This window comes from Oncorhynchus keta, chromosome 9, assembly GCF_023373465.1.
Source record: "Oncorhynchus keta strain PuntledgeMale-10-30-2019 chromosome 9, Oket_V2, whole genome shotgun sequence".
Classification (NCBI taxonomy): Eukaryota; Metazoa; Chordata; class Actinopteri; order Salmoniformes; family Salmonidae; genus Oncorhynchus; species Oncorhynchus keta.
The window spans coordinates 29,225,830-29,370,008 of record NC_068429.1 but is presented as its reverse complement, the minus strand read 5'-3'; the positions used below and the strand labels follow the sequence as shown (position 1 = coordinate 29,370,008).

Below are 144,179 nucleotides of genomic sequence, written 5' to 3'. Positions count from 1 at the left end.
ATGCAGAAACACACACGGAAGCACACAGTGCACACACACACACACTTTCCATCTGTATTCTGTAATATGAGAAGGCATTGTTGAATGTAGAGGAGACAGGGCTGGTTGGCTGGTCTCATCTCCCTGGCTATGCCTGCTCTCCTTTCCATCGTGCCAAAGCTGCTAGAGAAAACAACCAGCTAAACCAGGTCAGCCAACCACCATTCATCCACTTCCCCTGATAGCATGGCCTAGACATGGCATCAATCTCACTGTAATGAGGCTGCTGTGAATGTAATTACAGTGCCCAGGCATACTGTAGATAATCAACTGCTATGAGCACATCCAGAAGCGCTGATGTGGTTTTATGCAGCATAATCTGCCAGGATCACAATGTCTCTCAGTGCTCTGTCTTTCTCTGGGCTGGACCAGATGTCAACCTTCTGATATTTACGCTACCAACTGAGTCAGACAAGCTGCCAATAACTCCAACGAACCGTTTGATTTGCATAAGCAAATAATTGGCAATTATGTTAATGTCATCCAAACAAGCTTTTGATTTAATTGAATGTGTCAGTCAGTAGTTTATTTATTCGATTTGGAATGGGATGGAGATGCCTTCTCTCAGGTGGAAATCATTTAACTGTGATGTACTTTATGATGAATACTAATGCTGGGGTGACCTACTCATCAACGATAGATAGGCCTGCCATAGCCTCAGCTGACCTGAATATGTTGAACTGCGGATCAGGCTTTGGCTCTTAGAGAGGTTAGCAGAGTAGAATCCTACTGGACTACTGAGCCACAATTAGGACAAGATAGTTGAACCCAAAACATGGAAAAAGAGCAGAATAAAAGAAAGAAATCAAAGAGAGGATAACTGGAAGGGAAAGAGGGAGAGAGCGACCAATCGTTGAGATAGATAGAGGACTCTACTGCCCAAAAGCCCGTTTTAGCATGGGCAGTGCCATGCCACTGTAACTATTTTGAAGTAGTCAATTGGGTGGGACTTCCTATGGCTTAATTCCATCCAGGTTATCAGGAGGGATCAGCCTATGAATTATACTTGTGAACAAACATTCCATAACTGCAGGTGGTAGTAAATTGCCAACCTTTAACTATCTCAATGGGACAGACTGAAATCGAGACAGGTGGAGAAAGAGGGAGAGATGAATAGGTGGAAGGAAAGATAGGGAATAGAGAAATGCTTAAAGGGGTGAAAGGTATTTTATAGATAAAGGAGTGTGTGGTGTGCCCACTGTTCACATGCCCCATTCAGCCATGATGTGGTGCCAGAATGAGATTCCCACATTGGGACAGACATGTTCATTTATTTATGACTCATGGACAGCCACCTCATTAGAAGGCTAAGCACTGCCACTGACCAGGCCAATCCCACACCAGCCCCATGTCCTTCTTCTGGGTGAGTCATCCCCCTACGCCCCCTCTTACACCCTCCTCCCTCTCACCTTTAATCCCTCATGCTTTTACGCAGAATGCCAAGGTGGTGGGCAGATCATTGTAAATCTGGGTGGTTAACAGGAATCCCCCTCTCGCCCCTGTCGTGACATGCCTTTAACATTCATCTGAAGACTGTTATTTATCTAATTAACGAACTATGTTTAATTGTCTCCTGATTAAATGAATTATGTAACAATTCATTCATTAGGATCTGGGGCACCACAATAGCGTTTTTTTTATAGAGTTACCTTCTCCCGAATTACACTTGGAAAGGTCTTTACTTATCACATCCATAAACAGTCAATTTATTAATCATAACCTTGTATCATATCATCATTCTGAACAGTCGTAACTTCCTTGCATCTGCAAAAACCCAAGCCTTACTTATGATTAAGTACGACACAAATTGGTTTAATTATTTATTTACTAGCTAATTAAATGGGACCACAGGATAAACATACATTCTGCAACGGTTATTTACTGTAGACTTAATACGCTGAAAACAGGTCCCTAGCGGAATGCCAACAACATGGCTGCTTATTACAAAAGAGATGGAGAGGGAGAAAGAGAGGGACAGAAACACTAAGCATTGGTACATTCAGAAACTACTCTCACCTACAGTAACCATATACTTTGCACACGAACCGCCGCCTGCTTTGAGTAAGAAATCATGAATGTATTTACGTGAAATGCCTGGGTTTGCTGGGGATCTCTCGGTGAACAGGGCAGCCTTGGAAAGGGTGTTGGGCCATTTTGCGGCACGCTTGTAAGGCTTTGATTGTCCGAAATGGTTCCAACAACTCTTCTACTGTTGTTCTTCTTTGTGGTTGTCCGGTATCCGGTGACTTGATGTGTAGTCCTGAACAGAACTACAGAGTTGACTTTCCTTCCATTCTCTCTTTTTGAAGATAGGCTAGCCAGCCGTATGGATAGTTTGAGCAGAGTAACAGGATAGTGCTTCTTAAATTCGCTTTCGAAGATACTTTACTTAGGACAGCTAATCAGCCATACCAGTGATCTTCCTGGAGATGAGTTTAACTTCTCCACCTCGTGTTGAGATTAAAAGTTCAAAGTTCAAACCACTGTAAACCTGCAGCTGCAGCTTCACGGCTTTCTGGTCAGATGTGTTTTTTTCTTAACCCATCATTTATACATTTTACTCAAAAGGGATGGTTCCAGCAGGCTGACACGCTCCTTCACCTCACTCCAGGCGGTAACTACTCACTGTGCAAAGTTAGGTAAAACAATTATCTCTTATAGCTCCTTAAATCACATCTCTCTCTTAACAAAAACACTTTCATATTTTTTTATTTTATATGCACAACACGGAGTATGTAAACTTCATATATGTAGTGTGTATACTTTCCAAGTTACAGTATTCACTTTATAACATTTTTAACGTCATCACAAAATAACAAACAAAATTACATTAGTGCTCTATAGATTGCTTCTGACCATTCCCCATGTTCTATGTTAGAAGTATTGTTCCAGTATTCGCTTTTGAACATGTTAGACTTGCAGCAGGAAAAAGTCTGTTGAAACAAGCACTTTGGTGAATCATGAGAGCGCACACTTGAATCTTCTCCCTTGATTTACAACAGGGTGGGATTTGTTGACCCCCACTAGTTCTTTACTTCCCTCTCTAGGGTGAGAGGGGATCTGATTGAAGTTATTCATTGCAAACCTGAACTGACCCATTTGGATTCTCGTGGACAGTCATGACAACCCCTGTCCTTCCGCCTCCCTGTGATATTCTCCAGTGTGACAGTGGTGGATGGGCTGGAGGTCCTGGAGATGATGAGGGTGGTTAAAGGTCTAAATTGCTTCTCATGATGAGAGAGAAAAGGCCACAGTCCCACTGAGCACTGACAAAGCCCAGGTTTCCCCTCCTGAACCTGAGTTCTACTCACCATGCCAGCTGGAACTCTGTCTTTGTCTGTATCCCTATATAATGGCCTACTTTTGAGCACAGCCCATAGGGCTCTGGTCAGAAGTAGGGTACAATAGGGTGCCATTTTGGATACAACCTGTATTTTTATCACATACTGTAGGATCAAGATCCCTTTAAATAGGGATTTGCTTTAAACCGGATAAAACTCAGAGTAGAGGCTAAGCTCCTTGAGGTAAGGTCAAACATTCATATTCCCACTCAGACTTCTCGCCCCAACACTCGTATTCCCACTGTCTTCTTCGTGCCTCCAAATCAAGTGACATAGACACTGGTGCAGTGCACCACGTTGGCAGGCAGAAACACACACATTCACACACAAACCCCTAGATTATTAACAGCACAACACCTATCAATACCTGTGTGTGTGTGTGTGTGTGTGTGTGTGTGTGTGTGTGTGTGTGTGTGTGTGTGTGTGTGTGTGTGTGTGTGTGTGTGTGTGTGTGTGTGTGTGTGTGTGTGTGTGTGTGTGTGTGTGTGTGTGTGTGTGTGTGTGTGTGTGTGTGTGTGTGTGTGTGTGTGTGTGTGTGTGTGTGTGTGTGTGTGTGTGTGTGTGTGTGTGTGTGTGTGTGTGTCGGTGTGTGTGTGTGTGTGTGTGTGTGTGTGTGTGTGTGTGTGTGTGTGTGTGTGTGTGTGTGTGTGTGTGTGTGTGTGTGTGTGTGTGTGTGTGTGTGTGTGTTTATTTGTGGCTGTGCTTGGAGGGGTTCAATTACATGGATGTGTCAGGTCCAGTAATGGAGAGGCCCTGCAGGACAATATCAGCTGTTACTCACTGGGGCTACGTTCCAAATGGCACCCTATGCCTTATGTTTGAGGGTATGTCAAAGACTATACGGCCCTGGTCAAAAGCAGAGCATTATATAGGTAATAGGTTGCCATTTGGGACGTACACTGGATGTATGGCTAGGCCAGGTAGAAGGGCTGATTGAATCTTTAGCTACCATAGTTACTCATGACCACCTCCCATTGACACACATTGTACCAAATAAGCCTTTCTCCCATCTACTGTCTATAACATCACACACACACAATTAGATTCTGTCTCATATCAAATACTATCTCTCAACAGAACAGATGGCGTTCTACAACTGTGTTTATGTTTGTGTGTATGTGTTTTCTAGACGATTATGACACATGAGCATACATGAGCATACATGAGCATACATGAGAATAGGTGACATCATTAACACAAAAACTGTATAGAGGAACTTTGGTTCACATCACCAAGACATACACACCTGTCTACATAGCAAAGGTTTTAACTCAGCCTTTCCATACGAAACAAATGATACATTTAAATATATTTAATGTAATGTAAAATGTATTTCAGATACATGTAAATACATTTGCATCTTCACTAAAGTTGCATGTAATGCCTGACAATGTTCCAGAAATGCATGGCTATGAAATCTAATCTACAGCGTGGCCAAAGTGGTTCATAATTCAGCTACTTAAATTATTATTTACATATTGGTCAGGTACTTTTTTGGGCCACAAAGCCAAAACTTTGGCAGTGATTTTAAATTGTGTGTAACGGTTCTCTTGGTGTGAAGGAGAGTCGGACCAAAATGCAGTGTGTAGATTGCGATCCATGTTTAAATAAACAAACGTAACACGAATCTAAATACAAACACTACAAAAAACGTAACGAAAACCAAAACAGCCTATACTTGTGTACACTAACACATAGACAGGAACAAGGACACTAAGGACAATCACCCACGACAAACTCAAAGAATATGGCTGCCTAAATATGGTTCCCAATCAGAGACAACGATAAACACCTGCCTCTGATTGAGAACCACTCCAGACAGCCATAGACTTTGCTAGATCACCCCATTAGCTACAATCCCAATATATACACACCACATACAAAAACCCATGCCACACCCTGGCCTGACCCAATACATGAAGATAAACACAAAATATTTCGACATTGTGATGGTGAGTTTAACATTGAGATAAAGAGCACATGTTCAACTTCATCAAAAAAACTTGTTTTCTCTTCAGCCTAATTAAATAATGAACAAATCTATGAGTGGTATTATATGGCTACAGTGGATGGTTAGCGTTCGTAACTAAGTGGGAAGGGAGAATTGACCACATCTGGGGATTTTTCCCAGATTTTGAAAGGCACTCTAACTGGTAATTACTAGTTAAATCATCCATGATCCCCTGAGACAGGGTGAATGGAAGCTTGTTGTGTGCAGTGGGGATGCGCAATTGAATGCCATATTCACAAAAATGGTTGAATTGTTAAAACATTTCTAGCCTGTCTATCTATGGGTAACAGGGTGTTATGCTCAACTCGCTCAGTTTTCGCTCAGTTTTCACCACAAAATTGCCAAAAAGAGTAGAACCAGCTCATCTACTTTTACACTGATTTGACTATTAGACTCATGTTTATATTGAAAGAAATATTTTAAAAGGAATAGTTTCACCATATTAAAACGAGAGTTCAGTTCATGTAACAGTGTTGACCTTAAATAGTGAGTTTAGTGAGTTAGAATATTCCTAGAGGTCACAGAGGGTGCACGTCAAAATGTTGAATTTTGACACTTTAGCATGTTTTTTTTTTCATATTGAAAATCAGATTGATTAAATTCTTCATGTGGTCTATATTAAAGTGCACTTCATGTCATATAGCAGGCTTTTCTATTTAGTATATCAAAGGGACATAAAATACACTCATTATGTGGAACGACCCAGTATACATTACACAGAACCTGTCACGAGTCCGACCGAGGGTGTTTCCCCTTCCCGGGCGGGTGGCGCTCGGCGGTCGTCATCACCGGCCTATTAGCTGCCACTGATTGTTTTTCCTCTCCCTCCTTGTATGTTTAGTGGTAGCACCTGTTCATGTGTAATTAGTTAATTAGTTTGTCTTTATTAGACAGCCGGCCCGCCTGGTTGTTGTGCGGGATTATTTCAGTGTAACCTTCGGCTCTGTTGTAGAGGTACGTGTTAGTGCCTGGTCGTTACTTTTCCGTTGTACATTCTCATTCCCTGTGTTTGGGGCCGTTACTATTGTGAGCACCCTGTGGTGCGTTGGTGCTATTAAAGACGCACAGCTTTGCACTCACTGTCTCCTGCGTTTGACTCCACACACCTACGACACCTGAAGCATTACAGAACCCAAACCGGCTGCGTGCGTCCGCCATCGTGCATAAATGTATTTTGTCCCCCCACACCAAGCGCGTTCACGACACACAGGTTAAAATATCAAAACAAACTCTGAACCAATTATATTGATTTGGGGACAGGTCGAAAAGCATTAAACATTTATGGCACACGCACGCAGCCGGTTTGGGTTCCAATAATGTATCATATTTGCAGTCATTTTTGTAGTAATTTAAAAGCAATTTGTCATATGTAGCTAGCTTGCTGTTGCTAGCTAATTTGTCCTGGGATATAAACATTGAGTTTTTATATTACCTGAAATGCACAAGGTCCTCTACTCCGACAATTAATCCACACATAATACAGTCAAGCGAATCGTTTCTAGTCATCTCTCCTCCTTCCAGGCTTTTTCTTCTCTTGACTTTATATTGCGATTGGCAACTTTCATAAATTCGGTTCATTACTGCCACTGACCTCGTTCGTCTTTCAGTCACCCACGTGGGTATAACCAATTAGGAAATTGCACGTGGGTACCTGCTTCTATAAACCGATGGGAGAGGCAGGACTTGCAGCGCGATCTGCATCACAAATAGAACTGACTTCTATTTTAGCCCTTGGCAACGCAGACGCTCGTTGGAGCACGCGAGCAGTGTGGGTGTAATAATTGAATAACATAGATTTCTAAATATATTTTGCAACCCTCGCACACACGAGCGGTGTGGTCAGCCTGTTAGGTTCCACGCATTGGATGTTGGTTGCAATGCTCTTGTAAAGTTTGTTTGTGAGTGACATATCCCTACTGTACATGACCAATAATGTATCATGTTTGCAGTCATTTTTGTAGTAATTTAAAAGCATTTAAATGCATGTTAGTGCTTTTGGTATGTGTCAAGCACAATAAAAATGCATTTCGACAAAATATATTGTAGCCACGGCAGCCTATTACAAGACTTGGAGGTCTGTCTTGTTGGGGGCGTGGCTTTGTCTTACTTTTTGGCTTGATTGTGACACCAGTTAATGTGTTATGTTGTGTTCTGTGATTAAAGGTTCATGTGTTCTGCAGTCTTAATGAGACTGACATAAGAGCATGTGATACCAAAGAGCCTACTAAAGTGTAATTGTTAAGACATTCACCATTTCTTTACAATATGATTTGGCCAATATTTTATATTTACCATACATTTTAATAAATAAATGTTTTTCTTACAGATACATTTAAATGCAGACAATATTCACACCCCTTGACTTATTCTAAATGTTGTGAGAAACCTAATTGACAGAGTGAAAAAAAGGAAGCAGTAATGTAAAGTAACACTGAAAAACATTTTTTTTTACATATGTTTATAAATACACATACATATAAATTATGCAATGTATTTAACATGTATATACAGTATACTATATAAATGTATGTAAAATGTATATCACAATATATGTTAAATGCAGTAGATTTTTTTTAATACATTCTGAAATACGTCATTTTGTTTATTTTAGAGAATATTTTCACATGTATTTAAATACATTTTGAAATCAATAAAAAAATATACATTATTTGGCCAATTTCTAATATTTTATGTATTTTTCCCAAAAAATGTATATAAAAATATATTTTGAATATATTTTTTCCCCGTATGAGTTAAGTATGCCAAAAAATATTTGCATGGCTCTAATGCATGCATTTCCTTTATGGCCCTCAGTCATTATATTCTGCGATGTAGAATAAGTTATAAGGTCTGTGAACATAGATAAAAACATCCTCATCTGAATAAGCTACATTTACAGCATTGTTAGCAGCATAACTCTGAGGCAGTCCACCAATCTCATTACTGCCATCACTTGGGATTAATGACATTCCCGCCGAGGATTTAGGTTCAGCGTGTGTGAGAGGGAGGCCTTCACAATACGTGACGTCCATGCCTATCCCCACCTTGTCTCACCTTGCCACTGCAGGGCCCTTCCTTCCTTCCTCCTCCCCCAATTCCCACTAAATCTCTCCCAACATTGGCTCTCCAGTGAGGATTCCCACTCCCTCTCTTATTAGATTCTACTGCTCACCGGTTGGCTGGGAAGAAATGGCCTGATTCTCCAAGAGGTGAACTAGAGGGAAAAGGAACAGTCAGGGGAGGGAAGGAGAGAGAGGACTATGGATGAAGAGGCATAGTAAAGAGATAGAGAGGAGGGGTAGATGGTGATGGTGATAAGTGAATTTAGCTGTCTTTGAACAGTTTGAGTTCCAGTCTTTCTCTCCTTTATAAGGACAACCCCTCTCTAAGCATATTCACTGCCAGTGCTGTGTCCTGTCTGTTAATTGGTAAAGGACGACAGTGATTAGTTTGCTATTGGATGGTCCTGCCCATTGAGCCCTGCCCAGTGTAAATGGGCCCTGCCACATAGTAGAGTCTTGCTGGGGCTGTGTGACTGTGGCTAGCTGTTCTCCCATGTTGACAGATTTATTGTGGTCTGTTTGCCTCTGTTTACCCAGACAAACATTCACTCTGACTGGAACAGAAGTAAACACATTTCCTTGTGTGTGAGTAGCTGGCAGCTAAGGCTGAAATGGAGCTTGATGACATCATCAGATATCGGCTACCCATTGACTCTGAAAAACTCTGATTTTCCACACACACACACACACACACACACACACACACACACACACACACACACACACACACACACACTTTTTGCCCTGGGCACATAGAACTAGGGACTCAGGTCCAGCAGTAGAGGGTCCATTAAGAACAGCATGTTCTTTTGGGGATAATGTTGTTGGGAGCAGCAGGTCTACTACGAGACAGGTCCAGAACCAAAGGAGCACAAAGGAAGTCTGTGCTGACCCAGATATGTCCTCCAGGCAGAGGGGCGGACAGTGAGGACAGGGAAATGACAAAGGGCACGGTGATCCGATTAAACCTGGCCTCAACGCTCCGCTCACCGGTAAAGGCCAGTTCTGTCTACAGTGTCTCGCTCTGTACATTGACTCCCTGTGACCGAATGTGTCTCTCTCCTGCTAAGCAGCAGACAGAAAGAGTGGCACGAGAGAGAGGTAGAATGGGAGAGGTAGAATGGGAGAGGTAGAGTGGGAGAGAAAGAGGGACATGGTCCAGTCAGCTGAAGAGTGGGGTATACAGCAGATAAATGAATAATGGAGGGAATGGGATGGCTGATGACAGGCATATTAAATGAGGAATGAAAGAGAGAGATAGATTAATGAGTGGTCGTTGGGCTGTCAGGGGCATGAGATATGGGAGATTCTGGGGGTGACTGGTTGTACGGTCCCATAGATCCTGAGGCTTGGCCTGGCTGCACACAGATGGCACCCTATTACCTATATAGTGCACTGCTTTAGACCAAGGCCCAAAGGGAATAGGAATATGGGTGATAATTGGGACACAGACATACAGTACCTGTCTACAGGCATAGAGAGAGAACTCCCTACAGGAAGTCATGTCTGACAGTGACACATACGGTACAACAGAGCTGGGTTGAAATACTATTAGGGTTTGCTCTAACATTCCTGGAGAGCCAAATGGGCAGGGTTGGCTGGTTTTGGCACTATTCTATTGATACATTATCCAGGCAAGCATAATCAAGCACAGATAAAGTATTTAAAATGATTTAAAATAGTACTTGAATCCAGGTCTGCAGTACAAATGTTATCATATTGACCTGACATGTCGAACTACATACATGGCATATTCATTAGTGTAGTTTATTTGCATTATACAGGCCATGACATGTCCCAGACATGCATATTAATACATCTAACTCGTTCTTCAATCATATCAACCTTTTAATATTGTTCTTGGAAAAGTGCTTTAGCTATTTACAATAAACTCCATGAGCTGTGCAAGCAAAAGTCAAATAAGAAAGTCAAAATGATGAGTGTAGGCCTTAGTGCACATGGCTCAGTCAGTGTGTGTGTGTCTGGGCCTATGCTGTGTTCCTGACAGAGTTCAATGCTATGTTTGTCTGTGCTTGTGTATATCAGTGAATGTGTCCTACATGGCACCCTATTTACCATACGGCTCTGGTCAAAAGTAATGTACTATATAGGGAATAAGGTGCCTTTTGTGTAATAGAAAGAGATTCCGTAGTTAGAAGCTCCTGAACCCCAGTGATGCACTTGGACAAGGACGAGCTCCCACCCACCTCCCGTCTTCACTCAGCAACACCAGTGGGTATGAATAACCAACCAGGAGCTTTGTTTAGTCGCCCAGCACCACACACTCTTCCACCAGCTCTAATTCCGGATCAATCACTAACTCTGACTCTCATCTAGCTTTAACACTCCCACTCTCTTTCTCTCCCTTCCTCCCTCCTCATTTCTATCACCTTCACTTTCATCACTATTAAATGGGTGGTGAAAGTTGTTCGACCAGACCAAAAGTTTATAGACTCACTGTGGAGTCAGAACCGCTCCATGGGTGTTAGCAGAACCTCTGTGCAAAGTGTTCTACTGGTCTCTATGGAGACATCAGACATCTTGTCTTCATCACATCTCCACAGGGGACCAGGCATTATTTGAAGAAACCACTTTGGAAAGGATGCCAAAAGAAATAGGTCTCTCTCTTACTGCTGTGCTGTGTATACAACCAGCCAGAGCCGACTGTACCAAATTATTTTACATATCAAAGTGTCACTAGAGGTCACACAGAGATGGGGTTAAAATGGTACTGAAACCTTCAAAGACCCATGACATAAATCCCAGTGTCATCAAGTTTACACTGTTAACGGAAAAGGTTGCTCAAGATATGTCAGTTGAAATACTTGTTGTCCATATCTAACAAAGAAAATACTGACATGAGGGGATGCAGTGGTATCATATAAACGATAATGTGGGCTACTACATGAAGGAGACATAAGCAACAAACAACAAACTGGACGCCAAGGCAGCCATTTTGAGCTCAATGCTGAGTCACTTTGTTGTGAGGTCAACTCTGTCATTTTCTACTCTCCATGTCTCCCTCCTTCTCCCCTCTAACTCATCCCTCTCCCTCGGTCTTTCTTGCTCTCTACTCAACGAGAGTTGCTTTTGATTTTTTTAAACTTCTAATCTACTCCCATAAGGGAGAACATTGCATCGTTAGCTCTCTGAATACTGTTGGTCATTACCTAGGGTGAAATAAGATGACTGAATAAAGAGGAAATGAAATGCGAGAACACATAGTTTCACCTCATCTGGCCGTATACCACCTACTGAAAGAATTCATGTTAAGCAAAAACACTATATAAATACAGACCTTGCAGAGCAACAGTTTCTTAACTGACCCGTCATTCGTTGTATATTACTTTGACCTGCAAAATATTTTACAATTCATCAAATGGGTGATCAATAAATCAATAGCAATACCATTACCACTTGGATTTGACGTACAGACAGACATAAAACACAGAACTTGAATAAGACAGGCTGTTTATGAGGGTGAAATGATTGCTTGACCTGGGAGTCAAGGTTCCTGACACTGGCTGCTTTACTGCACAGTTGCTTCAGGTCAGGGTCAAACTATATAATCTCTGGGTCTACTTTATTATGATGACTTAGTGCCCTGTCACATCATCTAGAGAGAGGAGGGATATACCCAGAGTATACCAAACATTAGGGACTCCTTCCTAATATTGAACACACAATTCGTAGGGGCATGCTGGCCCATGTTGACTACAATGCTTGTTGTGTCAAGTTTGATGGATGTCCTTTGGGTGGTGGACCATTCTTGATACACACGGGAAGCTGCTGAGCCTCAAAACCCCAGCAGCATTGCAGTTCTTGACACAAATCAGTGTGCCATACCCCATGCAAAGGCACTTAAATCTATTGTCTTACCCATTCACCCTCTGAATGGCACACATACAGTACACAATCCATGTCTCAATTGTATCAAGGCTTAAAAATCCTTCTTTAACTTGTCCTCCTCTTCATATACACTGATTGAAGTGGATGTAACAAGTGACATCAATAAGGGATCATAGCTTTCACCTGGATTCACCTGGTCAGTCTATGTTATGGAAAGAGCAGGTGTTCTTAATGTATTAGGTGACTGGTCCAGTAATGACCTAAGCACACCTCTGAGCTCAGACTGAGCCAGGTTTGCTCTGCGGTTGATTAATCTGTGTGCGAACAATGCAATGCTCTCTCTAGCTCGCCAGCCCATAGAGAGCATTGCATTGTGGATTTTGTAGTCGACTTGAGTTGCAACAGATTTCCACAACTATTTCCACAAGGATGTTCCATGTTGCCTTATGACCATCTAACCTTTTGAAACATTCATTCACAAAAAATATTGTTATCACATAGTGTTATTTAAGACTGCAAATTAAAGGAATGAGTGGTTTTGGGTGAATTACTCCAATTAAGATTTTGGCGTTAATGCCTAAACTTAACCCTAACCTTAAAAATGCGGACTTAATGCCTAAACGTAACCTTAAACACTTTGGAATTTGACATTTGAGAAACGTCTAATTCTGACTTGAGATTGTAAGAGCTTTTTGGGACTATGTACATTGACCCTTTTTTAAACTAACTCTCTTGCACTGACTCTATGCACACACACACTGGACTCCACTCACACACACTGTACTTACAGTGACATCCCAACACACATATACTACATATGCCAACATATACATAGTACATGCATACTGACGCCACACACACACACACACACACACACACACACACACACACACACACACACACACACACACACACACACACACACACACACACACACACACACACACACACACACACACACACACACACACGCACGCGCTGCTGCTACTGTCTATTATCTATCCTGCTTATTTAAACTTTAGGTTAAAAAAAACGTCCCATCGTTGAACTGCTTATTTAAGCCTCATTAAAATAAACAAACAGATCTGAATCCAGTCAAAAATGTAAGTCAATTTGAATTACCTGCAGCACAACAAATCCATGGAGCAGACAGAGCAGGCTGCTAGTCCTCATAATGGACAACAGCAAAAGTCTGGTGTAACAAATCTTATAGTGCTTTGGCCTGGGCCATAATGCTAGAAAATGATAATAATAAATAAAATAAGCTATAAAAATAGCTATAACACAAATTATATATATTATTATATTATATATTATATATATATATATATATATATACACACAGATATGGCCGCTGCCAACTAATCTAATCTCAGTGCTTGACTTGGACTGAAATAGGTTATGGAAATCATTTTGGGTGCCAGTACTGTTTATATTTAGTAGCTCCACAATACTTTTGAACTAATATTCTAAGATGAACAGGAGCTCAAGCAGTAGAACATTTGAGGTGCCGGTACTCAGCTCCGGTGAGCTCCTGCCACAAGTCAAGCACTGTCTAATCCACAACATGTTCATCTAATGGAAGTGAAGTATTGAACACTGTAGACAAATGGGAACCTCAAGAGCAGCAGAACAAGCTACAGCCGTCTACAGAACCATCCACTATTATAGATGAATGGACTCTGTCTTGAGGCAAACAGGCAAATCAATACACCCATCCTCTCAGATGAAAACATTGCAATCAGCTTTTGTCACAACACTGATTCCTTCTGGTATCTGTCAAGTGATGGGATATTGGTGTCATGTTATCACTAATACAGACAATAAGACTGTGTCCCAAATGGCATCCTATTCCCTGCATAGTGCACTACTTTTGGAATAGGGTGTTATTTGGGACACAACGAGACACTGGGAGAGAGAGTCTTACTGCACAGAAGTCTGCAGGCAGATTGCCAGATGAACTGTCAGAGGACAATGTTTAGATCTTACAGATGAGATGAAGTGACTTTCCCAGCCGACCTTAACTCTGCCGCTTCTTAACACCCGCCCGCTTAACCCGGAAGCCAGCTGCACAAATGTGTCGGAGTAAACACTGTTCAACTGATGACCGAGGTCAGCCTGCAGGCACCCGGCCCGCCACTAGGAGTTGCTAGAGCGTGTAAAGCCAAGTAAAGCCCCACCGGCCAAACCCTCCCCTAACCGGGATGACACTGGGCCAATTGTGTGCCGCCCTATGGGACTCTGGGATCAAACCCCAGGCTGTGATGCAGTGCCTTAGGCCGCTGCACCACTCGGGAGGCGTATGTTTTCATTCTACTATTTAGTTTCTTTCTTTTTCTTTGAAATTCAGTTTAGTTTCTATCAGGTTTCAGGTATGACCCAGATGTGTCAAAGAAACAAAAGTGTATTTCTAGTACAGGAGCAGGCAAACGACAGGTCAAAGACAGGCAGATGTCAGTAATCCAGAGAGGCTGCAAAAGATCCAGAGTGGAAGGCAGTCTCAGGGTCAGGGCAGGAAGAGGTCAATCATCCAGTGAGGTGGGGCAAGGTATAGAACGGCAGGCAGGTTCAGGGTCAGGGCAGGCAGAAAGGTCAAAACTGGGAAGGACTAGAAAACAGGAGCAAGAACAAACAGGAGCAGGGGAGCAAACACTGGTAGGTTTCACTAAACAAAACAAACTGGCAACAGAAAAACAGAGAACACAGGTATAAATACACAGGGGATAATAGGGAAGACGGGCAACACCTGGAGGGGGTGGAGACGAGCACAAAGACAGTTGAAACAGACCAGGGTGTGACAGTTTCAGTTTGTTTTTAGACCTGATTTGCTAATTTGTATATTGTTTTAGTTGTATAAAAATATTTCTGTTTCATTTTTATATTATTGAGTTACATGTTTAGTTTAGTGTTATGGACAGAAAGCGTAGGAGGCTAGGAGACATTTGTGTTGTATGTTGTTTTTGTGTGTGTTTGTTGGGGGTGTCACTTCTTGCAACTGGGGGGCCAGTAATACATATGATGATGGGTCAGGTCATACTGTAGGTTAGGTTTAAATTCTAATGTCAATCTCAATGTGATTTGGATTTAAAAGGAATAGTGCCGAGACTGGTACAAAAAAATATGGTTGAAGGAAACTCTCTCTCGCCCATGTTTATGCCGATCCAATAATTTAACCTTAGTAGTACATGTAAGAAGAATCAAGTTAGTTACCTAGATTATTTTTCCCCTTTTAGCGATAGCTAGTTTAAAAAAAAAAAAAAAAAAACTCAGACTCTTGGCAAAATCAGTGACTAGGGTCTGGGATTAATGACAGACTTTCTTGGTAACTTCGAAAAGGGGAAGAAAAGCATTTCCGGAGAGGATCCACTTCAGACAGACAAATCATGAGGCAGACATGCCAGAACATCACGATTCAAAAACAGTTTGCAGGCAAAACCTGAGGTGGTTTAAGTGAAGATAGCTGATACAACTAGGCACTTGAAAAATGCACAGTTATAAAATAACCTCCATCATCACCATCTTGCTAGCTACTATTTTGTGTCTGGGGGATGTGGGAAACAATCTGTCTCCTCACCACGCGCTCTCACCACTGGTGTCCCCCAGGGCTCTGTTCTAGGCCCTCTCCTATTCTCGCTATACACCAAGTCACTTGGCCCTGTCATAACCTCACATGGTCTCTCCTATCATTGCTATGCAGACGACACACAATTAATCTTCTCCTTTCCCCCTTCTGATGACCAGGTGGCGAATCGCATCTCTGCATGTCTGGCAGACATATCAGTGTGGATGACGGATCACCACCTCAAGCTGAACCTCGGCAAGACGGAGCTGCTCTTCCTCCCGGGGAAGGACTGCCCGTTCCATGATCTCGCCATCACGGTTGACAACTCCATTGTGTCCTCCTCCCAGAGCGCTAAGAACCTTGGCGTGATCCTGGACAACACCCTGTCGTTCTCAACTAACATCAAGGCGGTGGCCCGTTCCTGTAGGTTCATGCTCTACAACATCCGCAGAGTACGACCCTGCCTCACACAGGAAGCGGCGCAGGTCCTAATCCAGGCACTTGTCATCTCCCGTCTGGATTACTGCAACTCGCTGTTGGCTGGGCTCCCTGCCTGTGCCATTAAACCCCTACAACTCATCCAGAACGCCACAGCCCGTCTGGTGTTCAACCTTCCCAAATTCTCTCACGTCACCCCGCTCCTCCGCTCTCTCCACTGGCTTCCAGTTGAAGCTCGCATCCGCTACAAGACCATGGTGCTTGCCTACGGAGCTGTGAGGGGAACGGCACCTCAGTACCTCCAGGCTCTGATCAGGCCCTACACCCAAACAAGGGCACTGCGTTCATCCACCTCTGGCCTGCTCGCCTCCGTACCACTGAGGAAGTACAGTTCCCGCTCAGCCCAGTCAAAACTGTTCGCTGCTCTGGCTCCCCAATGGTGGAACACACTCCCTCACGACGCCAGGACAGCGGAGTCAATCACCACCTTCCGGAGACACCTGAAACCCCACCTCTTTAAGGAATACCTAGGATAGGATAAAGTAATCCTTCTCACCCCCCCCCCCTTAAAAGATTTAGATGCACTATTGTAAAGTGGCTGTTCCACTGGATGTCATAAGGTGAATGCACCAATTTGTAAGTCGCTCTGGATAAGAGCGTCTGCTAAATGACTTAAATGTAAATGTAAATGTAAACAAGGTAGTGACGTAGGCAGTGACATAGTTCCTCTATGCCAAACTGTATCTGTACAGACGTGTACGCCGGAACATTGGCACATTGTTTCATCAAAACTCATTTTGTTAGGAAAAATACTTTCCCCATTCAATCTCCTGAGAAGGGGAACTGCAGTAGGACATAGAACAGATACAAACTAATTACACACAAACAATGGCTGTGATTAAACGAGAAAGATTGAAGCACATAATAGTAAAATAATCAACACCCCAATTAAACCAAGAAAAATGTACCAACATTTAGACTGAAATTAAAAACCTATTAATTACCTTCAAAACAAAAATGTTTTGGTTTAAACTGAACAGAATATGGTGCATAGGCGATCATGTGAGTGAGACTAATATAGAGAAGGAGGTGTGTGGGAGTTTACCTGCATGTGAACATATGGACATACTGTAAGTGACAATGTCTGTGTAGGAGGTGAGTGATTGAGGGTGAATGGGTCTGTGTTTTGATATTTATCTTCATGCGTCAGAATGAGGTATTAAAATACCTGAAGCATTGAAAGTGACCCACCTACCTGTTTAAGTCATCTGTGTCCCAGTTCAAAAAACCTGTGCCTGAGAGAGAAATGTCTGACCATGAAGCATGACCTTCCAAACATCATGGACCCCAAACCCCCCATTTTCCCATAACTGACTGTTCATTTGGCTGTTTTAATACCTTCACGTTTCACCCTCGGATTTCTTTCCTCTGACATATTGATCCTGTCTAGGTCATCCGCTCTGCTTGCTCTCCATCTCTTCTCCTCCCCTTTCCCCTCCCTCTCTCTTCTTTCTGACCCAATTTCCCCATCAGATCCTCATCAAATTCCCCTCGTCCCTGGGGAGGCGAGTGTGAAAAACCTCATTACCACACATCAATAACACTGTGACATCATGTGATACATGTGTGAAACCTCTCCCTCGGCAGTGCCCGATTTATCCTCACATTACACCAACCGGCTTGTGTCCACTATAATAGGAAAAAAACAAGCTCTTTACACATCCTCATCTCGTTCTCTTTCTCTCTCCCCGTCCCTCCCCCAACTCAGGACTATCACTATGTGGCACAATGTCTCCCCCTAAAGGGCAACAGAGAAGAAGTCTGTAACTGGAGGAATGGAATCGCAGCCTACATTGCATTACAGATGTAAGAGATAGGAGACACTGATTTCAAAACTGAATCGAGACTAAGAAAGGCTCGAACTGTCTGATCCAAATTGAGCCTCCTGTCAATCATGTCTGTATACCCAACCAACAGTAGATACTATCAGTAGAACTGAAATGGACAAGAATAATACAAACCGCTTAGTTGAATCTTGAAGGCCCAGTGCAGTCAGAAATGTGATTTTCCTGTGTTTTCAAAACATTTCCACACTCTAAAAGGTTGGAATAATACTGTGAAATTGTGAATAATGTCCTTTTAATGTAAGATTTGTTTGAAAAGGCCGCATGAAATTTCAGCCTGTTTTGGTGGGCCGGAGTTTAAGCCTGCCTGAATAGATCAATAAGAAAGAGTTCCAAACCTCATTTCTGAGACCACTCCCAGACAGTTCTAGAAAAATTATTGCTTGAGAAATTGTTTGTTTCTTTTTGACCATTTTAATTAAAAAACAATCACAGTAAGGTACTTAATTGTTACCCAGAAAGTATTTCATAACAGCTGCATTGGACCTATTTCATAACAGCTCCATTGGACCTATTTCATAACAGCTGCATTGGACCTATTTCATAACAGCTGCATTGGACCTATTTCATAACAGCTGCATTGGACCTATTTCATAACAGCTGCATTGGACCTATTTCATAACAGCTGCATTGGACCTATTTCACAACAGCTGCATTGGACCTATTTCATAACAGCTGCATTGGACCTATTTCACAACAGCTGCATTGGACCTATTTCACAACAGCTGCATTGGACCTATTTCATAACAGCTGCATTGGACCTATTTCATAACAGCTGCATTGGACCTATTTCATAACAGCTGCATTGGACCTATTTCATAACAGCTGCATTGGACCTAAACATAAAACATATGGCTGGGAGGGAGGCAGAAGGACGACTCATTCAGAAACATAAAACATATGGCTGGGAGGGAGGCAGAAGGATGACTCATTCAGAAACATATAACATATGGCTGGGAGGGAGGCAGAAGGACAACTCATTCAGAAACATATAACATATGGCTGGGAGGGAGGGAGGCAGAAGGACGACTCATTCAGAAACATAAAACATATGGCTGGGAGGGAGGGAGGCAGAAGGACGACTCATTCAGAAACATAAAACATATGGCTGGGAGGGAGGGAGGCAGAAGGACGACTCATTCAGAAACATAAAACATATGGCTGGGAGGGAGGGAGGCAGAAGTACGACTCATTCAGAAACATAAAACATATGGCTGGGAGGGAGGGAGGCAGAAGTACGACTCATTCAGAAACATAAAACATATGGCTGGGAGGGAGGCAGAAGGACGACTCATTCAGAAACATATAACATATGGCTGGGAGGGAGGGAGGCAGAAGGACGACTCATTCAGAAACATAAAACATATGGCTGGGAGGGAGGGAGGCAGAAGTACGACTCATTCAGAAACATAAAACATATGGCTGGGAGGGAGGCAGAAGGACGACTCATTCAGAAACATAAAACATATGGCTGGGAGGGAGGGAGGCAGAAGGACGACTCATTCAGAAACATAAAACATATGGCTGGGAGGGAGGCAGAAGGACGACTCATTCAGAAACATAAAACATATGGCTGGGAGGGAGGGAGGCAGAAGGACGACTCATTCAGAAACATATAACATATGGCTGGGAGGGAGGGAGGGAGGGAGGCAGAAGGACGACTCATTCAGAAACATATAACATATGGCTGGGAGGGAGGGAGGCAGAAATACGACTCATTCAGAAACATAAAACATATGGCTGGGAGGGAGGCAGAAGGACGACTCATTCAGAAACATAAAACATATGGCTGGGAGGGATGGAGGCAGAAGGACGACTCATTCAGAAACATATAACATATGGCTGGGAGGGATGGAGGCAGAAGGACGACTCATTCAGAAACATAAAACATATGGCTGGGAGGGATGGAGGCAGAAGGACGACTCATTCAGAAACATATAACATATGGCTGGGAGGGATGGAGGCAGAAGGACGACTCATTCAGAAACATATAACATATGGCTGGGAGGGAGGGAGGCAGAAGGACGACTCATTCAGAAACATAAAACATATGGCTGGGAGGGAGGGAGGCAGAAGTACGACTCATTCAGAAACATAAAACATATGGCTGGGAGGGAGGCAGAAGGACGACTCATTCAGAAACATAAAACATATGGCTGGTAGGGATGGAGGCAGAAGGACGACTCATTCAGAAACATAAAACATATGGCTGGGAGGGAGGGAGGGAGGCAGAAGGACGATTCATTCAGAAACATAAAATATATGGCTGGTAGGGATGTAGGCAGAAGGACGACTCATGCAGAAACATAAAACATATGGCTGGGAGGGAGGGAGGCAGAAGGACGAGTCATTCAGAAACATATAACATATGGCTGGGAGGGAGGGAGGCAGAAGGACGACTCATTCAGAAACATAAAACATATGGCTGGGAGGGAGGGAGGCAGAAGTACGACTCATTCAGAAACATAAAACATATGGCTGGGAGGGAGGCAGAAGGACAACTCATTCAGAAACATATAACATATGGCTGGGAGGGATGGAGGCAGAAGGACGACTCATTCAGAAACATAAAACATATGGCTGGGAGGGAGGCAGAAGTACGACTCATTCAGAAACATATAACATATGGCTGGGTAGGGATGGAGGCAGAAGGACAACTCATTCAGAAACATAAAACATATGGCTGGGTAGGGATGGAGGCAGAAGGACGACTCATTCAGAAACATAAAACATATGGCTGGGAGGGAGGCAGAAGTACGACTCATTCAGAAACATAAAACATATGGCTGGGAGGGAGGGAGGCAGAAGGACGACTCATTCAGAAACATAAAACAAATGGCTGGGAGGGAGGGAGGCAGAAGGACGACTCATTCAGAAACATAAAACAAATGGCTGGGAGGGAGGGAGGCAGAAGGACGACTCATTCAGAAACATAAAACAAATGGCTGGGAGGGAGGCAGAAGTACGACTCATTCAGAAACATAAAACATATGGCTGGGAGGGAGGGAGGCAGAAGGACGACTCATTCAGAAACATAAAACAAATGGCTGGGAGGGAGGGAGGCAGAAGGACGACTCATTCAGAAACATATAACAAACATATGGCTGGGAGGGAGGGAGGCAGAAGGACGACTCATTCAGAAACATATAACAAACATATGGCTGGGAGGGAGGGAGGCAGAAGGACGACTCATTCAGAAACATAAAACAAATGGCTGGGAGGGAGGGAGGCAGAAGGACGACTCATTCAGAAACATATAACAAACATATGGCTGGGAGGGATGGAGGCAGAAGGACGACTCATTCAGAAACATAAAACAAATGGCTGGGAGGGAGGGAGGCAGAAGGACGACTCATTCAGAAACATAAAACATATGGCTGGGAGGGAGGCAGAAGGACGACTCATTCAGAAACATATAACATATGGCTGAGAGGGAGGGAGGCAGAAGGACGACTCATTCAGAAACATATAACATATGTCTGATAGGGAGGGAGGCAGAAGGTCAACAGAAAGTTTTATATGCATGTTTATCAATGGCATGTGAAAACCTTTGAATTCTAACTCATTTCTCCACTTGCGTGAACATACCTCTCTTTGTTTTGAACAGGCTTTGAACAGGGCAGCTGGCTCATGCCAGGGAGGCAACCAGGTTACCAAAAGAAGGAATCACTTTGAACCTGGTGCAAACTTCACCCACCCAGTGCCACGGGCCAGCTTAAACAAATTCCCTCCCTATCAGGACAAAGATAAAATCAAATCAAATGTTATTTGTAGACCTTACAGTGAAATGCTTACTTACAAGACCTTAACAACGCAGTTAATAAACATGTGTGTTTACCCCCCAAAAAATAAGTTCAATAAATAAATAATAATAAAATAAATTAAAAATAACAAATAATTAAGGAGCAACAATAGAACAACAGTTGCAAGGCTATATATAGGGGGTACCGGTACAGAGTCAATATGCAGGGGCACAGGTTAGTCGAAGTAATTTGTACATGTAGGTAGAGTTGACTATGCATGGATAATAAACAGAGAGCAGCAGCGTAAAAATGAGGTTGGGGGGGGGGACAATGCAAATCATCTGGGTAGCCATTTGATTAGGAGTCAGGAGTCTTATGTCTTGGGGGTAGAAGCTGTTAAGGAGCCTTTTGGAACTAGACTTGGCACTCCGGTACCGCTTGCCATGCAGTAGCAGAGAGAACAGACTATGACTAGGGTGGCTGGAGTCTTTGTCAATTTTTAGGGCCTTCCTCTGACACTGCCCGGTATAGAGGTCCTGGATGGCAGGAAGCTCGGCCCCAGTGGTGTACTGGACCGTACGCATTACCCTCTGTAGTGCCTTGTGATTGGAGGCTGAGCAGTTGCTATAACAGGCGGCAACCAGTCAGGATGCTCTCGATGGTGCAGCTGAAGAACTTTGAGGATCTCAGGACCCATGCCAAATCTTTTCAGTCTCCTGAGGGGGAATAGGCGTTGTCGTACCCTCTTCATGACTGTCTGGGTGTGTTTGGACCATTCTAGTTTGTTGTTGATGTGGACACCAAGGAACTTGAAGCTCTCAACCTGCTCCACTACAGCCCCGTCGATGAGAATGGGGGCTGTGCTCGGCCCTCCTTTTCCTGTTGTCCACAATCTTCTCCTTTGTCTTGCTCACATTGAGGGAGAGGTTGTTGTCCTGGCACCACACTGCCAGGTCTCTGACCTCTTCTCTATAGTCTGTCTCATCGTTGTCTGTAATCAGGCCTACCACTGTTGTGTCGTTGGCAAACTTAATGATGATGTTGGAGCCGTGCTTGGCCATGCAGTCATGGGTGAACAGGGAGTACAGGAGGGGACTGAGCATGCACCCCTGAGGGGCCCCCATGTTGAGGATCAGCGTGGCAGATGTGTTGTTACCTACCCTTACCACCTGGGGGCAGCCCGTCATGAAGTTCAGGATCCAGTTGCAGAGGGAGGTGTTTAGTCCCAGAGAGAAATAGAGATATAAAATCAACACTCAACTAACCAATAGTGGTTTATTATTAGTGAGTAGTGTTATGCACTGGATTATCAAAAACATTATCTGGTAACATTATCTGGTAACAATTGACAGAAGCAACTCTTAATAGTACACGAGTCCTTCATTGCTTTACAGGGTGATTGGCAAACTGTGCTCAACATTAAAATGGAACTAATCAGCATGTAATAGTCAGTCAACAGAAAAGGCACCATTGAGCAGCTTGAAATGTTGAAATGGTCAAGTTGTCCAGTTTAGTTCAGTAAGTCACAATAAGCGTTGTTGCATTCACTGAGCATATATGTATGCATTTTGTAAAACGTGGCACCACATTCATATATCTTTAATTGTTTCACTGTAGTCAATCATTATCCAACAGCACTTTCCATGTAACTAATTAATTCAATATGCCCTTGTTTATTGTACCACATGAATTGTGCCTTTGAATCGGACCCTATCCAGAACTGTGAGGCGGACCATACATTGACCCTAAAGTGGTATCAACTTCGCCAACCGTTAGAGAAATGCCACACTAACACATGATACATCCTCCTTCCGGTTCTGACATGCTCTCACACACAACACATGCTGCCTCTTTGCTTCTTTCAGACTTTAGACAGGTTGCGTCTCTTGTGGCATCCTATCCCCTACATAATGCACTGAAGTGAATAGGGTGCTATTTAGGACACACTCCTACAACCACATGGGATCTGTACGATAGAGGCGTTCCATTTACTACAACACAATGCAAGGCTTCTGGTGCTAGCATCAACATTAGCTGCGATAAAGGCACTGCTTTATACTGCACTGTATGGATAAACACACATGCAAAAATATATACTGCATTGATTGGCTTAATGTCATGTGAGTACATCTATTAAGCTAGTTCTAGATGTAAGTAAAGGCTAATGATTCATTAGTCAAATCAGCTGTGTTGTGTTTTACAGCTGTCTTGGATGTGCCTGCACATAAGCACCATATAGAATCAGCCTACGCACTGTAGTCCACATTTTACCCCTCCCCCCACGAATGCCTCGGGGAGGATGGCGACGTTTGCACCCCCTGTCCAGCAGATCTTCATCCTGAGGAAGAGGTGGAGCTACAGTCATAAGGCTGATCTCAGGCTTTAGTCTCAAAGGAGAGAGAAAGTGATGCAATACAGAGATAAACCAAGAAGAAACATTCGACATTCAAAGCTTCACTGCACTGTGTCAGCAGTCTCCTCCCCCTTAGCGGTGTGTTCGCTGTAGTGATTGGATAGCTCAATGTCTGAGTAGGCACTCCCCACCGCCTCCTGCTATTAGTCTGTGGGGTAGTCGGACTGCTCTGACATATGGAAGAATGGAAAGAGGGAAGGGAAGAAAGAAAGGTAGTGAGAAGAAGAGAGTTGATAGGGGTAATAAAAGAGTGAGGAAGGAAGGAGAAAGAGAGGGAAGGAGAAGTGTAAGTACAGGAACTGTAACAAAATGGCACTCTAGTCATAGCTGCATATTCATCATCATTTAACCAACCACTTCTGTGGCTCTGCTCTGTGGCAGCATAAACACAACCCATCTCACAGAGCCCGAACAATGTTCAACAATAACAAGGAAGGAGGAAGACGAAAATAAAATAATATTTTATTTTCCCCACGACAGCAATGTACTGGAGGCGACGAGCCAATCCCATGAAAGAGAGACGAGAGGGGGGTCAAAAGCTAGCAGAGCGGCACTAAAGACATAAATATTAAACTACTCCAGCTGTGATGGCAACAGAAAAGTAAACAGCTAACTAGCTACTGGCTCGCAGCCTCTTCCCAGCTGGCAAAATAAAATACTTTTTACAAAGTTGTGAAAATGTTACAGTGAGGTTGTGAAAACAGGATGGCACTTTTGTTGCCAAATAGCTTAGGTCTCAGAGGTCATTTGGTATTGTGGTCTTGTTGTTGCCTACACCTTGATGCCTGTTGGACCTCCATGACCTCCACAGCACTCTGCTGCTCTATGTGCAGATAAGATCAGCAGCCTCACCATTAAAAACAGTATCATCAAAACTGTCTGCCATTCCATCTCTAATAGTGAGTAAGGCTTTTCTTCATTTTAATACTCCCTCCCTGATCCTCTCCCACACTCCCTCACTCCCTGATCCTCTTCCTCACTCCCTCCCTGATCCTCCCCTCACTCCCTGATACTCCCTCCCTCCCTGATACTCCCTCCCTCACATTGTTGTTGCTGTGTGTGTTACGAGACCCCTCCTGGTGGTGGTCCTACAGCATGATCTCTACCACTCCACTGCGAATCCACACATCGAACACAGTGTTGCCATGCTGGTAACCCACCTCATGGAGGACACACACATCATTCTCACACACAAACAAAGGCTGAATCTAATGTAGCTAATCTCCGGCAATCCTTTACATCCTTTTCACACTTTTGACTAAGGAGGAGGAAAGATAGATGAATGGCGAAGTGTGAAGAAGTGAGGTCTAGAGTAAGAGGGAGAGCAAGAGGAAGCAAAAAAGACACTGAATGACAGACCAACTCCCCATGTCGAAGACAAAGAGTGAGACTCACAAGGATCTTGTCGAACTTGCCAAACTCCAGTGTGCGGTAGCGGTTTGTGGGCGGTCTGATGTACTCCAGTACTGATGTACTCACAGTAGTCACTGCTCTTCACTGATGCACACAACACACGTAGGGCAGCCACATCTACAGGCGTCAAAGGTCAAATACCACCCTGACAGCTGAACTGTGCTCATACCTCCAGTGTCCTGTTGTTGCGTCCCAAATGACACCCTATTCCTTACAGTGCACTACTTTTGAAAAGAGCAAAAACAGTGCACTAAATAGGGAACAGGGTACAATTTGGGACACATCCTAAGTAATCCTATACATTTCAAGTAATTATTTAAAAAATGGCTTGTATATTCTTAGTAACCAAAAACAAACTTTCACTCCGATATGAACCCAATATCAAGTCATAGAAATTAATTGCAAATTAGCACAAGCCATTAAAGGTGTATTAATCAAATATATTTTGGTTTACACAGCACCTGAGGCTGTAGTCCTATACAGTGCTGTGAGAGAGGCTCACATTCACTTTCTCTGCCAGTTAGACCCAAGACTAACTCCAGCTGTGCTGTGAAGGTGTCTCGTCCTCACCAATCTGCTTGCCCTTGAACACTGTAAATCCTGGAGTTGAAGTCAGCGCCAGGGAACGTAGAAGTGATGGGGTAGGTCAGGTCCAACACCTTTTTAAAATCTGATGTCATCTCCTGCAACATACCATCAAAAAGACTGCGAACAAATTGATGAGAGCCCTTATAATTCACCTTTAATTTGATCACTTTGTCCCATTGAAGTCACAAGACTTCTTAGACCATCCTGGCCAAAATGTAAGCACTTGTGTCACGTTCTGACCTTTATTTCCTTTGTTTTGTCGTTATTCAGTATGGTCAGGGCGTGAGTTGGGGTGGGCAGTCTATGTTTGTTTTTCTATGATTTTGGGATTTCTATGTTTCGGCCTAGTATGGTTCTCAATCAGAGGCAGGTGTCATTAGTTGTCTCTGATTGAGAATCATACTTCGGTAGCCTGGGTTTCACTGTTTTTTTGTGGGTGATTGTCTATGTTAGTTGCTTGTGTCAGCACAGTTCTTACGACCGCTTCACGGTCGTTATTTGTTTATTGTTTTTGTACAGTTTACGTCGTGTTTTTCATCATCTATTAAATGATGCATTCACACCACGCTGCGCTTTGGTCCGCTTCTTACGACGATCGTGACAACTTGCCAATAGGCGACAGTTAAAGATTGAGTGAAGATCAAATTAATATTTCTACATTTGTCTTTCCTAAATTCCTTGTGTCCTCTCTCCTTGCCTCCTTCTCAAGGTATTTTGGACGAAAATACCCAATCTCCCTCCCCTTTGACTTTTTCTTCCAATGCATTTTGAGAAGGAGGCGAGGACGGAGGACGCAACGAATTGAGGAAAGAAACTGAGAAAGAGACGAGCTGAGGTGTTGTGGTTCCTCTCACCATGGCCCACTCTCATGCCCTCTTTCACATGCGGCTGTGGTCCTTTGTGTACAGCGCCCCCATCAGGGAGCCAATGGAAATGCCACCCACCAGGTCCACAGGGATCCCTGCCTCATTCAGAGCAGAGCAAGACTCCCTCCCATCAAACTTAAAGGAATGTGGATTGACGTAATGTCTCGGCTTTCATCATGTTGGTGGTTCTGATGACTAACCAGTGTCTGCAGCGTTCCCTGTATCTGGCAGGTGTAAAAACAGATTGCAGTGCAGATGTTTTGAAATGGTTTCACACAACAGACTCTCAACTCATTTCCACTTATGTTCACTGTTAGTGATTGTAACTGTCAAGTAAACATCTTGTTTTACATCACCACATATGTCAAAACTAGTACCACACCACTTCACAAGGGGAACAAGACACATAGTTCAAGGCATTTAACAAAACACAAGAGAGAGAGACAAGAGGAACCAACCTTGAAACATCTCCTGAACAAAACACAAAAACAGCACAAACAGAAGGAGAAGAGAGAGGAGAGACATGAGAACAAGATCAAATTAATAGAGCGAGAAATAACATGTGGAAGCAGTAAGTGATTTGAGTGCATCATGGTATGACTTCACATAAATGACTAGTGACTATATATAGTGCATAGGGATGCCAGTGATGTAGAAGTCAGAGATCAGGTGTCATTGGGTCGTACCTGTCTCCTCCTCCTACATATGAGGTCGATGGCATTTCCGGTCAGCACCCTGGGCAGACGTGAAAAGTCTGAATGGCTGTCAGCTGTCTTTTGGAACACAAGCGGGTACATCTCTATCTGCAGAGGAGAGACAGACAATCAGAAGAGCTTAACACACTACTTACTGAGTGGTTGGACACTAGAAATAACAGTGGGGTTATCTGGCAATTCTAACTTGGTTATGGTTGGTGTCTGATTGTGCAGTTTTGGCAGATCAGATGTGTGTGTTTGCGTGCGTGCCTGTGCATACCAGTTTGGGCAGGCTCCTCTCGGAGTAGACCCTGCATGGGCAGGAGAGGTGCAGGTGTCTGGAGATCCAGCTCCTCATGTTGAGCCACTCCACAGTGCCCTGGGGTGGTGGGCCATCCTCCCTCTCTAACAACACCAGCTGCTTCTGGGCCCTCACCGCACTGCCCTCCAGCATCTGCTCCAACTACAGGGTCAAAGAGAAAAGGTCAACTAGAGAATAAAAGGTCATCGAGAGCTCAGACAAAGGGAAGTAGGGCACAGTTTGTCTAAAACTATACAAACAGACGTATAATGCATACATCTGTGTGTGTGTGTGTGTGTGTGTGTTTATTTACTTGCTTATCTCGATTCTTCATCTCTTCATCTTCAATGGCCTGTATGGCCATTTCTGTATATGAGAATAACAGTCAACAGGCATAGTAGGCACATAATACAGTGCACTCGGAAAGTATTCAGACCTCTTCCCTTTTTTCACATTTTGTTACGTTACAGCCTTATTCTAAAATAGATTAAATACATTACAGCCTTATTCTAAAATAGATACAATATCTTTTCCCCCTCAATCTACACACAATATCACATAATGACAATGCAAAAACAAGTTTAGACATTTAGCAAATATATCAAATTTAAAAAACAGAAAACGTTATTTACGTAAGATTTCAGACCCATTGCTATGAGACTCGAAATTGAGCTCAGGTGCATCCTGTTTCCATTGATCATCCTTGAGAGTCCACCTTTGGTAAATTCAATTAATTGGACATGATTTGGAAAGGCACACACCTGTCTATATAAGGTCCCACAGTTGACAGTGCATGTCAGAGAAAAAACCAAGCCATGAGGTCAAAGGAATTGTCTGTAGAGCTCCGAGACAGGATTATGTCGAGGCACAGATCTGGGAAAGGGTACCAAAAAATGACCTATGCATTGAAGGTCCCCAACAACACAGTTGCCTCCATCATTCTTAAATGGAAGAAGTTTGGAACCACCAAGATTCTTCCTAGAGCTGGCCGCCCGGCCAAACTGAGAAATCGGGGAAGAAGGGTCTTGGTCAGGGAGGTGACCAAGAACCTGATGGTCACTCTGACGGTTCTCCAGAGTTCCTTTGTGGAGATTGGAGAAACTTACAGAAGGACAATCATCTCTGCAGCACTCCACCAATCAGGACTTTATGGTAGAGTGGCCAGACAGAAGCCACTCCTCAGCAAAAGGCACATGACAGCCCGCTTGGAGGTCGCCAAAAGTCATCGAAAGAACTCTGACCATAAGTAACAAGATTGATTCTCTGGTCTGATGAAACCAAGATTGAACTACTTAGCATAAATGCAAAGCATCACGACTGGAGGAAACCTGGTACCACCCTTACGGTGAAGCATGGTGGTGGCAGCATCATGTTGTGGTGATGTTTTTCAGAGGCAGGGACTGGGAAACTAGTCAAATCAAATCAAATTGTATTTGTCACATACACATGGTTAGCAGATGTCAATGCGAGTGTAGCGAAATGCTTGTGCTTTTAGTTCCGACAATGCAGTGATAACCAACAAGTAATCTAACTAACAATTCCAAAACTACTGTCTTATACACAGTGTAAGCGGATAAAGAATATGTACATAAGGATATATGAATGAGTGATGGTACAGAGCAGCATACAGTAGATGGTATCGAGTACAGTATATACATATGAGATGAGTATGTAGACAAAGTAAACAAAGTGGCATAGTTAAAGTGGCTAGTGATACATATATTACATAAGGATGCAGTCGATGATGCAGAGTACAGTATATACGTATGCATATGAGATGAATAATGTAGGGTAAGTAACATTATATAAGGTAGCATTGTTTAAAGTGGCTAGTGATATATTTACATCATTTCCCATCAATTCCCATTATTAGAGTGGCTGGAGTTGGGTCAGTGTCATTGACAGTGTGTTGGCAGCAGCCACTCAATGTTAGTGGTGGCTGTTTAACAGTCTGATGGCCTTGAGATAGAAGCTGTTTTTCAGTCTCTCGGTCCCAGCTCTGATGCACCTGTACTTATCTCTCCTTCTGGATGATAGCGGGGTGAACAGGCAGTGGCTCGGGTGGTTGATGTCCTTGATGATCTTTATGGCCTTCCTGTAACATCGGGTGGTGTAGGTGTCCTGGAGGGCAGGTAGTTTGCCTCCGGTGATGCGTTGTACAGACCTCACTACCCTCTGGAGAGCCTTACAGTTGTGGGCGGAGCAGTTGCCGTACCAGGTGGTGATACAGCCTGACTGGATGGTCTTGATTGTGCTTTTGGTGACAAGCCAAATTTCTTCAGCCTCCTGAGGTTGAAGAGGCGCTGCTGCTCCTTCTTCACGACGCTGTCTGTGTGGGTGAACCAATTCAGTTTGTCCGTGATGTGTACGCCGAGGAACTTAAAACTTACTACACTCTCCACTCCTGTCGATGTGGATAGGGGGGTGCTCCCTCTGCTGTTTCCTGAAGTCCACAATCATCTCCTTTGTTTTGTTGACATTGAGTGTGAGGTTATTTTCCTGACACCACACTCCGAGGGCCCTCACCTCCTCCCTGTAGGCCGTCTTGTCGTTGTTGGTAATCAAGCCTACCACTGTAGTGTCGTCCACAAACTTGATGATTGAGTTGGAGGCGTGCATGGCCACACAGTCGTGGGTGAACAGGGAGTACAGAAGAGGGCTCAGAACGCACCCTTGTGGGGCCCCAGTGTTGAGGATCAGCGGGGTGGAGATGTTGTTACCTACCCTCACGACCTGGGGGCGGCCTGTCAGGAAGTCCAGTACCCAGTTGCGCAGGGCGGGGTCGAGACCCAAGGTCTTGAGCTTGATGACGAGTTTGGAGGGTACTATGGTGTTAAATGCTGAGCTGTTGTCGATGAACAGCATTCTCACATAGGTACTCCTCTTGTCCAGATGGGTCAGGGCAGTGTGCAGTGTGGTTGCGTCGTCTGTGGACCTGTTGGGGCGGTAAGCAAATTGGAGTGGGTCTAGGGTGTCAGGTAGGGTGGAGGTGATATGGTCCTTGACTAGTCTCTCAAAGCACTTCATGATGCCGGAAGTGAGTGCTACGGGGCGGTAGTCGTTCAGCTCAGTTACCTTAGCTTTCTTGGGAACAGGAACAATGGTGGCCCTCTTGAAGCATGTGGGAACAGCAGACTGGGATAAGGATTGATTGAATATGTCCGTAAACACACCAGCCAGCTGGTCTACGCATGCTCTGAGGATGTGGCTGGGGATGCCGTCTGGGCCTGCAGCCCTGCGAGGGTTAACACGTTTAAATGTTTTACTCACCTAGGCTGCAGTGAAGGAGAGTCCACAGGTTTTGGTAGCAGGCTGTGTCAGTGGCACTGTATTGTCCTTAAAGTGGGCAAAAAAGTTATTTAGTCTGTCTGGGAGCAAGACATCCTGGTCTGCGACGGGGCTGGTTTTCTTTTTGTAATCCGTGATTGACTGTAGACCCTGCCACATACCTGTTGTGTCTGAGCCATTGAATTGCGACTCTACTTTGTCTCTATACTGACGCTTAGCTTGTTTGATTGCCTTGCGGAGGGAATAGCTACACTGTTTGTATTCGGTCCAACCTGACAGAGCTTGAGAGAATCTGCAGAGAAGAATGGGAGAAACTCCTCAAATACAGGTGTACCAAGCATGTGGTGTCATACCCAAGAACACTCAAGGCTGTAATCACTGCCAACGGTGCTTCAACAAAGTACTGAGCAAAGGGTCTGAATGCTTATGTAAATCTGATATAAACCTGTTTTTGCTTTGTCATTATTGGTTATTGTGTGTAGATTGAGGGGGAAAAACCTATTTAATCAATTTTAGAATAAGGCTGTAACCTAACAAAATGTGGAAAAATTCAAGGGGTCTGAATACTTTCCGAATGTACTGTTTATAGGCACACTTTATGCAGAAAAACAACATTTTGAACCACAGTAAAAGCTACAGTAGCAGTTAGGCAGAGAAGAGACTATTACACAATAATATCGAACCACTTGAGTCTGTCTGTGTGTGGTTGGTATTTTTCTCCATCTCAGTCGATATCATATCAGGGATAAGTGGTCAGTGAGGTCGACCCACACTGTATGATCGGTTCTTTAAGGTTCTTTAGCACAAGGTCTCAATCTGTGTCTCAAATTACACCCTATTCCCTACATAGTGAACTACTTTTGACCAGTGCCTTTAGGGTTCTGGTGAAAAGTAGTACACTATGTGGGAAATAGGGTGCCATTTGGGATGGAAACCCAGTGTTTGAGCTGATGAGGGAGGGTGAAGAAATACAATCAACCAGAAGCTATGACTCATTCTGCTGCTTGAGCAAATATTGATCGACCTCTCTCCAGTTCAGTCTACACTTCCATTCTTTTCCTTTCAATACTTTTTCCCCTTCGCCAATTATTTATCATCCACCTGACCGATTTAGACCCCTTTTCCCTTCCCCCCACAACACACTCTACCTTTTCATTCTCTCCCTTTCACCACCCCCACTTCTCTGAGGTTGAGGAACATACCATGCATTGTAGCTTTGGCCATTGAGCCTGTTGAAACCCACATCAAACACATGATTAAAGAACATAATGATCTGCACTAAACTTAATCCCACATCAGGGGCTTTCTCTGCCAAGCTCCATGCTAACCTCTCCCCAAGCACCATGCTAGCACGCTAAGCTAGCTAACCTCTCCCCAAGCACCATGCTAATACGCTAAGCTAGCTAATCTCTCCCCGAGCACCATGCTAATACGCTAAGCTAACTAACCTCTTCTAAAGCCAATGCTAGTTTTGCAATGAAAACTATTGTTTCTATTGGACAAATTCAGGTAGGTTATTTCCTGTTTTGTTTGTTTGTCTGTCTCTTGCTCACTGTCTGCCATTATGTCCGTCTCCGTCAATCTGTCAGACAGACAAACATAACGACACAGAGAGCTTCCTACCTGAATTTGTCCAATAGAAACGCTTGTTTTAATTGCAAAGCGATTTCTGTTACTGAACGTTTTGCAACTCTTTGCTACGTTGTGCACTAATGACTACTTATGACTCCACCAAGGGCCAGGGTCTGATAACAACATAGGCTGGTCTTCTAGGCCAGGGTGTCCCAAACTCGGTCCTGGGGCCCCACCTGGGTGTACATTTAATGTTTTGCCCTAGCACTACACAACTGATTCAAATGATCAAAGCTTGACGAGGAGTTGGTTATTTGAATTAGCTGTGTAGTGCTAGAGTAAAAATCTATGGAAAGGCAATACTGCTGAACTGCACTGTCCAGACAGCCTTGAAGTGACATGATGAGGAAAGGAGAATGGTGTATGTGTGTCTGCACATGCAAGGTGTGTGCAAGGTGTGTGTGTACGTGCATTCGGAAAGTATTCAGACCTCTGGACTTTTCGCACATTTTGTTACATTACAGCCTTATTCTGAAATGGATTATATTGTTTTTTTTCCTAATCAATCTACACACAATAGCCCAAAATGACAAAGCAAAAACAGGTTTAGAAATGTGTGTATATTTATAAAGAATTTAAAACTGAAAGATTACATTTACATAACATTGTTCAAACATCTTTGACAGTGATTACAGCCTTGAGTCTGCTTGGGAATTACGCTACAAGCTTGGCAGACCGGTATTTGTGGTGTTTCTTCCATTCTTCTCTGCAGATCCTCTCAAGCTCTATCAGGTGGAATGGGGAGAGTCGCTGCACAGCTATTTTCAGGATTCTTCAGAGATGTTCGATCGTGTTCAAGCCCGGGCTCTGGCTGGGCCACTCAAGGTCATTTAGAGACTTGTCCCGAAGCCACTCCTGCGTTGTCTTGGCTGTGTGCTTAGGGTCGTTGTCCTGTTGGATGGTGAACCTTCACCCCAGTCTGAAGTCCTGAGCACTCTGGAGCAGGTTTTCACCAAGGATCTCTCTGTACTTTGGTCTGTTCATTTTTCCCTTGATCCTGACTAGTTTCCCAGTCTCTGCCGCTGAAAAACATCTCCACAGCATGCTGCTGCCAACACCATGCTTCACCGTAAGGATGGTGCCAGGACTCCTCCAGATGTGATGCTTGGTATTGAGGCAAAAGAGTTCAATCTTGGTTTCATCAGACCAAAGAATCTTGTTTCTCATGGTCTGAGGGACCTTTAGGTGACTTTTGACAAACTCCAAGCGGGCTGTCATGTGCCTTTTACTGAGGAGTGACTTCCATCTGACCACTCTACCATAAAGTCCTGATTGGTGGAGTGCTGCAGAGATGGTTGTCCTTCTGGAAGGTTCTCCCATCTCCACAGAGGAACTCTAGAGCTCTGTCAGAGTGACCATCGGGTTCTTGGTCACCTCCCTGACCAAGACCCTTCTTCCCCGATTTCTCAGTTTGGCCGGACGGCCAGGTCTAGAAAGAATCTTGGTGGTTCCAAACTTCTTCCATTTAGGAATGATGGAGGCAGAAATGTTTTGATACCCTTCCCCAGATCTGTGCCTCAACATAATCCTGTCTCTGAGCTCTATTCCTTCGACCATATGGCTTGGTTTAACTCTGACATTCACTGTCAACTGTGAGACATTATATAGACAGGTGTGTGCCTTTCCAAATCATGTCCATTCAATTGGATTTTCCACATGTGGGCTCCAATTAAGTGGTTGAAACATCTCAAGGATGATCAATGGAAACAGGATGCAACTGAGCTCAATTTCTCCATCGGATGGGGCCACAGTGTCTCCTGACCCCTCCTGTCTCAGCCTCCAGTATTTATGCTGCAGTAGTTTATGTGTCGGGGGCCTAGGGTCAGTTTGTTATATCTGGAGTACTTCTCCTGTCCTATCCGGTGTCCTGTGTGAATTTAAGTATGCTCTGTCTAATTCTCTCTTTCTCTCTTTCTTTCTCTCTCTCGGGGGACCTGAGCCCTAGGACCATGTCTCAGGACTACCTGACATGATGACTCCTTGCTGTCCCCAGTCCACCTGGCCGTGCTGCTGCTCCAGTTTCAACTGTTCTGCCTGTGATTATTATTATTTGACCATGCTGGTCATTTATGAACATTTGAACATCTTGGCCATGTTCTGTTATAATCTCCACCCGGCACAGCCAGAAGAGGACTGGCCACCCCACATAGTCTGGTTCCTCTCTAGGTTTCTTCCTAGGTTTTGGCCTTTCTAGGGAGTTTTTCCTAGCCACCGTGCTTCTACACCTGCATTGCTTGCTGTTTGGGGTTTTAGGCTGGGTTTTCCTTACAGAACTTTGAGAAATCAGCTGATGTACGAAGTGCTATATAAATAAATTTGATTTGATTTGAATTTCGAGGATCATAGCAAAGGGTCTGAATACTTCTGTAAATAAGGTTTCTGTTTTTTATTTAAAATATTTGCTAAAATTTAAAAAAAAAACGTTTTCACTTTATCATTATGGGGTGTTCTTTGTAGATTGATGAGGATACATTTTATTTAATCAATTTTAGGCTGTAACGTAACAAAATGTGGAAAAAGTCAATTGCACTGTACACTCTTCCTCCCTTCCTCACAAACTCTCTGTCTCCCTCTCTCTCATAATCACACACCACTCTCTCCCACAAACATACATACATACACTGCTCCCAACGTTTCAAAAGTTAGGCATCAAACAACATTTAAGGAGCACCAGAAATAAATAGATGTATATAGTTTAGGCTTACCTATATGAATCCTGCGTTTGATTAACATCTCAATCAAATTTGCCTCGATTTACCGTCAAGTTAGCAGGTTGTTAGCTAGCTATGAAACATGATTGAACACGTTTTTGGGTTATCAAAACAAGAATTAGCCACCCAGGATTAGTTTAAAATGGCCCGCGACATTGTTTGTGAAATTACATAAAATGTGCGGGAATCCCGATAGAATGAAAAAAAAAAAGTAGCTCCGGTAATATGGGTCATATGTTTTTAACCATTTAGGCTAGAAACAAGACATTTTCTTTGCTGGAAAGCTGCAAGCATGGCTGTCGCGAAGTGGTGCTCCCTTTTCCCTCTCTCACACTCAGAGGCTGCATGACAGTGAACTGGCAAAGTCTACACAGGCTGGTCTGTGCTCTTGGTTATAACAGGCGATGAAATGATACAATGCATCAACTTTGCTCGTGCTGCTCCAATGTAACAAATGTACAAATCTAACAACAGAAAACTCATCAGGGTCTGCATCCCCACTCACCATCACAGCTAAATTATATTTTAAACGAATGGATGAAAAGATGCGCATGAAGAGTGGACAGAGAGAACCTGGGTGAGTGACGGCTGGAACAGGATGTGGAGAGAACCAGGTGAGTGAGGGCTGAAAGACGATGCGGAGAGAACCAGGTGAGTGAGCGCCGTAGGGGATGTGGAGAAAACCAGGTGAGTGAGGGCCGGTAGGGGATGCGGAGAGAACCAGGTGAGTGAGGGCCGGTAGGGAATGCGGAGAGAACCAGGTGAGTGAGGCCCGGTAGGGAATGCGGAGTGAACCAGGTGAGTGAGGGCCGGTAGGGAATGCGGAGAGAACCAGGTGAGTGAGGCCCGGTAGGGAATGCGGAGAGAACCAGGTGAGTGAGGGCCGGTAGGGGATGCGGAGAGAACCAGGTGAGTGAGGGCCGGTAGGGAATGCGGAGAGAACCAGGTGAGTGAGGGCCGGTAGGGGATGCGGAGAGAACCAGGTGAGTGAGGGCCGGTAGGGGATGCGGAGAGAACCAGGTGAGTGAGGGCCGGTAGGGGATGCGGAGAGAACCAGGTGAGTGAGGGCCGGTAGGGGATGCGGAGAGAACCAGGTGAGTGAGGGCCGGTAGGGGATGCGGAGAGAACCAGGTGAGTGAGGGCCGGTAGGGGATACGGAGAGAACCAGGTGAGTGAGGGCCGGTAGGGGATGCGGAGAGAACCAGGTGAGTGAGGGCCGGTAGGGGATGCGGAGAGAACCAGGTGAGTGAGGGCCGGTAGGGGATGCGGAGAGAACCAGGTGAGTGAGGGCCGGTAGGGGATGCGGAGAGAACCAGGTGAGTGAGGGCCGGTAGGGGATGCGGTGAGAACCAGGTGAGTGAGGGCTGGTAGTAGATGTCGCTGGCTGATTACAGCTGCCACTTATAAAATGCGTGAAGTGCATGAATGTGAAGTTAATATTATTGAATCTGCTTAAATTCAACAGAACTTTTAAACAAAACTGACTTTATAAACATTTTATAACAGGCGCGGGAAGATTCATACTGTGTTCTAAAATGTTGCTATCATGACGTTTGGCACCGTGGTCCCGATATACCGTGCAACACTAATTCGATTACCATATATACTACGTACATATTACTGTATATTATATGCCTATATGGTACTCCCTGTCCGAAACTGCTCACCTCAGCTTGATGATGCCCAGCAGGTCTGGACGATGGCGCTGACCTTGCTGGGGTGGACGTTGTCAGAGCACTGTCTGTGTAGTGGAACACCGCCAAGGGTGTGTGCTGCATGGTCACACTCTTCTTCAGGATGGACTGGAGGGCAGATGGGAGGACAGAGAGGGAAGGGGGGTGATTGAAACATTAGTGAGGCAGACGCAGGCCCAGAGGCAAAGGTATTGGTGACCCAAATGGCACCCTATTCCCTATATGGCATGTAGGGTATAGGGGGGTTTGGAGACAGGGTCCTCCTGAAAGTGGGGTCTGCGTGGGATCCTGACCAGACTCCCCTCTCATACAACCCTGTGTGAGACGTGGCAGATGGAGCGGAGAACAAGTCTTGTCCAAAATGACAGCCAATTCCCTATATCGTGCACTACTTTTGACAACAGCCCTATGGACAAATGTAGTGCACTATAAAGGGAATAGGGTGCCATTTGGGACGAGACTACATTTCCACTCCATCTGATGTCCAGAATACTGAGTAGGCTATGAACACTGTCTCCCGGGAGCACGTCCTTTCACAACCGGCTCTGTACCATCCTGTACCACAGAAAGCTAAATTCCCCTATGTGCACGGAATGATGACAAATGTCAGTGGATGCTGGATGCTGGTGTTAGGGTTAAGGCTAACTCTGAGCATGTGTACACCGGGTTTATTGGTGTATTCCCAGCAGGTATTCTAGCATGGTCTTCTGTCTTTGTGGATGCAGTGTTACAGACGTCCGTCCTGGACCACCTAGATTCTATTGTAATCTTCTCCCAGCCAGAACAGCCCCTCCCCTTCATGTAGCTCCACAAGACCATGTGACAACACAGCTCCAGGAACTTTTCAAAGTGGCCAAGCACCCTGAGAGCAGAGGGAGACAACATAGAGTTAGACAGCGAACACACACACTGCTACTGGTGTGTGAGAGTGGAGAGTGGAGTTCTGCACGTCAAACTCAGTCAGATCAGCCTCCAGTAGGGATGGAGGGTGCTCCTTGGGCTGAAGGGTGGGAAGCTCCTTAAGGATACGCAGGATCCTAGAACATACACACACATTAGATGGCATAGACTAGTGCGCCCTTCTTAAATGTAATTTCCTCTTTTCTGAGTAGTGGTGTGACAGCCTCTAAAGATGGTAGCCTACCTGTGAGCTATACTCAGGACTTTGGGTCTCTCCCGAGGGCACTGCTTGGACACTCGAGGTAGAGGACAGAGGGGAGGACAGGGTCTGGACCTGTAAGTAACCGAGAGAGACAGAGAGGGAATCCATGGAAGGAAGGGGATGAAGGGATCAGTTACGAAATGCACAAAATGCTATTTTGCTCTGCGTTCTAGATGGAAAACACGTAACTAACATTTCTTATCATCAGAAGACAAAACACAGGAGATTCACACTCAATTCCAAGAATTGATATGTAATATTCTGAAATTATAAAGACGTCAGAAATTCATTTCAATTCAAAAGAATGGGAATAAGGATTGGCATGCTAAACTCCAGGGCCTCTATTCATAAAGTGTTTCAGAAAATAAATAATTGCTGATTTAGGATCAGGTCCCCCCTGATCTTATTCATTTGAATTGAAATGTTTAACTAATCCTAGATCAGCCCTCCTACTCTGAGGCACTTTATGAGTACGGGCCCTGATAAATAATGCATGGAATGGAGATGAGTGACTTGGTGAAGAGTCTCTTCCATTTCTCAAGTAAAAGATAGTATTGTAGTGAATTCAGGAGGAAACCCCGACTGGGACTCAATCCCAGGTCCAGTGACTGTCAACCTAACACCTTATGCCAGGAGATCTGACCCTCTTGACGAGCTCGCTGGGTCTTGGGTTAAGGTCGCTACAGTATGCATACCTTTCTGTCAGTAGGTTGGTAAGTAGGAGAGTGAACAGATTTGTATCCCAAATGGCACCCTATTCATTGGTGCACAACTTTTGACCAGAGCTTTATGGGACCAGGTCAAAAGTAGTGGCACTATAAAGGGACTAGGGTGCCATATTGAACACATTTTAAGAATGACTAACCTTCCTCGTTATCTTCCTGCCGTAGAAGAGCACCTTGTCTCTCTTCCTGAAGAGACAGTGGGGAACAGCCTGCTGTCCACCTTCCAACACAGACATAACATGCTATCAACATAGATAACACCGTTTTTGTGAGCAATAGTGGCTAGTCAACAGAGTGCAAAATACAACGAGGCCTATATAATATACAGCACAGATGTAATGAATGTCCTGTGAACAAGGATTCTCTGATCAGGACCAACAGTTATTATTCGCCAATGCTGGTGTGGTCAAATTTCGCTCATTGTCCTAATATGTTTTCAGTGTGTATAATGTCAAGTTCAATATCAACTGTGTTCTTGGTCCACATGCTTGTCCCATGAAGCAGGGAGGAAGAGGATGGATGACTGTATATTCTATAGATAAAGAGCACTACAATGCCAATTATAGACTGCCACCACAACCCTGATCAGCACGACAGACAACTGGACAACAAAACAGGGTAATTACCATGAAGCTACATTAAATGCGCTATTCAATTCGCTTTTGCGCAATTTCTTGTCCAATATGAACCAGTTGAAAAAAAAGTTTCCTCCTGGCTGTCCCATCACCAATTTACATCACACACAGCCAATCAATGTGTCCCTGATCTGTTTCACCTGTCCTTGTGATTGTCTCCACCCCCTCCAGGTGTCGCTTATTTTCCCCAGTGTATTTATCCCTGTGTTTCCTCTCTCTGTGCCAGTTCATCTTGCATGTTTCCAAGTCAACCAGCGGTTTTCCCTCCTGCTATTTGCATTCTCATTTTTCTAGTCCTCCCGGTTTTGACCCTTGCCTGTTTCTGGACTCTGTACCCGCCTGCCTGACCATTCTGCCGGCCTTGACCACGAGCCTGTCTGCCACTCTGTATCTCCTGGACTCCGATCTGGTTTTGACCTTTTGCCTGTCCACGACCATTCTCTTGTCCTACCCCTTTGGATTAATAAACATTGTAAGACTCCAACCATCTGCCTCCCGTGTCTGTAGTTGTGTCTCGCCTTGTGCCTTGATACAATGCTGCTTCAAGGAAGGGATTCGATTATCTGGCCCGAATTAACGTGGTGGGATCAGTTTGCGCCAGGTGAAAGGTGATTGGACACTACCCTGGTGTCAGAGTTGGGTATCACCACTCAACCCCTTTCCATTCCCATGGACGTCAGAGCGCTGGATGGGCGCTCTATAGGCAGTCACCCACAATACAGTTCCTATCAACCTACGAGTGCCAGGGAGACACATTGAGTCTTTGCAGTTTATGCTCATCAAGTCTCCTCAGGTACCCATGGTGTTGGGGTTTCCATGGCTCCAGCAACACAATGCCCTTATCGACTGGACTGCTGGTGCTATCATGGGCTGGAGCCCGTTCTGCCACACTCATTGCCTGAAGTCGGTGCAGCCTGCCCCGGGATGTCTTCCTACCCTACGATTGCAGGATCGACCTTCGCCCGGGCACTACTCCACCCCTGTATTCTCTGTCTCCAAATACCTGGTGACACCATTCGGACTGACCAATGCCCCTGCTGTGTTCCAGGCCCTGGTTAACGGCGTTCTCCGACATGTTGAATCGGTTCGTGTTTGTCTACCTCGACGACATCCTCTTCTTTTCCCACTCCTGGCAAGATGAGAGCATGCTGGATTGACCTCAACCCACTTCCAGAGTGCAGCTGCAACACTTCCTGGGGTTTGACAATTTCTATCGCCCTTTTATCCGGGGTTACAGCACACTGGCTTCCCCCCTTTCAGCACTCACCTCTCCCAAGGTCCTGTTTGCGTAGTCTCCAGCTGCTGACCGGGCATTCCTGGACCTAAAGCATCGATTCACTACAGCTCCCATATGAATCCATCCTGCTCTGTTCATCAGTTCGTGGTGGAGTTCGACACCTCGAACATCGGAGTGGGGGCTGTCCTGTCCCAGAGTTCTTCCCAGGACCAAAAGCTCTATCCCTGCGTCTGCTTTTCCCAGTGGCTTAAAACTACTGAGAGGTATGATGATGTCGAGATCGAGAACTTCTCGCGGTGAAGATGGCGTTGGAGGTGTAGAGGCACTGGTTAGAGGGGGCGGAACATCCAATCATTGTGTGGACTGATCACAAGAACCTGGAATATCAAGCATCTCAACTCCCGGCAAGCTCAATCGGCCCTGTTATTCACTTGTATCAACTTTACCATCTACCGCGTGGGGTCCTAGAATGTTAAACCAGATGCGTTTTCGCTAACTGGATGTTTGTCCCAGATGCTGCCCTTTCCCCGGTCCTGAAATGGGCTCATTCCTCCAGACCTGCTACCCTGGCTCCAGTTGGACCCTGGCCTTTGTGCAACAACGTTTTTGGTGGCCCACCATGGTTCCTGATGTCTCCGCGTTCCCCGCCGCCTGCACTGTTATTCTGTGCTCAGAATAAGAATCCGCGGTAAGCTCCAGCTGGCCTCCTTCAACCACTTCCTGTCCCTCACCGCCCCTGGTCTCATATCTCTGGACTTCGTCACTGGTCTCCCTCCATCTGATGGCAACACCACTATCCTTATGGTGGTGGATAGGATTTCCAAAGCCGGTCCTCAGTTCTCGTCCCGGTTCTGGAAGGCGTTCTGCACACTCATTGGGTCGTCGGCTAGCCTGTCCTCCGGTGTTCACCCTCAGTCTAACCTAACGGCCAGTCGAAGAGAGCCAAACAGGACCTGGAGACGACTCTTTGTTGCCTCGTCTTCACCAACTCCACCATCTGGAGCCAGCAACTTGTGTGGATGGAATACACCCACAACACCCTTCACTGCTCGGCCACTGGTCTCTTGCCTTTCGAGTGTTCCATGGGATATCAGCCTCCGCTCTCGCTGAGCAATTGGAAGAGGTCAGCATACCCTCGGCCCAGATGTTCATCCGCCGCTGTCTCTGTACCTGGAAGAGTCTTCCCAGTTCTGTCATTTTCTGATTGTCCTGACTCTGATCCTGCCTGCCGTCCTGTACCTGCCTGATTCTGACTTGGATTACAACCCTTTGCCTGCCTTGACTTACCTTTTGCCTGCCCCTTGTACTATAATAAACTCTGAGACTCGTACTGTCCGCCTCCTGTGTCTGCATCTGGGTCTTAGTCTGATAAAAGATCTCTTAGTAACCAGGAGTTAAATCTCTTTCCAAGTTTCGCTACAATTGAAGAACAATTTAAGTTGGCCCTTTCTTTCTGATCTTTTCTAACTTTAATATGTGATAACTTTTACAGGGATATTACATATTGAGTTTAAGTCACATCTTTTCAAAGCAAATAATTCACATTTCCTAATATTCAGTGATAAACCAGATACATGTGAGAAGACATTAAAACACTCAACAGCTTTCCTGACTTCATTATGATCTTCCAAAAATGGTGGAGTCGTCAGCCAATTGTGAACATTTTATATCTATCTTGTATTTGAATACCCCTGTAACGGTTTTCTTCTGGTGAAAGAGAGGTGGACCAAAATGCAGCGTGGTTATCTTTATACATCTTTAATAATAGATGAAAATAGAACAATATACAAAACAAGAACCGTGGAAAACCAAAACAGCCCTATCTGGTGCAACAAACACAAAGACAGGAAACAACCACCCACAAAACCCAACACAAAACAGGCTACCTAAATATGGTTCCCAATCAGAGACAACGACTAACACCTGCCTCTGATTGAGAACCATATCAGGCCAAACACAGAAACAGACAAACTAGACACACAACATAGAATGCCCACTCAGATCACACCCTGACCAAACAAAACACAGAAACATACAAAGCAAACTATGGTCAGGGTGTGACAACCACTAAAACTATCCTTATTGATGTGAAGTGCCATAACTTGTGACCAATAAAAATAATAAAGGAGAATTTGGGCATCCTTGTTTAATTTCCCGTCTAATATCGAATCTCTGAAGTTCCATGGGATAATTTAACATAGCTGTTACTATTCTTGTAAAGTGTCTTAATTACACTTTGAAAATATTGACCAAATAATCCATCTCAAAGAAAATAATGTTCAACTGTATCAAAAGCCTTGTAAAAGTCTACAAATAAAATAAAGCTATCTTCCATAATGTGCTCATTGTAGTCTATCAAGTCCAATACTAGTCGAATGTTATTACATATATGTCTGCCCTTCATAAAACCAGACTAAGTATCATCATTGATTTGGTCAAGACCTTTAAGTCTTTTTGCAAAGGTGGATGCAAGTAGCTTTCCATCATTGTTCATTAATGTGATTGGTCTCCAATTTTCTAACATCCTATGATCTTTGTTTGGAGATTACAGAAATGAGGCCTTGTTGTCGTAGAAACAGGTAGGACCCCTAACTCAATTGCCTCCTTAAAAACATCAGATATAAGTTCAATATCCTCCTGAAAATATTGAAATCCCTGGAGATTTGTTCTGTTTTAACTTGTTGATACATGTTTTTATTTCATTGATAGAAGTAAATTCATTCCAATACCTTTGGAAGTCTTCATCTATGAATTTTGTATCGTCTTTGACAGAGTCTAGAAAGGCAGACATGTCACTAGCAGGACAGGCATTACTGGTGTAAAGATTACCATAGAATTCTGAAACATATTTTGAAATGTCTTTGGGTTTTTCATATGTTAAGCTATATTATTTTTCTCTCTAAATTTAAAAAGTATTTTGTATTTTTTTTCACCTTCCTCCGACCACCTCCTTCTTGCTCTCTCTTCATACGTTCGTTCCATTTCTATTTGTAAAGAAAAAAAATTACCCTTATCTTTTTCATCAAGGTCCTCCATTGAAATTTCGTTAACAAGTTTCTCTTCCCTCAATCTTTGAAGTTCAGCAATTTATTTATCTCTCTTCATGGCTGTTTGTCTTATTTCATACTTCATTAATTCCCAATATTTCCCATAAGACTTAAATAGTTAGACTTTCCTCCAGTTTTCTTGTATAATATCTTTGGCATCCATCTTGAAATCATCTTCCAACAGTCTGCTATTGAGTTTCCAATAACTCCGATTCGGTTTATTAACTTCAGATCCATTAATATTTAAAGATAAGAATACAACTTTATGATCCATAAGAATTATGGTTCGATGGATACCTGGAATATATTGTTATCTAATGAATTAAAAATCAACCAGAAGTCAATTCTTGACTGTCTGAACAGTCCTTTTTCATCAAGATATTTAGATCTCCAAATATCGAATAATCCAAGACCAAGACATAGATTATTAAACTCAGGATTAACAATGCTGGATCTGGTAGGAGGAGGACATCTGTCAATCATTACATTAGATACATCATTTCAATTTCCACCTGAGATCATTTTGATATCCTGAAATACACCTTTAACTTTATAAATCTCTTCTTCTAATTGTTGAAATAGTATCCTGTTGTTTTGTTTGTTGTTGGATGGATAGATATTCCCTAATAAAAACATTTCACTTTTCAAATTCGGTTAAATTGAACCAAAGCCAAGAGTGTTGAGTCTTACTACTGATGACCTTCCCTTTAAATGCACCTCTTAAAACTGCTACACCTGCAGGGTGGTTGTTGTCATATGATAACCAGATATCGTTACCCCATTGATTTTTCCAAAAAGATAGATCGAAAGAACAAGCATGAGTCTCTTGTAGAAAGTAAAAGGCTGCATTAAACCGTTTGCAATACAGGACAATAGCCTGAGGTTTGAGTAAATTACAAATACCCCTGACATTAATTGAACAAAGAGATAAAGACAAACTTCAACCAACAACCTTGTTATGCTAATATAAACTTTTCCTAGGGATATGCAACTCAGAAGGATTTCCATCTCATTATTAAACCCTCCATCAAAAAACAAACACAGGTCATAAAGTAACCAAATTATTCTTATTCCCACAAGGGGGAGACATTGTGTAGACATTACAATAAGCAGTTATTCACCCATAGTTCGTGTTCAGTTTACCAGTTTTCAGGTCAGCCTTTTCTCATTCAAGTGTTTGTGTAAATTCTTTACAATAAAAGGCTGCTTCTCACCTGTCAATTAGGCAGTGTCTCGGCCTGCCAGTTCTGGCTGAGTCAGACTCTGGCTGTCTCTCAAATGTTTGGATTTTGCCACATTTCTTTCTCATAAATGATCACTCTTGCACTGACAAAAAAAATGCAGTTTTCCCTTCCTTTGGAGCTGCAGCCACCATCGGTCACAGTTTCTCCTGTGTCACTTTGTCCGCAGAGATGAGATCCTCAGTGAACCTCAATTTGTGCTTGATGAAGAACTCACGTGTAGGTAGATCTGTTGGTGAACCAGATGATGGTTGTCCTTGTTCTCTTGTCTTGATCCTTGAGTCTTCCGAAACGATGAACGATGTCCACATTTTCCTGAAGTTTGGCTTTTGATTCGGGAATGACAGCTCCACAGATGTTAACAAAGTACTGAGTAAAGGGTCTGAATACTTATGTAAATGAGATATTTCGGTTTCTTATTTTAATAAATGTGCAAAAATCTATAAAAACCTGTTTTTGCTTTAACATTATGAATAATTTTGTGTAAATTGATGGGGGGGGGGATATATTTAATCAAGGCAAAATGTGAAAAAAGTCAAGGGGTCTGACTACTTTCTGGATGCACTGTGTATTATCACCTTCCTCCCTCTCCCTCTGAAAGGTCCTCTCAGTTTTTGTTGGTATCTTTCTTTGACCTTAGTATTTCCCCAATTGAAGATTCACCTCCTGATACTTTTGTCTGTCTTGTTCTTTTCTTCAATGATGTTTCCAACGACATCTTCCTCATCAGTCGCTTCTGTCCTCATCTCCTCTTTTGTCTCTCTCCACTTCTTTACCCTCTTCTCTTTCAATCTCTCCCAGTCTTTCTTCCTTCTCTCTATCTATTTGTTTCTGGCCCTCAGTTTCTTTCCACATTCTTTATTTTCTTGCTCAAATGCTGTTTTTCTACCTTTGCTTGTTTTGCCTTAGTGTACTGCTCTTCCATTTCTTTGCACCAGAAGTTCTCTCTATCTATCTCTGACTCATTTTGTTTCTTTCTCTCTCATTTCTCTTCATCAATTTCCTGTTTTGCTACCTTCCTACTCTCATTATTTTTGTCTTGTAGATCTACTGTCTTGTCCTCTTCATTGCTTTTTCTATCTCCTCTGTCTTTTCATTTGATCAATCCTCTCTTCGTCTTTCCTTCTTTTGCTCCTGTCTGAGTTTTTTTTCTCCTCTCCATCGCTCTCTATCTCCGACTGGTTTGGTATTGACAATCTCTGTTTTTCCTCCTTTCTCCTCTCCATCGCTCTCTATCTCCGACTGGTTTGGTATTGACAATCTCTGTTTTTCCTCCTTTCTCCTCTCCATCGCTCTCTATCTCCGACTGGTTTGGTATTGACAATCTCTGTTTTTCCTCCTTTCTCCTCTCCATCGCTCTCTATCTCCGACTGGTTTGGTATTGACAATCTCTGTTTTTCCTCCTTTCTCCTCTCCATCGCTCTCTATCTCCGACTGGTTTGGTATTGACAATCTCTGTTTTTCCTCCTTTCTCCTCTCCATCGCTCTCTATCTCCGACTGGTTTGGTATTGACAATCTCTGTTTTTCCTCCTTTCTCCTCTCCATCGCTCTCTATCTCCGACTGGTTTGGTATTGACAATCTCTGTTTTTCCTCCTTTCTCCTCTCCATCGCTCTCTATCTCCGACTGGTTTGGTATTGACAATCTCTGTTTTTCCTCCTTTCTCCTCTCCATCGCTCTCTATCTCCGACTGGTTTGGTATTGACAATCTCTGTTTTTCCTCCTTTCTCCTCTCCATCGCTCTCTATCTCCGACTGGTTTGGTATTGACAATCTCTGTTTTTCCTCCTTTCTCCTCTCCATCGCTCTCTATCTCCGACTGGTTTGGTATTGACAATCTCTGTTTTTCCTCCTTTCTCCTCTCCATCGCTCTCTATCTCCGACTGGTTTGGTATTGACAATCTCTGTTTTTCCTCCTTTCTCCTCTCCATCGCTCTCTATCTCCGACTGGTTTGGTATTGACAATCTCTGTTTTTCCTCCTTTCTCCTCTCCATCGCTCTCTATCTCCGACTGGTTTGGTATTGACAATCTCTGTTTTTCCTCCTTTTTCCTCTCCATCTCCCTCTATGATAAAAGTGATTCTCTTACAAAATATACGTCACAACTTCCGCCGAAGTCGGTCCCTCTCCTTGTTCGGGCGGCGTTCGGCGGACGACGTCACCGGCCTTCTAGCCATCGCCGATCCACTTTTCATTTTCCATTTGTTTTGTCTTTGTCTTACACACCTGGTTTCAATTCCCCAATTACTTGTTCATTATTTAACCCTCTGTTCCCCATGTCTGTTTGTGAGTAATTGTTTGTATTTAGTATGGTCCGTTAATGTGGGCTCTCTTTTTGTATTCCATTTGTATATGTTGAGTAAAGTATGTTTATTTACTCATATCTGCTGTCCTGCGCCTGACTCCTCTACACCAGCTACACACAGACCACATTACAATATAAGAGAAGTTCAGTGTTTCTTCCACTGAACTGACTATCTGAATCATAGATAATATATCTATGGACTGTAAATGTAATCTGTTACAATCTGTTACAAGTTACCTGTCCAAAATTGTAACCAGCAACATAACTTTTGGATTACCCAAACACAATAACTTCTCTGATTTTATTCCGTTAATTTTGGATTACTTTCCCCTCAAGAGGCATTAGAAGAAGACAAAAAGCATCCATCAAATGCATTTGGTGTGTCATCATAGTGGTCTCTGACTTGCTCCTGTCTGAGCTTATTTTTCTGCTCCTCCACACATAAATCATAGCTTCATAGCCCTCTTTCCCATTTCTTCTCTTGTCTAAACATACCTTCTTCAACTCCTCTTTTACCCTGTCTGCCCCCCCTCCCTCTCTATCTCTCATTGCCCTCCTCTCTCCCCCTCCTTCTCTCCTGATCTACTTGTTGAGGTATTTGGCTACAGAGTGGTAGGCCAGCAGGATCTCGGAATCCTTGGGGCAGGTATAGTGGAACTCGTCCTGCTGGTAGGCCTTGGTCAGGTAGCGGGTCAGACCGGTCAGAGCCACAGGGATCTCAAAGTCACAGTACTTCCTACACACCACCTGTGGGGAGCAAGAGAGGGGGAAAGGGAGTCAACATGACAGACACACTGAACCACACTGAACAACATGTTCATCTGTTTACGAGTAGCACAGTGGTGCAAGTGGTACTTGCAGTCATACAGACTAATAAAAAGCACAATATTCCCATTGCTTAAACCATAGCTACACATCTGAGTGCACCTATAAATACTGTAAAAGGAACAGACCTTTGCACTTCTTGATTGAGATGGTTCCAACAAAGAGGAGCAGACTAGAGGAAAGTACAATAGATGACACTGGCAAAGGTGATGTAATCTAGGACTTCCTGGAATGCTTGATTTGATAACCTTGACTATATTGAGCTTGGGCATCAGGTTGCAGTCAGCCAGACTGAGGGAGTTCCCGTCCAGATAGTGCCGTAATGACTGGGGGACGTCTGGGTTTTGGTCCAGCTCGTGTAGGAGTGGCGTCAGCAGGTACTGATCCAACTTCATCAGGCTCTTCAGAAACTTCTTCTCAAGCACTGAAAAGAAGCAAAGCCTCATAAAAAAACAGAACTACTGTTTCAATGACTCATCCATAAACTTCTAAACATGGAGGGGCTTCTTAATATCGTTGAGTCCAGGGTTAGGGTTCTTGATGTATGAAGAGAACATGGAAGATGTCATCTCCAGCACCGTTGGACTCCTTGTAGCGACAGCACAGTGTAACAGTTCTCTTCTATCTCCTCCTCTGATGAAGCGGTGGAACAAGGATCGGACCAAAATGCAGCGTGATGATGATTCATGATATTTTAATGAAGGAAAAAACTATACATGAAGAAACTACAAAATAATTAAATATGAAAACCTAAACAGCCCTATCTGGTGCAAACACAAAGACAGTGTAACGGTTTTCTAATGGTGAAGGAGAGTCGGACCAAACTGCAGCGTGTATATTGCGATCCATGTTTAATAAAACAAACGTAACAAGAATCAATACAAAACAAATAAACGAAACGAAAACCGAAACAGCCTAAACTGGTGTCAAATAACACAGCACAAGGACATCAAGACACTGAGGACAATCACCCACAAAACAACCAAAGAATATGGCTGCCTAAATATGGTTCCCAATCAGAGCCAACGATAAACACCTGACTCTGATTGAGAACCACTCCAGACAGCCATAGACTCTCCTAGAACACCCCACTAAGTTACAATCCCACTACATACACACCACATACAAAAAACCCATGTCACACCCTGGCCTGACCAAATAAATGAAGATAAACACAAAATACTTCGACCAGGGCGTGACAGAACCCCCCCCTCCCCCTAAGGTGCGGACTCCCGAGCGCACCTCAAAACAATAAGGAAGGGTCCGGGTGGGCGTCTGTCCATGGTGGCGGCTCCGGCGCGGGACGTGGACTCCACTAAACCACTGTCTTAACCACTGTCTTCCCTCCTCGCGTCCTTGGATAGTCCACCCTCGCCGCCGACCATGGCCTAGTAGTCCTCACCCAGAACCCCACTAGACTGAGGAGCAGATCGGGACTGAGGGGCAGCTCGGGACTGAAGGGAAGCTCGAGACTGAAGGGAAGCTCGAGACTGAAGGGAAGCTCGAGACTGAAGGGAAGCTCGAGACTGAAGGGAAACTCGAGACTGAAGGGAAACTCGAGACTGAAGGGAAACTCGAGACTGAGGGGAAGCTCGGGACTGAGGGGAAGCTCGGGAGTGAAAGGAAGCTCAGGAGTGAAAGGAAGCTCAGGAGTGAAAGGAAGCTCAGGAGTGAAAGGAAGCTCAGGAGTGAAAGGAAGCTCAGGCAGGTTGATGAATCTACCAGATCCTGGCCGACTGGCAGATCCTGGCCGACTGGCAGATCCTGGCCGACTGGCAGATCCTGGCCGACTGGCACCTCTGGCGGATCCTGGCTGACAGGCACTTCTGGCGGATCCTGGCTGACTGGCACTTCTGGCGGATCCTGGCAGACTGGTAGATCCTGGCAGACTGGCGGATCCTTGCAGACTGGCGGATCCTTGCAGACTGGCAGCTCTTTGCAGACTGGCATCTGTGGCTGCTTCATGCAGACTGACATCTCTGGCTGCTTCATGCAGACTGACAGCTCTGACTGCTCCATGCAGGCTGGCAGCTCTGACTGCTCCATGCAGGCTGGCAGCTCTGGCTGCTCCATGCAGGCTGGCAGCACCTTGCAGACTGGCAGCTCCTTGCAGACTGACATCTCTGGCTGCTCCATGCAGACTGGCAGCTCCTTGCAGACTGGCAGCTCCTTGCAGACTGGCAGCTCTGGCTGCTTTATGCAGACTGACAGCTCTGGCTGCTTCATGCAGACTGACAGCTCTGGCTGCTCCATGCAGGCTGACAGCTCTGACTGCTCCATGCAGGCTGGCAGCACCTTGCAGACTGGCAGCACCTTGCAGACTGGCAGCTCCTTGCAGACTGACAGCTCTGGCTGCTCCATGCAGGCTGGCAGCACCTTGCAGACTGACAGCTCCTTGCAGACTGACAGCTCTAGCTGTTCCATGCAGGCTGGCAGCTCCTTGCAGACTGACAGCTCCTTGCAGACTGACAGCTCTGGCTGCTTCATGCAGACTGACAGCTCTGACTGCTCCATGCAGGCTGACAGCTCTGGCTGCGCTGAACAGACAGGAGACTCCATCAGCGCTGTAGAGGAAGAAGGCTCTAGATGCGCTGAACAGACAGGACACTCCAGCAGCGCTGTAGAGGAGGAAGGCTCTAGATGCGCTGAACAGACAGGAGACTCCAGCAGTGCTTTAGAGGAGGAAGGCTCTGATAGCGCTGAACAGGCGGGAGGCTCTGGCAGCGCAGGAGAGGCGAGGCGCACTGTAGGCCTGATGCGTGGTGCTGGCACTGGTGGTACTGGGCCGAGGACACGCACAGGAAGCCTGGTGCGGGGAGCTGCTACCGGAGGGCTGGTGTGTAGAGGTGGCACAGGATGGGCTAGACCGTGAAGGCGTACTGGAGATATTGAGAGCAGTGTTGGCACAGGACATGCAAGCCTAGCGATGTGCACAGGAGGCCTGGTGCGTGAGGCTGGCACCAACTTCACCAGCCGACTAACACGCACCTCAGGACGAGTATGGAGCGCTGACCCAGGTGCCATCAAATCCCTGACACGTTCCGTCGGGCGAATTCCATGCAAAAATCACCAACACAGCAACTCCCTCATTTCTCTCTCCTCCAATTTCCCCATTAACTCCTTCACAGTCTCTGCTTCGCTCACCTCCAACACCGGCTCTGGTCTCCTCCTTGGCTCCTCACGATAAACAGGGAGAGTTGGCTCAGGTCTGACTCCTGACTCTGCCACTCTCTCCCTGAGCCACCCCCCAATACATTTTTGGGGCTGACTCTCAGGCTTCCTTGCCAACCGTGTTCCCTCATATCGCCGGCTCCTCTCTCCGGCTGACTCTGCTCTCCTCGCTGCCTCCACCTGTTACACCTTTGGGCAGCTACACTCCCCTGGTTTAGCCCAGGGTCCTCTCCCGTCAAGGATTTCCTCCCATGTCCAGAAATCCTTAATACGCATCTCCTCTTTGGGCTGCTCCTGCCTGTTGACACGCTGCTTGGTCCGTTTACGGTGGGTGATTCTGTAACGGTTTTCTAATGGTGAAGGAGAGTCGGACCAAACTGCAGCGTGTATATTGCGATCCATGTTTAATAAAACAAACATAACACAAATCAATACAAAACACTACAAAACAAATAAACGAAATGAAAACCGAAACTGGTGTCAACTAACAAGGACATCAAGACACTAAGGACAATCACCCACAAAACAACCAAAGAATATGGCTGCCTAAATATGGTTCCCAATCAGAGACAACGATAAACACCAGACAGCCATAGACTCTCCTAGAACACCCCACTAAGTTACAATCCCACTACATACACACCACATACAAAAAACCCATGTCACACCCTGGCCTGAACAAATAAATGAAGATAACAACTAAATACTTCAGCCAGGGCATGACAGACAGGAACAATCACCCACAAAACACTCAAAGAATATGGCTGCCTAAATATGGTTCCCAATCAGAGACAACGATAAACACCTGCCTCTGATTGAGAACCACTCCAGACAGCCATAGACTTTGCTAGATCACCCCACTAAGCCACACACCCAATACCTAACAAAACCCCAAGACAAAACACACCACAATAAACCCATGTCACACTCCGGCCTGACCAAATAAATAAAGACAAACACAATATACTTCGACCAGGGCGTGACACACAGCTTGGGGTACCTGGAAAGGTATTGCCATTAGCTCTCAGCTTTCTGAGTTAGTAGAGCCAGTGGAGGATATGTTTGACTGCAAAGATGTTAATTGCCCTGTAATAAACATTTATTTATTAATGACTTGTCTCTTTTGGCATGTGTGTGTGTGTGTGTGTGTGTGTGTGTGTGTGTGTGTGTGTGTGTGTGTGTGTGTGTGTGTGTGTGTGTGTGTGTGTGTGTGTGTGTGTGTGCGTGCGTGCGTGCGTGCGTGCGTGCGTGCGTGCGTGCGTGTATGTGTGTGCGTGCGTGCATGTGTGTGCATTTATGCCTGTTGATGTTCATCACACACTCACTGTGGCGGAGCCAGTGCCTCCTCTAGGAACTCCTCGATCTTGTTGGTGTCGGTGCGCACCTCCCCAAGATGAGGAATGGGGGCTGAGAGCCCGGGGCAAGGTTCTTCAGCACTTCTGGAGCCCTGACAGCAAGGGGACCCGATGAAACACATGAGGGAGAAAAGCCTTTAATTGCACACTTCATCTATCACACACAATTCTCTAGTTATTCTATCAGTGTTAGCAGTTCATAAGTAGTTGTTACCTGGACATGTATGGACAAGCTCTCCGATTCATGCCTGGCTTGGATGGATTGAACTGTGGCATTAAGTGCATCATTGTGGAGACTGTATGTGCGTGAGAGTGAAAGCCACATTTATACCTTTTCATGTCTACTGTGGTGAGGGTGAGGTTGGCCCCTTTCAGCCAGAGGATCATAAAGAGTCGCTGACAGAAGGGACAGTTCCCCACACTCTCCCCATCATCACTGGCCTATCGGGTGGATGGGTTGAGGTTGGAGGGGTGTGCGATAGAGAAGGAAAATGGACCGAATAAAAATGTGGTCTCTTCAATCAGTCAATAATTATTTTTTTTTTTCAACAGTTTCATCATGTAAGTACAGTGTAAGAAAGACGATTAATTGCTATAGTACTTTCTACACTTTACTTATTTAATAATAATAATTACACAGACGTTGAGAAAAGGATGGACGGTACATTATGACCGTTGGTGAAGAAAAATTATTAAAGGAGACGATAAAAATAAAACAAAATCGGTACCTACCAAGTTTCGAAGGGAAATATCGTTTTTATTTTATAAGAGAGTTGTTATAATTTTGTTAAGAAAGACCTAGTAAAGACTGAAGCTACCGTCTCATTGTATTTGGGTATTTGACAGCCTTGAGGTTAGCCTAGCATCGTGTGAAACCGAGAGAGAATTGCTTGGGAAAGATTAACGAGGTCATGTTCCCATGGGATATCGGTTACGGCTAAGGAGGACTGTCTGCATTGACAGCTGTGCTTGCTGTGGATCCTGTGAGGAAACCTGCAAGGAACTTCCATACTTCACTGAGGGAATATCCACGAGTAGTGAGTAACCACAACGGTGGGGAGCTTCGGGACTTCATGTGTGTCGTCATTTCTTTTAGCTCCAACGCGCGCCAGCGGGTTAAACAAGCTTGAAATCATTTGGACGTGGGTTGTGCACGACTCATTGGGGTTTATTATTTGTATTTCTTTTGATGTGGTGCTTTGAAAATGTAAATAATATACAACTTGAACCTTGTGTATGTTGCCTTGGTGGAGTCATTTACTGATTCAATTTAATTGAATGCATGGGAAAGTATATCCTTATACAATTACAACAATCTATAATCATTCCATCTGAAGTTGATACCCCATTTGTCATCACCCTAGATAGTTTACAATAGGGATTCTTATTGGAGATGTCCTTCTCACCTAACATCCCATTGCTGTTGAGATATTCTACGTAAGTTAATAGAGAGTCAAATTCGAGCCTAGTGAGATGGTTACACTACAATGTAGAAAAATGGCAAAAATTAAGAAAAATCCTTGAATGAGTGTTGTAAAACGCCCTGGAACATGTATGATGTACTAATGGGAGCTGACCACGTGCTAATTTTCTTGTAGTTAAAGCAACTAGCCATGTGATTTACAAATACACCTGTACTCACATATAATAAAATGTTTGCTTTTCTATTAGGTTTATTTACAGATGTAAGGATCACGCTGTTGCAGGTGAACTTTCCTGCAATGCAGGACATTGAAAATATGTTGTCACGCCCTGGTCGAAGTATTTTGTGTTTATCTTTATGTATTGGGTCAGGCCAGGGTGTGGCATGGGGTTTTTGTATTGTGGTGTGTTTTGTCTTGGGGTTTTGGTACATAGTGGGATTGTAGCTAGTGGGGTGATCTAGCAGAGTCTATGGCTGTCTGGAATGGTTCTCAATCAGAGGCAGGTGTTTATCGTTGTCTCTGATTGGGAACCATATTTAGGAGAGTGTGGCAGAGTCAGGAGTCAGACCTGAGCCAACTCTCCCTGTTTATCGTGAGGAGCCAAGGAGGAGACCAGAACCAGAACCGGTGTTGGAGGTGAGCGAAGCAGAGACTGTGAAGGAGTTAAGGGGGAAATTGGAGGAGAGAGAAATGAGGGAGTTGCTGTGTTGGTGCTTTAAGCATGGAATTTGCCCGACGGAACGTGTCAGGGATTTGATGGCACCTGAGTTAGCACTCCATAATCGTCCTGAGGTGCGTGTTAGTCGGCTGGTGAAGTTGGTGCCAGCCTCACGCACCAGGCCTCCTGTGCACATCCCTAGCCATGCACGTCCTGTGCCAGTACTGCTCTCAAGATCTCCAGTACGCCTTCACGGTCTAGCCCATCCTGTGCCACCTCTACACACCAGCCCTCCGGTAGCAGCTCCCCGCACCAGGCTTCCTGTGCATGTCCTCGGTTCAGTTCCACCAGTGCCAGCACCACGCATCAGGCCTACAGTGCGCCTCGCCTCTCCAGCGCTGTCGGAGTCTCCTGCCTGTTCAGCGCAGCCAGAGCCTTCCTCCTCTCCAGCGCTGCCGGAGTCTCCTGCCTGTTCAGCGCAGCCAGAGCCTTTCTCCTCTCCAGCGCTGCCGGAGTCTCCCGCCTGTTCAGTGCAGCTAGAGCCTTCTTCCTCTACAGCGCTGCTGGAGTCTCCTGTCTGTTCAGCACAGCCAGAGCTGTCAGTCTGCATAGAGCTGTCAGTCTGCATGGAGCAGTCAGAGCTGTCAGCCTGCATGGAGCAGTCAGAGCTGTCAGCCTGCATGGAGCAGCCAGAGCTGTCAGCCTGCATGGAGCAGCCAGAGCTGTCAGTCTGCATGAAGCAGTCAGAGCTGTCAGTCTGCATGGAGCAGTCAGAGCTGTCAGCCTGCATGGAGCAGTCAGAGCTGTCAGCCTGCATGGAGCAGTCAGAGCTGTCAGCCTGCATGGAGCAGTCAGAGCTGTCAGCCTGCATGGAGCAGTCAGAGCTGTCAGCCTGCATGGAGCAGTCAGAGCTGTCAGCCTGCATGGAGCAGTCAGAGCTGTCAGCCTGCATGGAGCAGTCAGAGCTGTCAGCCTGCATGGAGCAGCCAGAGCTGTCAGCCTACATGGAGCAGCCAGAGCTGTCAGCCTACATGGAGCAGCCAGAGCTGTCAGCCTGCATGGAGCAGCCAGAGCTGTCAGCCTGCATGGAGCAGCCAGAGCTGCCAGTCTGCATGGAGCTGCCAGCCTGCATGGAGCAGCCAGAGCTGTCAGTCTGCATGAAGCGGCCAGAGCTGTCAGTCTGCATGAAGCGGCCAGAGCTGTCAGTCTGCATGAAGCGGCCAGAGCTGTCAGTCTGCATGAAGCGGCCAGAGCTGTCAGTCTGCATGAAGCGGCCGGAGCTGTCAGTCTGCATGAAGCAGCCAGAGCTGCCAGTCTGCAAGGAGCTGTCAGTCTGCAAGGATCCGCCAGAGGTGCCAGTCGGCCAGGATCTGCCAGTCGGCCAGGATCTGCCAGTCGGCCAGGATCTGCCAGAACTTCCAGTCGGCCAGGATCTGCCAGTCGGCCAGGATCTGCCAGTCAGCCAGGATCCGCCAGTCAGCCAGGATCCGCCAGTCTGCCAGTCAGCCAGGATCTGCCAGAACCACCAGCCAGCCAGGATCTGGTAGATCCATCAACCTGCCTGCGCTTCCTCTCACTCCCGAGCTTCCCCTCAGTCCCGAGCTTCCCCTCAGTCCCGAGCTGCCTCAGTCCCGAGCCGTCCTTCAGTCCCGATCTGCTCCTCAGTCCAGTGGGGTTCTGGGTGAGGACTACTAGGCCATGGTCGGCGGCGAGGGTGGACTATCCAGGGACGCGAGGAGAGGGGACTAAGACATTGACTGAGTGGGGTACACGTCCCGCGGCGGAGCCGCCACCATGGACAGACGCCCGGACCCTCCCTATTGTTTTGAGGTGCGTTCGGGAGTCCGCACCTTAGGGGGGGGGGGGTTCTGTCACGCCCTGGTCGAAGTATTTTGTGTTTATCTTTACGTATTGGGTCAGGCCAGGGTGTGGCATGGGGTTTTTGTATTGTGGTGTGTTTTGTCTTGGGGTTTTGGTATATAGTGGGATTGTAGCTAATGGGGTGATCTAGCAGAGTCTATGGCTGTCTGGAGTGGTTCTCAATCAGAGGCAGGTGTTTATCGTTGTCTCTGATTGGGAACCATATTTAGGCAGCCATATTCTTTGGTTGTTTTGTGGGCGATTGTCCTTAGTGTCCTTGTAACTTTCTAGTGTTAGTTTGCACCAGTTTAGGCTGTTTCTGTTTTCATTACGTTCTTTGTTTTGTAGTGTTTGTATTTTAGATTCGTGTTACGTTTTTGTTCATTAAACATGGATCGCAATCTACACGCTGCGTTTTGGTCCGACTCTCCTTCACCACACCTAGAAAACCGTTACATATGTAGTGTATTTGAGGTTTAAAAAGGCTTCTGACGTTTGCGATTTCCACTTTGAAATTTGACTTTTTCCCCATACAGCCTTTTTTATCAACCCCTACAAAAATGTCCATTAATTATAATCCACATCATAATTCCCATTTCCTGTTGCTTCAGGATCATTTTCCTGCTGTAGCAAACTGGCTCAATTTAAGATCCTAAATTTGTATGAACAAATATTTATTCCTTCCTTGCTGTAAGCTGTCTCTGTAACTAAAATGTACAACCTGTTCTAAAACAGGACTAAAGTTTCAAATACAGTAGGCCGAACACAGGCTCCATTGGAGGGCGGTTAGGATTCTGACTCTTACCTTGAAGAGTTCCTGTTTGAGTATTCGTGATTTGAATTTGGCTCTGTTAGATACTCTTGAACTGTATTCTTATTCTCTCTATAGTTCATGGGCCCTTGATCTGGAATCACATTTTAAACTCATATCACAGCTTTAACAAGTGACCTGATCTCTCAAGCTTTATGAACTATTCATTCTCTACATGTATGCTTTCTTTTGTAATAGAATGAGTGTCTTTGAAGTCAAGGTAAGCAATAGGTGCTTTCCAACACACGGTTTCTTGGCATACAGAAGTGTATGTTACGCACGCCTCTATGAAGAGGGAATGCAACACCCTGTTACAACTAAACTCTGTGAAGAGAAAAAGGTATGGACTGTAGATGCAAGTAAGAATGACAACAGGCAGAATGTGGTACCGTTTACAAGGACTTTATTCCTTTACACGGTAATATGGGGAAAAGGGGCTGGACCGAACCAAAGCAAAGAAAGTACATCTCAAAGCGCCCCTCTCCTATCTTACCTGCCTACCCACTACTTACCTAATTTAGCACCACCTAGTTCCCTAACAAATACAGGGGTGGTCCGCCCAGGTCTTACCTAGTGTGCCTAGACAGCGAATGTGCTACGGGTATATGTATGCCCGCGGGACTCTTGCCTAAGCACTCCCTAGGTGCCTTCCCCTTCTCCCCTGGGAACAAATGAAACAGAATATTAAACAATTTCACAAACTAAGAAACAAAGGACATCAAATAAGCTCTATCTGAGCAAACTCACAAAACATACCAACTCTCAGCAATGAACTCCCAGCAAAATCAACCTCTAGCAAAATCTCTTCAATGACATCCCAGCAAATCTCTCTAGCAAAATCTCTGCAATGACCTCCCAGCAATGACCTCCCAGCAAATCTCTCTAGCAAAATCTCTCCAATGACCTCCCAGCAAATCTCTCTCTCCTGAACAGAACACTGGCTTTTATATAGGTTCAGATTGAATGGGTAATTGGAGACAGCTGTGTCTTGACGAGGGGGCGGGGTCAGCTCTCCAATTAGCCATGGAGTCGACCAATCAGCTGCTTGAGGGATTTCAGGAAGCCATTTCCTGAAATAAACACATGCAAATACACAAACTACAACACATAAACTGGGGAACGTAACAGTGTAGCATTACGTTCTGAGGCTTTAGTTCTGTTGGAAGACACTATTGTATTGGGAAATCAGGGAGAGATGGATGGTCAGTTTCCTCTGTCTGACATTGGCCCTTTCTGAACAGTACAGAACTTGATCTCTTCCCTTCTGATAATCTGATAAACCTATTTTATCATACAATTTGTGTTAAAAAAAAGTGTGACTTTCCCCAAAGTCTCTTTAGGGTGATTTCTCCCCTTCTTAGTGGTCTATCTCAGCCTCCTGGTTTTAGTCAATCGGTGTGCACAAATGGACATTTGGATTCTGGCTCTACCCACTCTAGTTCAGAGTGGTTATCGTCTTCAGCTGATGAGGATGCAAAGTTAGGCTGGGGACCAGGTTTTCAGTGTGTTTTCTAGAAAGCTGTGAGTGCATCGACATAACCACAACAAGTAAGATCACAAGTCTTTCGGATTCAAATTCCTTCATAAAAACATCTTCAAATGGAAACAACTGTGCTGAGTTCCAGCTAGCCATTTTTACAAATTGACTCTGGAAAGATTGGCTAAAATGTTTACATGTGCAACTTTTGAGAAGTCCTCTGACATAACCGAAAAAGCTACTGTATCTGAAAACAATCTTCAAGGTATGTGTTCGGTCAGTTGTGTAAAGTACTTAAGTAGTATTTTAATGTATTTTTACTTACATAGTTTTTGGGGGGTATGTGTATTTTACTTTACTATTTATATTTTTGAAAACTTTTACTTTTACTTCCTAAAGGAAATATTGTACTTTTTACTCCATACAATTTCCCTGACACCCAAAAGTACTCGTTACATTTTGAATGCTTAGCAGGACAGGAAAATGTCAAGAGAACATCCCTGGTCATCCCTACTGCCTCTCATCTGGAGGACTCACTAAACATAAATGCATCATTTTTAAACGATGTCTTAGTGTTGGAGATAGCCCCTGGCTATACATCAAATTAAAAAACAAGAAAATGGTTCCAATCTGGCTTGCTTAATATAAGGAATATTAAATAATGTATACTTTTACTTCTGATACTTAAGTATATTTGAGCAATTACATTTACTTTTGATACTTAAGTATATTTCAAACCAAGTACTTTTAGACTTTCACTCAAGTCATATTTTTCTGGGTGACTTTCACTTTTAATTGAGTAATTTTCTATGAGTGTATTTACTTTTCCTGAAGTATAACAATCGGGTACTTTTGCCTCCACCGTGTTGGGGTAATCATCATGTACGACGAAATACAGTCTCTGCTAACCTATTTGTCTTCATCACCAATATGGCCACAGCAGAGCATGGTAAACACCAGCTCAATGTTAACCACTGTAAACACACAATTTATTACCACCAACACTGTAGATGGTAGAGATACTGTGTCCTAACAGCCCTCTGACTAACACATCAAATCGTTTTTTTACACTAACTTGCACTATGATGTCCCAACAATCCCCTCCTGCTTAGTAATAGTTTTTCTACACTAACTTGCACTATGATGTCCCAACAATCCCCTCCTGCTTAGTAATAGTTTTTCACACTAACTTGCACTATGATGTCCCAACAATCCCCTCCTGCCTACACTAACTGCACTATGATGTCCCAACAATCCCCTCCTGCTTAGTAATAGTTTTTCTACACTAACTTGCACTATGATGTCCCAACAATCCCCTCCTGCTTAGTAATAGTTTTTCTACACTAACTTGCACTATGATGTCCCAACAATCCCCTCCTGCTTAGTAATAGTTTTTACACTAACTTGCACTATGATGTCCCAACAATCCCCTCCTGCTTAGTAATAGTTTTTCTACACTAACTTGCACTATGATGTCCCAACAATCCCCTCCTGCTTAGTAATAGTTTTTCTACACTAACTTGCACTATGATGTCCCAACAATCCCCTCCTGCTTAGTAATAGTTTTTCTACACTAACTTGCACTATGATGTCCCAACAATCCCCTCCTGCTTAGTAATAGTTTTTCTACACTAACTTGCACTATGGTGGTCCCAACAATCCCCTCCTGCTTAGTAATAGTTTTTCTACACTAACTTGCACTATGATGTCCCAACAATCCCCTCCTGCTTAGTAATAGTTTTTCTACACTAACTTGCACTATGATGTCCCAACAATCCCCTCCTGCTTAGTAATAGTTTTTCTACACTAACTTGCACTATGATGTCCCAACAATCCCCTCCTGCTTAGTAATAGTTTTTCTACACTAACTTGCACTATGGTGGTCCCAACAATCCCCTCCTGCTTAGTAATAGTTTTTCTACACTAACTTGCACTATGGTGGTCCCAACAATCCCCTCCTGCTTAGTAATAGTTTTTCTACACTAACTTGCACTATGATGTCCCAACAATCCCCTCCTGCTTAGTAATAGTTTTTCTACACTAACTTGCACTATGATGTCCCAACAATCCCCTCCTGCTTAGTAATAGTTTTTCTACACTAACTTGCACTATGATGTCCCAACAATCCCCTCCTGCTTAGTAATAGTAACTTGCACTATGGTGGTCCCAACAATCCCCTCCTGCTTAGTAATAGTTTTTCTACACTAACTTGCACTATGGTGGTCCCAACAATCCCCTCCTGCTTAGTAATAGTTTTTCTACACTAACTTGCACTATGATGTCCCAACAATCCCCTCCTGCTTAGTAATAGTTTTTCTGCAGTTTTTTTTATTGTATCACATTTGATTTGTGCATCTTGCTAAACTGAAAAACACAACATTAGAGAGAGAGATAGAGAGAGAGAGAGAGAGAGAGCATAGTGCTGCTGTGCACACTGAGTACGTACATCCCATTAAAGTTATCTTTCAATCATCAACACAGAGCATCACAACCCTTTTCACCTCTGCCTTCTGTGGACACTTCAAGCAGGGTCCAAATCAACAGGAGCAGACAAGACAGGGACTTCACATCCACGGACCCACAGCCCACCTCCCAGGTTAGTGGATAGAGAGGGACACAATTATTGTGCTGTCCATGGCATGTTGGAGAGGGAGGGAGGTTTTTAAACTATTTATTTTACTCTGTATTGTGAATTGGTTAGATTCCAGTTAATCAAGTTAAGATTCTCCTAATCTCAAGAGTGAGTGTGTCTCTGTTCCTGTGTCTCTCTGTTCCTGCTACTTTCAGTTACTCAGACTGCTCGTGTCTGAGTCTTGTGGTCAGAACTACACAGACTGTTTGTCAGAGAGGTTGCATGTGTTACTTCTTGTCACTCTAATCTACTGTGCAACGATCTAAAAACTCAATTAATCCTTTACACTTGTGAGAATTGGCCTTTATCGATAGGACTACATTGAAATGTTTCTTACACAAGAAATATGAATTAGATTACCATGGTATAGCAGCAATTGAAATGGAACAGTTTCAAGAGTAAGGGGAATTATTAGTCAACAGTTCACCTGACACAAGGCTGAAGGGGAATTATTAGTCAACAGTTCACCTGACACAAGGCTGAAGGGGAATTATTAGTCAACAGTTCACCTGACACAAGGCTGAAGGGGAATTATTAGTCAACAGTTCAACTGACACAAGTCTGAAGGGGAATTATTAGTCAACAGTTCAACTGACACAAGTCTGAAGGGGAATTATTAGTCAACAGTTCACCTGACACAAGGCTGAAGGGGAATTATTAGTCAACAGTTCACCTGACACAAGGCTGAAGGGGAATTATTAGTCAACAGTTCACCTGACACAAGGCTGAAGGGAATTATTAGTCAACAGTTCACCTGACACAAGGCTGAAGGGGAATTATTAGTCAACAGTTCACCTGACACAAGGCTGAAGGGGAATTATTAGTCAACAGTTCAACTGACACAAGGCTGAAGGGGAATTATTAGTCAACAGTTCACCTGACACAAGGCTGAAGGGGAATTATTAGTCAACAGTTCACCTGACACAAGGCTGAAGGGGAATTATTAGTCAACAGTTCACCTGACACAAGGCTGAAGGGGAATTATTAGTCAACAGTTCACCTGACACAAGGCTGAAGGGGAATTATTAGTCAACAGTTCACCTGACACAAGGCTGAAGGGGAATTATTAGTCAACAGTTCACCTGACACAAGGCTGAAGGGGAATTATTAGTCAACAGTTCACCTGACACAAGGCTGAAGGGGAATTATTAGTCAACAGTTCACCTGACACAAGGCTGAAGGGGAATTATTAGCCAACAGTTCACCTGACACAAGGCTGAAGGGGAATTATTAGTCAACAGTTCACCTGACACAAGGCTGAAGGGTAATTATTAGTCAACAGTTCACCTGACACAAGGCTGAAGGGTAATTATTAGTCAACAGTTCACCTGACACAAGGCTGAAGGGGAATTATTAGTCAACAGTTCACCTGACACAAGGCTGAAGGGGAATTATTAGTCAACAGTTCACCTGACACAAGGCTGAAGGGGAATTATTAGTCAACAGGACACAAGGCTGAAGGGGAATTATTAGTCAACAGTTCACCTGACACAAGGCTGAAGGGGAATTATTAGTCAACAGTTCACCTGACACAAGGCTGAAGGGGAATTATTAGTCAACAGAATTTTCATCATAGGTACACTTCAACTATGACAGACAAAATGAGAAAAAAAATCCAGAAAATCACATTGTAGGATTTTTAATGAATTTATTTGCAAATTATGGTGTAAAATAAGTATTTGGTCACCTACAAACAAGCAAGATTTCTGGCTCTCACAGACCTGTAACTTCTCCTTTAAGAGGCTCCTATGTCCTCCACTCGTTACCTGTATTAATGGCACCTGTTTGAACTTGTTATCAGTATAAAAGACACCTGTCCACAACCTCAAACAGTCACACTCCAAACTCCACTATGGCCAAGACCAAAGAGCTGTCAAAGGACACCAGAAACAAAATTGTAGACCTGCACCAGGCTGGGAAGACTGAATCTGCAATAGGTAAGCAGCTTGGTTTGAAGAAATCAACTGTGGGAGCAATTATTAGGAAATGGAAGACATACAAGACCACTGATAATCTCCCTCGATCTGGGGCTCCACGCAAGATCTCAACCCGTGGGGTCAAAATGATCACAAGAACGGTGAGCAAAAATCCCAGAACCACACGGGGGGGACCTAGTGAATAACCTGCAGAGAGCTGGGACCAAAGTAACAAAGCCTACCATCAGTAACACACTACGCAGCCAGGGACTCAAATCCTGCAGTGCCAGACGTGTCCCCCTGCTTAAGCTAGTACATGTCCAGGCCCGTCTGAAGTTTGCTAGAGAGCATTTGGATGATCCAGAAGAAGATTGGGAGAATGTCATATGGTCAGATGAAACCAAAATATAACTTTTTGGTAACTCAACTTGTCGTGTTTGGAGGACAAAGAATGCTGAGTTGCATCCAAAGAACACCATACCTACTGTTAAGCATGGGGGTGGAAACATCATGCTTTGGGGCTGTTTTTCTGCAAAGGGACCAGGACGACTGATCCGTGTAAAGGAAAGAATGTTTCGTGAGATTTTGAGTGAAAACCTCCTTCAGCAAGGGCATTGAAGATGAAACGTGGCTGGGTCTTTCAGCATGACAATGATCCCAAACACACCGCCCGGGCAACGAAGGAGTGGCTTCGTAAGAAGCATTTCAAGGTCCTGGAGTGGCCTAGCCAGTCTCCAGATCTCAACCCCATAGAAAATCTTTGGAGGGAGTTGAAAGTCAGTGTTGCTCAGCAACAGCACCAAAACATCACTGCTCAGAAAACGCCCAATTTTTCAGTTTTTGATTTGTTAAAAAAGTTTGAAATATCCAATAAATGTCGTTCCACTTCATGATTGTGTCCCACTTGTTGTTGATTCTTCACAAAATAATACAATTTTATATCTTTATGTTTGAAGCCTGAAATGTGTCAAAAGGTCGCAAAGTTCAAGGGGGCCGAATACTTTCGCAAGGCACTGTATATTGTCTCTGGGAACATGGAAATCCCCTTAAACTCAAAACGTTTACTACAAAAACAAAACCTAATAATTGTGATAATCCCCTCAAACTCAAATAATTTGTCTCGATGTTTCATGTCTTACATTCGTGTTTCTCCAAATTGTCTCCCCAAAATACTTCTTAAATACCCAGCCATTAGACACACAGACAACTGTGATAAACATACACTGTCCCTTTAACATAAAAACCTCAGCCTGTAATCCACTCTGCAGGCCTTTCATTGTTCCCCATAATGAAAACAGATTCTAATGTTAGTATACCTTAACCTCCTGTTTAACTTCAGTGGTGTTATCTGAACAATCAAACCAAAATCAATAACCGGGAAGTACTCGTGTAAATGAATTAAAAGAACAAAATAAATCTACCTTATTTCTCAGCACTTGGTTAGAACACCACTCCCGTCTTACGTCGACCGCACCCGTCGCCCCGTCTCCCGTACCTAGTGTATATCTTATCTATTACTCAGTGGCTCAATTAATGTTTAACATAAGTATGTTCAGATGTTGATTATGTAATTCTACAATATTAGTATAGTTCAAACCTCATAATATAAATCTACACACAGAATTTTACGTTAATAGAGTTGAACACTTTTTCCAACAGTCATGCACACCCCCTCAATATTCTATGATGTAACTCTGTGCAAACATCTAATCAGCAAGCCTGCGACTTTTTAAACATTCTCACCGGTACCAGCTCCAACTGAAATACCTAATGTACCACACTCGCTTGGCAGGCTCAAATTAATACAACTCAGACATCTCATGTGAAGGTCCCCGACCTCATTCATACCGATATTAGTCCCTGACTGAATATCAAGCGTATTTCATGCACACGATTTGATTCTCACAAATCTTCATTCACGCCAGTAAGCTTCAATTTACACCATACACACACAAATCTTCATTCACCACAGTAAGCAGACCAGTAGGAGACGCAATGGCCCCGCCTTCTATCCATTCTCTGTACAGCTTTTCACCCTGTCTCTTCCACTCCTTACTCTCTCTGCCTTCATTCACTTCTAGAACTGTGGGCTTCAGCGTTTTCAACACCTTTTCTATTTCCAACGACATTTTATGTACACTACAATACTGTCAACAACCTATGCCTTTACTCAAACCCAAGTGGTACCCTTTCCTTACGGCTAAATCGGCCCCCAATTAGGTCTAAAGTAAGAACTCAATTATGCACTGTGGGTCCCTTAGGGTATTAAGTAGTCTAGTGTCCCCCGGATTATCACCTTTACTTCAATACCAAATGTACAAAATAAAAAATACAATCACTCCATATGACTAACGTGTCAACCGGATCACGTTTCTAGAACAACTTAATGTCTCACTCAAACTTGGTAGTCAGTGCGCCGACTTTACTACCCGATGTACTTCACACACACCTATGCTTTGTTAGGACCTTAGAGAGACCCTCTCCATAGGGCTAAATCGGTCTCAAGTCCAATTAGTAAATTTAATTATCCGTCATTCACACTTGGCCCTGCCTAGTACATCACATTCACATCATATGGCTTTCCATTCACACTTTGGTGGTCACTCGTTACCCACCACTCATACATGTAGTCCCAGACTATCCAGTCACACTTTTATAATCAACTAGAATGAATCATACATGTAGTCCCAGACTATCCATTCACACTTTGGTGGTCACCCGTTACCCACCACTCATACATGTAGTGAGTGTCCTCTGTTACCACCTACCAGCCAGGCATACTAGTACATCCCATACACATGCATCATTAAGTATTGTTGATCAATAATAAAATTGCAGTTGCCAATGGAGATATTACTTTCTCAACTATTTTCCAATCTCACACATCATAATAGTTTAAATTTAGTAACTTACATCAAACAGGTGTCTCACAAAACTACATTTGGAAACTCCAATGTGCAGAACTTTAGTTTTTCACAACAGGTGTCTGCTTACCTCTTTTAGTTGACCGGTCAGGATTTGTGAGACACACCGTCCGACGACAGTACTGGCCAATCGGCTGGCACACCAATGTCCAGCGATGTCCTTTACCAGATCACGTCGGTGGTCACCATCTGTTAGGGTTGCATAAATTCGAATCTGGTATCAGGATAAATATAACAATGAGTCACCGATTTTATACTATGTATTTTTTATTAGCTAAGTAATAAATGGCAAATGCAACTTTCTCTTATACGGGCTCACTGTAATACCACGCAGGGCAGAACAGAGAACTGACAAGATGTATGTAAACAGTATTCTTTATACTGTGATAGACAGTTCCAACCCATCTGTTGGCCTATCACTGTAGAGACTGGGCGTGATTTAAACTTGCCCAGCCTATCGCAGGCGCTCAGGCGGGTCCCCGCCTCTTGGCGCTTCTTGGAGTCCTCCCTCCGTCGATGTATAGATCCTTACTGTTCTGGTATCGCAGCATAGTTATAACAGTTGCTCAGTTCCTGCTATTGTGTTGTTCAGTATTTTTCCATCTCAGTTAAACCTTGTGATGACCACCCCTCCCTATCACAACTTTGTAAGATACAGCAAGTCACATCATGTGCTCAATATTGTTACATACAAACACAAGGACAAAGCATCTGCTGGGCTGTTATCTACTGTTTTGCAACATGCAGGTCACACCATGTTACTCAGTTCTTGTCACACACACAGGCAAGTAGCAAGCAGTTGTTTAATCTCATAATGATGCTCCAGTGCACAAATGCAGACACATCACACAACCAACATCAGATCATATTTAAGCATATATATGCTAATAGCTATAATGTAAAATACACAATCCAACACCAACAAAGGGTATATAACAAAGTATTGAGATAAACTTTGTTATTGACCAAATACTTATTTTCCACCATAATTTGCAAATAAATTCATTAAAAATCCTACAATGTGATTTTCTGCATTTTTTTTCTATTTTTTTCTGTCATAGTTGAAGTGTACCAATGATGAAAATTACAGGCCTCTCTCATCTTTTTAAGTGGGAGAACTTGCACAATTGGTGGCTGACGAAATACTTTTTTGCCCCACTGTAGCTAGTTGCAGTAGCACACTGTGTTGCCCCAGCCTCCCATATACCGGGAAAAAACGTGCCCAATAGATGGGGGCGAGGTCACCCACCTCCCATTAGCACAGTAGGCAGGAGGAGGAGGGTGACACCATGTGCTAACTAGCTAGCTAGCTTCCCTGCTGTGCTATCGGGAGGCAGGAATGACCACTAGACAGTGTCCTTGGTCGTCGCCTGTCGGGCACTGTTTTCCCGCAATTCTCTTACCGATTCTCAGGGCAGATGTTTGGCATGCGGGAGCGAAGGACACCGTCTACCAGGAGCGAAAAAACTCAGATAATATAGGCAGGCTTCATTAGCGTATCACACACCACTTTGCAATGAGCTGGAGGCAGTATGAATTTGGAAAACATAAACTTACTACATATTATGAAGCATGTCTTACCTTGCTCGTAGCCTAGTCAAAATCAGACCATCTTTAATTCGCCAGTAGCCAAAGGCATAATCCTAGTCATTTTTATCAACCCATGCCAGTTGTTGCAGATTAGATCTCCCCTATTTCTAAATTTTGAATGGATATTTTATCTCGTCACATGAAACCGCTTGCATGTGCTGTGGGCTTTTGACAATAGTTTTATTTTTTCATATAATTGCATAATGCCTTGTGTGCATTGCTACGCTTATAATGTGAATAAATAATATACTGAACAAAAATATAAACGCAATATCAACAATTTCAACAATTTTGCTGAGTTCATATAAGGAAATTAGTCAAAGTAAGTAAATTCATTAGACGCTAATCTATGGATTTAATATGACTGGGCAGGGGCGCAGGCCCACCCACTTGGAAGCCAGGTCCACCCACTGGAGAGCAAAGGCCCAGCCAATCAGAATGGGTTTTTCCCCACAAAAGGGAATTATTATAGACAGAAATCCTCCTTAGTTTCATCAGCTGTCCCAGTGGCTGGTCTCAGACGATCCCGCAGAAAGGTCCTGGGCTGGCATGGTTACAATTGGTCTGCGGATGCAAGCCAGGTTGGATGTATTGCCAAATTCTCTAAAATTGCATTAGAGGCAGTTTATGGTAGAGAAATGAAAATGATATTCTATGGCAACAGCTCTGGTGGACATCCCTGCAGTAAGCTTCCCAATTGCACGCTCCCTCAAAACTTGCTGTGTGACAAATCTGCACATTATAGTGGCCTTTTATTGTCCCCAAGGAGCACCTGTGCAATGATCATGCTGTTTAATCAATTTCTTGATATGCCACGCCTGTCAGGTGGATGGATTATCTTTGCAAAAGAGGGATGTAAACAAATTTGTTCCCAAAATTTGAGAGATATTTGCTTTTTAGTGTGTATGGAACATTTCTGGAATCTTGTATTTCCGCTCATGAAACATAGAAGCAACACTTTACATGTTGCGTTTATATTTTTGTTCAGTATATAGTTTAACAACATTTTTTAATCTAAATGGTCTGATCTGTTGTATCAGACTCATTGCTTTGTTTTTTTTTATGTAGCCTAGGCCTACTGGTTCTATCATCCCACAACTGTCCCAGGGTCTCTTTGGAATAGGCTATTTCTTTCAGTACAAGCTGACCAATAGAATAGGTAAACTTTTCTACTACGGGGATAGGAGATTGACATAGGTTAGTGATTTTGATGTTCGTTGCATTGGCTGAAGAAACGTAGGCCTAAATGTGGACAGTTATTCTAACTTCAAGCATCCTTGGCTTGCATTTTCTGTTGATATGAATTACCATAATCTAAATGTAACTTCTGTCATACTGATTACGGTGGACACCCTAATCAGGTTACACACCAAATGCATATAGGTCAGGTAAATTTCTCAAATGTCTGGTAAATACAAAGTCTGCCGGTCCGGTGCCACAGTTTCCTAACGGAAACCCTGGGATGAGGGAAACTTCTTGTCAGGTGAGGTGCTCAAATTCAGAGCAGCTGTCAGTCAAAACCCAAACAGGGCTGTCAAGTGCAGAGACAGAGCTCTGACGTCATGAATAGCATGTTACTGTATGCCTACAGTCACTGTGTTCCAATGTAGGCGTTTATCAGTAGTAGAAAGTTTATCAAGCCACTCTCTCATCCTCCTAGATCTATCCACTGCCTTCGTGAACCATCAAATCCTTCTCTCCGCCTTCTCAGGTCTGGGTGTCTCAGGCTCTGCACACTCTTGGATTGCATCCTACCTGGCAGGCCGCTCCTACCAGGTGACGTGGAGAGGATCTGTGTCTGCACCACTTTGTTTCACTACTGGTGTCCCCCAAGGCTCGGTTCTAGGCCCTCTTCTCTCTATACACCAAGTCATTAGGCTCCGTTATTTCCTCACATGGTCTCTCCTATCATTGCTATGCGGATGACACTCCACTACTCTTCTCCTTCCCCCCTTCTGACACCCAGGTGGTGACACACATCTTCGCATGCCTGGCAGATATCTCAAATTGGATGTCGGCCCAACACCTCAAGCTCAACATCTTCCTCCCCCCGAAGGCCTGCCCACTCAAAGACCTCTCCATCACGGTTGATAACTCCAGTGTCACCTTTCCAGAGTGCAAAGAACCTTGGCGTGACCCTGGACAACACACTGTAATTCTCTGCAAACATCAAAGCAGTGATCCACTACAGCAGGTTCATGCTCTACAACATGCGTAGAGTACAACCCTACCTCACACAGAAAGTGGAGCAATTCCTAATCCAGGCACTTGTCCTCTCCCATCTGGACTACTGCAACTCGCTGTTGGCTGGTCTCCCTGCTTGGACCATCAAACCCCTGCAACTTATCCAGAATGCTGCAGCCCGCTTGGTTTTCAATCTTCCCAAGTTCTCTCATGCAACCCCGCTCCTCCACTGGCTTCCAGCTGAAGCTCGCATTCACATCAAGACCATGGTGCTTACATACAGAACAGCAAGAGGAACTGCCCCTCCCCCTTCGGGATATGTTCAAACCCTACAGCCCAACCAGAGAACTCTGTTCTGCCACCTCAGGTCTTGGCCCTTACTTAGCCAGCACCTTCACTTGCCCTCCCACCTTCTAGCTCTGACTCTACTGATAGCTACGATATTGAGGAAAAATGTGGAAATCCTACCTAGCTATCTGAAGATTAATGCACTATGGAGAATGGAGCCTGGAGGGGATCGTGGCCATATTACAGGCTCCAAATCAATTGTGCTATTTTGTTTAACTTAATTTGTATATAATGTTGATGCTACCGTCTCTTATGACCGAAAATAGCTTCTGGATATCAGAACAGCGATTTCTCACCTTGAAGTAAGCAAATATTTTTTAATTTAATGAGTCTGACATGCAGGATATAATGTTGCTTCCAGACAACGATGAAAATCCTTGTCATTCGCATGAAGAAAATAAGGAAAGACAAGGGGTGCAGATCAGGGTGCCTTGTGAGAATTTGTCAGCGAGTGGGTAACCCGCTTCTACCATCCGTACTATTGGCCAAAGTGCAATCACTGGAGAATAAACTGGATGAGCTCCGTTCGAGACTATCCTACCAACGGGAAATGAAAAACTAATATCTTATGTTTCACGAGTCGTGGCTGAACGACGACACAGATATTATACAGTTTGCTGGATTTTCCGTGCATCGGCAGGAAAGAACAGCTACTGTACGTCCGGTAAGACGAGGGGTGGGTTGTGTGTCTACTTGTCAATAACAGCTGGTGCACAATTATAATATTAAAGGAGTCTCGAGGTATTGCTCGCCTGAGGTAGAGTACCTCATGATAAGCTGTAGACCACACTATCTTTTCGTAGCGGTCTATTTACCACCACAAACCGATGCTGGCACTAAGACCACACTGAACAAGCTGTATAAGGCCATAAGCAAAGAAAATGCTCATCCAGAATTGCCGCTTCTAGTGGCCGGGGATTTGACCTAATTTCTACCAGAATATCACTTGTGCAACCAGAGGGAAAAAACTCCAGACCACCTTTACTCCACACACAGAGATGAGTACAAAGCACTCCGTCGCCATCGATTTGGAAAATCTGACCATAATTCTAACTTCCTGCATACGAGTACAAACTAAAGCAGGAAGTACCAGTGACTCACTCAATAGGGAAGTGGTCAGATGATGCGGATACTACGTTACAGGACTGTTGGTTAGCACAGACTGGAATATGTTCCGGGATTCATCCAATAGCATTGAGGAGTATACCATCTCAGTCACTGGCTTCATCAATAAGTGCATCAACGACGTCATCCCCACAGTGACCGTACGTACATATACCAACCAGAAGCCATGGATTACAGGTAACATCCGCCCCAAGCTAATGGCTAGAGCTGCCGCCTTCAAGAGGCGGGACACTAATCCGGACGCTTATAAGATATCCTGCTATGCACAGGAAAATCATCAATACAGGACAAATATTGAATCCTACTACACCAGCTCAGACGCTCAACGGATGTGGCAGGGCTTGCATACTATTACGGACTATAAAGGGAAACCCAGCCGCAAGCTAACCAGTTACGCGAGCCTACCAGATGGGCTAAATGGCTTTTATGCTTGCTTAAAGGCAAGCAACACTGAAGCATGCATGAGAGCACCAGCTGTTCCGGACAACTGTGTGATCACCCTCTCCCTAGCCGATGTGAGCAAGACCTTGAAACAGGTCAACATTCCCAAGGCTGCGGGGCCAGACGGATTACCAGGACGTGTACTCAGAGCATGCGCGGACCAACTGGCAAGTGTCTTCACTGACATTTTCAACCTCTCCCTGACCGAGTCTGTAATACATACGTTTCATGCAGACCACCAGACAAGAAGTGAGGTGGAAAGATAATGGTGAGGTGAGGTGGAAGGGTATGGTGAGGTGAGGTGGAAAGATAATGGTGGAGAAAGGTCAAGGGAAGCTATTTTCATATAGAGGGAGGGGTCTCTATACGCTATGCAAAGACAGAATACTATAAAGGCAGGACTCTGTAATATGAGAATTTAGTATTTTCCATGGAGGGGCTCAACTTTGTTACATTTGTAATTAAGTATTTTTTGAATTCACAAGTTCTAGTAAGAGTGTTATATTTCTGAGTCAATATTCCACCACACCAGTCAGTTGATTATTGACAAGTTTTTCCAACACTTTTGATGAACAGGTCAAAATAGAAATTGGCCTATAACAGTTAGGATCAGCTTGATCTCCACCTTTAAATAAAGGACCCACCGTGGCTGCCTTCCAAGCAATGGGAATCTGCCCAGAGAGGAGAAACAGGTTAAAAAGGTCAGAGATAGGCTTGGTGATGATAGGGGCAGCAACCTTAAAGAAGAAAGGGCCTAAACCATCTGAACCAGATGTTTTTTGGGGGTCAAGTTTAAGGAGCTCCTTCAGCACCTCGGACTGAGTGACCGCCTGCAGGAAAAACTTTGTAGCGGGATAGGGGGAAAAGTGGGAGGAGCATCGGGGATAGTGGTATTAGAAGGGGTGGAAGATGAAGAAATGTTGGACATGCAAGGAGGCATGGCTGAGTCAAATAGGAATCCCGACTTAAAGAGCTCCTTGTCAGTAACAACCACATTAAGGGACATGGGCAGCTGTGAGGAGGAGGGTTTATACTCCAGGTCTTTAACCGTTTTCCAGAACTTCTTGGGGTTAGACCCACAGAGCGAGAACTGGTCCTTAAAGTAACTAACTTTGTCCTTCCGGATTGCCTGAGTGCATTTATTTATAATTTGCCTGAATGAGAGCCAATCAATCTGAGTATGTGTGTGCCGAGCGATTTGCCAAATTGAATTATTGAGGTGGAGTCACTGCCAGATCACAGTCGAACCAGGGGCTGAATGTGTTTTCAATTCTCATTTTCTTTACAGGTGTGTATTTGTTAACGATAATGATAAATGGAACAAACAGAACATTATTTACTTGAATAATGTTTACATATCTTGCATTACTCATCTCATATGTTTCTACTGTATTCTAGAAGCCTAGAAGTAACATAGTAAACAATAATCCTGGACACTCAAATCAGTATGATATGTTACGTTTGGTATGAATACATAAGACAAAAGGAGGGTGGTTGGTAGGGTGTATGATGTGAACATCTAGCAACCCAAAGGTTGTGCATTCTAATCTCAAGGACAACTTTAGCATTTTAGCTAATTAGCAACTACTTACATTTGAGCTACTTTGCATGTTAGTTAACCCTTCCCCTAACTCCTAACCTTAATCCCTAACCCAGCTAACATTAGTCAAAACAAATTGTAATTTGTAACATACGTATTGCACATTTGTAATTGTATGAATTGTAATTCGTAACATAGCCGATCATACAAATTCATACGAAATGTAACAATTTGAATGTTTCAGATTTTTGTTTACTATGTTACCCCTGAGTCAAGGTTAACGGAAACTCAATCTTGTTTTCTCTGCTCATTTCCCTGCAGTGACAGAACCCTGATGACAAACAAGGGTCCAGCTCTACCATGAAATCCCCCTCATTTTGCCTCAGGCTCTTCCTCCTCATCTGCCTGGCCCCTCTGTTCTGTCTGGTGGGACAGGGGAGTGAGGGTGGGTGGGGTCCAAACTCTGACAGAAGCCACAACAACATCACCATCCTGCTGTGGCACTGGCCCTTTGGCCCCTCCTACAATTTGGAGGGAGACGTGTGCTGGAACCGTATCCCTGACTGCCGCCTGGTGGACCAGCGCTCTCTCTACCCCAGTGCTGACCTGGTGGTCTTCCACCACAGAGAGCTGATGAGCGAGCGGCCAGGAGCGGCTGCCCCTCCACCGGCCAAGGCACCAGAAGTGGGTCTGGCTCTCTCTGGAGTCCCCTGACAACAGATACCTGAAGCCCTTCAATAACGTGTTCAACTGGACCATGTCCTACCGCCGCAATGCCGATATCACCATGCCCTATGGTAAGCTGCTGCCGAAGGACTGTGATACTGGTAATGATAGCACAGAAGACATCATTCCCAAAAATAAGTCCATTCTGGCCTGCTGGGTTGTTAGTCACTATGAGCCTCAGCACAGAAGGAGCTTGGTGTACAAGAGCCTGAAAAGAAGCATCCCAGTGGAGCTGTATGGTCGCTTGAGAGGGAGTGTTTTGGCCTCCATCGACCTGCTGCCCACCATCTCAAGCTGCTACTTCTACCTGTCCTTTGAGAACTCCATCTCCAAGGATTACATCACTGAGAAGCTCTGGCGGAACGCTTACCAGGCAGGGGCGGTGCCTGTGGTTCTGGGTCCACCTCCAGATGACTACATAGCCGTGGCGCCGCCCAACTCCTTCATCCACGTTGAGGACTTTCCATCCACCAAGGAGCTGGGGAACTATCTCCGCCAGCTGCAACTGGACAAGGAGAGATATGCTGGGTACTTTGCATGGCAGCATAGCTATCAGGTGAAAGTGTATACAGACTGGAGGGAGAGGCTGTGTAGCATCTGCCCCCAGTATCACAGCCTGCCTGCTCAGAAGGTTTACCATGACCTGGAAGCCTGGGTCAGGAAGTGAAAACACACCCATGGTTCACTTTGGCAGCTCCTCAGACTTTCTGCATCCTAAATAGCACCCGTTTCACTATGCAGGTCCTTACATTTGACTAGGGCTCATAGGGTCTGGTCAAAAGTAGTGCACTATACAAGGGGAGTGACATTTAGGACACCTTTTAAAAAATGTGAAGGTGGTCTTCTCTAGGACCAGCTCTTTTCACATACCTCCCCACACAACTAATGTGTGAGAAAGAGAAAGTGGTTGAGCATTTATGGGTGATCTGTGTTACACATGCAGCATTTATATACACAATAGCATATTCACTAACTGCTGTTACGACACTGGTTGGCATGGAAAATAAAAAATATTTAATTGTGTGGTGCAAAAGTTACAAGTAACATCTTAAGGTTGCCCCAGAGAAATAGCCAGAGTTTCAATAAAATCATCAAATATGCTTTTATTTATAAACATGGGATTGTGTAAAAACTTTAGCCAAGAGATTTGAGTCACATTGAAGATGAAATTACTTCAACTACACAACAAGGCACTAGATTGTGCCTGCGCTGGGTGGCCATTTCAGATTTGTTTTGATCAAGTCTTTGTATAAGAGTGGTGATGTAATCAGCTCTCTAACAGCGACAACCATTAACAATACAGGTCCCTGATCATGTTAACATAAGTACCACTTTGGTTAATCCCTTTACCGCAGTGGCTACCATTAGATTAAAGACAGTTAGTCAACATATGCAATACAGGCATGGATAAAAACATAGCAAGATTTAAGGCAAATCAAAAAATGTATTTGTATCATACTTCCACTATGAGAGTATACCTTCTGGACAAGACTGCAAAGAATATTTAAAGAAATTGTATGTAAGACCTAATAGATAACCTCTGGACGAACTGCAACAAGACAAGGATATGCAAGATAAAGGGGGGGGGGAAAATCTAATAATTTTTAAAATAGCAAAAAAAGGTCAGACAACTTTGTGCAAAAACAATCTCACCGCAGATATTCAGAGCCAAGGGACTGGTGGAATGAAGAGGTAGAAAATAGCTACAGTGGGGAGAACAAGTATTTGATTACCTGCGAAATCGGCAGGTTTTGCTATTTATAAAGCATTTAGAGGTCTGTATTTTTATCATAGGTACACTTCAACTGTGAGAGAAGAAATCTAAAACAGAAATCCAGAAAAATCACATTGTATGATTTAAGTAATTAATTTGCATCACCTACCAACCAGTAAGAATTCCAGCTCTCACAGACCTGTTAGTTTTTCTTTAAGAAATCCTCCTGTTCTCCACTCATTACCTGCATAAAAGACACCTGTCCACACACTCAAACAGACTCCAACCGCTACACAATGGCCAAGACCAGGGAGCTGTGTAAGGACATCAGGGATAAAATTGTAGACCTGCACACGGCTGGGATGGGCTACAGGACAATAGGCAAGCATCTCGGTGAGAAGGCAACAACTGTTGGCGCAATTACTAGAAAATGGAAGAAGTTCAAGATGAAGGTCAATCACCCTCGGCCTTCCCTCAGTAAGAGCATTGAAGATGGGTCGTGGCTGGGTCTTCCAGCATGACAACAACCCAAAACACACAGCTAGGGCAACTAAGGAGTGGCTCCTTAAGAAGCATCTCAAGGTCCTGGAGTGGCCTAGCCAGTCTCCAGACCTGAACCCAATAGAACACCTTTGGAGGGAGCTGAAAGTCCGTATTGCCCAGCGACAGCCCCGAAACCTGAAGGATCTGGAGAAAGTCTGTATGGGGGAGTGGGCCAAAATCCCGGCTGCAGTGTGCGCAAACCTGGTCAAGAACTACAGTACTACAGGAAATGTATGATCTCTGTAATTGCAAACAAATGTTTCTGTACCAAATATTAAGTTCTGCTTTTTTGATATATCAAATACTTATGTCACGCAATAAAATGCAAATTAATTGTTTAAAAATCATACAATGTGATTTTCTGGATTTTGGATTTAGATCCCGTCTCTCGCAGTTGAAGTGTACCTATGATAAAAATGACAGGCCTCTACATGCTTTGTAAGTAGGAAAGCCTGCAAAATCGGCAGTGTATCAAATACTTGTTCTCCCCACTGTATGTTGGGTGGGAATGGGAGGCCATATGGCCAGAGCTGGTTTAGAGAACTGGAACACATTTAGCTGGTCAGGTGACCCACCAATCCAGGGTGCAGGGCCTGCTTAAAGACTTCTGGCCTCTGGAGGGGGGGCATGTAGAAAGTGGGGGCCCCGGTGTGGCTGGATAGGTGGTACCCCTGCCCAGGGAGGGGGGATTGGGTCATATGCGGGGGAGGTGGACTCTGCTCGTAGTACTGTTCTTCACACTCCTCGTCGAAAGGGAGGGCCAGGCGCTTGCCCTTCTGTCTGCGGTTACAGAACCACACACGCACCACCTGCCAAACACAAGTCACATGCTGTCCAGAAAACACTACATTTCCCCACTTCCTTAATTTTTAAAATATAGAACCTGACAGTGTCAGACGAGTCATCACATACATCACTAAGATTCAAACCATGGAAACACAGGAAAAGCATATTTACCATAAATGAATTTAGAGTCCATTTCATTTAAGAGCCAATTAGACTAAACAGCCATGCACGGTTGGGGAAATAAAGGCCAGTAGGCGACAAAGGAATTGAGGGAAGGCTGTATCAGTGTGGGACTCACATCTCTCTCCAGACACAGGTCATCTGCAATGTGTGTGATGTCCTGGGTGTTGGGCTTGGGGCACTTGACAAAGTAGGACTCTAGAGCCGTGCGCACAGAACCCTCCAGACTGGTCCGCCGCTTCCTCTTCCTGGTGTCCACAAACACCCGCTCGATCTTGTACATCTGGGGATACAAGCATACTCACACACATACTCACATTCAGACTGGGACATTACAGTGTATGTTGGTCCATTGCAGAGGACATAACTATATTGGTTCCCCCCAAAAGGGCCTCCCCTCAAATACCAAATGCAAAAGTTGAATAGATAACATTTAATGGTGAACATTTTCTAATAAATTTTACTCTGGTTGGCCATGGTAAGTTCATGGCCAACTCGATGGAATCCTAGACACATTGTGCAAACCTGATGCTGCTCTGTACCAGCTGTGATTCTAAGCAAAAACAAAGATATCTGATAAAGAGTTCGATTAGAAGAATACTCACATCCTGGGGGTTGTCAGAGGTCTCAGCCTCATTCAGCCATCTCCGAAGCAGGGGCTTCAGCTTGCACATATTCTTGAAGCTGAGCTGGAGGGCTTCGAAACGACAGATTGTAGTCTGGCTGAACATCTTGCCTAAACAGAGAACGAGTCATTGTCAGCAGTTAACACTAGGGATTAATATTTTCCCAAAAATCTACCAAGTCGCAATACCAGGAATAATTCATATGTATCCTGGGAAATACGCAAAAATCGGAGCGTTTAAAACCAAGATATGGTCGCTTAGGATTCTCCCTAAATAAGATTGTCGCTGAGCCAAATTGGAGTCTTGGCTGCGACACTATTGAAAGATTTCACAACCAAGAGAAACTAATATTTTGTAATGAGTCACAGTTCCCCAATAACATTATTGCGAATTAGGTAGTTGATCAGAGCATTATCATGTTCCGCAATTAATTCAGCGCATTTCATCAGCATGCTTAGGCTACCTCGACACAGACATGCACTAACAGCAGCCAAACAAAGTCAATGATCAAAGTGATTACGCGTGCTAGATAAACGAATACCAAAACTTTATTTGGCAAAATCGAGTGGATTATACAGATTGCAGGTCAGCCCATGAATAACGGGAGATGAAGAGGAACTTGTTTAAATATCAAGGCATCTTAACCGGGGCAGACTGTGTTTACACACTCTACCGACGCTCTCACAGAGAGAGCAATGCGAGACAGCGCAGAGAAGAGGGGGAAACGTTTTATTTTATTTACATGCGTATGCGAGAAGTGATTTGGTAATGCCACCTATGGATTACAGAAAAAAAAGTTAGAGGGACGATATGAAAAAACCCTAAACCCACTGTTCCTAGGCAGTCATTGAAAATAAGAATTTGTTCTTAACTGACTTGCCTGGTTGAATAAAGGTAAAAAAATACAGGGCTACTACGTGAGTAAATAGAGCAATTACACTTGATTTACGCTACATTATTGCATGCTAAATGTTTGATCAGTGAGAGGAGCAAACGAATAAATGAGCTACCATTTCCACTTGTCTGTATATTTGGTCCAAATTATATCTGGCTGGACCTTGGCTTTTGGTCGGGTGTAGAAAAGGCTACTTACTACGCGAGTGAAGCGCAAAATCCACTTGTATAACATGCTAGCAAAATGTTCTGATCAGCTAATATATGAGCAAGCTATCAAAAATATGTTAATTAGCACAGACTCCAATTTAGCTAACATTTCCCCAGATTAAATTGTTAACAAATATCTAAACGGAGATTCAGTGAAAACAAAGATCTGACATTGACTAGTCCCCCACTCGTCTCAAATCAGCGACATGGCGCTGTCCCAATGAAAACGGTGCTGAAATCATAATCTAGTTTACCACACACACACGACTATAGCTTTAAAAAATGTGTACAAGTTTTATATCACTTTGGGAGTTTCAGTATGAGCAAGAACTTGACAAATGCCTTCAATTGCATTAGCCTACTTAATTCCAATATTTCAATCATTCAGCTGAACATAAGGTGAGTTTTCCTCTGCACTTTTTCTCGGCCCAATGGCTGTTTCCGGTCTCCTCACTCAGCTGCCGCCCGCCACATTGTTTTCATCACCAGTTCGAATCGATATAGTGCATGGTTGTCCAGTTAGGGCTCATTTAATTTATGTGATGTTGAACCAGTCCTGGGCTTCAGCTCACTGGTCTTGGTTTAGAACGGGATCGAATTTTCAGTTCTGATGAGAGGTCTAAAGTGCATTCGGATCTGGTGTGCTTTGAATGTATGGCGATTGTGTGAAGTAAATACACTATGCCTCCATGGGACAACCTGTTTGGATAATGGAAATATATATATACTTTTTAAATGGCACAATATGCTGCTGCACAAAGTGACACTGCAACAACTACAGTAGATTTCAAACAAGGACCATAGTATTCTATGGTTTCTTACGCCAATTTAACGGAACACTCAGTAAATTCAAAGACCAAGCATGCATTAATATTCACCAGCTCACATTGGCAAGGTTAGGCTGTGACAGTTTTAGTGTACGCCTAATCCAAACTCACCATAAAGGTTGCCTAGTGCCATTCCTACATCTGCTTGTGTGAAACCCAGTGTTATACGCGTGTGCTTCAGCTCCTTGGCGAACTGTTCCAGCTCCTCAGTTGAAGGGTTCTCCTGTTAAAAAGAGGCACACTTACCAAAGACTTCAGGAAACACTGTCCATCCCTTCACTTTTTTTTAATTAATAGGCAGGCTCCAGGGTAAACAAGCTAATAGGACATCATGGGGATAACGGTACATAGGCCTATTTTCAGACTCACCTCTTCCTCCGAGTCGCTGCACCCACCGCTGGTGCTGGAGGATCCATTGCTTTGGGTTTGCGCCTGGGGCGCTTGGGCACCTTGGCTTGCGCTCCCGTTGAACGTGATCCCGGGTAACCCATTGCTGGGGGGTGACGGCGAGAGCGATGGGGATGTTGAAGACGATGTTGAGGGTATGGAGTTGAGGTTTTGAATATTGGAACTCTCAGCAGTGATGTGGGGAAGGCCGGGCCAAAACGAGGGGTTCCATGGGGTCGAGTAGTAAACCCCGTGAGGCACAGCGGACGACGGAGTTGGATACTGTTGAATCTTTACCTCATACTCGTCATTGACATCCTTCTCAATCTTTATATCAGGCATTTTGATTTGGTCCCTGGCTTCGGCAATGGGTGGGCTCAGGTTTGTGGCCTGCGTAGTCACTGCAACCCTCGGAACTTGGCCGGTGTATTCGGGAGCGGCGATGGGATACCAGTGTTTGGGTTGGCAAAAGTCACCGGTTTGTAAATCGGGGGCCCTATAGTCACCACCGACTGGTGGGAATTGGAAAAAGGTTTGAGGTGTTGGAGGCAACCCATTGTATGCAGTCTTGTTGAATAGAAGACTGTGGTGCTGTAGAACGCCATGAGGGATCTGGAGCGACGTGCCTCCAAACGCTTCTTGACTCAAGGCCTGGGCGTACATTGGTCGGCTGAAGTCATCCGGCCGGCTGTTGCAATCAGAAAGAGGGCTCTGAGATCGCTCCGACATTCTCCTTGATTTGAATATCAGACAATGTGGTTCAGGCACTTGGTTATAGTCAATGACACGCTTGCAGTCTACACCGTCTATATACCCATTACGCAAGATAGAACATCGTTTCTGAACGGCCTGTCCCGAACACTTGAGGGTGGCAAGAAAATGTCCAAACGCCAGCGTTCTTTGAGCAATTCCTTAAAGGGTGAAAATCAATCCCGAAAGTTTCTCTTCACGCTGTGTGGAAACAAACCTGTACAGAAATAGAAGCCTGTGTGCGAGATACACATCAACTGTAGTCCATTGAGGCTCGAGTTCACCACCTACTTCACCTTCAAATGGCCGTCTCACAACTCCCCAGCTCCACAGTTTTTTAAAAATCAATCGGTGTTGGGATGTTAATTGCCTCGCCTCCCATTGGCCGAGAGAGACAATCAAACAATCCATTGTGAATTTGCTAACGAACTTGATTTTTTTCCCTTCACGGCGAGATAACGGTCTATGCTATCCCGGATCATTGGGACGTACCTACCCCCCACTGAAGTTGAAATGTAAATGGCTAGGTAAGGGTTGTTTAAGGTTAGGTTAAGGGTAGGGGTTAAAGTTTAGTGTAGGGACGTCCCAAAGATCCCCGATAACACTGACCATGAGATAACAGGTAAGCTAGTGCGCGTGCTTTCCCCTTGAAAACTTGACTGAAAAAAATTTATAGTAAATATTCGTCTTCCTGAGAAAATGTAAATAACACAAGCTCAGGTGTCTATGCAAAAATCCTGTGAGCAATTAAAGGAAATTATCTAGTAAAAAGTTAATTCACGACTTCAATGTTGATCCATTTAATATATTTAGCCTACGTGACGAAGTAGTAAATACATATTCAGTCACGTAGCCAAATTATCTAATATGCATGTAGCGTTGTGTGGACATTGTTTAACCTTAACTAGCTCGATATTAAAAGTGATTTGGGATAGCCTACATGCAAGCAGATGTATTTAAATACAGACCAGAATTACATATTTTGACTCACTCATTATAAAATGTTGGCTTATAGGCCAAGAAAGTATAGGCAAAATTGTGTTCAAATCAACAATAACATTTAATGTAACATTTGGGCAACCTTGCTGATCATGCTCAACTTATATCCATTTTATATTACACTATAAAAAAATAGGTTATATAAATATTATTTTTCATAGCCTAAAAAGCAAATTTTGTGCAAAAATAATTATCGAGTAAGTGAGATCACATTCGATCCAAATTTAAATAGCATAGACCCATATTTTCGCTTGCTGAATTTTCTGGCTAATTGTTAGAATTTAACATGTAAAAAAAATTGTGGGAAAATTCTTTCAATTTGATAAAATGGAAATTATAACCGACTCCATGCATTTCCATTGAGGTTTAGACTTACACAAAACACATTGGCCTCATGTGACCCACAATCATTAGTGAAGTTAACCAATAAAGAATTAGGTTCATGTTTTGTCATATTTCACAATGTTTGGACCATCCTTTTGGCCGAGAGACAATGCCTATAATGTGATGGCGCTGTAGCCTAATTACATGGATATCAGTAAACTGAGAAGGACTCCTATATATATATATATATATATATAAAAAAAATATATATGCCATTTAGCAGACGCTTTTATCCAAAGCGACTTACAGTCATGTGTGCATACATTCTGACTCCTGTTTCAGAAATACATGTGAAAGGGTCAGTAAGTCTAGAAATTAAAAGCAGTCTTATGACATTTCAAAATAGACAATTAACTCAACGAATGATGCACATGATGGTTGAACTTTTCTGAAGTGACAACTTTACGCTCAATTTTACATACAGAAACCAATTTTTGCCCATGTAAAATCAGGACAACGCAGAGGAAATTACTAAAACAACTAAAAGCATCCAGTCGAATTTATACTAGCCTTGATGGGTGTATTGAAAAGAGTGGATGGCCGTCGCACCGATACAGATACGCACCCCCATAGCGAGTCGTTTGCTTCAGATTGTGGCAGGAAGACGCGCCGCGGGAGGAGTGGGGATGTCATTGTGCGACTTGGCCCGGGGGCACCCCGCGGCTTTTAGTCCTTGAGTAGCGATGGCCGACCATTAGCTCCTTTTCAGACACGAACAATAAGTCGAAACCCTTTGATTCCGGCCCACACACACCTACCCCCTACCCTGAATGAAACACTCATGTCCAGAGAGTGACTTATTTGAGTAGTTGGTTAATGATGTTATTAAAGTTATAGCATTTGTACATTGCTATGTGCAGTGTGAATATGAGATGAATGAACATGGTGTCGGGGCATCTCTAGCCCCCCTCAGAGCATGTGCAGACCAGGTGGCTGGAGTGTTTAAAGACATATTCAATCTTTCCCTATCCCAGTCTGCTGTTCCCTCTTGCTTCAAGTTGTCCACCATTGTTCTTGTACCCAAGAAAGCAGAGGTAACTGAACTAAATGACTATCACCCCCTTCTGCCACTATGAAGTGCTTTGAGAGGTTAGTTAAGGATCACATCACTTCCAACTTACCTGACACCCTAGACCAGGGGTGGGCAACTCCAGTCCTTGATGGCCTGATTGGTGTCACACTTTTTCTCCATCCCCAGCAAACACAGCTGATTAATCTAATTGCATTCTAAACTGAAGATTAACCCTGCTACCATCGAGAAGGAGGAGACAGTACAGGTGCATCAAGCTGGGAACAAGAGAATGAAAAACAGCTTCAATCTCAAGGCCATCAGACTGTTAAACAGTCACCACTAGCCGGCCTATGCCCAGTACCTTGCCCTGAACGTTAGTCACTGGTCACTTTAATATTTAACTGTTTTACCCATTTCATATGTACACTACCATTCAAACGTTTGAATGTTTTGGGTCAATTAGAAATGTTCTTGTTTTTTAAAGAAAAGCATAACATCAAATTGATCAGAAATACAATGTAGACATTCTTACTGTTTTAAATTACTATTGTAGCTGGAAACGGCTGATTGTTTATTAATGGAATAGGTACATACAGTGGGGCAAAAAAGTATTTAGTCAGCCACCAATTGTGCAAGTTCTCCCACTTAAAAAGATGAGAGGCCTGTAATTTTCATCATAGGTACACTTCAACTATGACAGGCAAAATGAATTTATTTGCAAATATCTGTCATAGTTGAAGTGTACCTATGACGAAAATTACAGGCCTCTCATCTTTTTAATTGGGAGAACTTGCACAATTGGTGGCTGACTAAATACTTTTTTGCCCCACTGTACATACATACATTCTGTACCAAATATTAAGTTCTGCTTTTCTGATGTATCAAATACTTATGTCATGCAATAAAATGCAAATGAATAACTTCAAAATCATATGTGATTTTCTGGATTTTTGTTTTAGATTCCGTCTCTCACAGTTGAAGTGTACCTATGATAAAAAATGACAGACCTCTACATGCTTTGTAAGTAGGAAAACCTGCAAAATCGGCAGTGTATCAAATACGTGTATATATATATATGTGTGTGAGAGAACAATATATTTGATATACTGTACCGATTTTGTATATGTGTATATATATTTTATATATTTATATATATATATATGTGTATATATATTTTATATATATATATATATAGATATATATATATATAGTGGAGAGAACAAGTATTTGATACACTGCCGATTTTGCAGGTTTTCCTACTTACAAAGCATGTAGAGGTCTGTAATTTTATATGTATATATGTGTATATGTATATGTATATGTATATATGTATATGTATATGTATATATACACACACATACACACACACACACTTTTTTAAATTATTATTTTTTTTGTACTTCCGGCGCCGACAGAGATGGCTGCCTCGCTTCGCGTTCCTAGGAAACTATGCAGTTTTTTAGTTTTTTTTACATGTTATTTCTTACATTAGTACCCCAGGTCATCTTAGGTTTCATTACATACAGTCGAGAAGAACTACTGAATATAAGATCAGCGTCAACTCACCATCAGTACGACCAAGAATATGACTTTCGCGAAGCGGATCCTGTGTTCTGCCTTTCACCCAGGACAACGGAATGGATCCCAGCTGGCGACCCAAAAAAACGACTTCTTAAAAGAGGGAAACGTAGCGGTCTTCTGGTCAGACTCCGGAGACGGGCTCATCGTGCACCACTCCCCAGTATACTTCTCGCCAATGTCCAGTCTCTTGACAACAAGGTTGATGAAATCCGAGCAAGGGTAGCATTCCAGAGGGACATCAGAGACTAACGTTCTTTGCTTCACGGAAACATGGCTCACTGGAGAGACGCTATTGGAGTCGGTGCAGGCAGCTGGTTTCTCCACGCATCGCGCCGACAGAAACAAACATCTTTCTGGTAAGAATTGGGGCGGGGGCGTATGCCTTATGGCTAACGAGACGTGGTGTGGTCACAAAAGCATACAGGAACTCAAGTCCTTCTGTTCACCTGATTTAGAATTCCTTACAATCAAATGTAGACCGCATTATCTACCAAGGGAATTCTCTTCGATTATAATCACAGCCGTATATATTCCCTCCCAAGCAGACACATCGATGGCTCTGAACAAACTTTATTTGACTCTTTGCAAACTGGAATCCATACATCCTGAGGCTGCATTCATTGTAGCTGGGGATTTTAACAAGGCTAATCTGAAAACAAGACTCCCTAAATTTTATCAGCATATCGATTGCGCAACCAGGGCTGGCAAAACCTTGGATCAGTGCTATTATAACTTCCACGACGCATATAAGGCCCTGCCCCGCCCTCCTTTCGGAAAAGCTGACCACGACTCCATTTTGCTGATCCCTGCCTACAGACAGAAACTAAAACAAGAAGCTCCCGCGCTGAGGTCTGTTCAACGCTGTTCCGACCAATCTGATTCCACACTCCAAGACTGCTTCCATCACGTGGACTGGGATATGTTTCATATTGTGTCAGACAACAACATTGACAAATACGCTGATTCGGTGTGAGAGTTCATTAGAACGTGCGTTGAAGATGTCGTTCCCATAGCAACGATTAAAACATTCCCAAACCAGAAACCGTGGATTGATGGCAGTGAAACTGAAAGCGCGAACCACTGCTTTTAATCAGGGCAAGGTGACCGGAAATATGACCGAATACAAACAGTGTAGCTATTCCCTCCGCAAGGCAATCAAACAAGCTAAGCGTCAGTATAGAGACAAAGTAGAATCTCAATTCAACGGCTCAGACACAAGAGGTATGTGGCAGGGTCTACAGTCAATCACGGATTACAAAATGAAAACCAGCCCAGTCACGGACCAGGATGTCTTGCTCCCAGGCAGACTAAATAACTTTTTTGCCCGCTTTGAGGACAATACAGTGCCACTGACACGGCCTGCAACCAAAACATGCGGCCTCTCCTTCACCGCAGCCGAGGTGAGTAAAACATTTAAACGTGTTAACCCTCGAAAGGCTACAGGCCCAGACGGCATCCCCAGCCGCGCCCTCAGAGCATGCGCAGACCAGCTGGCTGGTGTGTTTACAGACATATTCAATCAATCTCTATTCCAGTCTGCTGTTCCCACATGCTTCAAGAGGGCCACCATTGTTCCTGTTCCCAAGAAAGCTAAGGTAACTGAGCTAAACGACTACCGTCATCATGAAGTGCTTTGAGAGACTAATCAAGGACCATATCACCTCCACCCTACCTGACACCGTAGACCCACTCCAATTTGCTTACCGCCCAAATAGGTCCACAGACGATGCAATCTCAACCACACTGCACACTGCCCTAACCCATCTGGACAAGAGGAATACCTATGTGAGAATGCTGTTCATCGACTACAGCTCGGCATTCAACACCATAGTACCCTCCAAGCTCGTCATCAAGCTCATCAAGCTCGGGGTCGAGACCCTGGGTCTTGACCCCGCCCTGTGCAACTGGGTACTGGACTTCCTGATGGGCCGCCCCCAGGTGGTGAGGGTAGGCAACAACATCTCCACCCCGCTGATCCTCAACACTGGGGCCCCACAAGGGTGCGTTCTGAGCCCTCTCCTGTACTCCCTGTTCACCCACGACTGCGTGGCCACGCACGCCTCCAACTCAATCATCAAGTTTGCGGACGACACAACAGTGGTAGGCTTGATGACCAACAACGATGAGACGGCCTACAGGGAGGAGGTGAGGGCCCTCGGAGTGTGGTGTCAGGAAAATAACCTCACACTCAACGTCAACAAAACTAAGGAGATGATTGTGGACTTCAGGAAACAGCAAAGGGAACACCCCCCTATCCACATCGATGGAACAGTAGTGGAGAGGGTAGCAAGTTTTAAGTTCCTCGGCATACACATCACAGACAAACTGAATTGGTTCACTCACACAGACAGCATCGTGAAGAAGGCGCAGCAGCGCCTCTTCAACCTCAGGAGGCTGAAGAAATTTGGCTTGTCACCAAAAGCACTCACAACACCACCTGATGTTACAGGAAGGCCATAAAGATCATCAAGGACAACAACCACCCGAGCCACTGCCTGTTCACCCCGCTATCATCCAGAAGGCGAGGTCAGTACAGGTGCATCAAAGCAGGGACTGAGAGACTGAAAACCAGCTTCTATCTCAAGGCCATCAGACTGTTAAACAGCCACCACTAACATTGAGTGGCTGCTGCCAACACACTGACACTGACACTGACTCAACTCCAGCCACTTTAATAATGGGAATTGATGGGAAATGATGTAAAATATATCACTAGCCACTTTAAACAATGCTACCTAATATAATGTTTACATACCCTACATTATTCATCTCATATGTATACGTATATACTGTACTCTATATCATCTACTGCATCTTTATGTAATACATGTATCACGAGCCACTTTAACTATGTCACTTTGTTTACATACTCATCTCATATGTATATACTGTACTCGATACCATCTACTGCATCTTGCCTATGCCGCTCTGTACCATCACTCATTCATATATCTTTATGTACATATTCTTTATCCCCTTATACACACACACAAGTGTAAGACAGTAGTTTTGGAATTGTTAGTTAGATTACTTGTTGGTTATTACTGCATTGTCGGAACTAGAAGCACAAGCATTTCGCTACACTCACATTAACATCTGCTAACCATGTGTATGTGACAAATAAAATTTGATTTGACAAACACACACACACACACACACACACACACACACACACACACACACACACACACACACACATATATACTGCTCCAAAAAATAAAGGGAACACTAAAATAACACATCCTAGATCTGAATTAATTAAATATTCTTATTAAATACTTTTTTCTTTACATAGTTGAATGTGCTGACAACAAAATCACACAAAAATGATCAATGGAAATCAAATGTATCAACCCATGGAGGTCTGGAATTGGAGTCACACTCAAAATTAAAGTGGAAAACCACACTACAGGCTGATCCAACTTTGATGTAATGTCCTTAAAAAAAGTCAAAATGATGCTCAGTTGTGTGTGTGTGGCCTCCACGTGCCTGTATGACCCTACAACGCCTGGGCATGCTCCTGATGAGGTGGCGGATGGTCTCCTGAGGGATCTCCTCCCAGACCTGGACTAAAGCATCTGCCAACTCCTGGACAGTCTGTGGTGCAACGTGGCGTTGGTGGTTGGAGCGAGACATGATGTCCCAGTCATGCTGAAGCAGAACGTTCTCCACGGCGTCTTCAGATTCTGTCATGTCTGTAACATGTGCTCAGTGTGAACCTGCTTTCATCTGTGAAGAGCACAGGGCGCCAGTGGCGAATTTGCCAATCTTGGTGTTCTCTGGCAAATGCCAAACGTCCTGCACGGTGTTGGGCTGTAAGCACAACCCCCACCTGTGGACGTCGGGCCCTCATACTACCCTCATGGAGTCGGTTTCTGGCCGTTTGAGCAGACACATGCACATTTGTGGCCTGCTGGAGGTCATTTTGCAGGGCTCTGGCAGTGCTCCTCGAACAAAGGCGGGGGTAGCGGTCCTGCTGCTGGGTTGTTGCCCTCCTACGGCCTCCTCCACGTCTCCTGATGTACTGACCTGTCTCCTGGTAGCACCTCCATGCTCTGGACACTACGCTGACAGACACAGCAAACCTTCTTGCCACAGCTCACATTAATGTGCCATCCTGGATGACCTGCACTACCTGAGCCACTTGTGTGGGTTGTAGACTCCATCTCATGCTACCACTAGAGTGAAAGCACCGCCAGCATTCAAAAGTGACCAAAACATCAACCAGGAAGCATAGGAACTGAGAAGTGGTATGTGGTTGCCACCTGCAGAAACACTCCTTTATTGGGGGTGTCTTGCTAATTGCCTATAATTTCCACCTGTTGTCTATGCCATTTGCACAACAGCATGTGCAATTTATTGTCAATCAGTGTTGCTTCCTAAGTGGACAGTTTGATTTCACAGAAGTGTGATTGACTTGGAGTTACATTGTGTTGTTCAAGTGTTCCCTTTATTTTTTTGAGCAGTGTATATATGTGCATATACACAATAATATTTGTATGTGATCAAAATTTGATTTGTACTCATTTTTCCTTCCATTTCTAAACCCCCACCCCACTCAACACTCCCTTTACAGATGACTGTTTCCCCTCTCCATTCAGCCTGCCCATTTTCAAACGCAATGACCCCGCAGATTTAACCAGGAGAGCTGTGCTCTCGCTCTCCCCATTACAAAGCCAGGGAGAGGGGACCTTGGAGGCCACAGAAGCCAGTCAAAGGCTTAAAAGACATCAAACTCAAGCTACATGCATTGTCCTGTGCCATGGACTTGGGAGGGAATTGTCATGCTAAACACACAGGGAGAAAGTAGAACCAGGCAGGGATTCCAAGAGGACAGGGGTCCGGGGGGGTCCAGTGGGGACCTGTATGGGCTGGACAGTGAGGGGGTAGTAGGTACAGTCAGGGTGCTTGGGGATTAGCCTGAAAATCCTCCAGATGTCTTTTTTTAGATCTTGTCTTACCTCTTTTAAGTGGCCTCTTCATCGTTCATAGTCCCCTCCCTCAAGGGAGCTCTGTATTTCTCTATAGGAGAAGAATCTCTGATCCCACTGCGGACTGGGTGAGGGGCTTTTCCCTCCTTTCGCTGAGCTTTAAATAAGAGTGGAGATAGTGGAGACGGTAATGGTATCACAGCACAATGTAATACTGTATTTTGTAATAAAGTCAAAGCTGAGACAACTCGCACATATCAAGTCTGTCTAGCACCATGTCCAAATAAGCTCCCTGTACTACAGTGTGAAAGTAGTGTGGTATCAGCAATGAGGAAGTGTGAGGGGTGTGAGGGAAAGTCACACATAGCTGTGTGGGTAAACAATGTAGTTCAGACACACGGTCACCACTCACCCACCCAGGTGACTGAGATAGGCATAGGAGGAGTGCCTAGTTTCAATCATTTAAGCCTTTTTTTCCCATTGCCATAATAACATTTATCTTGCCGTTATCCCCTTCTGACTCTGTTAGTGGAGAGATTTCATGCAGATTGACTTGCTCAAAAACATTTGTTCATTTGTCTTGATTGACTGTTTTGAGTGGCCATGATAGGCTGGTGGTGTAGTTTATATATATATATATATATATACCCATAACTTCTTATTTTAATTTAACTAGGCAAGTCAGTTAAGAACACCTTGTTCAGGGGCAGAACGACAGATTTTTTTTGCCTTGTCAGCTCAGGGATTTGAACTTGCAACCTTTCAGTTATTTGTCCAACGCTCTAACCACGAGGCTACCTGCCGCCCCGATTATTCAGGCCAACTCTAAAAACTCTAAGCCTTAGTTATAGCCTATATACACAACCTCTAGGGCTCAGAGTTTTTTCTGACCCTTCTCCCCCTAGCATCCATAGTAGGCTCCCAGTCTGCACCTCTTTTCTCCCTGACTATCTTCCCCCACAAATGAGTCTGATGGCTTTTTGATTTTCTCCCTAACAGCCCTGCCTTTGACAGTCAACACCATCCCTCTACCCATCACAAACCTTCAGCAGCAGACCAATACCATCCTCCCTACCACCATTCACAGGGACAATGGGCCTTAACAGCCCTAGGCAGGCAGCTCAATAGCGTGAGTTACAAGAGCCCCCACCCCCACATACGTTTGTTTTACTACCCTTGTGGGGACCAAGCAATTGATTCCCATTCAAAATCCTATTTTCCCTAACCCTGAACCTTAACCCATACCCTCGACTTAACCCCTAACCCTAATTGTAACCCTAACCCTGATTATAACCCTAAAACTAACCCCTAAGCCTAAAATAGCCTTTTTCATTGTGGAGACCGGTAAAATGTTCCCTTATCTTACTATCCTTGTGATGACTTCTGGTTCCCCACAAGGATAGTAAAACCAAACACACACACACGGATGTAGGCCTGATAACCAACAATGATGAGTCAACCTGTAGGGAGGAGGTAAGTGAACTAGCATTGTGGTGCCAGGACAACAACTTTTCCCTCACCGTCAGCAAAACAGAGGAGTAGATTGTTGACTTCAGGAAGCAGAGGGAACATGCCCTGATCCACATAAACAGGACTGCAGTCGAGAGAACAGAAGTTAAGATTTTCAGCGTCCACATCCCCGAGGACTTGACCACCACTGTTGCCAATAAAGGCACAACAGCGTCTCTACTTCCTAAGGCCGTTGAAGAAATTTGGCATGCCACCCCAGGTCATCTCCAAATACTACTGCTGCATCATCAAGAGCGCCCTGACCAGTTGCATCATGGCCTGGTATGGGAATTGCTCCGTCCACGACCGCAAGGCCCTCCAGCGGATGGAAGATGAAGAGGGCCCAGTACATCACCCATCTAGGACATCTACTTTAAACGGTGCCTGAGGAAGGCCCACAGCATTATTAATGACCCCACACACCCCAGCCACAAGCTGTTCACTCCCTTACGGCAGACGGTATTGGAGCAGGAGGTCTGATAGAAACTGTCTCTGAGCCTGTTGGTATCTACAAGCCCTTAGACTGCTGAACACTTGAACTGGACTGACCACTTTCTCTAATTCTCCACACCTTAGCACCCAGATGCACACAACTCAACACACACACATTACTGCTGCAAACCCATCACAAATGGTTGCTACCAGACTCTTGTGATTGCTAAATACTGCACAATTTAAATACTTGCCCCCTAATCCCCCTTCCCCTAAACACATGTAAATATTGGACATTATATCGTGCCTTCCTGTATTATACTTGTGCTAAACAGTTTATTCTATTCTACTGAGCAATTTACTTTGTTTGTGTTGATATATTTGATTATTTCTTAATGTTGTTGCTTTGTCCAGAATCATTTAGTTGGGCGGTGTATACCATGTGTATTCCGTACATACGACTAATAAAACTTGTAACACACAAACAGAAAGGTTAAGGAGGGAGGAGAGCAAAAATGACTCCAGTCCAGTCCACCAAAGACACGTGAGAAATGTCATAGAAAGTGTGATTCAAAAGGCGATGAAAGTTGAAAACGAATGAAACGGTCTTTTATTTGGTGTTGGTGTGTGATGCGGAACCGACAACACAACACGTCATAGAGAGCTGGATAACAGAGTCAGGAATGGTTATTTCCAGTACCTACTCCAAGCCCCCTCCCCCACACACCTCCCCATTAAGGATCGACTAATAAAACTGATCCCCAGCACCCGCTCCAGCCACTCCTTCCTATAGCTTAATTTACCCATTCTGTGCAGTCCATTTCAGGGTCAAAAGTCATGTAAAGAGCAACATCCTTTCGAGAGAGAGGGAGATAAGAGAGTGAAATCCTTTAGAGAGAGAAAGAGAGAGAGACAGAGCGACAAACATGTGCATGGTCATTTTGCACATCTCACTTGAGTTAACAACATTTAGTTCAGATGGCCTGCATGTGCAAATATATAAGAGAACACTCACTCTTTGTATGGTCATTTTGCAACACCAGAGTTGGAACTGAGAGGGATATATCATCTTTTTACATTTTATTTCACTAGGCAAGTCAGTTAAGAACACATTTTTTTTTACAATGACGGCCTAGGAACAGTGGGTGCCTTGCTCAGGGACAGAACGACAGTTTTTCCCTTGGCAGCTCGGGGATTCGATCTAGCAACCTTTCAGTTACTGTCCCAACGTTCTAACCACTAGGCTACCTGCCGCCCCAAACAGAGGATAAAACAGAGACAATACTAAATAGTGATATTTACCATACATCCACCACAAATCCTATAGATATTCAAGTGCATATATATCACTTTAAATGTCTCCTTCAGTTACAGGATCCTTACACATAGGAGACTGAATCAAAGTCAAACATGTTGGAATCACACCATTTTCGTGGGCATAAAATAGTACTTTAAAGATTATATCATGACAGTGTCCCCTTGTGTTCCTCTCGCTCCTTAACCCAATACCAGGCACATTTCATGAAAACCCCTTTATATGTACCTATAATGAACTGGGTTTAGCTACTAGCTATGCATGACAAATACAGTAAGGGACTGTTTTTTTATTATATATTATATATATATTATAAAAACTGCACATCTCTGTGTTCTGTATGCAATCTATACATGTTTGCTCATTGTAACATTCAAACAGAGGCTTTGGGAGATCACTGCACAAAATAATGAGCTTTACAAAGGCAAGCAAAGGAAACATTGATTCTAAGAGGGGGAGTAATAATATCTAGTTGACACAAAAGGGGCTATATAGTGCACTACTTTTGAACAGGACCCATAGGGCTTTAGTCAAAAGTATTGCACTATATAGGGTGCCATTTGGGACACACTATGAGTTTTACACATGGCTGTAGTTCCCATAGAAGTCCACAATGGCTGTGAGTGATCCAGAGTTTCTGTCAATCAACATCCCTCTTCATTTTCTTTAAAAAAATAATGTATTCTTCTACAGATGTTGGATCTTAACTTGATTACTCTTGTTGCGGAACATTTTCCTGATTCAGTAATTCAAATGAGCCTTGTGATTGGCTAAAAATGAGCAGTAATTTCTCTCTCCATTCATGGACAGTCGAGTTATTGGGATCAGAGCTCACTATCTTAAACAAAAATTCTCTCCAGCTCGCTTAAATGCTATAGGCCTTGGTCCTGTCACTGCAACATTCAAATATACAAAAATGTATCTGAAATTCAACCATATACATCAACAACTTTTGTTTGATATAGTTTAACACAAGATAGTTATTGATCTCCACTAGGGTACGACATAGTAGTGTCTAGTGTATCCTAAGGTTACAAATAAACAAGGGGCGCAACTTTGGTTTTAGAAGTGGGGGGGCATAATTATTCTTATGATATATATTTTTTATCCAGTCGGATAAACACTCCGAACAGGATACCTGACGGCTCGGAGGTGTCCGCATGGTCCTAAGGCCCACCGTTGCCTCGTCTTTTGGGGGGGAGGGGGCATGTTCCCCAGTGAAAGTTGGAATAAACTGAAAGTGTTGGGGGAATTGCCACAGTAGATTTGCCATAATAAACGAGGGAATACTTTATTTCTATTGTACAGAATTAGTTGTAAAATAGATAAATCACCCGTAGTCTGTTCAAAAAGGACTAAATTGTTCCGATGACAATACCAACCAGAGGGCGAACATATCTTGAAAGACTTTGGTTGAAAGCAGGACTAAGGTAGAGAGGAAGAGGTGACGTGAGAGGGCTCACTCTTTCAAAAATAAGCCCAAAGCGTTTCTATGGGCTTAATATGCAGACCTAAACTTGTCGTCTGGCTTTGGGACGACTCCCATTGTTAGGGCGGAGACATGAGCATCTCGTCATTGTATTTAGATCTCTGACTACGGTAACACAGCCATCATCTTTTTGCGGGCCTTCGAGGTAATGGTTGGAATTGAGATCAGCTGTGTGGGTAAATTTGGCGCATATTGATAGTTTAACGAGACCTGTAGCCGTGTTCACATTGGCAGTTTGAAATTACTCAAATCCTATTTATTTGCATTTTCAATTCGATCTGTTATTTCCCCTGCTGTCTGCACAGCCAAAAAAAAACATGGAATCTGATATTTCAAACCGCCATGTGACTTGTGTCTGAACGGTCAAATCTGATTTATTTGCCCTCAAGTGGTTTTTAGACAGTTATTTGGCATATCTTATTGCTTGCTAGCTACTCTGTTGACAGTTTGACAATAACATGTGGTAGCTGCTTGTTCATTGTTTACAAAGAAACTAGTGAATATGCTAGAAAGCTAAACAGCTAGCTAGTTGACTGCTGTGACTAGCCAAAAAAGGACTCGTTTTGAAAGTTGGATCATCTTGTCCTTTGAGGCTTTAAAAGTGTTCTTACCCTAATGATTTTAAACATTCAAAGCAACTGGGACACGTCCATGGAAGGCATTGTTGTCACCGTAGCTTGCTACATAACGTCTGAGTGATAGGAAGCACAAGCACCGCCACCAATCAGCCTACACCACTGTGCACACACACACACACACCTGTTATTACTATGACAGGCGTAGCCTTGTCAGCAAATGACTGCTGTCTGAACACACACAATCCGATTTGGTCACCTTTAGCTTGTTGTCTGGACAGTCATTTAGCCCAAAACAGATGTGATAACCCAAACTGGTTTGCGCATTAAGGCCTGCAGTGTGAACAAGGCTTTAGTTGGCGATAATCTAGTGCCATCAATGGTTGCAATAGGCCCCTTGTTATTTGATTATATTTCTATAGGCTACATTTTGTAGGCTAGCCGTTAGACAATCAATAGTACCTAAATAAAAGGTGTAAAAACCGATAATCTACTGGTTGTGTTTCCCTGGCTAAATTGTTGAGCTGATTTGGAGCATCAATTGATTGACAGATGTAGGCCTACTGTAGAACGATAAACTTTCCTCCAGTGTGTATGCTCACCCATGTATTTTTAGTTAGGCTATGTATAATTTGCAGCGGTGGGTAGAGTACTGAAAATCTGTATTTAAGCACAAGTACTGTTACTTAGATGAATGAATTACCAAGTAAAATTTGCCTTCTTGAGAAACTACTCATGAATGAGTAAAAAATTATCCGGTCAGAAAACCGGATAATTAAAGCCTGCCAGCACCATCTTGCAGACGTCCCCCAGCACAGGTACTCTCCAATGAAGACTAACATCAAACAAAGTCGGTAGGCTGTATAGTTTCAATTAGGGTCATGCAATGTGCACAATTTCATAAAAAGGTATGTGGTACTCGAGGCATTGGAATAATTGTACAATTTCAATAGCATTAATGACAATCACAATATCATTTCAAGTACATGTGAATATGCATACAAAAATATTTACACCAAGTGTGATGTTCAATTTCTCACTCAGAATGAACAGGTGTTACAACAGTAAAACATTCAATTCCCGAAATGTCATTATCAAATCGTGTTACTAGTATTCAAATCAGACACATTTTACTATTGAATTAAATTGATGTCAAAAGTCAATTTTTTGTTGCATTTTAGCTAATCCTAACATGTTTTACTAATCTTAACTTATTCCTCCTAACCTGTTATGAATTTTTAATATTTTTGACAAAAGCTTTATCCCTTCTCTAGACAAAACAGTATTTATACTCCATCCCTTCCGAACCTGTCCTTTCCACTTTCAAGAGTATTTTCTTTTCTTGGCTGGCTCATTCTCCTATCGCCTCGGTTCTGCCGCTACAAGCTATAAATAAAAAGACAATCTATATGATTTCTGTAGGGCACAAAAAGCTTACGGAGATGATACACTGACTGTATGAAAGATGTGCTTATAGGCATTTTAATAAAAACAGAATGACACACACACACAAACAGGGAGAATAATGTGTGGGAGGATCCTGCGGTGGACTTACCTGTTGATCTTGCTAATGTTAGCTAGCTACATCGTTGATGCTGCATCTAGTTTAGACAGCTTGTCTTGTAATGGCAACCTAATGTGATAGCTATACTGAGCGAAAATATGAACGCAACATGTAAACTGTTGGTCTCATGTTTCATGAGCTGAAATAAAAGATCCCAGACATTTTCCAGACAGACAAAAAGTCTTGATCTACATTTTTTCCCACAAATGTATTTACATCCCTGTTAGTGATAATAATCCATCCACCTGACAGGTGTGTCTTTACCAACAAGCTGATTAAACAGCATGATCATTACACAGGTGCACCTTGTGCTGGGGACAATAAAAGGCCACTAAAATATGCAGTTGTGTCACACAACACAATGCCACAGATGTCTCAAGTTTTGAGGGGGTGTGCTGACTGCAGGAATGTCCACCAGAGGTCATATGGGGAGCTAAAAACATGAGATTAAACTTTTTCTGTCACAGTCTGGGTCAGCCAAAGCTAGCTAGTTAATTTCTATATTTCTAATATATTAGCTAATTAGAAATGACTTATCTTACTTCAGAAATATATAATATTACAAAGGCAGAAGGTAATTAAAGTGCAACTTACCTCTGATCGAGTCTGGCTAAGAACCCAAGAACAAAAATATGAAGACGTGCGCTTCCCTTTGAGAGCCGTGGTGGAGATAAAACTGGGTTTGTTGGACAACTTTGAGAGACAATGGACTTAAGAGTTTTGATGACAACCTATTTTGAATACATTTAATTGGTCAAGTGGTTGTGAAACGTTCATACAGACGTATAGTATCGAGTCATGTAAAAAATGTCATCCGACAGCGACAATATTATATTAAAAATCTATGTAACTAACGTAATTTGGTCAAATGTAATGGAGTAAAAAATAAGTTACTTCCTCCAGAAATGACTTGAGTAAGAGTAAATGTACAGCCCACAGAGATTAACTAGAAATGTACTAGTTTCTCAAAGGACATTAGTGGACCAGATTCAAACCCATGCCTACTCTAGCATATGTTTACCGTTGTCAGCGGCTGTACCCACTGGACCACACAGGCTCTGTGATAACCACCAATTTATTTTGCTTATCGTTTGCCTTGAACATATAATACAACAATTAGTCAGTGGACCTACAGTCTAAATGATTGTATAGCCTACAAAACACTGCTTCCAGCTGCCCCCTGGTATTGATTCTCAATATTAAATAGACATTCAATTCCTCCTGCTGCAGATAATTTTCCTTCTGCAACAAAATGCATCAAATTAAGATCCGACATCTGTATAAGCCTGTCCAGTTTTGAGAGAGCAACCTGATTGGAGAGTTAAGCGGGTCTTTTCCAGAGTAAAGAAATTGCGTGTGTGTGTGTAGGTTTGTATTGTGTTTTAATTGGGTGTATGTTTCTGTGTGTGTGGTGTCTGCGTGTTCCAGCATGCATTAAAGCCTACGGAATTCCCTTGGGATTCCCTGGGTAGTGTAGGGTAGAGTCGTCAAACAAAGGATTCTTCACTTCCATCTCTCCAGTCTGCAATGAAATAAAAGCCAAACAAACACAGTCATCAGCAATATGAATATTGTGTGAATATATTATGTGTTTGTGCCTGAGTGTGTGTGTGTGTGTGCATGTCTGAGTGCGAGTGCATGTGTGTGTGTGTGTGTGTCCTAGTACACCCACCGGTGCAAGGCCAGGGCACTCGTACACAGTGAAGTCTCCGCCCACTTCTTCCTCATCTGATGTGACTTCTGAGTCAGTGACTTTCGTCTCCGATTTATGTCTGAAAAACAACAGAATGCACCAAGATGAATATGTGTGTGTGTATTCATATTTGAATGAAACTGAATTGTCGGACAGGTAGGGAGAGAGAAAGGACGCGAGACCGAAAAGGGCAAGAGGAGGAGTAGAACTCACTTTTCCATGGAGAGCATCTGCTGTTTCTGATGCTGGTAGTGGTACATCTGAGCACTCTGTGCCAACTTCTTATCCCCCGACTGAGGAGAACAGGGAGAAGGAGAGGAGAGACCCATGAAAACCACCCTCAGCGGGGAGGAAAAGCAAAGAAGAGGCAAAGCCTGAAAATCAGATGCTTACGTCACAGACATCCTGTGGTCAAATCACATTGACAGAAGGAAATTAATCATACAAAAAAAATAGTCTAGCCCTTATTTACACACATGTAGGTACAGTATCCCGGACATAGATTAAGGCTAATCCTGGTCTAAAATGCATGTTCAAAATAGGGATCTTATATTCAAAGTGCTTCTTCATCCAGGACTAAGATTAAAGACAAACTTCAGCCATTTTTTAACGTTTCCTGTTGAAAAACAATATCCCCTGTATAAATACAGTAATGTACACACACTTATGGGTACACAAATATGTTTTGAGAACTTTGTTTTGGGACACAATTGCAAACTTCAAGAGTTGGCCATTCAAGGAGCTGGTCTGATGGTTTTACTCTGATGTCATCAGCCTCCCCACTTGATTGTGGAAACAACAGAGGACCAAAGAGAACAGGGTCTAATCTGGGTAATTTGGAAAAGACTCCTAACGTATTTAGCTGAGGTGGATGTATTGTGCCCCATGCGGAACAATGCACTTACTGAAGTCCTGTTGGCTGTTCCATTTCCATTGCTTCCAAATGCAGGGTAATCTACCTTCTGGGCCAGACGTGATTCCTTCTGCAACCTGTAGGGGGCAACATTATTCTGAGCCATTAGAGACTAGGGAGACTGGAGCAGGAACAGTAGGTAAAATTAAATTAAAATAAAATCTGCATTTTGGACACTTCCCAATAACGTGATATTCCCTATATAGTGCACTACTTTGACCAAATCTTTATGGACCCTGGTCCAAAGTGCACCATAGGCAGTAAGGTGCCATTTGGGATGCATCATAACAGTGCAGTGCTTAAATGGATCCTTTATAAAATGTGTTGGAAAATGATTTAACATGCTCTAACAAAAACACTTGACAGTAAAACAATAGAAGGGAGTCTAGCACATCTAAGTTGTCAAATTAAATAATAACATATTGATATTGTTACTGTCTGATGTCTTACCTTACCCAGCAAACTGTAGCCAAGATCAGGGCCACAGTGCCAAAGATGATACACACAGAGATCATAACTGCAGAGGTCGAAACAAACAGAGAAGAGGATAGAGTGAAGACAAGATACCCATAAAAGGAGGAGAAATTATGAAATTGTGTGTGACTGCAGATGGAATCTAACCACTTTCAAATCTATTCCCTTCGGAAAGTATTCAGACCCCTTCACTTTTTCCACATTTTGTAATGTTACAGCCTTATTAAAAAATACCTACTTATTTTTTTCCCCTTATCTACACACAATAGCCCATAATTGCAAAGCAAAAATAGGTTTTTAGAAATGTTTGCACATTTGTTAAAAATAAAAAACTGATACCTTATTTACAAGTATTCAGACTCTTTGCTATGAGACTCGAAATTGAGCTCAGATGCATCCTGTTTCCATTGATCATCCTTGAGATGTTTCTACAATTTGATTGGAGTCCACCTGTGATAAATTCAATTGATTGAACATGATTTGGAAAGGCACACACCTGTCTATATAAGGTCCCACAGTTGACAGTTCATGTCAGAGCAAAAACCAAGCAATGAGGTGGAAGGAATTGTCCGTAGAGTTCTGAGACAGGATTGTGTCGAGGCACAGATCTGGTGAAAGGTACCAAAACATTTCTGCAGCATTGAAGGTCCCCAAGAACACAGTGGCCTCCATCATTCTTAAATGGAAGAAGTTTCGAACCACCAAGACTCTTCCTAGAGCTAGCCGTCCGGCCAAACTGCACAATTGGGGGAGAAGGACCACGGTTATGGAGGTGACCAAGAACCCGATGGTCACTCTGACAAAGCTCCAGAGTTCCTCTGTGGAGATGGGAGAACCTTCCAGAAGGACAACCATCTCTGCAGCACTCCACCAATCAGGCCTTTAGTGGCCAGACGGAAGCCACGGCACATGTCAGCCCCATGACATCTCCTTTTGGAGTTTGCCAAAAGGCACCTAAAGGACTCTCAGACAATGAGAAACAAGGTTCTCTGGTCTAATGAAACCAAAATTGAACTCTTTGGACTGAATACCAAGCGTCACGTCTGGAGAAAACCCGGCACCACTTATCACCTAGCCATCCCTATGGTGCAGAATGGTGGTGGCAGCATCATGCTGTGGGGATGTTTTTCAGCGGCAGGGAATGGGAGACTAGTCAGGATCGAGGGAAAGATGAAAGGGGCAAAGTACAGAGAGATTTTTGATGAAAACCTGCTCCAGAGCGCTCAAGACCTCAGACTGGGGCAAAGGTTCACCTTCCAACAGGACAACAACCCTAAGCGCACTTAGTAGAGCTGGCCTGGTCTTACGCCATAAAGGTGTCACTACTTTCAACTAATAAAGACACTTACCGACAAGGAGACTGTCCTTGGAGGGGTATGGGATGGCTATGGGGCCTCCAGGCTCCCCTGGTCCCACCCTCTCCAGAGCCCCAGTGGCAGGCTGCGGGGTCCGGGTAGAGGGGTGGACGGTAGTGGGATGCTCCACAGAAGGTTGGGCCTTGCCTCTCTGTCTGGGAAACTTTGTCTGAGTCATAGGAACTGCCTTGGAGGGGGTGTCTGGGAGAGAGAGAGAGAATAAGAGAGCGGAAGAGAGAGACAGACATTGTTATTATTGTGGTGTAGATAATGTTTTATATATAGCGACACGCATCTACGGAAAAGTAACTGAAACGTAATAAAATTCATAGAAATGCATACAGGATGTAAGGCTCACCTGATTGTTTTGATTGTTTGACCTCTGACACTTCCTGTTTGGCAATGACTGAGTGAAGGAAGTCAATCTCTTTATCTAGATCAGAGAAGGCTGTCACTTGACCTGAGGAGAAAGACATTGGCAGATTTAAGAATGAGTCCATATGCACATCATGCCTTTGTTCAGGATATCTTATTATATATATGTATATTGTGCTTCTACATTTAGTGAGTTTTGTATTTGTGTTTATTAAGGATCCCCATTAGTTTTTGCAAAGGCAGCAGCCACTCATCCTGGGGTCCAACAACATTAAGGCTGTTAAACACAATTAAAAACATTACATGACATTCATAACGATTTTAACAACACATTAAGTGTGTGCCCTCAGGCCACTACTCTACTACTACACAATACAAGTTCCATGTGCATGTGTGTATAGAGGGAGTGTGTTATCATGTGTCTGTGTATGTGTGTGTCTGTGCCTGAGTGTGTGTCTATACACAGTCCCCGCTGTTCCATAAGGTATATTTTTATATATTTTTTAAATCTGATTCTACTGCTTGGATCAGTTACCTGATGTGGAATAGGGTTTCATGGCTCTATGTAGCACTGTGCGCCTCCCTTAGTCTACTCTGGAATTTGGGATTGTGAAGAGACCTTTGGTGGAATGTCTTGTGGGGTATGCATGGGTGTCCGAGCTGTGTTTTAGTAGTTTAAACAGACAGCTCTGTGCATTCAGCATGTCAATACTTCTTACAAAAATAAGTAGTGATGAAGTCAATCTCTCCTCTACTTTGAGCCAGGAGAGATTGACATGCATCTCATTAATGTTAGCTCTCCATGTACATTTAAGGGCCAGCTGTGCTGCCTTGTTCTGAGACAATTGTAAAGTCCCTCTTTGTGGCACCTGAACAGACAACTGGACAGTAGTCCGGGTGCAACAAAACTAGGGCTTGTAGGACCTTGATAGTGTTGTTAAGAAGGCAGAGCAGTGCTTTATTATTGACAGACTTATCCCCATATTAGCTAGTGTTGCATCAATATGTTTTGACCATGACAGTTTACAACCCAGGGTTACTGCAAGTAGTTTAGTCACCTCAAATGGCTCCACTTCCACATTATTCATTACAAGATTTAGCTGAGATTTAGAGTTTAGTGAATGATTTGTACCAAATACAATACTAAGTTTTTGAAATAATTAGGACTAACTTATTTCTTGCCACCCATTCTGAAACTAACTGCCGCTCTTTGTCACTCGCTCTAGTAGCTGAAGTGTATAGTGTTGAGTCATCCGCATACATAGACACACTGGCTTTCAGTGGTATGTCATTGGTAAAGATTGAAAAAAAAGTAAAGGGCCTAGACAGCTGCCCTGGGGAATTAATTATTCTACCTGGATTATGTTGGAGAGGCTTCAATTAAAGAACACCCCCTGTGTTCTGTTAGACAGGTACCTCTATCTACAATATAGCAGGGGATGTAAGGCCATAACAGGCAAGTTTTTTCAGCAGCAGACTATGATCGATAATGTCAAAAGCCACACTGAAGTCTAACAAAACAGCTCACACAATCTTTTATCATCAATTTCTCTCAGCCAATCATCAGTCAGTTGTGTGTGCCATGCATGTTGAATGCCTTTCCCTAGAAGCGTGCTGAAAGTCTGTTGTCAATTTGTTTACTGTAAAATAACATTGAATCTGGTTCAACAGAATTCTTTCCAAAAGTTTACTAAGGGTTGGTAACAGGATGATCGGTCTGCTATTTGAGCCAGTAAAGGGGGCTTTACTATTCTTGGTTAGCGGAATGACTTTTGCTTCACTCCAGGCCTGAGGGCACACACTTTCTTGTAGGCTGAAGATATGGCAAATAGGAGTGACAATATTATCCTCAGAAATGTTCCATCCAAGTTGTCACCCAGGTGGCTTGTCATTGTTGATAAACAAAAATATATATTCACCTCTTCCACACTCACTTTTCGGAATTCAAAGTTACAATGCTTGTCTTTCATAATTTGGTCAGTTAGTGTTTACCTATTTAGTAGTGTTTGTTGCTGGCATTTCATGCCTAAATTTGCTAATCTTGCAGATGAAAAAAATCATGAAAGTAGTTGGCAATATCAGTGGGTTTTGTGATGAATGAGTCACCTGATTCAATGAATGATGGAGGGGAGTTTGCCTTTTTGCCCAAAAATGTAATTTAAGGTGGTAACCATATAACAGAACAGAGTGTGGGCGTGAAAGAGCAAGCATTAGAAGAAACAGGACATCCTGTTGTGTGACTGCAAGTGCATGAAGCAACCCATGAGAGAGCCAGAGAGCCAGTGAGTGTGTGTGTGTGCGCGTGTGTATAAATGTGTTTGTGTGTGTGATAGAGAGTGTGCCGGTGTGTTGTTTGTTTGGGCAACAGTGAAAGAGAGACAAAGCCAGGGTGTTGTTTAACAGCTCTTTTGGCCAGACAGTAGGCCACATTCCAGGACTAGGCCACAGTTCTCCCTGGTTACCGGTATACATAGTGTGTGTGTGGCCAGGGGTTGTAGCACCGCAGGGGGCTTGTGCAATCACCCCGCCCCTCTGTCTAGGCCCTGCTCCCTCTCACACACACACACACACACACAAGTCCCTAAATCTCACTCAGCTGAGTGCTAATGGTGATAATCTCTCCCTCCTCAAGGTTACTCTAAAAGACCAGGTAATTCTACACTGTTTACGTGATAAGCTAAATATGATTCAGATTCAATATTTAATTACTATAGTGAGACATCATGAGCCATATCACCAACTAAGCCACTTCTTTGAAAATGCTTAGTAATGTCTCATTGTGTTTGTATTAGCGTGAGCGCCGTGTTATTAATGATTAAGGTGTTGTCCTCTACAGAAGGGTGGCCATCTGGCGGTGGTAATGTGCGTGATATGATGTGACGGCACTTTCAGTCTGTGCTTTGTTACTTTCTCACCCCATTCTATCCCATTTAGTGTGATCCACAACAGGTGTCAATGGGGGTGGGTCATGCCATCTGTACTTTGCAGGTGGTGGAGTGCTCCAAGTGTGCCAGTGTACCTGGCACTTTATACCCTACTTTGTTAGCTAACTTAAACAACATTTGAGGAAAATTACAACATTTGAAAGAAAAAGAGAACATTCCTGAAATGTTGTGTTGGCATGAGTACTTGAGTGAGAGGGTACATAGAGGAATCAGTGAACATGAACCACAAAAAAGGGAGCATAAGGGTATGTATTTAAGTTTGTTTGAGTGGGAGTGTGTAGTAGATACAGAAAATAAGAACGGGGAAATTGGTGTGTGTGTGTGTGTGTGTCAGTAAACCCTCACACACTGACTAAGCATACACCTCTCCATGCATCAGAGAGGAGGTTTTGGCACCAGGTTGATAATTAACCATAAGCCAAGAGGTGCCAAGAGGGATGTAAGGTGCACTAGCCTTGAGCGTGGGTAAGAGAGGGCTTGACAACGTGCTGGGTTGGAAATGACAGCGATTAGTGTGGACAAAATGGAGAAAAGGGGAGTACAGAACTAGGCAGACCATGATTGATTGCACAGTAGGTGGCAGCATGCACCTTAAACATTTGTTTGCGGACGGCAATGATATCATAGAAGTAGAGGAAGAGGGATTTAAGTTTATGAAAACAAACACTAAACAGTCAGACTCTCTTATTCCTATCATCTCTATCCACCCTTTCCCCACCCTGGCTGGGCCTTAGTTATACATCAGGACAACACATTCAGTTACCTATCATTTCCCATCACAACGACCGAATTTGTCATTTGTATTTACAGTCAAAGGGGCTGCCCTGCTCTTGTTTGTGAACTGAAGGAATGGGTCTTGAAGGTGAATAAAAGTATCTAATGGATATGTAAATGAAACTTTTTGACACTTTTTTCTAATTGTTTACCAGATTGAATGAGTATAATACCTGACCGAATAGTTGAATTCAGACCCACACATAACCAAACAGTATGCATTATTTCATCAATACATAGCTTGCAATAGTACAAAAATATTTTAGGGTCGGCATAACAAAAAAAAGAACAATATTTTACCATTAAATGTCAAATGTGCCTACTCTGGTCCTGTCACCTGCGCTCTAGCCAACAGCTCACAAATACAGTGTGGGTAGGCTGTGCTAGTCTACACGATGAGATTATTATGGATAAGAGCAAGAACATTTTTTTGTTGTTGTCAAATGGCAGTCAAGCATCGATCACCATGTCAGCGGAATAAGACCCTCGAGATTTATTGGAAAGCAGCATCAAGCTAATCATAGTGCTCTTTCACCACGCTGTGAAGTGCATCATAATTTATTTCATTTGTAGCCTAATAAACTGCATGGATTCCCGAGTCGTAGTGGGAGGATCACACCCCATATCATAGCGTGACTCCAAATTTACTTCGATATGATGGTTATTATATCAGTATTTGAGCATAAAGGCCATTTCCAGCATAATTAATTTTACCGAAACAAACGAATTCTGTCTAAACTTATAAAATGACACCGAAACTGCCTGTTTCCGTCACAGCTGTCATTACTTTTTTATACGATATGACTTCTCACAAAAACTGGATGGAAATGTGGTTTCCTGACTAATATTTCTCAGGGGTTCATTCTTAGGGTCTACTGCTGCCCTCTTGTGGCTATCAGAACAATGTGCCGGTGAGTATTTTCAATTGGACCTCTTCCATTTTTATTTAAGGCAAGTCAGTTAAGAACAAATTCTTATTTACAATGACGACCTAGAAACAGTGGGTTAACTGCCTTGTTCAGGGGCAGAATGACAGATTTCTACCTTGTCAGCTGGGGATTCAATCTAACAACCTTTCGGTTACTGGCTTAATGCTTTAACCACTAGGCTACCGCCATACAGTGCACTAGGTTAGATGGGCAATCATTTTCACCAGAATGTTAGCAGCTATAGCTTCTTCTTGACCAAACATTGTAAGGCTTGTTGACCCAAGCCTATATTTGGGTCAGAGGTACTTGGGTCAACATCCATAACATGTCTTGGTTAACTATTCCATCCTCAACATTGCAACAACCCATTTCTCTCTCCATGGTGACACTCATCGTAGCTATATAAAACACATTTTCAAGTGAATAATTCCTGAACACCAAACTCCCAAGAGTATTGTCCCCTGTACAGGTGTCTATCAAATTCCATCAACCCTAGTAGTCACCATGTTAAACAGAATATTGAAATAAAGGACTTCACTATTTTTAAATGAACATCACTACCACTCAACGACTCCACAACGCATTTCCCATCAGGACTAACATAGTCAGAGCTCCACACTGAATCAACTAATAGCATGATGGCATTGTATAACATCCCTGATTCCTAATGGATTGTCAACAGCTGTCATTAGGCTCCATTAGAGAGCTTCATTAGCTTTGCTTAGCCCACTATGCATCATCCCTCCCCGCACCCCATCTCTAGAGGGTCTCCCTGTTCCCCATGTCCAGCTCCTGATCTATTATTAGCCTCTATGTCTATGGAGGGGTCAGTTTGACCACAGCTTTACCTGCTGTTGATGACCACACATCCCTGTTTCTGAGTAGAGCTCTGCCCTCAGTACATACTGTGTGTATACATATCCAGTTCTCCTGACTGGTTGCCAGCCTTATTACCAGACAGGGCCCATAGCTCCAGTGTTTACTTATGGAAGTGTATGCCTTGATGTCAAACACAGGCTTGTCTTACACACACAAAGAGTACTGTTCACCAACTGTACTCACTTAGCTACTGTAATTGACCTACCCTCTCACCCCTGCTCCTCATGGCGGCCACTGTATAACCAGTGAATAACAGTACTACTCTTCCCATTCTGAGAAGATACAGCTTGTACCTACCACCGGTGGCTGGTGGCACCTTAATTGGGTAGGGTGGCTCATAGTAATGGCCGGAACAGAGTTAATTGAATGGTATCAAACACAGTTTCAAATGCTTAATACCATTCCATTCACTCCATTCCAGCCATTATTATAAGCCGTCCTCCCCTCACCAGACTCCTGTGGAACCTACCCATGACAACTTTACCTACAAAGCATGGCACCTACACTCAAATATCTGTGTATTAGTGTGTGTGTGCGTGTGCACATGTGAAAGAGAAAACAAGAGGTTGTATGCTCATGTATGCGCGTTTGTGTCAATTTGTAAATGTGTGTATTACATGTTGCTGTGGAGAGTGTATTTGCTTATTTTCTGTATACCAGTGGAGGCTTCTGATGGGAGAATGGCTCTTAATGACTGGAACGGAGCAAATGGAATGGCATCAAACCATGTTATTGATGTATTTGATACCATTCCACCCATTCCCCTCCAGACATGATCACAAGCCCGTCCTCCCCAATTAAGGTGCCACCAACCTCCTGTAGTGTATACTGATGTGCATCCTGCTGCTCTCTCATACATAATCTAAGACATCCGAGTTGCTAGATTTAATAATGTATCCGTTTCGGCTCCACTGGGTCACATAAGCCTCTCCCTGGTCCTGCTGTGTCTGGATGGGTTCATCTCTCCATGGACAACAGACTCTGTCTACATGTGTACTGGAAAAAACATCCATAAGCTTCCTCAATAGACACAGCCTATGGAGATAGGATCATGCTAAAAAATAAGCACAAATATGTTTAGCACATAAAAGGAACATAAAAGTTAAGGCTTTGCATGGTGACATGTCCGGATTGCTCTGATTAGGAGCACATCTCCATTGATGTACACCTCATCCTGTACATAGGGGCTGCATCCCAAATGGCACCATATGGGCCCTGGTCAAAAACAGTGTGCTATATACAGGTTGTCCTGGATGCAGAACTGAGCGATTTCCCCTTAGATAGGCCAGCTATAAAGTCAAAATTGGCTATATTTTAAAGATTCATGAAAAAGTGGTCTTAATTTAAGGTTAGGGTTAGGCATTAGGCTTACCAGTGTGGTTAAGTTTAGGGTTAGGGTAAGGTAAAAAAAATCTGAATTTATAATTTTGTGGTTGTGCCAGCTTGTGACCACTCTGCAGAGCTGCTTCCAGAGCAAGATTCATGACAGAAAACGCTAACCTGAGCACGATATAGGAAATAGGGTAGTATTTCAGACATAGCCAGCAGTCTTGGGGCGGCAGGGTAGCCTAGTGGTTAGACTAGGCTACCCTAGTAACAGAGAGAAAGGGAGAGGGAGAGAGATGGAAGGGAGTGAGAGAGATGGAGAGAGAGTGAGTGATGCAGGAGAGAGAGATGCATGCAGTACTCTGGGTGATTAAATGCGGTGGTCATCTGTCTGTGGGCAGCAGGAGCGGGGATTAGAGAAACACAGGATCAAACTACAGCGCACAGAGAGAGGGAGAAATAAGGACAGATTGATGCAGAGAGCTGAAGAGATCGAAGGAGAGAGAACAATGGAGAGATCAATAGGGAGAAGGACGGAGAGGAATTGATAAGGAAGGCGATAGAGTAAAAAAAAAAAGGGGGTATCAAATAAATATAGAAGAGGGAGATTGAGAGTGAATGCAGTAAGCAAGGAGGGGGACTGGGCGGCAGGGTAGCCTAGTGGTTAGAGTGTTGGACTAGTAACCGAAAGGTTGCAAGTTCAAATCCCCGAGCTGACAAGGTACAAATCTGTCGTTCTGCCCCTGAACAGGCAGTTAACCCACTGTTCCTAGGCTGTCAATGAAAATAAGAATTTGTTCTTAACTGACTTGCCTAGTAAAAATAAAAAAAATAATTAAAAAAAAGTCTCTGACCACAGGTAGGTCGCCACAGGGTCAGTTTGTTCTAGCCAGCCCTCACAGGTTTACGTAACCTAGCCCAGTGGTCTGTAGCACTCATACCAACACACCCAAACCACACCACCACAATGACACAATACACACTACACACACACCGCTTCTGCTTGGTGTCAGAAGTTCTACGAATTAGATGCTCCTAGGTTGATAAACTCCCTCCACAAAGTTCTCTTTTCATCCGCTCTTATTTTTCTTTCTCTCATATCTCTCTGTGTGATGCCGTGACCCCTAATCTAATGTCCCCATATCTCTCTGTGTGATGCCGTGACCCCTAATCTAATGTCCTCTGCTGCAGACCCAACTAAATTATTAATCCTGGAGAGAACCACACACAGAGAGAGAAACACACACACACACACACAAGGTAGAGGTGGCAGGGTAAGAGAGAATATCTCCCTCTTCCTCTCTATTTCTCCTCTATCTCAATATCTTTCACAAACCATGGCATGTAAAATCACCATGGCTTGTAAAATCACCGGAAAATAAAAACATGTTATTTATTTCCACAGAGTAACACTTTTACAGAATGAAATTAGATTGTATGAAGGAGCCAGAGAGAGTGAAAGAGGGAGAGATGGAAGGGGAGAGTAACAGAGAGAAAGGGAGAGGGAGAGAGATGGAAGGGAGTGAGAGAGATGGAGAGAGTGAGTGATGCAGGAGAGAGAGAGTGAGTGATGCAGGAGAGAGAGATGCATGCAGTACTCTGGGTGATTAAATGCGGTGGTCATCTGTCTGTGGGCAGCAGGAGCGGGGATTAGAGAAACACAGGATCAAACTACAGCGCACAGAGAGAGGGAGAAATAAGGACAGATTGATGCAGAGAGCTGAAGAGATCGAAGGAGAGAGAACAATGGAGAGATCAATAGGGAGAAGGACGGAGAGGAATTGATAAGGAAGGCGATAGAGTAAAAAAAAAAGGGGGTATCAAATAAATATAGAAGAGGGAGATTGAGAGTGAATGCAGTAAGCAAGGAGGGGGACTGGGAGAGTGAGGGAGGAGGAGAAAGAGGAGCAGTGAGGGTTTCCTGTCTGTGTCACTGTGGCTCACTATGCTCACTCTTAAAGCACAGAGTTAGTTACTCATGGCTACGTCACGAACAAAGGCACACGTACACACACACATCCAATTAAACGGCAGCCTCTCTGCATCAGCTCATGAACCACTTTGTGTGACCAAATTGCGTTTGACCTAACCCCATAACCCATGTCTGGATGCTCAGAGATCTGTAGCTTGACACAGGTTGTCCCAAATGGCACTCTATTCCCTACATAGTAAACCACAAAGGGGTCAACGTAGTGCACTATGTAGGGAATAGTGTGCCATTTGGGATGCAGACACAACCAGGGAAAGGATGATGATCGATGTTCATTGAACATACGTAGAAAATGACCCTGTGCTGTTGAAGCAGCTTCATCAAATAAATTCAATAACATCTTTCGTAAATCACCCAAATCTCCTTGCTTTCCTACATTATAATGGAGATTGTGGGGCTTTTTGAGTGTGCATAATGTGTGTGTAATATCCAGACCAACATACCATGGTGATGGCGCCTCTTCCTTGCTACACACTGTCCTTCCTCGTTCTCTTCCAATGGGGTGAGGCAGGGGCCGCAGTAGGAGGTGCCAGGTTTGCAGAAGTGCCGCCCCTCACGGGCACAGTCTATGTGGTACGGGCACTTACCCCCAGCTAAATAGAAAAAGAGAGCCAGGCATTAGATAACACTTTTGCTCACCTCCTCTAACAGAACATACTGAATTATGGTCATCATGATTCTTATGGAGTGTGTGTGAGAGGACAGGAACATGAGTGTGTCACATCATCCCCCAGGTGTCATGACAAAAGAGGCTGCTTGGAGATGACAAGATGCCATGTAGTCATGACAACTGATTGAATTAAAGATGAATTGATGCACCAGTGGCAAACAACATTTTATTATGTATAATGTAGAGGGATTTCGAATAGCAAAACCTTCTGACTGTGCTATTGTCTTCATTGCATGAACATCATGTATTGGTTAGAACTCTGTTTTCAGACACAGACCCAAGCTATCGTATTCACATTGTGCTGAATTTAAAAACAGTTACCAGGGAACTGAGGAGACCTGCTGAGGGGAGGACGGCTCATAATAATGTCTGGAACGGAGCGAATGGTATTTCAAACCATTCCACTTATTGCAGTCCAGCCATTACCATGAGCCGATCCTCCCCAACTAAGGTGCCACCAACCTCCTGTGACACTCAACATCTTCACCTGTTCCCTGGCTCGATTGACCTTAGAAAAGGTTGTCCTTCCAACCAGCAGTGTCATCTATCAAAACGATTGAAAGAATATACAATTATACCTTCAAGGCCTAGATCATGATGTTCTGCTGATCAGGATTATAAACCAGGTTGACAGCATGAATGCTTGAATAATTCTCCAATCTGTGATTATCAACATCCCTATCTAGCCATACAATAGATATCTAAAGTGTAAGCATTGGCACACACACACACACACACACACACACACACACACACACACACAGAGAGAGAGAAAGAAAGTGGGTCACAATGTGCATTTTGTTGTAGAGGGTAGGCAAGGACATAGCAACAGACTTAGCAGCCTATCAGGGCTTAAAGAGGCAGAGTTTAACAAAAAAAAAAAAAACTTTATTTAACTAGGCAAGTCAGTTAAGAACAAATTCTTATTTACAATGACGGCCTACCGGGGAAGAGTGGGTTAACTGCCATTCATGGGCAGAATGACAGATTTTTAACCTTGTCAGCTCAGGGATTTGATCCAGAAACCTTTTGGTTACTGCCTCAATGCTCTAACCACTAGGCTCCCTGCCGCCCCAGAGTGGTACAGTAACCATGGGCTTTTACAAGTGCACAGTACAGAAGGAGGGTATTCATAGAAACGCATGCCCCCTAGGCTGCTGCAGAACTACATCTGTTGCCATAATGACCTCCATGGCAACAGGATCTCTGACACCAGGAGGTGTGAGTCACAGTAGTGTTTATGTTAGTGTGTATTGTATGTCAGTGGAGGCTGCTATGGGGAGGACAGCTCATTAGAATGGCTATATAATGAGTTCCACCTATACCGCTCCAGCCATTAACATGAGCCCGTCCTCCCCAATTAAGGTGCCACCAACCTCCTGTGCTGTATGTGGGTATGTCATAGGCTGTGTCCAAAATCTGGATTACCCACTACTTACGGCATACTGTGTACTAATCTTACAACATACTATTTAGAACATACTGTTTAGTAAAAATGAATGCAGTAAGAAACAAATATCAGCATACTAGGCTCATCCTACTGACAATGCGTCATCTAATCCGCAGTCGCGTTGATTCCCGCCATTCGTTAATTTTGGTATAGCGGGTCCCCTCAGCTGATTGTCAGCCGTCTCGAAAGACGATTCTATTCCTTAATAGTGTGTAGCGAATTCTGCTAGATGTGTACGACATCCTGGCATTTATATCACTTAGATCGCTCATGTTCATGCATAGGCTATTTAGAATGCAAGTACGGCTTTTCGGACACGGCCTGAGTATTAAGTGTGTGCACCACTAAGCCTCCCACCTCCAGCTTGCCTGTCTTCCCTACTCACTGGCCTGTCCTTCTGAAGGTGGCAGTGCTTATGTTACCCAGGCCACACTGGGATCATGGCACCATTGACTGCTCCCACATGTGATGTGGCTTTGGAGGCCACATATCCTGCCCTTTGAAGGATTTTAATCCCAACTTCCCTTCATGTATATAGATATATATCTCTGTCTGTCCACTTCCCTCCATCCATGGTTCTTTTCATCAAATTGTGCCAGATCATTTTTTTCTTCTTCACTGACTCTGATTGCTCTTCCTTGATCTGAGGATTTGTTCAGAGTGCCAAGGTCACCTGGATCATTCACACAATGGGACCCAGATCATGACAAAAAAATGCAGTGTGTCTTCACATCTTTCTGTCTGGCTTGACTGATGTCATTATGGTAGCATGTAGTGATTCTACTGAGAATAGTGAGAATATAGAGATACACTGAGCATTCAAAACATTAAGAACACCTGCTCCTCCCATGACATAGGCTGATCAAGTGGATCCAGGTGAAAGCTATGATCCCTTATTGATGTCACCTGTTAAATCCACTTCAGTGTAGATGAAGGGGAGGAGACAGGTTAAAGAAGGATTTTTAAGCCTTGAGACAATTGAGACATGGATTGTGTATGTGTGCCATTCAGAGGATGAATGGGCAAGACAAAAGATGTTCCTAATGTTTGGTATACTTAGTGCAGTACCAAAAAAGATATCTGCAAGCATTGTTCAGATCATTATATCTGTGTTGCCTCTGTATGTTCTGTGGTGTAAGTATCATTAGCCTGCAGTTCTGCTGTAGTTTTCTTTTTAAGCGGGAAGTTAATGGTTGCACAGAAAATTGCAGCCCTGAAGACTGATCTTTAAGCTTTACACACACACACACACACACACACACACACACCAAGTGCATCTTTCCCAGCTGAAGCACCACCTCTTCGCTGTGGGTCATAATGGTAGTGAATTAAGAGATACGTGCATCATCAGCCCAAGATACCACAGCATGAAGCAATTAAAGGAGAATAGTCTGAGTCACACCTTAAGGCACTTCATTAAACCTGCGACTGAGGTGGGTGGAAAGAAAGAATTGTGAGAGAAAGAGAGGAGGGAGAGGCTTAATACAGAAGAGCTCATTGCTAGAGCATCAATACTGAGGCATGTGTGGAGACACTGACAGGATGGCTAAAGGCTCTAGTCAAAAGAAGTGCACTATGTAAGGGAAAAATATGCACTGTCTATAGGGTCTTCATGACACCATCACCATTGTGAGACAGCGTCCTATACCCTTTCCCTTTGTGTCCTCATCTTGTCGATCGCCACAAACACAATGTGATTACAGAAGGAGAGAATATCAATAAACCATAGGCCAGGTTGTCACCTCACCATGCCTCCTACACCACTCACTAATTAGGTAACATGAAGATCTCCGAGAGAGAGAGAACCATTCGGCCAGTTGGGACCAGAAGTGTAAATACAGTTATGCAACGCCAGAATAAGTCAATATGAGACATGAAAAATGACTATTCTAGCCATCTGCTGCCTGCCAGGCTGTGCAATCATAAACAGTTCCAAGAAGGGCAGACCAGCAAACAGTGCCATGACATGTGTACCACAGATGGTGAAAAACACTGATGTGGCAATGTTGACCGTTTATTGGCTTAAGGTGGTATCATCAGGAGTCATGAGAAACGCTGGCAAATTACACCAATCAGTGCATAGGAGGAGTGGAGTGGGCCTCCTATACAATTACATTTTTGTCATTTAGCAGAAGCGCTTATCCAGATGAAGTGAGACAACCACATACTGGATCAGTCATAGTAAGTTTTTGGAGGAAAATCTATTGAGCAAACTCAGTGCTAGTGTAACGGATGTGAAACGGCTAGCTTAGTTAGCGGTGGTGCGCACTAAATAGCGTTTCAGTCGGTGACGTCACTTGCTCGGAGACCTTGAAGTAGTGGTTCCCCTTGCTCTGCAAGGGCCCCGGATTTTGTGGAGCGATAGGTAACGATGCTTCGTGGGTGACTGTTGTTGATGTGTCAAGAGGGTCCCTGGTTCGCGCCCGGGTATGGGCGAGGGAACGGTCTAAAGTTATACTGTTACACTAGTACGAGAGAGGAGAGTCTATGGACACGCCTGGTGCCCAAAATTGATGACGTATGTATGATGCGCAGTGAGAGTTGAGTAGGGACGAATGGATTTGGTTCAGTCAGACATTCTAATGAGCCCTCCCCAGCTAACTATTCTGAACAAAAATATGAAAGCAACATGTAACGTGTTGGACCCATGCTTCATGAGATTTGTCAGACATTTTTCATACGCACAAAAAGTATATTTCTCTCAAATTTGTTTGCATCCCTGTTAGTGAGCAATTCTCATTTGCCAAGATAATCCATCCACCTGACAGGTGTGGCATATCAAGAAGCTGAAAAAGTCAATGTCCGCACCACCATGGAAATCGAATTAACATAATAAAATCTGTCAGTTTAAGCTAGTGCATCTGACCGTAAGGCGCTACAGAGGGTAGTGCGTACGGCCCAGTACATCACTGGGCCCAAGCTTTCTGCCATCCAGGACCTATATACTAGGCGGTGTCATAGGAAAGCCCCCCCAAAAATGTTAGAGACTCCAGTCACCCAAGTCATAGACTGTTGTCTTTGCTACCGCACGGCAAGCGGTACCGGAGCGCCAAGTCTAGAACCAAAAGGCTCCTTAACAGCTTCTACCCCCAAGCCACAAGACTGCTGAACAATTAATGGCCACCGGACTATTTACAGTGGCTTGCGAAAGTATTCACCTCCCTTGGCATTTTTCCTATTTTGTTGCCTTACCTGGAATTAAAATGGATTTTTTTGGGGGGTGTGTGTATCATTTGATTTACACAACATCCCTACCACTTTGAAGATGCAAAATATTTTTTCTTATGAAACAAACAAGAAATAAAACAAAAAACTATACTTGAGCGTGCATAATTAATTTGATTTTGATTTGGTTTTTTTTGCATAAAATGCGACTCAAATCCATCTCACCTGCCTGCCACACTTTCGCATCTGCCTATGTCACACGTTCGCATCTGCCTATGTCACACTTTCGCATCTGCCTATGTCACACTTTTGCATCTGCCTATGTCACACTTTTGCATCTGCCTATGTCACACTTTTGCATCTGCCTATGTCACACTTTTGCATCTGCCTATGTCACACTTTTGCATCTGCCTATGTCACACTTTCGCATCTGCGGTGAAAGATCTACAGCGGTGTTTATCAGTCCATGAGACATCTCAAAAATCGGTCTTCTCACGGTTTGGCCTAGAAAACTATTATGACCCTTCTGTGGAAAGACGAGACTCGTGAACAAGATGGTGTTCTCCGTTTTGCTCTACGACCCCCACAAACGTCTTGGACTCGTCTGAAGTCAGAACAGCCGATCATGTCAACTTCTGTCTGTAGAGTCCGAACAGTTTGGGCTGCACACTAATATTACCCCTCTGTGGAAAGGTGAGACTCTCACAAATATGTACATGTAGGTTAGCTTGCACTAGAACGTCCACGCATTCTTTATGGAAGTATAGTATATATGGAGATGGTTTAGTGACAAAAATAAGGTGTTTAATACATGTCAAAAATATATTAAAAATCCTGATCTTTCTTGTATCTCAGATATAGGACAGACACTTCTGAACAAACTTTCTTTGGATTTTTTGGGGGGACCATCTGTTGTTCCATGTAGTGAATATGTTATTCAATGCATTTGTATGGGCTAATAGCTGTAAGGCAAAAACATTTTGATACTTCAAGGGGTTTTACAATTCCAAATCAAATAGTAAAATGATCCTTGGTATGATCGTCTTAAAACAATTACATATAGCTTAGTAGTACACCTCTGACATAGACAGGGCTTAGACTCTTGCATGATCACTACACAGGTGCACCATGTGCTGGGTACAATAAAAGGACACTGAAATTAGCAGTTTGTCACATAACATAATGCCACAGATGTCTGATGTTTTGAGGGAGTGTGCAATTGGCATGCTGACTGCAGGAATGTCCACCAGAGTTGTTGCCAGAGAATTTAATGTTCATTTCTCTACCATAGAGAATTTGGCAGTATGTCCGACCGGCATCACAACTGCAGACCACGTGTAACCATACCAACCTAGGACCTCCACAGCCGGCATCTTCACCTGCTGGATCGTCTGAGACCAGCCACCAACTGTGGGTTTGCACAACTGAAGAATTTCTGTACAAACTGTCAGAAACTGTCTCAGGGAAGCTCATCTACGTGCTCGTCATCCGCACCAGGGTTTTGACCTGACTGCAGTTCGACGTCGTAACCAACTTCGGTGGGCAAATGCTCACATTCGATGGCCAATGGCCACCGTGCTCTTCATGGATGAATCCCGTTTTCAACTGTACCGGGCAAATGGCAGACAGCGCGTTTGGATGTTTGCTGACGTCAACGTTGTGAACAGAGTGCCCCCATGGTGGGATAATGGTATGGGCAGGTATAAGCTACGGACATTGTTGTGCCATTCATCCACCGCATAACCTCATGTTTCAGCATGATAATTCACGACACCATGTCACATGGATCTGTACACAATTCATGGAAGCTGAAAATGTTCCAGTTCTTCCATGGCCTGCATATTCACCAGACATGTCAGCCATTGAGAATGTCTGGGCTGCTCTGGATTGACGTGTACAACAGCGTGTTCCAGTTCCCGTCAATATCCAGCAACTTCGCGTAGCCATTGAAGAGGAGTGGGACAACATTCCACAGACCACAATCAGCAGCCTGATCAACTCTATGCGAAGGAGATCAATCTGCATGAAGCAAATGGTGGTCACACCAGATACTGACTGGATTTCTGATCCACGCCACTACCTTTTTTTTCTTCCAAAGGTACTTGTGACAAATAGATACATAGATACTGCATTACCAGTCATGTGAAATCCATAGATTAGGGCCAAATAAATGTATTTAAAATGGACTGATTTCCTTATATGAATTGTAACTCAAATCTTCGAAATTGTTGCATGTTGTGATTATATTTTTGTTCAGTGTAGTTTTGCTTGTTTCTATAAACGTCAGCTAGAATTGGACTTGTTGGGACTTGGGAGTGTTCAGAATCTTTTTTTTTTTTCAGACTACAAAAGCAATACTTTTATTTAGCTGTCACCCTGGCCTGATATTATCTAGAATATCTAGCCACTTCCCTCTACAGTAAGTTACTGCAGGAGAGCAGTGCCCGGCAAGCAGGACTGATAGGCACATTGTTCCATGTTGTGTTGCTGGCTTGTAGCGCAAACTCTTCCCATTGAACAGTAGACTGTATCACGGTGACATCCAGGTGGTTACTACCAATATTACAAGTTATTTCTTGTGTTATTTCTGCACTCTTACTCGAAATAAAATCAAGTGGGATGGAACAACATTTCCACATCAGCTACCTACAGCGACACAGCTGCCCGGTGAAGCAACTGCTACCGAGTGGAAAGCAGCAGTGGGAAGCACCTCGATACAACACCGTTACACTTGTCATTACATTAGCTAATTGGCATGTAACTACAAGTTATTTCTCCCTTGTCCAATGAAAAAAAACGACTTTCTTTTACCCGTTTTAACTAATGCCATGCTAATGTTGTTGCCAGTTAGCCAGCATAAACTAGCCCGTATAGCCCTTCCCAGTAAGAAATGTCCAGAACTCTATGTGCCCTGGTCAAAAGTACAGGGACCCATTTTGGACAGACGCCTACTGTAACTGTACTCCCCCGCCCCCCCGCACTTCTTATTATGTACTCTACCAGTGTGGGGGGGTTGAGTGTAGACTAGTGCAGTGGCGTGAGAGGGGGTGCAGGAAGCTGAAAGGGCAGCAGGGTTATGCTGTCCCATTGTGTGGAATTCCTGTCTCTAGTTAAACAGGAACTGAGCCATGCACGTCAAGTGGCTACAGCCAGCAGCCTCATGACGGACTGAAGATACCTTTGAAATGGATATGATTATCTGTTTCAGACAGTCTCTTGGAGACACACGGTATGATTACATCTGTATATGAAGTGTCACTTTTATATTTTACACAGCAAGGACGATCACGTCATTCATTGCAGCCCAATTTAAATTAAGAAAATATAGATAGCCCATGTAACAAACAGCCAGTACTCAGAGTATTATTTATTTGGTTCAATTCTATAAAAATGGTCATGTCAAAGACATGTTTCAACCACAGACATGAAAAAAATGCTGTGAAATAGAACATAAAAATACTAGTTTACTATAGAATACTATAGTACTTATACAGTTGCATAAACACTGCCCATTCCCCTCCCCATATTCCAATTTGTGTCACCTATGAGTGAGAAACCTACATGTCAAGCATAGACCAAATACTGTGTTCCCTAACTTTTGACTTCTGACTTCTATGTTAAAGATAATAAAACAAAAACACTATAGTAAACACTACAGTAATGTCAGCGAAAAAAACACTACAGTAAATACTACCATATATTATGGATACTGTACAATGAATACTGTAGTATATAAATATAGTAATACTACAGTATTTATACCCTTGCATACTATAGTATTTTCTTCATGAAGGTAGGCCTAACTGTATTTGTTAAAGCTGACTGTCATTACACATTATAGTCCTAGAAGGCCGGACAATTTCACTTGGTTTACTGGGGGGTTTCAAAACTCAGTGCAAAAAAGCCCCTATCAGACCAAGCTGTTCCTATTTTCATGATTTAGGTTCAGTCTGGTGATTCAACCATGACACTGAAAAGGCCTGATAAGAGTCTGTAGCAATGGCACTTTCTTGTTAAGTCCTTCAAATGTGTCAAAGAAGCAAAGATAGCCCTTGAGGCTCACACAGCACCTGTTTAAATACATTTACAGTGCAAGCACATACTCACAGTCACACATAATCTCACAACATGACTAAAAACGACAAGAAAGTGAAAGAATTTGTTCCTGAATAGTGGCCTTTTCACAATTTTATTCCAACCTCATAGTGTGGAAATAAACAGTACCAGTCAGAAGGTTGGACACACCTACTCATTCAATAGTTATTTTTTAAATATATTTTTTTACAATTTTCTACATTGTAGAATAACAGTAAAGACAACAGAACTAAAACTCAGCAAAAAAAAAAAAAAAGAAGCCACCCTTTTTCCGGACCCTGTCTTTCAAAGATAATTCATAAACATCTAAATAACTTCACAGATCTTCATTGTAAAGGGTTTAGTAAAAATTAAGAAAAAACCTGGAGTGAGTAGGTGTGTCCAAACTTTTGACTGGTTCTGTATATACTGTAAAACACAGGGAAATCAAGATTGACTGCACTGGGCCTTTAAACCTCAAATACGCTGCAAGTTTTACATTTCCTGCGTAACTCACTCAAATTAGCAGAAACCATACAGCACAATATAAACAGTATTGAATTAACACAGGGATACCAAGATTTTTACTGCACTGGGCCTTTAAACCTCAGATAGGCCGCAAGTTTTACATTTCCTGAATAACTCACTCACTCAAATTAGTAGAAATCATACAGCACAATATAGACAGCATTGAATTAAGATGCAGTGGGTTGAGTCTGGTTAAATGTCTCAGCATCAATATTAGGCATTCCATTGCCAGCTACACTACTGTTTTCCCTTGGGCTGGCTGGAAGAAACTGGCTTGCTTCATCTGAGGCTTCAGAGTTGTCATGGCAACAAGTCCCTGCCAGACCAATTGTGTTGTGAAAAAAACCCATCCTTTCTTCCTCCTTGCCCCTTAGTCCTATCAAACAACATTTGTTCAGGAGGATTGGAATCAGGAAAAGGAAACAAGGAAAACAGATCAATATTAACTCCTTTCTGAGTGCTACTTAAGAGATTTTGAAAGCCTTTTTTTCGAAGGAATCTTTCTGAGAGCAACACTCTCCACTGTATACTATAGACCATTTTAATTTCTCTCTGCATCTATAGACTTGTACTACCATTAGTATACCTAATCTCAAAAAGGTATGACATTTATAGCTCACATTTGGCCAGGTTAATAATTATCTATGAGTTCTGGCTTATAGTTAAAACATCACATTGAAGCACTTACAATTTCAGAATACAGATGTAGGATCTTCATTTTATCACCCTGTAGCAGGAAAACTTTTCTGCAATACAGGATAATTAAAATTTGTAGTGTATTGTTTAAAGGCCCAGTGCAGTTAAAAACTAGATTTTATTGTGTTTTATATCTCCTCATTGAGGTTGGAATAATACTGTGAAATTGTGAGAATTATGATAATGTAGTGTAAGAGCTAAAGACCTAAAATGTCAACCTGTTTTGGTGATATTGAGTTTTGGCCTGCCTGGTGACATCACCTGGTGGCAAATTAGTTAACAGACCAATAAGAAAGAGTGCCAAAACTCTCAGTTGGATTGCTGAGTGAAGGAAAACAGCCAACAGGTGCTCAGCGTATGTGGAAATTCATTCAAGAGTGTTGGAAAAGCATTCCAGGTGAAGCTGGTTGAGAGAATGCCAAGAGGGTGCAAAGCTGCCAATAACAGTAATTAACTCAGACCACTCCCAGACAGACCTAGAACATTATTGTTTTTTGTTCTTTATGACCACCAAGCAATCACAGTAAGGTACTCACTTGTTACCCAGAAATGATTTGATGTTGAGATTAAATAAACAAAAACAGCTGCCTTGCTGTAGCAAACTGGCTAAAGTTAAGCGTAAGGTTTGCTGCCAGCTGCCATGTGGGTTCAAGACCAGGATTTGAGTAATTTCACTGCCAAGTTCCTCATTCCATCTTTTTACTGTAATCACATATTCATAACCTGTAACTGATCTCAGAGCATAGAACAGCATGTGGCCACTTATAGTCCCTGTATGGAGTACACATAACTGAATCTTATAAAAATGGTCAAAGCCCCAAGACGCACTTAAAAAAAACAGACATGGATAAGAGACCTGAAGAAGAGGAGTACATTATTGTCCATTTTCCTTTCCAAAATGTGTCTTATTTGGTTTCAAGCCAACCTCCTGAGAAACACGCACATACACCCAAGGGGTTGGAAGCCAGGGTCAGCCACAGTGCAGGGCCCCTGGAGAAGATTGCATTGTCCGTACTCTTCTAAAATACTCATAAGTATCTATCTAGGTTTCCATCGAACTGGGAACACATTTTCATGCGTATAAAATATATATGCGCATTTTCCCACCAGATGTGTGTTTCCATCAAACTGACTTTTTGTGGGTAAAATGCTGTGCGTGATGATGTAGTGCACATCAAATACGATTGTCCTTATGTTCAGTGGTGGAAAAAGTAAATAATTGTCATACTTGAATAAAAGTAAAGATACATTAATAGAAAATGACTCGAAGTAAAAGTCACCCAGTAAAATACTACTAGAGTAAAAGTAAAATTATTTGGTTTAAAATATACTTAAGTATCAAAAGTAAATGTAATTGATCAAATGTACTTAAGTAACAAAAGTAAAATGACAAATAATTTCTAATTGCTTATATGAAGCAAACCAGACGTCACCATTTTCTTGTTTTTTTTTAATTTACGGATAGCCGGGGGCACACTCCAACCAAACCGCAGACATCATTTCAGAACCAAGCATTTGTTTAGTGAGTCCTCCAGATCAGAGGCAGTAGGGATGACCAGGGATGTTATCTTCATAAGTGCGTGAAAAAAAAAAACTAAAATAGTGCCGGAGCAGACCTTTTATGTGCCCACAACCGATTGTGTTATTTTGTTAGTTTATCTGAGTTGTTTGTAACTTAGTTTTTTACTATTTTTGTACATTATGTTGCCGCTACCGTCTCTTATGACCGAAAATAACTTCTAGACATCAGGACTGTGATTACACACCACGGACTAGCAGAATCCTTTTTCTTCTTTCACGACTCTGACGAGCCTGAGGATATAGGGCTCCATAGGGAACAGGCCGCGACCCCAGTGATCTGCGTGAAGAGGAGGTGGAGAAAGAGAGGCAGGAGGGCGGGCTGCCTTCTGAGGAGTAGGAGGTGAGCGAATAAACCCCCACTCCCCTCAATTCCGCTCGCAAACATGCTATCTTTGGACAATAAAATGGATGAGTTATTGGTAAGATTAAACTACCAACAGGACATTAAAAACTAACATCTTATGCTTCACAGAGTCGTGGCTGAACAACGACAATCTCAACATACAACTGGCTGGTTATACACTGTACCGGCAGGAGCGGCGTCTGGTAAGACAAGGGGTGGCGTTCTATGCATTTTTGTAAACAACAGCTGGTGCACGATATCTAAGGAAGTCTTGAGCCATTGCTTGCCTGAGGTAGAGTTTCTCATGATAAGCTGCAGACCACATTACCTACCGAGAGATTGTGTCTATATTCTTTGTAGCTGTTTACATACCACCACAGTCAGAGGCTGGCACCAAGATAGCATTGAATGAGCTGTATTCCGCCATAAGCAAACAAGAAAACACTCACCCAGAGGCAGCATGTCTAGTAGCTGGGGACTTTAATGCAGGGAAACTTCAATCAGTTTTACCTAATTTCTATCAATATGTTAAATGTGCAACCAGAGGGAAAATAACTCTGGACCACCTATACTCCACACACAGAGATGCATACAAAGCTCTTCATTTGGCAAACGTGAACATAATTCTATCCTCCTGATTTATGCTTACAAGCAAAAATTAAAGCAGGAAGCACCAGTGACTAGATCGATAAAAAAAGTGGTCAGATGAAGCAGATGCTAAGCTACCGGACTGTTTTGCTAGCACAGACTGGAATATGTTCCTGAATTCCGCCAATGGCATTGAGGAGTACACCACATCTGTTGTTGGCTTCATCAATAAGTGCATCGATGACATCGTCCCCAGTGACAATACATACCCCAACCAGAAACCATGGATTACAGGCAGCATCTGCACTGAGCTAAAGCTGCCACTTTCAAGGAGCGTGACTAACTGAGAAGCATAACAAATCCCGCTATGCCCTCCAACGAACCATCAAACAGGCAAAGCTTCAATACAGGACTAAGATCGAGTCGTACTACACCGGCTCTGATGGTCATTGGATGTGGCAGGACCTGCAAACTATTACAGACTACAAACGGAAGCACAGCCAAGAGCTGCCCAGTGACACGAGCCAACCAGATGAGGTAAACCACTTCTATGCTTGTGTGATCACGCTCTTCACAGCCGATGTGAGTAAGACCTTTAGACAGGTCAACATTCACAAGGCCAAACGAATTACCAGGACGTGTACTGCGAGCATGCACTGACCAACTAGCAAGTGTCTTCACTGACATTTTCAACCTCTCCCTGTCCAAGTCTGTAATATCAACATGTTTTAAGCAGACCACAGTAGTGCCTGTGCCCAAGAAAACTAAGGTTACCTGCCTAAATAAATACCGACCCGTAGCACTCACTCACGTATGTAGCCATGAAGTGCTTTGAAAGGCTGGTCATGGCTCACATCAACACCATCATCCCAGAAAGACCCATCCTAGACCCACTCCAATTTGCATACCGCTCCAACAGATCCACAGATGATGCAGTCTATTGCACTCCACACTGCCCTTTCCCACCTGGACAGAAGGAACACCCATGTGAGAATGCTATTCATTGACTACAGCTCAGTGTTCTACACCATAGTGCCCTCAAAGCTCATCAATAAGCTAAGGAACCTGGGACTAAACACCTCCCTCTGCAACTGGATCCTGGAATTCCTGACGGGCCTCCACCAGGTAGTAAGGGTAGGTACTACACCTCTGCCACACTGATCCTCAACACAGGGCCCCTCAGGGGTGCGTGCTCAGCCCCCTCCTGTACTCCCTGTTCACTCATGACTGCATGGCCAGGCACGACTCAAACACCATCATTACATTTGCCGATGACACAACAGTGGTAGGCCTGATCACCGACAACGATGAAACAGCCTATAGGGAGGAGGTCAGAGACCTGGCCGTGTGGTGCAAGGACAACAACCTCTCCCTCAACGTGATCAAGACAAAGGAGATGATTGTGGACTACAGGAAAAAGGAGGACCGAGCACATCTCCAGTCTCATTGACGGGGCTGCAGTGGAGCAGGTTGAGAGCTTCAAGTTCCTTGGTGTCCACATCAACAACAAACTGTCATGGTCCAAGCACACCATGACAGGCGTGAAGCGGGCACGACAAAACCTATTTCTCCTCAGGAGACTGAAAAGATTTGGCATGGGTCCTCAGATCCTCAAAAGGTTCTACAGCTGCATCACTGCCTGGTATGGCAACTGCCTGGCCTCCGACCGCAAAGCACTACAGAGGGTAGTGCGAACGGCCCAGTACATCACCGGGGCCAAGCTTCCTGCCATCCAGGATCTCTATACCAGGCGGTGTCAGAGGAAGGCCCTGAAAATTGTCAAAGGCTCTAGCCACCCTAGTCATAGACTGCACTCTCTGCTACCACATGGCAAGCGGTACCATTGCACCAAGTCTAGATCCAAGAGGCTTCTAAACAGCTTCTACCCCCAAACCATAAGACTCCTGAACATCTAGTCAAATGGCTACCCAAACTATTCACATTGCACCCCCCCACAACACTGCCACTCTGTTGTCATCTATACATAGTCACTTTAATTAACTCTACCTGCATGCACATACTACCTCAACTAACCGGTGTCCCTGCACATTGACTCTGTACCGGCACCCCCCTGTATATATTGTTATTTTTTACTGCTCCTCTTTAATTACTTGTTACTTTTATCTCTTATTCTTATCCGTATTTTTAAAAACTGCACTATCGATTAGGGGCTCGAAAGTAAACATTTCACTGTAAGGTTGTATCTGGCGCATGTGACTAATAAAATTGGATTTGAATTGGACCATTTTCCTGTCCTGCTAAGCATTCCAAATTTATTGAGTACTTGTAGGTGTCAGGGAAAATGTATGGAGTAAAAAGTACATTATTTTCTTTAGGAATGTAGTGGAGCAAAAGTAGTCAAAAATAAAAATAGTAAAGTACAGATACCAAACAAAACTACTTAAGTAGTACTTGAAAGTATTTTTTTCTTAAGTACTTTACACCACTGATTATGTCCTTGTCACCTAAGCTAAAGTTAGGCCCGATTATCAATAACCAGACAATGTTTATGAAACTGTTTGAGGCACATGTATTTATTGAATATAATGTGGGATTAGGGATGTATTTCGACGTCTTGATTGTTGATCACCTGCAAATGAGAGGAGACTTGTGTGAGAGTTGGTGGTCGCATGCCGTCAATGGGTTTGTGCGCGCAAAACATAGTTGTGCATCGCCCACTATATAACTTCATGCTCATGTATTTATGACTAGGAAGTACAACTGTGATGTAATCATGTTTGAAGATGAAATCATGAGCGTTAAGCTTAAATGTAGATTCTTAACTTGTTATCCTCGTTTATTGAAGAGAGTTCCGGTTATTTCCTGGTCTGAGAATTGACAGCCAAAAGGTGCTCGGACGAGCACAGTTAATAAATGGTACTGCGGTAGTAGCTTATCCCGGGGGATGAACATGTTTATATCTCAGGTTGTATTTATGCTTAAAGCAAGTGGAGCAGCTTTATTGACATGTGTGCTGGTATGAAAACATATAGTGTATGTTTATGAACTTATTAACATGTTGTATTGAATTTCCTGCATTGTTAATGTTAATTGATCATGATGTGATACAGTTCATCCTATTGGCTGATACCCACAATGTATGTGTATCTAAACCCTGTCATTTTCATTGTTTGGGATTGGACAGGGAACTGGTTGGCATGCTGCTGGGTTACAGTACATTTGGGGCCTGGGTTTTGTTTGAAGCGCTCTATTAGGTTCAGTTTGTATTCCTGTTGCAACATCCAGTTTGTTATTTTCTTATGTAAATATTTGTAGAGTTCCCTGGCTATCTTCACTTTTTCTAATAAAAGCCTCACTTGGGGCTAGAAAAGTAAAGAACTGCTGTTTCCGCCTCACTGTTAAAAATTTAACAGAATGGTCAATCTCACAGCCTTAAAGGAGAATTTTGGTTTTCTCCAACCAAATCTCAATTTATGTAAATGGGGTGTTATACATTTTTTTGTTGTTGCAATTTCACTTGTTTTTGAGAAACTTACCCCAAATATGTCCTTTTAGAAATGGACAACAAACAATATACAAAATTACAAAACATATTAAGAAAAATAAATGTATCAACATAGAGGTATCCAATCATTGCTCTGAACAGATCAAGGGGGACCAGAACATCTCATATCAGAGAGCTCTGGAAGTTGTTCCACATAACGGGCACAAAAAACTAAAAGCAACTTTACCCAACTGTGTGGAGACCGAAGGGCCTCCAGTGTTATCCAAGCCTGGTTGTGGTACGTTTCTCAAAAACAAGTCAAATCGTAAAGAAAACATGTCTGGACACTTCTATAACATTTCATTTACATATATTTTTTTTTAGATTTGGTTGTAAAAAAAAGCTAAATTCTCATTAGAGTTTCCATGTACCGAATTAAAAGCAAACTTTCCCTATCTGGTTTCGGCACATGTTCTCTAGACAACAGTTTGCTGACAAAGTGGACAGGGTAGGTTATATGATGAATTATAAATAAGAGCAATATCATTTTTATTTGATAATTGCCAGCCAAGTGTCGATCATCATGTCACCAGCATTCATATAAAACCCTCAATAGTTATAGAACATTTGCATTAGGATCATCACCGTCCATCCCTTAACCGCCATGAAGTTCTTCATAACTTATTTCATTTACCTATAAAACGCACAACGCTTTTCCACGTCGTGGTAGTACAATGTATAGCAGATCACTGCGTGACTCCAAGTTTACTTCAACATGACGGTTTATGATATAAATATTTGAACATGAAAGAGTTCCCACCGCCATTGTTGCCTAACTGATTATACCGACACAAAAAGATCCCACCATGTCGAATGAGCAACTTGTCTGTTGACATTTCTGAAATTGTACCAACACTTCATGTTTCCACCAAACCTGTCATGGTCTTTTTTTCATACAGCATGACTTTACTGGCATAAAACCTTCAATGGAAACATGGTTAGAGAGAGAAAGAAAGAGAGAGAGTGAGAGAGAGAGAAAGACACCCTTTCAGTAGTGCAAGTCAGTGGTCTACGTGGGCCTGTCACAGTGTCAGTTCAGACCCTTAACTATTTCCATCTGCTCTCTCTGCCTGTCCCCAAAGGTGCTGCAAAATCTGGACAGTATCTGGGTCACAAAAGTGTATGTGCGTGCGTGCTATTTGTGACTAGCAATAACAGTTCAACTGTAATCTCTTCCTCTAACACAAGCAAGCCTCCAGGCGACTGATCACTGAATAGTGACAAGATTGCCAGAGAACCACACAAAGGCACTGCCTTTGCAATGACAAACCTGACATTTGAAAGTAAAACACTGATGACAACAGGGAGAATCAGCTAAAAGTAGGGCCTGGGAGAGAATATGCTTGTTATGTGGTGTTGTTCATCAACAGAAGCCTGTTGAATAAGACAGCCGGCATTTTTACAGTGGAGAAGCTCTCAGAACACAAAAGTGGTGCCAATGCAAATACAGGTTGATTTATATGATGCATTTCCATCCCTGGCTGTCATTCTCTTTGACAGTACTCGGCTTACATAACATGAACATGTTAGCAATTCAACAGCCTGCTTATAGTCAATCAGGATGATGATACATCCATAACAACACCTCATGGTAAACATTGTCCGAATGCCTGAAGCCTTACTTGGAAACTTCAACAAGCAGTACAGACCAACATACAGGAGGTCTGTGTGCACATGTATTGTAGAGATATACATTGCACACATCCCACAATTTTGGGATTATACTGTATATGCCGGAGTTACACTACACTAAAGAGTGTATGAGTGTGTTTGAGTTATTGTGTGGAACTGCATGAGTGTATAAGATTTAAAGAGTGGATGCATGCCACTGCTAATGGAGGGATGTGTGTGATTAGTCCAGAAGATAAAGAGATTGTGTGTGTTAGTGTCCAGCTTTTGTGTTGCTCATAGGGCCTCAGTGTGAATAGCTCTCTCATCACCAATCAGTCAGTTCCTCTCATCATCAGATAATATTCATTCTCCAATTCCCCCCCCAACAAGATTTAGATGCAAGTGGCTGTTCCACTGGTTGTCATAGGTGTTTGCACCAATTTGTAAGTCGCTCTGGATAAGAGCGTCTGCTAAATGACTTAAATGTAAATGTAAATGTAATTCATCCTTTTCAACCTCATCTGTCTCTTATAAAAAGGTGATTTACTTTATGTCAGTAAAATAAGGCCTACATGTTCAATATTTTCATGGAAATTACAGTTAAATTCCATTTGATTAATTTGATTATATTTACTAAATTAAGTGTCTCCCCCCAATTACAATCTGCAATATAGGCTAAGACTACACAATGATTTACTTAAAATGTATACATAGTTATATGAATTACATCAAATAATATAGACCATATCCATTTTTTATTTATTTAACCCTTATTTAACTCGGCAAGTCAGTTAAGAACAAATTCTTATTTATAATATTGGCCGGTCAAACCTGGACGAAGCTGGGCCAATAGTGCGCCACACGATGGAACTCCCAAACACGGCCGTTTGTGACACAGCCTGGAATCGAACAAGGGTCTGTAGTGACGCCTCTAGCACTGAGATGCAGTGCCTTAGACCGCTGCGTCACTCGGGAATCCCATTTGCTTGGGAATACACTGTGCAACTGTAGAGCGGAAACGCTTTGAGAAATTTTAATTACGAGTAAGGGAATTAGTGGGGAATTCTTGAGAATGTATTTTTCTCGATCCCTTTTTCTAGTTTGCGCAGAGACATATCTAGATTTAGTAAACCAGACTAAAAGCAGACTGTTGTCTTGGTAGAGAGCAGCAACACCCTGTTGCATATCAGATGTCACAACTCTTAGTGAAGCAAAATGTTACCGTCACGCACTAAGTAGTAAAGTACAGTGAGCGTTAAACACAATTAATTGATTCAACTCACAATTAGAAATAAACATTTACATTTCAGTGCCCTTTGGACAATTTCCTCCATAAAATGACCAAGTAATGTCATGTTTTTAATGTTATGTTTGTTGTTTTTAAATTGGATGCGGGCTGTTTTTAAAATGTGAAGACATTAATAGGGCATAGGCTAATCCTAATTTTATACGGGACAAAGCAAAATATAAATCGTTTTAATTTGTCCTAGAAGTAAACTATATGCTTACCTGGCATGCTGGCACTGACAGTGGTGAGAATGAAACATAGGAGAACCACAGGCAGGAGCGAGGGCCGGGGTTGTCGTTCGATCCGCTTCGAAAGCAGCATCCTTGAAAATGCTTCTTTAGGAAAAGAAAGCCAGAAACGGGTACATGGGGTTTGTCATCATTCCCCCGACTCGATTTCCGAATCCGTGCCAAGTGGCTTCCGTGACAAGTAACTCGCCGAATGCACCGATACCGAGCGAGGTCCTACAATGCTTGTGGACAGTCCGGTTCACGGTCTCTGCGCCACTTTACATTAATCCGTGGCAGTGCTAAAAATAGCGGTGCGCTCGTTGAAAAGTGGGGAGGCGGGGAATTCAGCATTCACAGAGAGGCGAGATTAGATGGAGGGGCACGGGTGAACCGTGGAGGTAGGCTACGTCAAATCTTGGTGTCGGCGTCATGACGCGTTTACAAAACAGGCTTGGGCACTTTGACAGACAGAGCAGGCAGGTAAGCGATCGCCAGGTGTGTGTCTTGTGTAGCCTGTGGTCTGATCAAAGACGGTGTATTCTTTTGTCTCTGGTTTGACCACTACCAGTCACACAAACACGTAGGCTAACTATTTTTTTCCTTTTCGTTTCACTTCACCAATGTAAATCACTGTACACTGTAAATTATATACTCTGGGAACCATATATACAGCAAAGTATGAGGATATAGCCTTATCAGAATTAGGAGGGAAAATATTTACAAAGCTTCCTGATGCATATTTGTTGGTAAGATATGCAATGTAATGTCCATGTTTATGCCAGAGACAATGTGTGGGCCTAAGCAGCTCCTTTGAGTTTCCACTATTACCCTGGTATTACCCCTTTATTTTAACAAGTCAATTAACGTGCTATCACAACATTAATATAACCCAACCTCTCTATTTTCTGAGAAAATAACATTGTTAATAACAATAGCCTATTTTTGTGCTATAAAAGTGTTGCCCAAAATACCAGAAAGTGAGTACAGCATCGGGTGAATATTAGTGTCAACGCCGGTGAGGAAGGTGACATCTGTCTCATAAGGGTCCCAGTTGGAGCACTGCACATCTAGAGTTCCACTGTCAGGGCTGATACATCTGAAAGACTTCAGGCCTTCTATCTGATGGCAGCCAATGGGAATAGTTTTACTTCAGCCAGCCATAACATACAGAGTTTCTGTAGCTGTATGGATCATAGGGTGTGAGAACCATTACCAAAACACTACAATAACCCCTATCACATGGCTACATATGACCTCCAAAGCGTTACCCCTCTTATCTCAGAACACTTTTCTGATACAGGGGAAGATTCCCGGACACAGATTATGTCTCGTCCTCGACTAAAATCATTTTCAATGGAGAATCTCCACTGAACGTACTTTTTAGTCCAGGACTACGTTTTACCTGTCTCTGGGAAACTGCCCCATACACTCTTAGAAAAAAAGGAGAACCCTTGGAATAACTCCTTTTGGTTCCAGGTAGAACCCTTTCCACAGAGGGTTCTACATGGTACCCAAAATAGTTCTATCTGGAACCAAAAAAGGTTATCTTATAGGGACAGCCGTAGAACTCTTTTCGAACCCTTTTTTCTATAACATAGAGTGAGTAGTGGCCTACCTCATGGCTTGGAGGACTGTTCTGCTGTTTCTGTGCGTTCTTCTTAGTAGGGTTTCTCTGGGAGTGACGGGAACGCTCAGACTGGCTCGACGTGCAATCATTGGAAAACAAACTGGACGATCTACGATTAAGATTGTCCTATCAACGGGATATTAAAAACGGTAATATCTTGTTTCACCGAGACTTTGCTGAACAACGACATGGATAATATAGTGCTGGCTGGCTTCTCCATGCTTCGGCAGGACAGAGTAACTGTTAAGGGGTGTCTATTTGATAATAACTGCTGGTGCGCAATGTCTAATATAAAATAAGTCTCAAGGTGTTGCTCACCTGAGGTAGAATTCCTTATAAGCTGTAGACTATATTACCTCTCAAGAGAGTTCTCATCTATATTACTCGCAGCTGTCTATTTACCACCACAAACCGATGCTGGCACTAAGACCGCACTCAACAAGCAGTATAAGGCCATTTCATTTTTTAACCTTTATATAACTAGGCAAGTCAGTTAAGAACAAATTCTTATTTACAATGACAGCCTAACCCGGCGACGCTGGGCCAATTGTGTGCCGCCTTATGGGACTCCCAATCACGACCGGATGTGATTCAGCCTGGATTCGAGCCAGGGACTGTAGTGACGCCTCTTGCACTGAGATGCAGTGTGTTAGACTGCTGCGCTACTCGGGAGCCATAAGTAAACATGAAAAAGCTCAGCCAGAAGTGGAGCTCCTAGTGGCCGGGGACAATAATGCAGCCAAACAAATCCATTTTTACCTAATGTGCAACCCGGGGGCGGGGGGGGGGGACTCTAGACCACCTTTACTCCACACACAGAGACGCATACACAGCTCTCCTTCGCCCTCCATTTGGCAAATCTGACCATAATTATATCCTACTGATTCCTGCTTACAAGCAAAAACTAAAGCAGGAAGTACCAGTGACTCGCTCAATATGGAAGTGGTAAGATGACGCGAATGCTACAGGACTGTTTTTCTAGCACAGACTGGAATATGTTCCGAGATTCATCCAGTGGCATTAAGGAGTATACCACCTCAGTCACAGGCTTCATCAATATGTGCATCGATGACATCGTCCCCACAGTGACCATACTTATATTTCCCAACCAGAAGCCATGGATTACAGGCAACATCCGCACCGAGCTAAAGGCTAGAGCTGCCGCTTTCAAGGAGCGGGACACATCCGGATGCTTATATGAAATCCCGCTATGCCCTCAGACGAACCATCAAATAGGCAAAGCATCAATACAGGACTAAGATTAAATCCTACTACACCGGCTCTGACGCTCGTCGGATGTGGTGAGGCTTGAAAACTAGTACGGACTACAAAGGGAAACCCAGCCATGAGCTGCTCAGTGACACGGGCCTACTAGACAAGCTAATTGCCTTATATGCTCACTTTGAGGAAAGCAACCTTGATGCATTGCATGAGAGCCCCAGCTGTTCTGGATGACTGTGTGATCACGTCCGTAGCCATGAAGTGCTTTGAAAGGCTGGTCATGGCTCACATCAACACATAATTCCAGAAACTCTAGGCCCACTCCAATTAGCATACCGCCCCAACAGATCCACAGATGATGCAATCTCAATCACACTGCCCTTTCCCACCTAGACAAAAGGAACACCGATGTGAGAATCCTGTTCAATGAACGCTGAGCTGTAGTCTACACCATAGTGCCCACAAAGCTATTCACTAAGCTAAGGACCCTGGGACTAAACACCTCCCTTTGCAACTGGATCCTGGACGTCCTGACAGGCCGCCCCAAGGTGGTAAGGGTAGGTAACATCACATTTGCCACACTGATCCTCAACACTGGGGCCCCTTAGGGCTGCGTGCTTTATCCCCTCCTGTACTTCCTGTTCACCCATGACCGCGTGGCCGACTCCAACACCATTAAGTTTGCTGACTACACAACAGTGGTAGGCCTGATCACCAACAACGAGACAGCGCATAGGAAGGAGGTCAGAGACCTGGCAGTGTGCCTTGGCAGGAGCTAATGGGGATCCATAATAAATACAAATTGCAGGTGAAGGAGAGGACAGAGGAGATTAAGTTAATTCAAAATTCAGACGTTTGGAGATTGAAAAGCTCACATTTTATGGAGTGCTTTTTCTTTGAGATAAGGGGTTTGGAGTAGAGGTCAACCGATTATGATTTTTCAACGCCGATACCGATTATTAGAGGACAAAAAAGAGCCGATACCGATTAATTGGCCGATATAAAAATAAAATACAAAACGGATTTATATATATATACACACACACACACTTTTGTAATAATGATAATGGCAACAATACTGAATGAACAATGAACACTTATTTTAACTTAATATAATACATGTTATGGGATTTTGGATGGTGGTTCTTAAGGTGATTCCACAGGTTGGTGGTATTTTTTGATTTAGCCATTGCTGACCCCATGCTTACATCTTTATCACAAATAAGACACCTTGCTTTCCCTGGTGCCAATTCTATGTAATAGTCCCACACTGGTGCTCTGCTTTTCTCTGCCATCTGTAAAACACACACACACAGCTCTGAAGTGACAATGATACTGAAGAGTCTGTTTAGGAGACAAATACTCTCAACTGTTTGAGTTTAAGTTACCTGTGATGAATGTTGAAAACAAAAACTGTAATTTCTATATGCAGGAAATCCTATTTTAATAATGGGCATGGTAAGAATTGACTACCAAAGTGCGAGTCATTATTCCCATGATACCTTCTAGCAAAATCTGAAAAGCGGCTCCTTCATTAATTTGTTCCATAGGATATTTTTTAGATTAACTTAAAATAAGGTCTGCGTTTCGTGTAGGTTTACACCACCACCTTGCCAATTTTATAACTGTATATATTCACAGGACAAGGTAATTCTGATCAATATTGGCTAAATATAAGCGAAGATTTAAAAAAAATTGTAGAGTGGATTTATGAAAACATGTTGACAAATGTTACGTTACCTTATCCTAGTGAGATTTACACGGGTATCAAAACGCCGAGGCGGTTTAAGCCTGCACGAAACACAGCCCTTATTTGAAGTAGATCAAGACATTCTCTATGGAAGACATGAACGGTAAAATAACGAAGGAACCGAACCCCCTTTCAAGTTCAGCTGCAAGTTATTACAGGAATTATAAAGCGTCAACTATTTCTCTCTAAACCATATACCTTTGACTAATCCGGAAACTATCACCTCGAAAACAAAACGTTTATTCCGTTCTGTATTTTATCTAACGGATGGCATCCATGAGTCTAAATATTCCTGTTACATTGCACAACCTTCAATGTTATGTCATAATTACGTAAAATTCTGGCAAATTTGTTCCCAAAGAGCAAGGCGGCCCAAACTGTTGCATATACCCGGACTCTGCGTGCGATGAACGAGAAAATACACAATTTCACCTGGCTAATATTGCCTGCTAAACTGGATTTCTTTTAGCTAGATATGCAGGTTTAAAAATATATACTTGTGTATTGATTTTAAGAAAGGCATTGATGTTTATGGTTAAGTACACATTGGAGCAATGACAGTCATTGATTGTTTTTTACAAGATAAGTTTAATGCTAGCTAGCAATTTACCTTGGCTCCTACTGCATTCGAGTAACAGGCAGTCTCCTCGTGGAGTGCAATGTAATCAGGTGGTTGGAGCATTGGACTAGTTAACTGTAAAGTTGCAAGATTGAATCCCCCGAGCAGGCAAGGTTAAAAATCTGTCGTTCTGCCTCGTTCCTAGGCTGTCATTGAAAATAAGAATGTGTTCTTAACTAACTTGCCTAGTTAAATACAGATTAAATAGAGGTGTAAAAATAAATCAGCAGATCGTGGCCCAAAAATACCGATTTCGGATTGTTATGAAAACTTGAAATCGGCCCCGATTAGTCGGCCATTCCGATTAATCCGTAGACCTCTAGTATGGAGTGGCCCAGACTGGGCAAGGAGAACACGTGGGTCTGGGAGGACATCTGTGATTGTGAGAAGGCGCAGCCTGCTGACCATTGTATGAAGCATAAACTGCAATACAGATGTATTACTAAAACTATCACCAGAGTAATAATAGGAGTAGCAGTTTACATAACCTGGACCCAGGGGTCGACATAACATAGTAAAACTAAATCCAGGACATCCATTTAGTGTATGTATAGTATAATAATTTGTGGATATCCATCATCCATTTTGTATGATACTTTACAAATAGCATTTTTTTTGTGGCTAACGTTAGCTAGGCTAGGAGTTAGAGGATAAGGTAGGGTTAATGTTAGCTAACATGCTAAGTTGTTGCAAAGCAGCAAAAAAGTTATGTATTTGCAATGTTTCTAACTTTCTAAAACGCTGAAGTTGTCCATGAGATTTGAACACTCAGCCTTTGGGTTGATACACATTCGCATTATATGCCCACCCATCCACTATCCCCTGAAAGAAAAGAAAACCTCACAATAAAGCAGTAAAACAAGTAGGCTAATGAACTTAAATGAAAAACTGAGATCATGATTCTTAATTTATTGACAAGATCAAGTTGCTTCAGCTCTCAAAGAATCTTCACAAAATACAGAGTACATTAGAATCTGATACCGTGTTACCAGCATTAATCACTTTGGCACTTTTAGGAGCTTCAGCTATTCCTATCAACATTTCCAAAAGGCAAATAATATTTGCAGAATAAATATCAAAAAAGTCAACCTATGTCTGATGGCGCTTTCCTCTCTTGAGTGGAGAGTAATGGTCATAGATGCCATAGATGTATACAGGTAGACTTTGCCTTGAATACACATGTATATAGATGGCAATGTTGGAATAAGATTTCAAATGTGAGCAGCAACAATGACCGGTCTACTACACTGTTAACTGTTTGGAATACACTCATGACAAAACACTGTTTTTCTTTACAAACCATTCCCATGTTCACACAGGGATCCTTGGAATATAACCCACTTTTACACCTTAAAATTATATATTACACATAAAACCCATGCAAAAATTATTCAACATCTGGCAGATAAAATTGACTCAGGAATGAATGATAAAATACGTAGATGTGAGTGACTGCATTTGACCATACACATATAAATGTTATGGCTGTATGGTACACACAGACACATTCATGCCTAGGTAATCTCACACTACAAAAAGAAAGATGAATGGAAAGAGAAAAAGAAAACAATGGAACAGTGATGTTTTTAAACGGTCCACGCAGACAATCATACAAAGGCTGTTTGCAATGAGACACCAAACAGACAGACACTGTTTAGTGTGCTGTGAGCTGTTTGAGGAGCAGTCCCTGGGTGTGGCCCCACCATGACAATAGCTCTAGTAGGAAGATGCCCATGTACCAAAGTGCATGGCATTATAAGACTGGTGGCAGTGGTGAAGACAGGAAGAGTACAAACCTAGAGCTAAAACCATCCGATAAAGACCTAGAGAGGCATTGGTGTGAACTTAAAGGTAGACTCAGCGCTTTAAAGTTGCAACGAGCAGCTTCGCAGATATTGAGTTAACTGCAATGCAATACCTTCTTCTCACACAGTATCTGCATATCATGCACTGGTGTGCTTCACACTGCTACAACATGGTAGCTACAGATCCAAAACAGCAGAGAAGTTTAGTTTGGCACTTAAACGGTCTTAGTTGTTACGGATATCGGCCAGATATGATGTTTACTTCGTGTATCGCCGAGTCTACCTTTAATAATAACCAACTGACATTTGAAAAATGGAATATGCAAGACTAAGGTCGATACAAGGTCTTGATTCGGTAGTGTAGTAACGATCACACACATTCAAGTATTTTTCACTCTTAAAATTCCCTGATTTACCAGTACAAAATAAATAAGACTGAAGTCATCAGTTCACTGAAATTGGCCCCTTATCGAAAATCATTATAGTTTGTTATTCTTGTGAGAGATAACGCATCTCTTCAAACAGCACTACTTGCCACAATGTGGAAATTAACACACATCACTGTATTGACAGGACACCATCTTGGTACAGGGGACAATAAAGAAATCCCCTCATCATTGCAGTAGCTCAACAATCTAGCCTACAGTACAGAGACTCAAACACAAGGCTTCAGACAAAGGTGCCCTATATCAGCCTAATATCCCCTCCTCCGCTTACCTCAGCTATTTCTCTGAAATGTGCACATCATCAATTCTCTTACAAGCATCTGACTAAATATATGTCATCACCACAATACAACTGGGGATGAGGCTACAGTAGCAAGGTAAGACTAACAAGCTATGTTTGTGTAGCACTACCCCTGCCCAATGCCCATCCCTTCCTATACATGAATACATACTGCAGTCCCAATAACGATTAACTATAAGAGAAGGGAGAGTGAGTGAGTCAGTGGGATTGACTGTCATACTAAGCTCCCCTCTTGGTTAAAACGATCAATTCAGTCCAGTCCCGAGCGTGCGGCAAGGCAGTGAGGGCTCTCTCTTGGCACAGCAACATGCCTATAGACACTGACCAGGGATCAGTGCTGGGGAGCCCAGGGCTTGTGGTCAGTGGGAGGGGATGGAGGAACCCGACTGTCCTGAGATCCGGGGTCTGTATTGGGGTCATTGGGGCTGTGGGAGGGGGGTGAGGCAGCAGTCTGTCCATAAGAACACAGCACATGATCGCCTCCAGGTGTTAAGCAGTTGTCTCCTTGCTCTCTGTACTCCTCTTCCTCCAACACCACCTCTCCCTTCTCCAGGACAAACTTCAGGGTGGGGCCTCTGGCCTCCCCCTCCTCTAGCTCCCCCTCTTCTGCCAGGCGGAACTTGATGTTCATCTTCCCCAGGGGCTTATCTGCTTTGTCTGGAGTAGTGATCAGAGAGAGAAAGAGAAAGACGGGGACAGAGGGAGCGAAGAAGACAGTGTAAGTGGAAAACATGTAATCTGTTACACCTCAAACATGTAGCATTTAAGTTACAGAAGTGTTTTTGTCATTGAACCCCAAAAAAACGATACTAAAGTTCAGAATGAAACATGGAGTGAGGTTTTTGGGCTGTTTGACCTTTGCTACATTTAGAACCCTTCATCCTCATAATGAACCCCCATATCCAGGCTGCCACTTTTTAAATTTGATTTATTACATTTTACACTTTATTTAGACTGTTGGCGACAGATGAGGAGACAAGCAAATTGGAGAACAGCAGGAAGCATAGATGCGGTAATTGAACCCTGGTCTTCGGTGGGGAGCATTATATGTGACTGACCGCTAGACCACAGGCTTTGCACAGGCCCCCTCTCTTACCTAGCGGTCTCTCCTTGGGCAGCATCAGTACATCTACGTTGCTGTGATCCTCCAGAGCAGAGGTGAGCAGCGCCCCCTCCTGGCTGAACAGGAAAACCAGAGGGATGGTGATGTCAGCTGTGGACCCTCCGTCTCCCACCATCTGGAACAGGGGCGTCTCTGCACTGTTACTCCCTTCCCGGTGGTCTAGGAGGGACGGTGAAACATGGGAAATCCAATGTTAATTGTTGCCTAGACTTTACTACACTCAAATCTTGAGAAAACCCCCCACTAATATTGCAGTTAGCCATGACAGCATTTATAATAGAATGCTTGTGACCACACACACATTCTATTGTTTAATATAATTAAACAAACAGGCATTCTATTTTTGCTCTATTATAGTGGCCACAAGGCTACATGTGTGCAAAAATAACGTTCAATGAGTTTAAAAAATGACAATCACCCTCACTAACACATACGTGTTACTGTCAAGTTCAACACAACAAAAACAATATCTTTGGGCTACACAGCACATGATTACATTGTACACTTTCTGCCTGTGGACATCTGTTCTACAATGTGCCAGCAGAGCATGATACCCGTTGGCATAATGGATCTCTTTCAGGCAGAGAGTACACCTGGCATACCCCTTTTATCCACTGTGTTGAGAAAGAGAAAGTGTGTGGTGTTCCTTTTTATTTATTTAACTAGGCAAGTCAGTTAAAGAACACATTCTTATTTACAATGACGGTCTACCAATAGGCAAAAGGCATCCTGCTGGGACTGGGATAAAAAAAAGACAACAACATACCAAGGCAGCAACACAGCATGGTAGCACCGAGGTAAAGACAGTTTCAAGTTAGATATTCAACGGATATTCGCGCTTTCAAACCTCAATAGCTTTCAAACCACTTGAGCCACAGACTCCAAATAAGTGTCATTATGTTGGAAAAATTGCACAAGTCTTATTTTCATGATGTGGACATTAATTCGTGTTCCAAAGCTAATAAACATATGGAAATGTGAGCAGCATTTTGTATTAATAGTTGAATTAGTTAGGGAGCGTAAACAAAGCACAAACCTTTTTTTTATACATTCGAATTTCAATAGCTCATTGGTCATGTGACCTAATGACTTCAAACAAGGTTCAGAATGTCCACTGACTACCCTTCTATATTGCACACCTTTTAGTTTGTCCATTTTCATCTCAAGATTTTACATGAATTTTTCAAAATGTAAACTTTCAATAGCTCCTTGGTCATGTGACCTAGTGACTTCAAACATGGTGCAGAATGTACCCTTCTATATTGCACACTTGTTTGTGTACTGTAGAATCACACGGTGAAATGTACATTTTTCATAGTTTAACATTTCAATAGCTCCTTGGTCATGTCAATTACACACCTAATTAGCGTGCAGTGGATATACACCCATATTGCATAACCTCTAGTTATGTCTCTTCTATATTGTTATAAATTAATATTAGTTTGACAATTAGGGGGTTCAGTCCAGTGTTGTGTGTACCCTTTTCTTTAATATTTATCTATAATAATTGGTAGTTCTAAGTACTTATTTTCCCATTTATTTTTCACACAGTATTTAACTGCAGTACACAATACGAGAAGGACAGGTATCTCCTTTCGTCATTAATATCAACCACTATAATCTAGTAGTAGAGTTAATTTCCTTTATGCCCCATTCTACACACAGCCTAAATTATAGGCACTGAACCATTTACAGGACAATAATAAAAGTAGCATATAGGATCCAACCCTATCACAGAGTGAATAAATGTAGAGCGTGTGTAGACTAAAAAAATAATAATTAAGTGACAGTTTCATCAGTACGTGCTTAAAGAAAGTCATATCACAAAGATCACAGGTGACGGTGCCCACCAAATCTATGACAATAGAGGATTAATTGTAAGTAACAAAGTGTGTTTGTCAAAATAATATCTGAAAATGTCAGTTGTTGAACATAATACTTCTATTTGCAATAGCAATTTATGATCTATGCAGTTGAGGAATATTCCATGTACCAACACTACATGTAGGATGGACATTCCCACATACAGTATTTTTTAAATGTATTTTATTTTTTATTTAACCTTTATTCAACCAGGTAAGCCAGTTGAGAACAAGTTCTCATTTACAACTGCGACGTGGCCAAGATAAAGCAAAGCAGTGTGACAAACAACAACACAGAGTTAGTTACACATGGAATAAACAAATGTACAGTCAAAAACACAATAGAAAAGTCTATATACAGTGTGTGCAAATTAAGTAAGATTAGGGAGGTAAGGCAATAAATAGGCCATAGAGGCGAAATAATTACAATTTCGCAAATAAACACTGGAGTGATAGATGTGCAAGTAGAGATACTGGGGTGCAAACCAGACACCTAGGTATTTGTAGTTGTCCACGTATTCTAAGTCAGAACCGTCCAGAGTAGTGATGCTAGGCGGGCGGGCAGGTGAGGGCAGGGATCGGTTGAAGAGCATGCATTTAGTTTTACTTGCATTTAAGAGCAGTTGGAGGCCACGGAAGGAGAGTTGAATGGTTAGTTAACACAGTCTCCAAAGAAGGGCCAGAATTATACAGAATGGTGTAGTCTTCATAGAAGTGGATCAGAAAACCACCAGACACAAGAGCGACATCATTGATGTATACAGAGAAAAGAGTCAATCCGAGAATTGAACCTTGTGGCACCCCCATAGAGACTGCCGGGGGTCCGGACAACAGGCCCTCCGATTTGACACAACAAACTATCTGAGAAGTAGTTGGTGAACCAGGCGAGGCAGTCATTTGAGAAACCAAGGCTGTTGAGTCTGCCGATAAGTTCCTAACTTCCCTGAAAAGTTGCATATCACGGGGGCTATTCGATGCTAATGCAGTACGCCACAGGATGTTTTTGTGCTGGTCAATGGCAGTCAGGTCTGGAGTGAACCAATGGCTATATCTGTTCATGGTTCTACATTTTTTGAACGGGGCATGCTTATTTAAGATTGTGAGGAAAACACTTTTAAAGAGTAACCAGGCATCCTCTACTGAAGGAATCTGCTCGCTGAAGTGTTTTAGGGAGCGTTTGACTATGATAAGGGGTTGTCGTTTGACCGCGGACCCATTACGGATGCAGGCAATGAGGCAGTGATCGCTGAGATCCTGGTTGAAGACAGGAGAGGTGTATTTAGAGGACAGATTGGTCAGGATGATATCTATGAGGGTGCCCGAGTTTACGGATTTGGGGTTGTACCTGGTAGGTTCCATGATTATTTGGGTGAGATTGAGGGCATCTAGCTTAGATTGTAGGATGGCCGAGGGTGTTAAGCATATCCCAGTTTAGGTCACCTACAGGACAAACTCTGAAGATAAATGGGGGGCAATTAATTCACATATGGTGTCCAGGGCGCAGCTGGGGGCTGAGGGGGGTCTGTAACAAGTGGCAACAGTGAGAGACTTATTTCTGGAAAGGTGGATTTTTAAAAGTAGAAGCTCAAACTGTTTGGGCACAGACCTGGATAGCATTACAGAACTCTGCAGTAGATTGCAACTCCACCCCCTTTGGCAGTTCTGTCTTGGGAGAAAATGTATACACATACATAAGAGGCATTTTTCAGCTATGATTTTACCAGTCAGAATCCAGAATGGATATGACAATGGGGCAGTACAGGATGGTAAACTGCTACTATGTGTCAAGAAAAGATCCCCAGTTAGGAGTTAGTGTACTCCAGTAAAAAAGGGCTGGTTTCAGATGAAAAACTATTGCCCCAGACCTCCCGGGTGGCACACTGCATCGCAGTGCTAGCTGTGCCACCAGAGACTCTGGGGTCGAGCCCAGGCTCTGTCGCAGCCGGCTGCGACCGGGAGGTCCATGGAGCGACCCACAAATGGCCTAGCGTCGTCCGGGTTAGGGAGGGTTTGGCCGGTAGGGATATCCTTGTCTCATCGCGCACTAGCGACTCCTGTGGCAGGCCGGGCGCAGTGCACACATTGGTGCGGTTGGAATAACTAAGACCTGAATTTGAATGCAGCGTGTTCCGCTTCCTCCTCCTCTTTCTGTCCAGCAGGGTCAACAAAAACACTTGGGCTGATGGTTCATGCAGATACTGGGGAAGCAATATAGAAATGTATTGATCCCTTAAATGGTTTTACATCAGCTGAAGGGCTTTATAATTTGATTTGATATAAACATTATTGGGCACAGTCAACAGCACAAAGGTCAAGGTAGGGACAACAATACATCACACAAAGCAGCCACAACTGTCATTAAGTGTCCATGATTGGACACTTACAAAGAGCTCTTTGAATGAAGAGATGGAGATAAAACTGTTCAGT

General features: G+C 43.4%; 4 protein-coding genes, 2 long non-coding RNA genes and 1 pseudogene across 10 annotated transcripts in view; 1 reads left to right on the top strand and 6 right to left on the bottom strand.

Annotated features, from left to right (window-relative positions):
* Positions 1–48,460: 48,460 nt before the first annotated feature.
* Positions 48,461–53,678, bottom strand: LOC118388081 (chloride intracellular channel protein 4-like; annotated as a pseudogene).
* A 4,769-nt stretch (positions 53,679–58,447) lies between these two features.
* LOC127931830 (uncharacterized) lies at positions 58,448–68,770 on the bottom strand. Its single transcript, XR_008143219.1, has 3 exons — positions 68,536–68,770; positions 67,025–67,143; positions 58,448–59,103 (listed from the first exon to the last, which is right to left on the bottom strand). It is a non-coding gene; the product is annotated as an uncharacterized LOC127931830 (long non-coding RNA).
* On the bottom strand, positions 61,662–66,688 carry LOC127931829 (uncharacterized). Of its 3 annotated transcripts, XR_008143218.1 has the most exons (5): positions 63,600–66,688; positions 63,443–63,524; positions 62,992–63,278; positions 62,747–62,828; positions 61,662–62,623 (listed from the first exon to the last, which is right to left on the bottom strand). It is a non-coding gene; the product is annotated as an uncharacterized LOC127931829 (long non-coding RNA). The 3 variants fall into 3 exon arrangements; XR_008143216.1 differs by having other exon boundaries at positions 61,662–62,828; positions 63,600–66,685; XR_008143217.1 differs by lacking the exon at positions 63,600–66,688 and having other exon boundaries at positions 61,662–62,828; positions 63,443–63,560.
* A 5,772-nt stretch (positions 68,771–74,542) lies between the features above and the next one.
* Positions 74,543–76,494, top strand: LOC118387470 (alpha-(1,3)-fucosyltransferase 7). Its single transcript, XM_035775865.2, is given in 2 exon segments — positions 74,543–74,821; positions 74,823–76,494. Coding segments are annotated over 2 exon segments (1,032 nt in total). The 3' UTR covers positions 75,576–76,494.
* Positions 75,992–82,636, bottom strand: LOC118387469 (POU domain, class 5, transcription factor 1-like). 2 transcript variants are annotated; one of them, XM_035775864.2, is made up of 5 exons: positions 81,058–82,636; positions 80,800–80,908; positions 78,737–78,867; positions 78,250–78,414; positions 75,992–77,974 (listed from the first exon to the last, which is right to left on the bottom strand). In XM_035775864.2, the coding sequence occupies exons 1-5, from the start codon at positions 81,802–81,804 to the stop codon at positions 77,720–77,722; spliced, it is 1,407 nt and encodes a 468-aa protein (XP_035631757.1). In that variant the 5' UTR covers positions 81,805–82,636; the 3' UTR covers positions 75,992–77,719. The 2 variants fall into 2 exon arrangements, with proteins under 2 accessions (XP_035631757.1, XP_035631756.1); XM_035775863.2 differs by having other exon boundaries at positions 80,800–80,911; positions 81,058–82,613.
* Positions 82,637–93,736: 11,100 nt separating this feature from the next.
* On the bottom strand, positions 93,737–131,350 carry LOC118387468 (neural proliferation differentiation and control protein 1). Of its 2 annotated transcripts, none has more exons than XM_052525647.1 (9): positions 130,990–131,350; positions 111,713–111,862; positions 102,410–102,511; positions 102,046–102,252; positions 100,673–100,739; positions 100,215–100,299; positions 99,523–99,683; positions 99,289–99,388; positions 93,737–99,138 (listed from the first exon to the last, which is right to left on the bottom strand). In XM_052525647.1, the coding sequence occupies exons 1-9, from the start codon at positions 131,087–131,089 to the stop codon at positions 99,058–99,060; spliced, it is 1,053 nt and encodes a 350-aa protein (XP_052381607.1). In that variant the 5' UTR covers positions 131,090–131,350; the 3' UTR covers positions 93,737–99,057. The 2 variants fall into 2 exon arrangements, with proteins under 2 accessions (XP_052381607.1, XP_035631755.1); XM_035775862.2 differs by having other exon boundaries at positions 99,523–99,602; positions 130,990–131,343.
* A 5,759-nt stretch (positions 131,351–137,109) lies between these two features.
* The window catches only part of LOC118387467 (ER degradation-enhancing alpha-mannosidase-like protein 3), a 22,747-nt gene continuing 15,677 nt past the window's right edge, over positions 137,110–144,179 (bottom strand). The window contains exons 19-20 of the mRNA XM_052525639.1: positions 139,864–140,049; positions 137,110–139,424 (exon numbers count right to left, since the gene is read on the bottom strand). Coding sequence (XP_052381599.1) covers positions 139,099–139,424; positions 139,864–140,049 — 512 coding nt within the window. The 3' untranslated portion in view covers positions 137,110–139,098. The remainder of the gene's footprint in view (positions 139,425–139,863; positions 140,050–144,179) is intronic.

Bases quoted from the DNA above. Each gene is read 5' to 3' on its own strand.
- LOC118387468 (XM_052525647.1), bottom strand. From the start codon at position 131,089: ATGCTGCTTTCGAAGCGGATCGAACGACAACCCCGGCCCTCGCTCCTG. The intron at 102,512-111,712 runs GTATGTTGGTCT...CTTTCTCCTCAG, and splicing joins GAAGAGGCGCCATCACCATG to GTCAAGTGACAGCCTTCTCT. The intron at 99,684-100,214 runs GTAAGTGCATTG...TCTGATTTTCAG, and splicing joins GAACAGCCAACAGGACTTCA to GCTTTGCCTCTTCTTTGCTT.
- LOC118387469 (XM_035775863.2), bottom strand. From the start codon at position 81,804: ATGTCGGAGCGATCTCAGAGCCCTCTTTCTGATTGCAACAGCCGGCCG. The intron at 80,912-81,057 runs GTGAGTCTGAAA...TCTTTTTAACAG, and splicing joins GCAGCGACTCGGAGGAAGAG to GAGAACCCTTCAACTGAGGA. The intron at 78,868-80,799 runs GTGAGTTTGGAT...TTCTCTGTTTAG, and splicing joins GGCACTAGGCAACCTTTATG to GCAAGATGTTCAGCCAGACT.